Source organism: Camelus dromedarius, chromosome 27, assembly GCF_036321535.1.
Source record: "Camelus dromedarius isolate mCamDro1 chromosome 27, mCamDro1.pat, whole genome shotgun sequence".
Classification (NCBI taxonomy): Eukaryota; Metazoa; Chordata; class Mammalia; order Artiodactyla; family Camelidae; genus Camelus; species Camelus dromedarius.
In genome coordinates this window covers 22,568,019-22,711,376 of record NC_087462.1, presented here as the reverse complement: position 1 = coordinate 22,711,376, position 143,358 = coordinate 22,568,019, and the positions used below count along the sequence as shown (strand labels likewise).

At 49.0% G+C, this 143,358-nt stretch overlaps 1 protein-coding gene across 2 annotated transcripts; it reads right to left on the bottom strand.

Annotated features, from left to right (window-relative positions):
• Positions 1–34,679: 34,679 nt before the first annotated feature.
• On the bottom strand, positions 34,680–115,795 carry CPLX2 (complexin 2). 2 transcript variants are annotated; one of them, XM_010995205.3, is made up of 5 exons: positions 115,597–115,795; positions 104,621–104,701; positions 39,949–40,070; positions 39,643–39,818; positions 34,680–38,907 (listed from the first exon to the last, which is right to left on the bottom strand). In XM_010995205.3, the coding sequence occupies exons 3-5, from the start codon at positions 39,977–39,979 to the stop codon at positions 38,710–38,712; spliced, it is 405 nt and encodes a 134-aa protein (XP_010993507.2). In that variant the 5' UTR covers positions 39,980–40,070; positions 104,621–104,701; positions 115,597–115,795; the 3' UTR covers positions 34,680–38,709. The 2 variants fall into 2 exon arrangements, with proteins under 2 accessions (XP_010993507.2, XP_031293691.1); XM_031437831.2 differs by lacking the exons at positions 104,621–104,701; positions 115,597–115,795 and adding an exon at positions 47,086–47,208.
• Positions 115,796–143,358: the final 27,563 nt, after the last annotated feature.

The following is a 143,358-nucleotide window of genomic DNA, read 5'->3' as shown; positions in this document are numbered from 1 at the left end:
AGGAATTTGAGAGCACCTTAGCTGGGTGCTTCTGGTTCAGGGTCTCTTGTGAGGCTGTAATAAATCTGTTGGTTGAAACTGCAGTCATCTCAAGACTTAAATAATGCTGAAGGATTCACTTTCAAGCTCATTTCATGGTTGATGTCTAGATGCCTCAGGTCCTTGCTTCTTTGCTCCAGCCATAGGCTACTTGAGTGTTCTCATGGCAATGCTAAGTAGCTTTGCCCAAAACTAGTGTTTAGTGAGAGAGAGAGTGCAAGAGAGGGCCCAGGATGGAAGCCATTGTTTTTTATAACCTGATTGTGGCAGCGACATACCATCACTTCTGCAACATGGTATTAGACACCAGACCAACCCTGCTGGAATGTAGACGGGACTTCACTAGGGTCCTCCAGTTAGGGTGTGGAGGCAGGGGTCATTGTGGTCCATCTTGGAGGCTGGCTACCTCATCATCTCATATTCAATCTATGGTCCAATTCCCCCACACAGCCTATTATTTTTTAAAAAACTAGTATCCATTGCACTTGGTTGTTATATAGATTTAGTTTTTAAAATCTAGAACATTGATTTTCTGAAGAGGCCAGGCCAGTTATCTATCTATCTATCTATCTATCTATCTATTTATTTATTTTATTTTTATTTTTTTGTGGGGGAGGTAATTAGGTTTATTCATTTATTTATTTAATAGATAACCCATAACTCAGAAAGGAGACAGGACCTTTAAAGAGGTAATTAAAGTAAAATGAGGTCATATGAGTGGTCCTGACCCAATATGACTGGTGTCCCTTTAAGAGAAGGAAAGGAGGGCACAGGCAGTGAGAAACACCAGACACTTGGGCAGCAGAGGGAAGACCTCACTGAGGACACAGAGGGGCTGCCGCCTGCGAGCCAAGGAGAGAGGCTCAGAGGGAACCAAACCTGCTGGCGCTGGCTCTTGGACTTCTGGCCTCCAGAACCGTGAGGGGGTGAATTTCTGTTGTTTAAGCCACACATCCGTGGTTCTTTGTTATGGTGGGTCTGATACAGAGGGGCCGTTATTGGTTTCTTGGATTCCTTCTTCCTTACAGAAATTACAGAGCTGTGTTGGTCCGAGTCAATGCTATCTTCTGTAATAAACATCCCCCAAATATATAATGGGACACACAGAATCAAAGTTTATTTTTGTTCGAAACAGATATTTCTGATAAGTGGGCATTTCCCCTTCCACTGGCGATGCAGGGACTCATATTCCAGCCGTTTTGTCCACCACCTTCAAAGCTTGACCTCCAAGATGCTTGTCTGCATCAGGCTACGGAAGCGGATGAAGGGAGGAGGTGGCAGGGAAGGGCTTTCTGGGCAGTCCTGGAAGTGACACACATCACTTCTGCTCACATTCCTTTGGCCAAAACTCAGTGACCAGACTGCACAGAGCTGCCTGGGAAGTGTAGCCTAGCTGTGGGACCAGAAGGAAGAGGATGAGGCTTGGGAAAAAACAAGTGTTTGTCCCAAGTGTAAGTCATTAGAGGATGACCCTCCCCCATCACGTTATCCCAGTCAGATAGGATACTCTGAATGGCTTCTTGAGGCCTCATTTTTCAGATAGGACTACCTGGCTCAGCCATGTTTATGAAAGCTGCCTTTGGTTCTATAGCTCCTCAGAGACTCTGCACAGAACCAAAGCAAGCCAAAACCCTATGCTGGTTCTCATTCTTGGGTTGGGCTGGCATTTTCTGAATTCATTGACCAAGGTCTCTGAAGGCTTAGTGAAGAACCCTGTGAGGAAGGTATTTTAGGCTCCACTTTAGAGATGCAGAGACAGATGAAGTGAAGTCATGTAGCTGCACACGGCAGAGTCCAGACTCAAACCAGGGCTGGTTGGCTCAGAGTCTTTGTGCCAGAGTGTAGCTGCAGTGACTCTTGCTTTCAATAAGTGGAAGCCGCTGTTAGAGGTTTTCTTCCCCCCTTAACGGAGGCACTGGGGATTGATCCCAGGACCTCATGCACGCCAACCGTGTGCCCTACCACTGAGCTATCCGCCCTCCCCCGCCCCGTTAGAGGTTTTAATGTATCTTCGGTTAACAGGAATTTATGGTTGAATCTCAATTCTGTCTCTTATTATCTGTCTGCCTTATTGTCTCTCTCTTGTCTCTTATCCAAGCTTTGTGATCTTGGTTGGGTATCTTTGTCTCTTGGAGCCTTTTTCATCTGTGCTATGGGGATGATAATACCTAACTCACAGAGGTTTCTTATGGGCTAAAGAAGATGGTACCTGTGAACAGGCTTTCTACAGTGCTCTGAGCATGTAAGAGCGGGGCTGTGGCTCGCATGACTGTCAATTTCAAGGCTGGAAGTGGACATAAACCCAGCATAAGGACAGGAAGTGTGGGACTGCAGGGACTGGAGGGCACATGACAGGGGCCATTGGAAGAGACAAGAGGCCACTGCAGTTCATTCCCAGCTGACTGTCTCCACATGTGGGAACTAGACCTCAGCGTGTAAACCGTCTATTTTCCAAGACAGCCAAAAACCTCAACTTGTTTATGAACCCTCTCAACTTTCAAATGTTGGCATCTTATCGAAACGGAAATCATGTAAACCAAACAAGTTCTCAACTGCGGATGAGAGGAGATTTTGGTCGTGGAGCTCCTACAGTGTGCCAGGGTCTGTGCTGGGCCGGCAAGAGGCGAGGCAAGTCGGCCTGCCCTCTCCTGGGAGGCGGTAAACCAGCGGAGAGAGACGCCTGCTGCAGGGGAGCGGGCCCTATAATAGGATTTGGTGTAATGGGATTGGACCCGCATTATCCTTGAACTCCTCAGGCCTGGGTCTGCAGAACATTCTTTGTAGCCGAAATTGACACTGTAAAGCAATTTGCGGCACTCGGAGGGGATGTCTCGGGAAACATTTCCAGGGCTTTAGTGTTTCCTGAGGGCTTTCACTATCTCATTTGACCCACTCTGTTAAATGAGCAGTAATCCCACTCTCCTGGTGGGGCAGCCAAAGCTTATAGGAAATAAAGGTCTGAGAGTCCCATGAGCTGGCCTGGGACCCAGGGCTCGTGAGTCTGTTTCCCCCGCCTTGCCACGCAGTGGCTCAGCTAGAGAAGGGAGAATGGGGACTGACCATATCTGAACATCGGCTGTTCATACTGATCTTACTGGATCTTCGCTCAACCCTGTGAGATCAGCCTCACTTTCAGTCTCTGTGTGTCTTTTAAAAAAAAGCTTATTTTTATTTTTATTTTTATATTGAGTTACAGTCAGTTTACAATGTTGTGTCAATGTTTCCAGTGTAGAGCACAATTTTTCAGTTATACATGAACATATATATATTCATTGTCACATTCTTTTTCGCTGTGAGCTACCACAAGATCTTGTATACATTTCCCTGTGCTACACAGTATAATCTTGTTTATCTATTCTGCATATGCCTGTCAGTATCTACAAATTTTAATATCTCAGTCTGTCCCTTCCCAGGCCCCTTCCCCCTGGCAACCACAAGTTTGTATTCTATGTCTATGAGTCTGTTTCTGCTTTGTATTTATGTTCATTTTTTAAAAATTCCACATATGAGCAATCTCATATGGTATTTTTCTTTCTCTTTCTGGCTTACCTCACTTAGAATGACATTCTCCAGGGACATCCATGTTGCTGCAAATGGCGTTATGTTGTTTTATTTTATGGCTGAATAGTATTCCATTGTATAAATATATCACATCTTCTTTATCCAGTCCTCTGTTGATGGACATTTAGGCTGTCTCCATGTCTTGGCTATTGTAAATAGTGCTGCTATGAACATTGGGGTGCAGGTGTCATTTTGAAGTAGGGTTCCTTCTGGATATAAGCCCAGGAGTGGGATTCCTGGGTCATATGTTAAGTCTATTCCTAGTCTTTTGAGGAATCTCCATATTGTTTTCCACAGTGGCTGCACCAAACTGCATTCCCCCCAGGAGTGTAGGAGGGTTCCCTTTTCTCCACAGCCTCTCCAGCATTTGTCATTTGTGGACTTTTGAATGATGGCCATTCTGACTGGTGTGAGGTGATACCTTATTGTAGTTTTGATTTGCATTTCTCTGATAATTAGTGATATTGAGCATTTTTTCATGTGCCTATTGATCATTTGTATTCCTTCCTTGGAGAATTGCTTGTTTAGGTCTTCTGCCCATTTTTGGATTGGGTTGTTTGTTTTTTTCTTGTTAAGTCATATGAGCTGCTTATATATTCTGGAGATCAAGCCTTTGTCAGGTTCATCTTTTGCAAAAATTTTCTCCCGTTCCGTAGGTTGTCATTTTGTTTTGCTTATGGTTTCCTTTGCTGTGCTGAAGCTTGTAAGTTTCATTAGATCCCATTTGTTTATTCTTGCTTTTATTTCTATTGCTTGGGTAGACTGCCCTAGGAGAGCATTTTTGAGATGTGTGTCAGATAATGTTTTGCCTATATTTTCTTGTAGGAGGTTTATTGTATCTTGTCTTATGTTTAAGTCTTTGACCCATTTTGAGTTTATTTTTGCGTATGGGGTAAGGGAGTGTTCTAGCTTCATTGATTTACTCTGTGTGTCTTTCCCTCTGAAGTAAGTCTCTTGTAAGTATCATATAGACATATCTTTTTTTTTTTTCAATCCAATCAGCCACCCTATGTCTTCTAATTGGAGCATTTAGTCCACTGAAATTTAAAGTGGTTATTGACGGGTATATACTCATTGCCATTTTGTTACCTGTTTTCTGGTTGTTTTTGTAGTTCTTTTCTGTTCTTTTCTTCTTCTTTCAGTGTCTCCCCTTGTGGATTGATGATTTTCTTTAGTGTTATGTGTGTGTGTGTCCCCCTTTCTTTCTAATTTTTGTGTACCTATTGTAGATTTTTGATTTGTGATTACCGTGGGGTTCACATGTGTTGACCTATAATGATATCTACTTATTTTAAACTGGTAGTCATTTAAGTTCAAACACATTCTAAAATAGCTTCACTTTTCACTCCCCTGCGTTTTGTGTTTCTGATGTCATATTCATTTACGTCTTCCTGTCCACCCCTTAATGGTTTATTGTAGTTATGGTTGACTTTGTACTTTTTGTATTTTTATCTTTGTACTAGGCTTATTTAAGTGGTTGATCCACAGTCTTTACTATATATTTGCCTTGACTAGTTGAATTTTCCTTTCTTATAAATTCTTCTTGTTGTAGTCTTTTCTTTTCCACTTAAAGAAAATCTTTTACTACTTCTTGTAAGATCAGTTTAGCATTGATGGACTCATAGTTTTTGCTGGTCTGAGAAGTTGTCTCTCCTTCAATTCTGTGTGATGGCCTCGTGGGGTGGAGTGTCCTAGGTTGTAGGCTTTGCCCTTTCAGCACTTTGAATATGTCTTGCCATTCCCCCTCTGGACTGCAAAGCTTCTGCAGAAAAATCAACTGGTAGCCTTTTGGGGGTTCCCTTACATGTGATGGTTTGTTTTTTCTCTTGCTGTCTTTAAAATTCTCTCTTTAACTTTTGCCATTTTAAGTATGATATGTCTTGGTGCTGGTCTCTTTGGGTTCATCTTAACAAAGAAGGGTATTGTATAATAATAGGAGGATCATTCGAAGATCACATAACATTTGTTAACATATATGCACCCAATATCAGAACACCTTAATACATAAAGCAGATACTAACAGACATAAAGAGACAAACTGACAATCAAACAATAACAGGGGACTTTGACACCCCACTTACATCAGTGGACAGATAAATAGACAAGGAAACAGTGGCCTTAAATACATATTAGGTCAGTTGAACTTAATAGCTTTCTACAGAACATTCCGTGCAAAAACAGCAGAATGCACATTATTTCCAAGTGCATATGACATGTACTCCAAGATAGGTCACATGCTATGCCTTGTTTAAAAAGAAAACACTAATTTGAAAAGAACCCCCAATATTCATAGGAGCATTATTTACAATAGCGGAAATATGGAAGTAACCTAAGTGATCATCAACAGATGAATGGATAAAGAAGATGTAGTACACATATACAATAGACTACTACTCAGCCATAAAAAAGAATGAAATTCTGCCTCTTGCAACAACATGGATGGACCTGGAGGGTACTATTCTTAGTGAATTAAGTCAGACAGAGAAAGACAAATACTATATGTTAACACTTATATGTCAAATCTAAAAAATAAAATGAGTGAATGAATATAACAAAACAGAAACAGACTCACAGATGTAGAGAACAAATTACCGGTTACCAGTGTGGTGAGGGGTGGGGGTAGGGGATAGGATTAAGAGGTACAACTGCTACATATTAAGTAAATAAAATACAAGGGTATGTTGTACATATAGCTCAGAGAATATTGCCAATATTTTGTAATAACTTTAAACAGAGTATAATCAATAAAAATATTGAATCACTATGTCGTACACCTGACACTAGTGTAATATGTTAAGTCAACTGACTTCAATAAAAAAGTTGATAAATCATTATTTTTACGAGCTAAAATGAATGCTAATAACTAAAAAAATCCCAAATCCATTTAGTGAGGAAATAAGACTACCTCTGCTAAAATCTAATGTAAAAATATTTAAGTTACTACAGTAGCAAAGAGATTTATGAATTTAGTCCATTGCTAATAGTTGTGGAATCATAGGAAAATCTGTTTTGTCTTACTCTGGAAAGTTAAAAATGATTAAATGTGTGTATTTTTACATATAAAATGTTACATAATAAAAAATTACATCTCTCTGTATTATTCATTTCTTTTATTTCTGAGCAAGATCCCATTAAATGGATGTACCACGGTTTGTTTATCCATTCCCCAGCTGAAGGACCTTCGTACTTTTTTCCAGTTTTTGATGATTGCAAATAAAGCCACTATAAGCAACTGTGGGCAAGTTTTTGTGTTTCAGTATGGGTTTTCATTTCACTTGGGTAAATATGTAGAAGCGTGATTCCTGTGTCACTTAAACATAAGTGAATGTTTAAGTTTATGAGAAACTGCCAAATTGTTTTTCAAAGTGGCTGTTTGTACAATTTTGCATTCCCACCACCGGTTATGCCCAAGTGTTCCAGTTACTTAGAAATCTTTGTCAGCACTTGATATTGTCACTGTTTTTTTTAAAAAGACGTTCAAATAGATATGTAGTGTTTTTTCATTGTGGTTTTGATTTGCATTTCCTAATGACTAATAACATTGAGAATCTTTTCATGTGCTTATTAACCATCTGTAGATCTTCTTTGGTGAAGTGTCTATTCAAATATTTTGTCCATTAAATTTTTTTCTCATTATTATGTTCTGAGAGTTCCTTTTTTGGATAACAGCTTTATTGAAATATAATTTGCACTCCATAAATTCATTTATTTAAAGTTTATAATTGAATACTTTTTAGTATAGCCAAAGAGTTGTATAAACATCTCCACAGTCAACTGTAAGACATTTTCATCACCTCAAAAAAGAAACCTCATACCCTTTAGCTATTACCCACTAACCCCCCATCGCCAATTCTCTCTCCCTGCCCTAAGCAACCCCTGACCTACTTTCTGTCTCTATGGATTTACCTATTCTGGACATTTCATATAGCTGGAATCATACAATCTGTGGCCTTGAAGATTTCAAGTTTCTTTAGATGGTCAGGATACAAACTGTTCTAAGTCAAATATATGATTTATAAACATGTTCTCTTAAGTATGCAGTCTTTTGATTCTCTTAACAGTGTCTTTGAAGGGAAGAAATGCTTAATTTTGACAGTGTCCAATTGGTCAATTTTTATGGGTAATTCTTTTAATGTGGTAGCTAAGACTTCTTTACTTAACCCGTGATCGCAAAGATGTTGTCACATGCTTTCTTGTAGAATTTTTTTTTCCTACAGAGAGACTAGAAATCTGTTTTTCATGTGAAATATCTCAAATTGTAAGTGTTTATACTAAAATATGTTCTCATCACAAGAAAAAAATTTGTAGCTACATGTGGTGATGGATGTTAACTAGACTTACTGTGGTGACCATTTTACAGTATAAACATGTATCGAATCACTATGTTTTATAGCTGAAACTAATACACTGTGATAGGTGAAATATACCTCAGCTTTTAAAAGAGATAATGAAGGATATTATTATATTAATAAAAATAGTTCAATTCTATTTTTTTTTTTAAAGTTTACATGTAAGTGGACCTCCGCAGTTCAAACCCATGTTGTTCAAGGGTCAACTGTATTGTATGCAAAATTGCTTTTATTTGCCTGGCTTTTTTTTTTTTTTTTCAGTTTTATTAGGTAGAGTTGTTACAATTTGACTGCATGTTATTTGGCTGTTTTTGATCTGTTAAAACAAGAGTTTTGTAGGTTTCAACTTAACGCTTTTTGCGGGTTAAATTTTAGGCAACCGACTGAGTCACAGTTGTCTGCATGGTAGACTGGCACATCTTGGTCTGTCCTTTTATTTCATTAAAAAATTTTTTTTATTTCTCTGGTCAAGTCCCTTGAGTTTGCTAAGGCATCCCATGACGGATGAGAAAACCAAGGTCTAATGAAGTGAAGCATCTTATTGGAGGACGCCCAGCAGGACTCCACTCAGGTGCATGTGTTGTAAAGCTCACAGGTCACCGAGCTCGGTGCTCTCCAAAGCAGAGGCCTCCACAAATGTCATACTTGAACTTCACATTGTAAATGTGTTTAATTGTTTAAACATTGTAATAAATGCAACAAAAGCCCTCAGATGTGTTGCATGCTAAATATTAATATTTCAGAGAGAGATGACCAGCAGAGTTTCTTATGCTCTCGGTTACCTGGGTTGTGTGCAGGCTTGACACAAAAGTTTCTCCTTCTGTCTCTGTGTAATTAAAAAGAATACTGAAATTGGAAAGCACACTTTTAAATGCCACTAGCATTTCCACCTCGTATTCCTTGCAACCTGGGATTTTCTTGATATTTACAATTTTAAAAAGAATACGACTTTAAAGTCAGTGCTGAGGTTGAAACATGACTGTATCTGTCATCCATATCAAATATCTAATTTCCTATTCTCTTTAATCCATTAAAACAACGTCATTGTTCTCAGTGATTGACCTTCTAATAAGTAAATGTTACAGAGTTTGTGATGGAGTTACCAAAACTTTTTTTTATCATTTTCTTTTTCTTGGTAAAAGAAGACTGTATTTTCTGGGGTCCCTTGCATCTGAATTGAGGCAGGTGACTGGATGCTGAGGACCGCTGGGATGTGGGGAGAAGTAGGGTATGCTCTTTCTTCCCCTTCCACAGAGGCTAGGACTTTATCACAAGATTGTTGGGAGATGGATCACTGGCTGGGGGAGATGGAAATCTGCCAAAAAGAGCTCCCTGACCTGCACTGACCTGTGACATGAATAAGAAACAAACCTTTGTGTGTTAAGCCACCGAGATGTTGGGTTTATTTGTTATTATAGCAAATCCTGTTCTACCCTGACTAATATAGGTTTAAACAAATACAGTTTCTACTAAAGCATAGCTCTTATCTCTTCTATACTGACTAATATAGAATAGTGTTATTTATTGAAAACTAAAAGGTTCTGCTACTAGAAAAGGTCAAAATCAGTGATTGAGTTTAGTGCCCAAGTCTTACAGGTGAGGAACTCAAGTGCCAGAAAGAAGCAGTGACTTGTCCAGGGTCACACAGAGGAAGCAGCACCAGAATCCAGTGTAGGGACGTCTGTGATTTTAGCCTGCCCTTTCGTGTAGTAATGGCGGTCAGATTTTCCCATTCTCATACTCTGGCTGTATGTTTCATGCAGGACTCATCCCTCATCTTATGTAATCTATTACTCAGGCCTCAGTGGTTAGCATGATGATGGACATATGACCCAGTCTGGACCAATCAAAGCTAATCCCTGGATTTCTGCTGGAGCTGCTAGAAAAGTCCCTCTTTATGGGTTGTTGAACCAATAGATATAAGTCTTGAGCTGCTGAGGGACAGCTTAATACATCAAGGTTGAGAATGAAAGTAACACAGGGGAAGGCAGAACTGAAAGATGAAGAGAGATAGATGAGTCTTGATGGTGTTGTTTGAGCACCTGGATCTAGCCATGCCTGAAGCCCAAGTTTTTATTCACATAAGCCAATAAATTTCCCTTTTTTGTTTATACCAGTTTTGATTGATTTCTGTCACTTGCACCTGAAATTACTCTGACTTCTACAAACTGTGCTTTTTTTCCCCTCCACTGACAAACAGGGGTTAATATATTTTTCTATTTTACTGATAAGAAATTGGAGGCCCTGCCCATTTGTAAGCAGGTGCTTCATGTCTCACAAGAATCAAGGCTTTTGTCTTGGGAATGTTCCACACAGGAACTCTTTGTTGCTTCCAGCCCCTGCCCAGGTGTGCAAGTATTTTATCTCAAGTTTCATGAGCAGTTGCTGAACACAATCCACCATGGAATATATGCCAAAATACTGTTGAAATGAAACAAAGAAAGAACACCGCTACCAAAAAAGTGTACAAAGCGTAGGTAGAGGCAATTCACAGGAAAAGAAATACAAATGACAAGCGCATGTCTGAAAGATGTCTAACCTCACTAATAATTAAGAAATACAAATAAAATGAGATACCATTTTTCACCTATGAGTTTATCTAAGGGCTAAATGTTGCTTAATACCTGGGGATGGGGAAATAGGCACTTGCAGGAGGTGGGGATAAGGGGGTGGGCAGGACGGCACAGCTTCTTTGGAGGGTAACTTGGCAATTCTGTAAGATGTGAACATGCACAAGCCACTTGGCCCCCTGCTTGAAATTTATTCTACAAATAAGCTCCAGCAAATATGCAAAGATGCAGGTAAAAGGACATTCAGTACCGTATTATTTGTAATAGCAAACAACTGGAAACAAACGCCCATCAGAAGGAGACCGTGTAATGAATCACAATACATCCAAACTGCGGAATAAATTTCAGCAGCTGAGAGGCAGGAGGCGGCCCCAGGCGTGTGGGTGTGGAGAGGTCTCCCAGGTACACAAGCTGGGAGGGGAGAGCAGGACGGGCCGCACGATGCTGTGTGTGTTGAAACTAGTGTGAAATCTTGCCCAAGTTAAGATGAGGTTCAGTTGGAAAGCAGGAGTAGGGGTTGGGGGACTTTCATTTTCAACTGATTCACTCTTCCTTACAATTTGATTTTTAAAAAATTTATGAACAGGTATTACCTTACAATTTTGTTTATTCATTTGAATACCTAATAATGTATGAGGTGAAAACAATTCAAAAGGGATAAAGGGGGGTACAATTCTCCAGTTCCCCTTTCCTCCGCTTGATGTAGAATTAATGTATTCCTAGCACAAATTTATTGTATTTTGGAGGAGGAGGGGGAGGGGAAATTAGAAAGAAGGGTGGAGGACACTGGCTGCCACTCTTTGGCAGGCATAGCAGTGGGCTGGCATCCTCGGGGTCACTCTCTGTCCTTGGCTTCCCAGCCTCAGGCTTCCCGAGACCCCGCTGAAGCACCGGTGAAGACCTTCAGGGGTGCCCTGGCCGTGAGTCTTCCAGGTCTGAATCCCAGAGAGTGGCCCCTTTCCTGCCAGCTCCCCTTGGGTGCCTGGCAGACACTCAAACACTCGTTAGGAGAGATGGGGCTGTAGGCAAATATTTATCCCCGTGCAGCTGCAGGCTCAGCCGACGCGGCAGGTGCAGGGCAGAGTCCTGTTTACCCAGCGCTGAGCCAGGCGGGCGCTGCCTGTTTGCTGAGCTCCCTTCCTGGCCCGGCTTAGACACCAGGCAGAAAGCTGGGGCAGCAGAGGCTGTGCCAGGCGGGGAGTCAGGGGAGCCTCCTGACCACCAAGCCTTGCACGGGCTTCAGGGGAAAAGCCTGACTCCTGAATTGGTCCACGGGTCATGGGAGGTCAGCATCTTCCTCTCTGCTCTCCTCTGGCTGCTTGCCAGGGGGGGGTCCTTCTTCCCCACCTCTGCCCCGGGCTGATTCCTGCTCATTCTTGGAGCTCCCTGACCTCCTCCCACCCTAGGGTGGTGGCCTCATAGCTCATGGAAATCACATGCTCATTTCCCCACTTTCCAGGTTCATGTCTGTCTTCTTGGCTAGACAACAGAAGAGCAGGGACGGGGGCAGTTTTGTTCTCATTTCCCCAGCACCTCCCATAGTACCTGACACCTAGTACGTGCTCATCAAATATTTAAGTGTTAGCCTGAGTGAGGCCGGCAGAAGGAACAGCACAGGCAAAGGCAGAGGGATTGAGAGGGGAGGTACCAGGAGGGAAGAGATTAGAGGCTGGAAAATTACGTGGAGGCTGGGACTCTGAAAAGCCTTGAATGTCATGCCAGTGAGTTTTTTTTTAATTAAAAAAATTTTTTTTATTGATTTATAATCATTTTACAATGTTGTGTCAAATTCCAGTGTAGAGCACAATTTTTCAGTTATACATGAATATATATATATTCATTGTCACATTTTTTTCTCTGTGAGCTACCATAAGATCTTGTGTATATTTCCCTGTGCTATACGGTATAATCTTGTTTATCTATTCTACGATTTTGAAATCCCAGTCTGTCTCTTCCCACCCCCCGCCCCCTTGGCAACCACAAGTTTATATTCTGTGTCTGTGAGTCTATTTCTGTTTTGTATTTATGCTTTTTTTTTTTAGATTCCACATATGAGCGATCTCATATGGTATTTTTCTTTCTCTTTCTGGCTTACTCCACTTAGAATGACATTCTCCAGGAGCATCCATGCTGCTGCAAATGGCATTATGTTGTCGGTTTTTATGGCTGAGTAGTATTCCATTGTATAAATATACCACATCTTCTTTATCCAGTCATCTGTTGATGGACAGCTAGTCAGAAATGAGAAATTGTTGGAAGGGAAAGGCAATGTAAATAACACAACAAATGAGAAACTAGATCTTTCAAGTTGAAGGGTATAAATTCTGAAGTTCTTATGATGGCCCCCAAGGCCCTACATCTGCTGCATCCCCTGGTACCCCTTTTCTGATCATTCTCCCCTCCCTCACTCCAGCCTCACTGGTCTTGCTATTTCTTGAACACCAGAAGTATACTCCTGCCCCAGGGCCTTTGCACTTGCTGTTTCCTTGGTCTGGAATGCTTTTCCTTTTGATATCATGATTTACCTTCGTACCTTGTTTAAAACTCAGTTTCCAAGTCAACTTACTGGAGAAGCCCCTCCCATCACCAAAGACAAAAGAGCCTCGTTCCCCAGGACCCTTTGTTTTGTTTTCCCCGTAACACGTCTGTCCGTCTACTGTCTGTCTCCTCCACAGGCATGTCAGCTCCAAAAAGGCAGAAATGTCATCTCTTTTGTTCGTTGCTATATCTTCTAAGCCTAGAGCACATACCTTTAGGCAATATGAATGCTTGTTGAATGAATGAATGTGTAACATTAAGCCAAGCCACCCAAGTCCTGTAATGATGCCTCCCTGGGCCCAGCCCTTTCCTGTTTCCAAAGCCCTCTCACGGCCATTAGCTCCTTTGATCTGCACATTAGCCAGCTGGGGAGCACAGGACAGGCATGATTATCTACCTTAAAAAATTATTATCTACAGCACAAAAATATCACAATCACGTGGACAGAAACCAGAATGAAATGCCTGCGGGCTCATGACTTCAATAAATCAATTTTTAAAATTCGATGTGCAGAAATCTTGGCAAAGAGGAAAGTGTCTGCATTCCAAGGCTGGTCATCCTTGCATTCGACTCCCAGCTCGGCCGTGTACTTACCCTGCGACCTGTCCCTTCTCTGAGGCTTGGGTACCCCTCGCACAGAGGCATTTGCATGTGGGCATTTCCTGGGCCACACCATGTCCTGTGCATCCTTTTTGGTAGCTGTGTCATATTCCACTGAGTAGAGTCCCAGGCTTTGCTTTATCAGCTGACTCTTGCTGGACTGGGTGACGGTAGCTACCGGTCACTGAGCGCCGGGTCCTGCTGGGTGCCAGGCTGAGTACTGCACCTTCATGAACTCATTTAATCCTTGCAACTCAGGTCGCTGCGGTTACCTCTCCCATTCTGCAGAGGTTAAATGGCTTGCCCAAGGCCACACAGCCTCTAAATTGTCAAGCCTGAGAGCTTTAAGCTAACTGGGCTCTACTGGGATCTTTGTCCCCATTTTTCAGACAGGGAAAATGAGGCTCAGGGGAGCCAACGCTTGCCCCCAGGCAACCTGGGCAGCGCTGGGATGAGGCAGAAGCCCTGTCTTCTGGTTCCTGACCTGTGTTCTCCTCCAGCCTGCTCCTTTGCACCCGGGGGCCGTGTTCACATGTCTCATTCCTCCTGAACTGGGGACAGTAAGCGGCCAGAGAGGCAGTAGCCTTCTAGTTTCTGCCCCATAACCAGCGAAAGGCTTAAGTCCAGAGGGACTGTCACTGGTGAGCAGAGGAAACCTGTTTCTCCTCCAGAAACCACACTTCTCTCCCCTCCTCCCTTCTCCTTCCTCCAAGAACTCTGTACCAATTAATCAGCAGACATCCGAGGCTCCAGCAGGGACCAAGTGGGCTGGACTCATTAGTGCAGAATGATATTAATATCAAAAAAATTTGGAGACAAATGTGATGATTCAGGGCCGCTGCCTGCATCAGGCTGGCTCCGAAGCTGGTGGGGGCCAAGGAACCGTGGTAAGAGGCAGAAGGGAACAGTGCAGACGTGGGAGGAAAACCAGGCCAGGTCCCCTGGATGCCTGGTGGCAAGACTGGAGCAAAGCCACAGGGTCCGCTCTCCGTTCTCTCATGCAGTCTGACTTGTCCTCTTCCCTGCTCAGGGGGCCCCGGTGGGCTGTGCACAAAAGCATCCAGGGAACGGAATGCCCCTTCCCCGATGGTCGTTATAACCTTGGGCTAAGTGCTTTGCGGTGACTGAGTCTCAGTCTGTCTCCTCTCATCCCTCACGGTGTGGCTTTCGGCAAACAGCTCCATCTCTTTAGGGACTCAGTCTCTCCAGCTGGACCAGGAGGTCATAATAACTGCCTCTCGGGGCTGCTGGAGGATCGTGATATGGACGTGCTTTGTGGGATGTGACCCTTCATGCTCTCTAACTTTAGGGACGGTAGGGCTCAAGCCAGCCCCTACCGAGAGCCTTAGAATAGAATTCTCTTTGTTTCCTAAGGTATTTATTTCTTCACTCACTCAAACATTCACTCCGTTCATTCATTCTTCATTCACACTGAGCACCTCCCGTGCACTGGCACCGACCAGGCACTGGGGATAAAAAGGGGACCGGGACACTATTCCCACACTGGTGGGGCTCCTAGACTAGCAGGGATGCCCACAGAGGGGGAGATAATGGCTCTAATACAGGGTAAGGAGGGCTGTTGATTTCAGAGACTCTCCGCCTGGATTTTCTTGATATTCTGATTTCAAATCTACTGTCTCCTGGTCCACATTATCACATTGCTTATCCCTGTCACATGATTATTATTATTACTTTGTTAGTTTAGGAAATGTGGCCAACACACCTGCAGCTCTTCAGAGCTGTGGAATGAGGATGGGCTGGATTGCGCTGCAGCAATGGCAATGGGCAGCCCCAGCCCCGGGGGGCGCAGGGGAGGGGCGGTGCTCTCTACCTGGAGCGCATGCCAGTGATCAGGAGCGCCTGACAGAGGAGAGACCCTGCATCGGTGGTCCCTGCAGTTTCAGGAGGAGTTGACAGGTGGCCTGGGGGTGGGACAGCAAGGACATCATTTATTCCAAAAAATAGTTATTGAGGACCTACTATGTGCCAGGCACTGTTCTAAGTGTGGGGATACAGTTGTGAACAAAACAGACAAATCTCTGCCTTCAAGGAGACGACTTTCCTGTGGGAGGCGACGTTGCTGTGGAGAAGGATGGAGCCGAGCAGAGCCGGTGCTTGCTACTTTGTATCGAGTGGTCAGAGCAATAGGTGCCGCTTGAGCAGAGACCGGAGGAGGCAAGGGAGCCAGCCAAAAGGAGATTTAGGGCAGAGCTCTGACAGCACGGGGAACAGTCCCAGAGGTAGAAGAAACACTTGACAGGCTGGGAAGAGCCAGGAGGGCAGAGCTGCAGGGGTGCGCGGTGGGTGATGTGGGTGGAGGGGGCGTGAGGTTGGGCCCAGATCTTCCTGGCTCTGAAATTCAAATTGAACTGTGTGTCTTGTACTTTTATTTGCTAAATGTGGCCACCTTGTTCTTTCTAAGACTTTGGGTTGACTCTGAGATGGAACCCACTGGAGGGTTTGGAGCAGAATAGGGAAAAGATGTGACCAGTTTTAAAGGGATCCCCCGGGAGCTGTGTTGTGACCAGACTGCAGTGGGCAGGGGCGCAGGCCAGCGGACCCGTTGGAGGTGAGAGATGGGACAGGTGCGTCTGGACAGCAGAGCGGAAGGAAGTGGTGAGGGCGAGTCTGGATGTGTCTGGAAGACAGAGCTGGTCCACTTGCTCATGGGTTGTTGTGGGGCTGGAGAGGAAGAGAGGCATCAACGAGGACTCCAGGACTTTTGGCCTGAGCAGCTGGAAACACTGAGAGGATAGCAGGAGAAATGTGCGTGTGTGTGCAGGTGTGTGTGCACTGCGTGTGTGTGTGTTTGGACACATGGTTGAGATGCCTGCTTGACAACCAAGATGAGGCATTGAGTATGCGGCTGGACACATGGGCCTGGAGTTCTGGGAGAAGATTCCATTGGTTTGTCACCAGCACAGATGTCATTCAAAGCCATGCCCTTGGCCAAAAACACTGAGGCATTGTACAGATGGGAGTGGCCCTACTCCAGGCACCTGAAAAGCCCTGGAGGCCTGAGAGTTTGGGGTGCACTCAGGGCACCGGGAGGGGTTGAGTGCAGATGGTGAGGTGAGGCCAGGCTAGGGGAAATGAGGTTGGCATGGCCTCGAGGGCCCGAAGCCAGGGAGGCTTCTAAGCAGGGGGGTGTAGGGGGCAGATCTGCTTGTTACAGGGCCCCCCCCACCCCCGGGCAGGACAGAGCAGGACAGAGGGGCACTGGGAGCGCAGTGAGGAGACTGGGGTGCCAGCCCCGGCCAGAAGGGTGAGGCCTGACCCAGGAGAGTAGCCGGGGTGGGGGGGGGGTGGGGTGGGCCGGTGCCCCAGAAGGGAGGTCGGGCTCGTGGCGATGGATGGGGCTGGGTGGCAGACTGGATGTAGAGGGTAGGAAGGTGTATGTCCAGAGCCTTCTGGTGCTGTCGCAGGGCTGTGGGAGGCTGGGGGAGGAGCGCAGAAGCGCCCCCCTCCCCAGCGCCCCACGGCCCCTGTGCTTGTTAGCAAGGAACACTCCTCCGAGGGGACATATGTGCTGTTATTTTTAGGTGATTAGCCACACATCGTGGAGCGTTTGTTTGCCAGTCGTGGGTAAACAGAAACCATTTGTCAAAATGAGATGTTCTAGCCTCTCCTCCCCTCCGCAGGCCAGTTGCTGCTGGGAATTCCTGTTGCATCAGCGGCGAGGCTAATTATCTCCGTGGCTCCTGAATAAGAATGGCTGCATTCGCTGAGCGGGGTCTGCCTGCCAGGAGCCTGCAAACGTGCACACCTTCAAGTCCTGCAAGATTGACAGGTGCATCCTTATTGGTCCCGTTTTGGAGCTGAGGAAACTGAGGCTGGGCGTCTGCCCTCCCCAGTGCCGGGAGCAGGACTCAGCAAGACCTCCGGCCCCCTGGAGCAGCTTAGGTCATCGGACTGCCCGAGAGGCGCCCAAGGGGATCACCTAGGTGTCACCATGTTCTTCCTTGTCCCCAAGTGTGACCTCCTTCTGATGACTGGGGTCAATGGCTCTGGCTAAGCTGGTGACTCCTCTTCTTGCTCTCTGGTCCCCTGACACAAGGAGACCAAAGCTCCAAGGAGGCAGCTGTCGCTTATAGTTTAAGGGACTCCTGCTGAGTCCACTGGCAGCAGTGTCCTTCCTATGGAAACAAGGGTGTCTAAACCCACAGAACCCAGAGCTGAGGGATGGAGAGGGCAAATTCTCTAAGTGGGTCCCTGGGGGTGATGGTCACCACCCCTTGGTTCTTAGATCCACGCGTCCTCCCTGCTGGGGCTCAGTACCGTACAAGGCATTTGATTTAAAGTGATGCTGCACCCTTTAGAATGGTGCCAAAACCTGGTGAAGTCTCTGAGTTGGCTTTCCAGCTGTGTCTTAGCTCCACCCCATCACGCTGCTCCACGTGGCCACAGGTTTTGGGTTGTGGGGTGTGTGAAGTTACCAGCAGAGCCCATGCCCGTGGGCCGGCCCACTCCCACGCCCCTCCCCGGGTTATTACTGTAAGATGGGTTGTGTGGTCTGATGGGCTGGCTGTTAGGTGGCATCACGTGTCACTGGATCAAACCCTTCATAAGCCCTTGGGGAGAGAGCCCGTGGGCAGGAAAGGCAAGTCTCTGTCTGGGAACATGTCTCTATTCCCAGTCTTCCCAGGGTGGAGGGGTCCAATGTAGTCATCTGCCATGCACCTACCCAAACCAATCTAAGGTTTTCTCCTCCTCTTCAGCTGGTGGTGCAGGATCCCCGAAGTGGCCATTCGAGCTGAGGGTGCTGATGCGATAGTGCTGGGCCACGGGGGTCTTCTCCCTGCTGTGCAGCTTTCTGGTGAGCTCAGGTCCTGCTCTGTTCACTTCAGGATGAGTGATGACTTTCTGACTCGGTGGGGCTGACAGACCCAGCTCACAACGTGCAGTTCTGGGTGTATGATCGCTCTGCACCCTGTAATTAGGCCCTCTGCTTTCCGAGAGCGCACCATGACCTGTTTTTCAAGAGGTGTGTAATGCTCTCTCCCAACCGGGGTCCTGACCGTGGGGGAGCAGACCTGCCTTGGCTGGAGTTGAACCTTCTTCAGAGCCTGGGATGAGTCTTCACTTTTCCTGCCCTTTGTTATCTTTTTCCAGATCAACTGGGTTTAACAATATCCAACCAATTGGACTGTCCTTATAGTTACTGTTTCTACCCTATTTCTCAAATGTATCTTCCCCAGGCTGCCATCCTAATTTACCACCCGCGCCAGGGGCTATCTGTGAGAGGGGCCCCAATGCCAGCTGGGCAGCAGGTGGCTCAGCTCAAAACTCTCATCCCAGTGTCTGTTTCCTTGACCCACTTTTGGTACCGACTGGATGTAACAGGTTGGGCTCTCGAAAAGCAGACTCTGTGACAGAATTCAGTGCGTAGGATATTTATTAAGAATTATTCTTAGAATCAACACCTGCAGAAGGGAAGGGAAAGAAGCAGTATTGGGCAGAGAGGGAAGTCAAATTATCATACACTGCCAGTCGAAGCCTCAGCTGACCCCGGATTGAGTTCTGTAGGTGGCATGTCCTGAGCTGGGGCAAAAGGTTCTGGCCTTTATGCTCCTGTGTTGATCGGTCACTGGATGTGGGCACCTTGGGGGAGATGGCCCTCTTCTAAGCCAGTCTCTGAAGGTGCTGATCGATGAGGGCTGTCTGATGGTGGACTTTCTGCAGCTGGGGTAATAGGTCCTTTATTCCTGAAGGGGCATCTGGGAGATGTATCACTGTATCCACCCCAATGAGTTCACTTCTTTGTAAAATGGAGATGAAAAAGTCCTTAGCTAGTGTTTGGCTAATTGAAAAGGATTCTAGAAATGGTAGATATTACCTACTTTATAGGTGTTATTTGATGATATTTACAAATGATAAAACTTCAACTCAAAATAACTGAAGTAATGGAAGAAATTTATTTGTTCACATAATTAGGAAGCTGGTATAGACTTCAGGAATGGTTGGATCCAGGAGCTCAAAAGGGTGTCATCAGGAAGGGTCTCAATCTCTCTCTCTGCACTCACTCACCTGTCTCTTCATCCCTTGAGTCCTGATTTCCTCTGCATTAGCTTCAGTCTGAGGGAGTCTGCCTTTTTGCAGCTAAAGATGGCCCCCAGCAGCTCCAGGCTCACCAGCATTGGCAGCCACCCTGCTTCGGTGATGAATAGTTCTAGGATAAATCGCAGCGCTGACGCTCATTGGCCAGGCCTGAGTCATATACCCATCACTAGAGCTGGGAAGATGAGGTCAGCCCCTTTTGATTGGAAGGTGGGGAGAGGAGGTGTCTCAAAGGAAAACTGACATACCATGAGCAAAATAGAGGGGAGATGCTGGTAAAAAAAGTACCAAACACCAAAAACCCTTCAATCCTCTCCCACTACCCCAAACAGGTATCCATGCCTTCTCCACCTGGGAAGACCTCTTCCATTTTATCTAGAGGATGAAGGGCATCGGACTGGTCTTACCTATGTGAGGGCATGTGCTAAGTTCAAGAACATGACTCCCATGTCTACATGTGAAATGTGTGTGTGGCTGCCTGGCCCACTGGATGTCATTCGGGAATCAGGGACTGGGTCCAGGGACTGAGGCTGAATGTGGGTAGATTGGGAGGCCACCTCCAACTCCAATTTGTCTTTAAATTTTCCTTTCTGCCAATCTTGCATCCATTCCATACACATTTTTTAACATCTGCTTTTGCCAGCCCCAATGCTGAGCCCTGGTGGTGGTGGCTGGTGACCCTTCCCTAGTGAGGCGCCAAGGTGGCTGAGGACCCTGCCACATTGTGTTTGTGGGACAAGGCAGCACAGGGCTGGATGGTTGGGGGGTGTGTCTGGCCCCCACCATGAGCAGCCCCTGAGCCTATCTGGTTCCTGGTATGCTCTCTTGGGCCGGCAAATATTTTAAAACATTTATTTCCATTACCATTACTGCATTATCTCATCAAACGTACTATGAGACATTGCAAGGTATGCCTCCATTTTATGTACCATTAAGGAAAAAAGCTCACAAACTCTGATGTGCCAGCAATTATAAGATGAACCCCAACTTCAGTGGATTTCACATGTGAAAATATGTGCTGTGTTGATGAAACGCAGTAATTACCAACATTTAAAAATGGGGCTGTTCCACAGTGAACCCCTATATTCTGCTTTCTTCTGAATAATTGCAAATTCCAGCAATACAGGGCTCACATCTTTGCACGGCAACAGTCAGCTGGAGATGAATGGGGCTTTCCTCTTTGGCTATTTAACATTTTTAATGTGTTTATTTTAAATAGATAATGCATTCTTAGAGTTCAGAAATCAAAACAATACAGAACAGAATAGAATGAAAAGTCTAAACTCCCACACGGGGCGCCATCCACTCTGTTCTCAACCCGTCACCACAAATAAACCTCCTATATTCAATTCTTGTGTATCCTCCTGGTTTTGTTTACAGAATACGAACAAATAAGAATAGGTATTCCTTTGACTCTCTTTCATTTATAATAGATTCTGCCCTTGCTCTGATCACTTAATGATGTATCTAACACATACTTCCAAATCTGTAGAGAGATGCTGGCTGCCCAGAGGGGCCAGTTCTCTAATAACTGAAGTCTGCCTGACACCAGCTTTCCTTTTTACAAACCCATCAGGCCCCTGGGCCTCCTCAGTCTGTCCTGGGGACACTTAGTGAATGGCAGGGCCAAGCAGGCGGGGGGAGGGGGAACAGAGGGAGGAAGATGGCTAGGTAAATAGGAGGAGGTATTTGCAAGTTTTTCTTGGCAGTCAGCAAGTGCGTGGATGCTTCTGTCTGGTGTAAGTTTTCTCTGGTGAGTGGATAGAGATGCAGGGATGAACAAGGTCCAAGGAGTTCGGAGTCTTGTTGAGGGGTGGGGAGGGGAGAACAAAATGAAGCAAAATGGACCAGTATAAGACTAGAGTGGAGGACATGATCTTGAGTAAGTTAATTAAACTCTCTGAGTTTCTGATGACTTGTCTGCAAAATAGAGATATTTTAGTCCCCATCTTTTAGGGTTATTGTGCAGGGTAAATGTAGCAGCATAATGCCTGGCATGTAGTAAGCACCCAATACATATTATCTCTATAGGGGCAGAATGGAGAGAATAAGAATGCTTGGAGGTGACACTGAGTGGGGTTTTGATGGCTAAATAGGAGTTCAAAAGATGGAGAAGTAGAAGTATACTCTAATAAAGGAAATAGTATGTGGTCTCCTGGCTTGCCTTCAGGTATTAACTCCATTTCAAAAAGGATGTAACTGAATCTCATACAGAAGATGTGGCCTGCCCAGGGTTAAGCATGCGGGAATACAGAGCTGTGACCCACACCCTATTCTATCTGCCTCTGAACCTGATGGCCAGTGCTCACTTCAAAATGTGAGTGCTGTCACTCCCCAGACTCACTCATGTTGCAACTCAGAGTTTTTAAGTTTCATTGTTGTGGAATGTGGGGCGGCCTTGTCCTCTGAAGGAGGGGAGAGCTCCAGGTGCTCAAAGACTCAAACCAGGGTCTCTCACCATGGCTCAGCTCCATGCTCCTCTGCATGAGCTGCCCTCTCAGGTGGGTGTTAAAATGTGTTAAAGTGGCCCTTATCGAGCCAGCTCAGCTGAGGAGAGATGGCACCTCTTTCCCAGTGGGTCCAGGAAAAGTCCCAGGTAGGGTTCTCACTGGTCAGACAGGGGTCAAGGCCATTGCCAAGCCAATCAGGGTGCCTGGGGAACGTGGTCCACTCACTGGTCACACCTGAGTCACATGACCATCCCTGTACCAATCAAGTGGCTAGAAGGATGTGGCCCTATCATAGGTCAGACCTGGTCACATGGCTACTCTGGAACCAATCAAATGGCTAGTGGGTGTGGCCTAGGTCACAGAGCAGACCTAGGTCACCTGATCACACCTGGAGCCAGGGCGTCCAGAACTATAGGAGCTGAGAGTGCCCAAAAGGAGTTTCCCCAAAGAGGAAGAAGGGGAGATGACTGGCTTGCAAGCTTAGGGGGTATTTCTCACAGAACCCCAAAGGAGCACACAGACTGGTCTATGGGGACAGACCTGTCCATTGGTCTCCTGTGACCCAAGGCTGAGGGAAGTCGGGTGGTCAGGAAGTCCTCAAGCAATCCTCCAGGGAAGGTCCTCTGGCCCCAGGCAGCAACACACACGGGGTACCACGGCCCCTGACGGTAGAGGCGCTGTGCTAGTGTACTGGCATGGTCACAGTCAGCCTCGTGGACGGGCTGGGTAGCATCTTGTTTCCTCCCCACACTGTCCGGATTGCAGTCTGGAGTAAGGAGGTTTAAAGGAAGGATCTGGGCTTCCATGATCTATGGGCCCAACCATTGACTCCATGTGACAGGGCCCTCCAGGGATTTGCAGTGATTAAGCAAGAGGAGGAAAAGGGTTTTACGAATTAGTACCAACCCGCAGAGGGACGGAACCAGCCTATGGGAAGCCAGAGAGGGGAGCCCAGTCCCCGTGGCATCCACTGACCCTTTGTACAGACAAACCTGTGTTTCCAGGGCAACAGCCACATCCTGATTGGACACCTCACCTTGCCAAGGAGTGCAGTTTGAAACATTCTGGCATACAATTTACTGCGAACATTCTGTGCCCCAGGCCCTGTGTCAAGTCCTTTACGTACATGACCCCCTTTCATCCCGCCTGTGTGAGAGGGCGTCATTGTCCTGTATTTTACGTGCGAGAGAGCCAAGGCTCCAAGAATCTGGGAAACTTCTCCCAAGTTCACACACTAGGAGGTAGAAACATCCGTTTAATGCCCAAGGCTTGGCTTTTCTAAGCTGGAAAGAACCCATTTGGTGCTGGGGGCCAGAGACCCATGTGTAGCCGATGCCCCCCCAGAAAGATGGCAGTGGGCAGTGATGCCCGTCTCCTGCAGGCACTCAGCAAACATCCTGAGGCCACTCAAATATGAGGCACAGGCAAGGACTTTCTGGCCTCAGACAGTTTTCTCATCTGGCAGCCTTTCCCAGAGCCTGGAGTTCTGTTTGTCATCCAAAGCCTGGCAATTTGGGACCCAGAGGGAGGCCCCCAGTCCTATGGGCTTCAGTGGGGAGAGTGGGAGGTTTTGGAAAGGGACAGGAGGGGTGGGGAGTAGGTGGGGATGGGCAGGACTTAGAGCCCCAGGCCTGGGAAGAGGCAGGAGACAGGAGGCAGCTTCATTAGTCTGTCCCCAGGGTACTTGGCAGCCAGTTATTAAATGCTCCCTAGGATGGTGAGCTTGGTGGGGGGAGGGAAGAAGACAACTGGGAGTTGTGGAAGGTGGTGTGGGGTTGGCTCTGCCTCTGTCTGTACTAGGGAACCCCTTCTTCTCATAATATGAGGGGAAGGCTGAGGTTGGGGGTTCTCTAGGCTTTAAACCGGTCACCATGGTATCAGCACTTCCTTGGCAGCAGGGAGGTGTCCTGGGCATCCTTGGATGCAGGCAGGGAGATGTATCAACTCCAGAGCTGGTCCCTAGGCTCCTCCAAGGTGCACTGCCATCCCAGGGGCTCCTTGTCTGCCACGGTGGCTGGGCTGGAGGCTGTGGTGTCCGTTGGACTCTCAGTCCCTGTCCTGTTTGTCTCGGAGTGTCCTGCCAATTCTGTTTGTAGTCTTGAGGCATCTTCCTGCTCGCATATTGTAGAGAAATCTGTTAAGTGACTGAGTTGCTCAGGCCCCTCCTCTTGTCCCTTCCCACCAGCTCCTTGGGCCGTCAGCTTGTGGGGCCTTGGAGATCGGCTGTGATGACTCAAACCCCTCCCTCCAGCTCAGATTCTCTGCTGAGCAGCTTCCTCCTGGACATCTCCTGTGGCTGCTTCCAGGTTCCACAGACCACTTGTGCTCATTACTCCCCTCAAGCCTGCTCCCCTCCCCACAGCTGTGACTTATTTCACACACCTTTCCTTCTTTCCTAAAGTCTCCACTTTGGTCTCTGAGCCACTGGTTGACCCACCTTACTAAGCATCCACATCTCTCTCCTGCTTAAAATTCTCAATGGCTCCCCATGCCTGTGGATGAAGTCTGTACTCATCCAGGCATTCTGGGCTCTGCATGGCCTGGCCCTACTGCAGCCTCTGTTTCCATGCCATCCCCTACCCCCAACCTTTTGCATGCTCGGTTCCTACAGTGTGCCATATTCCCTCACACTCTGAGCCTTTGTTCATGCTGTTCCATCTCCCAGGAATGCCTTTCCCTGCTTTTGGTTGTTAGCTCAGCTTTTGGCTCCTCCAGGAAATGCTCCCTGAACATGTCCCTTCTACCCTCCTTTGGCAGGTTTAGGTGCCTCTACTGTGGCTCTCGTAGCATCTCCTGCAGTTCTGCATCACGGCACTTAGCCCTGTCCATCAGAGTCCACTACAGATCTGTCCTCTGCCCTCAGCTGGCTGTGGGGGCCTGGAAGGCTGGGGTCACATGTCTGGCTGATCTTGCATCCAGCTTAGAGTCAGGCATATAGTTAAATGCTCAACCAGGGCTGCAGGAAGAAATGAAATGACCAGTTTCTCTAATGCAACATCAGGGTCCTTTGATGTGAGTGTTTAGTTTCCTCTCACTGTTGTAACAAATCACCCCAAACTTAGTGGCTTAAACAACAAACATTTATTCTCCTACAGTTCTGAAGATCAGAAGTCCAATGAGAAGACAATCTACAGAAGGGGAGAAAATCTTTGCAAATGAAACTGACAAAGGCTTGATCTCCAGAATATATAAGCAGCTCATACGACTTAATAAGAAACAACCAAACAACCCAATCCAAAGATGGGCAGAAGACCTAAATAAGCAATTTTCCAAGGAAGACATACAAATGATCAATAGGCACATGAAAAAATGCTCAATATCACTAATTATCAGAGAAATGCAAATCAAAACTACAATGAGGTATCACCTCACACCAGTCAGAATGGCTGTCATTCAAAAATCCACAAATGATAAATGCTGGGGAGGTTGTGGAGAAAGGGGAACCCTCCTACACTGCTGGTGGAAATGCAGTTTGGTGCAGCCACTATGGAAAACAGTGTGGAGATTCCTCAAAAGACTAGAAATAGACTTATCTTATGACCCAGGAATCCTGCTCCTGGGCATATATTCGGAAGGAACCCTACTTCAGGATGACAGCTGCACCCCAGTGTTCATAGCAGCACTATTTACAATAGCCAAGACATGGAGACAGCCTAAATGTCCATCAACAGAGGACTGGATAAAGAAGATGTGGTATATTTATACAATGGAATACTATTCAGCCATAAAAATTGACAACATAACGCCATTTGCAGCAACATGGATGCTCCTGGAGAATGTCATTCTAAGTGAAGTAAGCCAGAAAGAGAAAGAAAAATACCATATGAGATTGCTCATATGTGGAACCTAAAAAACAAAAACAAAAAAACAAAGCATAAATACAAAACAGAAATAGACTCATAGACATAGAATACAAACTTGTGGTTGCCAAGGGGGCAGGGGGTGGGAAGGGATGATGGGATTTTAAAAATGTAGAATAGATAAACAAGATTATACTGTATAGCACAGGGAAATATACACAAGATCTTATGGTAGCTCACAGAGAAAAAAATGTGATAATGAATATATATATGTTCATGTATAACTGAAAAATTGTGCTCTACACTGGAATTTGACACAACATTGTAAAATGATTATAAATCAATAAAAAATGTTAAAAAAAAAAAAGGAGGCCAATGAGGCTCAGACTCACTGGGCTAACATCAAAGTGTGGACAGGACAAGCTGCCTTCCTGAGACTCTAGGGGAGAATCCATTTCTTTGCCTTTTCCAGCTTCTGGGACCTTTTCCACTCTCCTTGGCTTATGGGTACTTTCTCCATCTTCAAAGCCAGGAACGTTGGGCTAAGTCTTTCTCATGCCGCCATTTCTCTGGTTCTCCCCTTCTGCTTCCCTCTTCTTTAAAGACCCTGGTGATTACACTGAGCCCAACTGGATAATCTGGGATAATCTCTCATTTTAAGATCAGGTGATTAGCAAGCTTAATTTCATCTGCAGGCTTAATTCTTCTTCGCTGTATAAAGTAAAAACACATTCACAGGTTCTAGAGGTTAGGACATGGACATCTTTGTGGAGGGACATCGTTCTGCCCATCACAGTGTGGAGGAAGCTGGAGAAACTACCACATGCATTTAGGGACACGCTCTTTGAAACTCTAAGCGTGGGGGAGGCTGAGAGTTGAAGGTGAGTGGGAGTCAGAGAGCAGGTGATTTGAAGCAGGTAGGAGAGCTTCTGGGAGAGCCAGAAGGGGACTCTTGTCTGTAGTGGTCAGGCTTGCAAGTGACAGAAAACCCAAACCGGCTTAAGCACAAAGGGGATTTATTGACTCATGAAGCTTTAAAAACTCACAGGGAGAAATTTCTCTAGGGACGACAGGGTCAAGGGTCAGAGGACTTCCCAGCAACTCCATTTCCCTTCATTTCTCAGATCTCCTCTCCACCCCAGGTTGGCTTAGTCCTCAACTCTTATGAGATGACAGCATGGCAGTAGCCACTCCTGTCCTGTATTCCCCAAGTTCAAGTGCACCAGAGCAGCTGCCGGGTCTCAGCAAGTCTCACTGCCTCGCCCTGCCTGGCCTCACCTGCGTGCTGAGCCTAGTCCCCAGCCGATCACAGGACCAGGGAATACTTGGCGCTGAGTGCAGTGGACTTCACCCAGATCCTGGGTGGAGAACAGGGTAAGAGCGGGTTCCCAAAGGAACTTCTGGGTGCTGTTTTACCAGATGGGTGACTCTCCCCATGCTCTCTTAGGAAGGCAGGACAGGGTAGCAGAGAGAGCACTGGACTAGAGGAGACCTGGGTCCCCGTTCTGGCTCCCCTGCTGACTCACGGTGTGACCTTGAGCGAGTTACTTACTAACTTCTCTGGGCCTGCCTGTAAAGCGAGGGGGTGAGGTGGGACGCTCTCTAAGGGACCTTCCAGCATCAACAACCTTACCACTCGGGGGCCTTTCCCATATGTTTAGTCCATCTGTTTTCTTGTGCCTCTACATACTTGTAGTAAGAATCCTCAGAAAACCCGGTGGCTTTCTGTAGGGAAAGTTTCAGAGAGGAGAGCTAAGTCTGGGATCTGCAGCAGGGCTAGAGAGGCTTAATTTCCCCCATGTAGTGCTGGGTTCATGGGAGAATTTGGGGCTGTGCAAATGGCCAGGGACTACCAAGACTTAGGGCTTGTCAGTCACTGGGGTTAGACCTCACCCTGTGCCTGGTGCCAGGGCTTAGCATGTGGCCAGGGCTGGGATCATTGAGGCTGGGGGTCACCTTATGGCTGAGGTGAAGACTCAGTTTGGGGCCGGCTGAGGATCAGAAGCTGGTCAGCAGGAGACAGGGCAGATGCTATAAGCTGGTGTGTGGGTGACCCAGGTGTCACACAAAAGTGACTCTTAAGCACTAATTCTCAGCTAATATGTTACATGTTTTCCTTATTCTTTTGTTTCTCGTCTGCCTCCTTTGACTAGATTGTCAACTCCACGAGGGCAATGACTTTGCTCTTTGTGATATTTCCAGCTCCTAGAACAGTGCCTGGCACGTTGTAGGGGTTCCATAAACAACCATCGAGTGACTAAGTGAATGTGGAGGTACGTACATGCAGGTGAAGTCACTGCTGTGCTCATTAGGCTAGCGGGTGCCCGACTCTGCTGTGCGTTAGAACCGCCAGGAGAACTTAGAAGAACCTCAGCGCCCAGGTGCACCCCTTACCAATTGGATCAGAATGTCTGGAGGCCTGAGCCAGGCATCGGTGCTTTTTAAGGATCCCAGCTAGCTCCACTTTCTGCGAAGTCTGAGAGCCACTGTTTGCGTTGGACCACATGCAGCGCGGGTGTGTGTGCCAGGGAGCGGGGTGGGGCACAGGCTGCCTGGCCAGGACACACAGAGCCGGGCCCCACACAGGCAGGAGTGGGGAGGGGGCCTGGAGACGAGCGGCAGTGAGGCTCGGGCCCTGGGTGGCAGGATGGAGACTTTTTGTCCTAGATCTCTATCACTTTCTCCGGACACCCGCCACGGAGGTGATTACTTTGCTATCACAGAATGGATTTTGGCTGCGAGTCAAGAAGAGCTCTCGCTTCCCAGCTAAACGATGGCAAATCAATTTGAGGTCTCGGCTGGAGCTACTGATTAGGGCTGGCAGCCAGGGCGCCTCGGGTTGTCAGAGCCACCTCAGGGATCAGCTAGGCCTTTGGGAGGAGGTGACAGGCAGGACCCAGGGGGCAGCCTTGGGGTCCAAAAGCCCAGTCTTCTCTTGGGGGACAGGGGAAACCTAGATGGGGCTGCCTGCTGTCCAGATTTGAGAATGTCGCCTCCATTTATTTATAGTAATAATATTGATCATGTTAGTTGTCATTTACTGAGAGCTTGTTATGTGCTGGGCACAAAAAGATAATTATCTTTTTGTACGGAAGCCCTGAGAGGTGAAACAATGTGCTCAAGGTCAAATGGCTTCAATGTTACAAGCCAGGGTTGGAAACAGGACTGATGGGAAAAATCCAACTGTTTGCTCGCGGTGCTTCCCTGTGTGTTGGTGTGCGTGTCTGGACGCTCAGGTTGAAAAGGCAGCGCCTAGCCCAGTGTTTGGCTGTGGGAAGGTCCTTGGGAAGACCTTGCTGAGTGGATGGGTGTATGAAGCAGTGTTTTTGACTAGGAGAGGCAGGTGGGCTGAGGTACGAATTGTGAAGTAGGCAGCCTCCAGGATGCTCCCCAGCCTCCAATGACATTTCCTCCTGGTACTTGTGTCCCGTGTAGCATCCTCCCACATTGAATCAGTGCTAGTGTGGGTGAGCAACAGAATACTGCCGAAGGGATGGTGGGTGACTTCTGAGGCTGGGTCATGAAGATGTTGCAATTTCCACCTTGCTCTCCTGGATCCCTCACTCTGGGGGAAGCTAGCTGCCATATTGTGAGGATACTCAGAAAGCCCTCAGGATAGGCCTTCCTGGAAAGGGAGCCTTCTGCCAGCAGCCGGCACCAGCTTGCCGGCAATGTGCCTGAGCCATCTTGGAGGTGGAGCCCCTGTTAAACCTTCCGATGAGACCACAGCCCCAGTTGCCAATTTGATTGCAACTTCACAAGAGACCTCAATCCAGAACTACCCAGTCAAGCTACTCCGGAATTCCTGACCCACAGAAACTGAGAGAAAATAAATGTTCATTGTTTTAAGCCACTAAGTTTTGGAGCAATTTGTTACACAGTGATGAGTAACTAATACACATTGCTAAGTCTCTTTTGAGTTGAAGAGAGCTTCCTGGCTTACTCCATTCTGCCACCCTTCTCACCTGTGACCCTTGCCGCTCAGCTTGTATTGTGTTACAGTGAAAAGACATGAGACAGATTTGGTTTTAAATCCAGGCTTCCCCATTTACTGTTTGGATGACTTGAGGCTTTTTACGGAAATTAATTCTTCTCCTTATCCTTTTCGCATCTTCTTCCCCTTTTGCTCTCCTCCTCTTCTTATTTGTCTCCATCAGTCTGTGACAGTGGTGTTTTGTAGCAATGGCTGTCACTTTCAAAGAACCTGCTATGTGCCAGGCACTGTGCTATGGGATTTAGAGACAATCAATTCCCTCAGAAACCCTGGTGGTGGTAGTGAGGTTAAGCATTATTATACTCATTATTTTTTTTTAATATAAGGAAACAAAGGTTCCGAGAAATTGAGTCATCTGCCTAAGATCAGACAGAGGGAAACAGGATTCAAAGCCAGGTCTTTATTCCCATTATACACCTCTATTTCTGGGCCTCAGTGTTTTCATAAGTAAAATGGGCATAATCCTGACTTCAGAGATTCTCATCAGGATGAGCAGAGGTGGTGCATTTAAAGCAACTGGCCCTGTGGATGGCACGTAGCAGGGGCTCCCTCCCCCTGCCTCATGTACTTTAAGATGGGCTGTCTTGACCCTCTTATAGACAAGGTCATGGCAAGTGCCGCTTACTATGAGGGCACTGGGGAGTTAACGCGGCCCAGAGCTGGAGACCACTGGGCCTGCGCCAGGACAGGGTGGATGCCCTAGGCCTGGAGTCCAAAGAGATGATAATACCAGCCCTGGCCCCACCCACTCAGCCCGTACCAAGTCCTGTCCCACTCAGCTCTGTGCCCAGTGTGGGTTAGTGTCTTGCCCGAGCTCACGCAGAGAGGAAGGAAGGGCAGGAGTCTGCATTTGTAGCCAAGGCAGTACCCAGGGAGAGGCCAGTGTGTAGGGACGGCTCCAGCTGGAGGATCCCAGCTGAGAAAACATTGTCCTTGGGGGGTATCGAATCATGTCTCAGATCAGGCAAGCAGCCCCAATTAATTACAAGTGCTAAGTGAGTGGTCTGGAAGCAGGATTTTGCAGTCAATTAAAGGGATGCTGGTAGAAGCTTCATTAACCCCCTGCCTCCTGGCAGCTTTCGGTTTAGGAGAAAGAAGGGAACTGTCCAACAGTAAGAAGCTCTCCCACACCGCGGGGAAGGCAAGCAGAGGGCCCTCTACCAAAGATGACACAGGGGGGACACCTGAGTTGCATGGAAGGATGGATTCAACTTTAAATCCTCTTCTCATTCCAAGTTTCATGATTTCATGTGCTTTGATCTCTATGGTGAAGTAAATGGTCAAGACGTCACTCCACTTGAGGGCTAGCCCACTAAACAGGTAGTTTGTGCTCCTCCTGCCCTCCAGACTCCCTGTTGGATTCTCCCTAAGCACCTCAGGCCCAGAAGCCCCAAACCAAACTCATATTTGTCTCCTACCAATGTTCCAGATCTTGGAGAATGGAACCATCCAAGATGGAGACACAGGCATTGGCCTACACGCCTCCCTCCTCCATGCCCCTCACATCCAATCCTCAAGTCCTGCCAATTTGTCCTCCTCTATGGCCTTCGGATCTGCCTACTCCCCATCACTCCTTCGCCATGCCTGAGGTCGGTTCTCACCATCTCTAAACCTGATGTTGCACCAGTCTTCCTTGGGCTCCCAGTTCACCCTCCTCACAGCCCTAATGATCTTCCTCAGTGTGCATACTTGATCATGTCACAGCTCTGCTCAGCATCCTTCAGTGGCTCTCCATTGCCTGCAGGCAGAGCCCATGTTCCATTGCACGGCGTCCCACCCTGGTTGATGTCCCCAGGCTCTCAGCTTTTCTCATTCCCCTACTTCCTCCTCCCTCATTCCCACCACCCATGTTAAACTCTGCCAGCGCCTCTGCCTGGAGTGTCCTCTTTCTCCACCAAGCTGACTCCTCTGCATTTACGACTCATCTCAGATGTCACCTCCTCCAGGGAGCCTTCCTCAAGTGCCCAGATTTGCCTATATCGCTGCTCATGTTGCAGTGGGTCATTGGTCTGTTTTGCTGCCTGTCTTTTCTATTATCCGGTAGATTCCTGGATGGTAAGGGCTGTTGACTGGTGTTCATACACTTAGTAGAGTGCCTAGTGAGTGGTAGGAGCTCAGAAAGTACCATTTAACTGAGAGCATTAAGACTCTTAAGACATTCGGGACCAAAAGTGAGAGGATGCTGGCATTTCCCCACCAGCGATTCACTGACTTTGGGGGAGCCACTGAGTGTGAAGGAGAGGAGAGTGGGGAGAGGAGAAACATCTGAGTGCCTGGGGGTGGGCTGTTTGCTGAGAAGGGCCGTGGGCCGTGGGAGGACGGTAGCTGGCATGCTGGTGGAGCACACAGATGGACTCCCAGGGAAGCCCAACGCCCTGTGTTCTCTTTAACTCCAATCCTCGGGCTTGGAAGGTCCTTGGAGCTCAGCCTCCAGCTCTGGGAATGGCCTCAGTCTTGCAGAAGCACTTAGGGAACCTGCTGTTGGCCCCTGACCTGCTCTGAGACACTCCCCTCCACCTTGTGACTGAAGAGGTTTGGGGTCTGGCTCCTCTGAAGCTCTGCTCAACTCCTGCTTCCTTGTAGGGAAGGGGGAGTTGCCTCAGCCTCTGTGGGGGCAGACACTAAGATGTCCCCAGTGATCCCTGTCCTGGTGTTTGCACATTTGTGTCATCCTCTCCCTATAAGTGTGGTGACTTCTAACCAATAGAATATGGCAAAAGTGACGGGATGTCACTTCCAGGGTCAGGTTACATAACGTCATGGCTTCTATCTTACTAGCCAGTGCTCTCTATTGCTCTCTCGGCTTACATGCTTCGATGAAGCAAGGTGCTGTGCTGTGAGCTGCCCTAATGGAGGGACCCACGGGAATGGAGAGCAGTCTCCGGACAACAGCCAGCCAGGAGCTGAGGCCCTCAGTCCCACAGGAACCAAATCTTGCCAACAAACATGTGAGCTTGGCCTGCCACTCTGAACCTTCAGATGAGACCCAGCCCTGGCCTGAGCCTTGACTGCAGCCTGGTGAGAGATCTTGAAGCAGAAAACTCAGCCCAGCTATTCCTGGACAAAACCCATGAAACTGAGGTAATAATCACGCATTGCTTTAAGCCATTCAGTTTGTGGTCCGTTGTTATGCAGCAATAGATAACTAATCCAGCCTCCCATTGCATGGAGTTCCCCCAACTCCAAGAGTCCAGGGGGCCTGCTACCCATCGTGCACTAGCCAAGGCTCCTGGGGGAGAACAGGCAGGAGGGGTGATGTTAGGGCTACAAGAGGGAGGGGTCAGGATTTCCTCTCCCTGCACTTCTAGTAAGAGCAGAGAGTTAAGGGAAAAGTGACTGTGGCCACCAGATAGAGGAGATGGAGACTGACCCCTTGGCTGAGTCAGCACTAGGGTTCCTGCGCACCTGTCGTAGGTTAGATTCTGTGGTGGGTGCGGGCACTGGGGTACCAGCCAGCCCTGTCCTTACAAAGCTCATGAGTTAATGAGACAGATGTACAGTGACCTCAATTAGAGAATTTGCACAGTGCCATTCTTTAGATGCCTGGTACATGGTGCTAAGAGCGTGTGGGCAGCACCCCATTCACTTCCTATGACAACTGCTGAGGTCAGAGCAATTCTTATTATCCTGACTTGCAATTCCTGACTTGTGAGCAAACACTCTCAAGGGTTAAGTGGATTCCTCAAGCTCACTCTGCTGGGTGACAGAACCCACCAGCAAAGCCAGCACTGTCTGAGCACTCAGCCATGATGCTCTGCGTTGTGTGAACACAGCGACAAACTCTGCTGTGGATGGGGGGATGGGGCTGCATCAGAGGGGGCTTCACACAGGAGGTGACATCAGAGCTGGATCTTGAGAAGTTAGGAGTTCACCAGGGAGGCGAAAGGAACCATTCACTCCAGGCAGAGGGGTCAGAATAGGCACATGTGAAACAGCACACAGCATGTGTGGGGAGCTTGGAGTGGAGTTGGGTGTGGGTCTGACCCAGCCAGCTGGGGTCATATCACAGAGGCTGTTTGACAATTTTGATGTTGTCCTGTAGGCCATTGAAGGGTGATGGGCAGGGGAGTGACAAGGCTAAGTTTGAGTTTTAGGTAAGTCTTTTAGGTGGGGCAGGGTGGTGGGGAGAGGATGGGTGGAAGGGAAGAGGTAGAGGCTAGGGGACCAGTGGGTGGGGGATGGGAGGTGCCTATCCAAGCAGAGAGAGGGGGCCTAGCTTAAGGCAGGGTAATGGTGCGGGGCAGCTGAGTGTGGTCTGGTCCTGACTCCTCAGTAAGACCTGGGATGTATCTGTGTCCAGGAGCAATGCTGAGCGGCACCCTCTCTGTATCCCCAACCTCCTGCACACGCCTGGCTGAGGTAGGAACTCCATCAATGTTGGTAGGATGACCAGTGACAGACTTTGCACTGCCATGTGACTTGATTCTGTGCCAAGATGCCACACCCAAGGAGATTTGGGGGAAGGGTGGCCAGAGATGGGGTGTGGGGTGTTGCAATCAGGTTGGACCACCAGCTCTTGGGGTTGTCAGTGGGTTTAGAAGGGCAGGAGGTGAGTGGCCCTGAAACTCTGGGGCCAGTCACCACTCAAGCCGGGGTTGGTTTCTGGGGCGCTGATGGTGTCCTGGCCAGGAGACAGGGTAAAACTGAGCCTCTTGCGTGCTGTGGGTTGGCCCCCGTCGTTTCAGCCGGTGCCCCATGTAGCCCTGGCGGCGCCCATGGACGGAAGACGACAGACCGAGAGCTGCTCTACAAGGTCTTTGTTGTCATGATTGGTTTGGTACATCTTAGCATCTGCGTCATACAAAGGGGGAGCAACAGCCATGGCTTTTGGTCAGGTTCAGGGGGGCTTGGGAGGGCGCCCCTCCCCTCCCCCCAGGCACTGACACATTTAAAGGAGGCAGAGCAACAAGGACACAGCACACATGTGGGAAAGGGATTCCCCCGTGCGAGCAGGATGGTCGTCCTCACCTGGGTCTCACTAGGACCCTTACCCCAGCCCGAAGGCCAGAAGGAGCACCTCCCATTCTCCCCCCAGTGAAGAGGGTGGGACATAGGAGTGGGAAGGGAGCAGGGGACATGTGTGGGGAGCTCGTCCTCGGGCCTGAGAGACATCCCGTCATCTGAGTCAGTCTGACCCCCAGCCCCCTGTGCCGTCAAGGTCCTGAGGGATCCGGATGGAGCAGGTGGATGGTGGGCCTGCACCACGCTGCCGGCTGGGTGCCAGGGGCTCTTTGGGCTAGTAGTCTGCTCCATATTACTCTAGCCAGGAGCCTTTGGGGTGGCTGCTTTGCCCACCAGCTGTCCCACCTGAGAGCCGTCTGGGCTGAAGTGCTTCTGTTCTGCCTCCCTTTCCCCTTCTCTCTCTCTCACACACCCCTGGGAGGGTCTCTTGACCTCCTGCTTGCCTTTGGAAGAGACCCCTTTGTAGTTAAGGACACCTCCCAGGACCTTCTGGATCTGGAGCAGAGGATATCCACGCGTGGAAACTCTGGCCATCACCAGTGCCCAGCACAGGAGATCCAGGGAGGCCCTTCCCTTCTCTCCGGCGCTCAGCTCCCAGGCACACAGCCTGGCAGGGGCCTTCCCTGGCAAGCGGGTATTTTGTTCTGTCTTTACTCATGTGTGATGAGTGCTCCTTCCTACTTCCCTAACTGGGGGATGTCTCTCTTGTATGTTGTACGTGTGTGCACTGAATTCTGGGACCTCTCCCTCCCTGTCCCCGCCTCCTAAGTGTGTCACATGCACACTGCCCCTCGTGTGTGACACACTTCCCCTTCCCATCCATGGGCACAGATATCTCCTGCTCCAGGTGCTTCACGTGAACATCCCTTCCCTGCTAGAGCACCCCACAAATATTTTGTGCCTGCCCCAGTGTGTTGCATGTGACATCCTCTCTGGGCTACTTAGCCTCTCTCTGCAGTGAGGTCTGTGTCAGGAATGATGGTCTTCGTGTTTCCCTGGACCCAAGAGTGATCACCTGACAGTGGTTGGAGCCAGGTATGCCCCAGACAGAAATTCTCCCCCTAACCCTACCTCCAGGAAGAACTCTATCCTGCTGCTTCAAAGCAGGCTGGAGGAGTCTGGGGGAGCCCAGGATGTGCACCAGACTAAGCCAGCCAGTCTGGAAGGCATTCTCATGTGGGAAAAGCTCTGAGCCTGCTCCGGGGGTGCAAAGAGCTGTGGAGACCTTGAGGGATGCCCTCTGAGGGTCTGGGGTTCCTCAGGTCTGCCTGGGATGTCTTGCATGGCTGGGTTCCCCTGCTCATCTGAAGATCCCCCAGCTTCATTCTCTGCTGCCCATCTGGCACTTTCTGTTCCCTGGCACCACCTTTGATGTCTGGGGGCCCCTGTCAAGATGGAGAACTTTCTGAACACATGGGGTCCACCCCTGTGTCCAGGTGGGGCCCACACAGGGTCTGGGGAAGTCAGGGGTCCCTGGACTAGACTCTGCCTATCTCAGCCCTAGGACCCTGGGGCTCCTGAGAATGACCATCCTGCCCAGGATAATAGACACAAACAGACAAGCAGATGACAGGGGTGCGAGGTGGCTCCCCATCACAGGCACAGACACAGACACAGGCCCCCTGGGGGGCAGAACACAGGGGCACGGGGGAGGGGGCTGGGGTTGGGGAGAAGGGCAAGTCCAGGGAGCTGGAGCTGCTGAAGCCCTGCTCCCCAGAGAAGGGACAGACCAGGGGATTTTTCTGGTTCCCTAAACATATGGATTGTTTTGTCTCGTCTTTAAAGTATTGCAGTCTAACTGATATGGCTTTAACTATTGGAAACAGACAGAGAAGACACATGTCTCTCTCTGAAATAAAAGCATAAATTCACTAAAATGGAAAACCTGCAGAATGCAAAAGGGGGTCAATGGGGCAGGGGCTTCGGGGCAGGCAAGTCGCCCCCTCCCTGGCCCCTGCTTTTAGGGTAGGCCCTGGTAGGGGCCCAGCATGGCTTCTTGAGGCTCTGCCTGCGTCCATCCCAGTGGACTTCTGAGAATTTCAGGCAGGAACCCCCCAAGGGTGGGACAACTCTAGGCCAAGGACAAAGCCTCCTGTTGGATGTGGCCACTTGTAACTAATGATTTGGAGGCCAAGAGAGGGTGTTTTACCTATGTTCCTTCTCCCCAAGCACATGTCCTGCACACAACTGCCTTTTCAGAGCCACTCACATGCACACAACATTCTCAGCATTCTCACACAACTCTCTTAAAGACACACTTCTTCAACACCTAACACATACCCATCACTCCTGACATACGTGCTCTTTTTGAAAACCAGTGCAGATACAACCTAACATATGCAAGCACTAACACACATATGAGATGGCTAGCACACACACAAGACACAATGTCAACTCACACACACCACCTTAAACGAGCATACACACACAAGGCTAACATACATGGTCTCTAACATGGGGATGATGACCAACACACACACGCACAATCTCAAGACATGCAAACACTCTAACCATAGACTTATATGTACAATGTCTGGACACACAACTGCTGATGCAGTCTCTGCCATGCACACTCATGCAGGCCTTGGACACACACTTTCCTCTCTCATTTGCTCCGTGGCTTGCTCCTCAGTTCTCATGCAACTGCCTGAGCAGGAGGCCTTGACAACATGGGATGGGGGAAACCAGTGCCAGTCTCACACATCCCAGAGGAGAGTCTGTTCTTGGCCAATGAGACAAATGGACAGATGTCTTCTGTCAAGTGGGGACTGGATTCTCCCCCAAAACTTGGGGCTTTGACCAGGAAGGGTCCACCTGGGGACCACACGGCCCTGGAAGCACATGAATAGGACAGGGTGGGGAAGAGGGGTGGATAGGAATGGGGGCAGCTTGGCTGTACCAATGGGGGGCTCCCGTGGCACACACCATCACTGCCCGATGGCTCCGAGTGTTTTCTGGAAGGCCTGGGCAGCCCCTTGGCTGGGTAAGTTGGGCCCAGCCTGGCAGTGGGGCCCCAGGACCTAAGTAGAGTTGAGGGAGGAAAAAGGAGCTGCCCTACCCTGGGGCCCCTCCACAGATGAGTTAAAGTCCACAGAGGATCCATTTGGAGGGACTGGCTTGGCAGGGGTTATGTCTTTGTGGGTAGGGACTGAGGGAGGGTGCTTCTGGACTGGGTGTCATTGGAGGGAGGGAAGAAGGAGAGCCCCAGCCTCCTGCCCAGACCCAGGCCTGGCCAGACCAGGATTGGCCAGCCTCAGGCTGGGCCCTCTCAGGGCAGGTTACCCTGACTCCCTTCCTCAGAGCCAGGCCACTTGACGTCCCTGCCGTGACCTGGAGGTCCACTGGGGATTAGAGGCCAAAGGTCAGCATGCTGGGCAGGGCTGGAATGTGTCATTACTTTGGCTGGCTGGGGACAGTGGTCCTCCTGGCAGTGGGGTGCCTGAAGGAATGTATGGGGATTAACACAGTAAGCATAGACCTTAGGATTCCAGAGGGGGTGGGGGGGCCAGTGCCTTCTGCACTGGGGTCAGTGCCCCCTGCTGGAGAAACGATGTCCTTTCTTCTTCGAGCAACTTGGGAGTGAGGTGGAGGCTGGATCCCCTGGGATGAAGGAGGTGTGAGGGAGTGCCGAGGGGGAGGAGCCCCTGGCCAAGGAAGGAGGGCAGAGGCCAGCTGAGCTTTTCCCCTTCAGAACTGAGACTTAACTGAATAAAAAGAAAAGAAAGAACCAAAAAAAAAAAAAAAAAAAAAAAAAAGTAACAAGTGGAGTGGGGGCGGGGTGGGGGGTGGTTACTTCTTGAACATGTCCTGCAGGGGCCCGGGCAGATATTTGAGCACCGTGTCCAGGATGCTCTCCTCCTCCTCCTCCTCCTCGTCCCCGCAGCCCGCCGGGATGGCCTTCTTGGGCCGGGTCAGGCTCCCCTCGCAGGGCTGCTCCAGGGCTGCCTTCTCCTCAGCCTCCTTCTCCTCCTTCTTCTTCAGCCCGTACTGGAGAGGGGAAGGATGGAGAGCAACATGAGCGCAGGGCAAAGAGAGAGCTGGGTCTCAAGGTCATGCACACGTGGCCGGGGCAGCTCGTGAAAACCCCTCAGCCTTGGTCCTCTCGTCTATAAAATGAGGGTAAGGACACCTTCCTCAGCGATGCTCAGTAAGAGGAAGAGAGATGGTGCCTAGGGTTTCCTCTAAAATCAAGTCCTGCCCACCCACATAATTCCTCTATTCTTCCTAAATCCTCCAAGATCTGAAAACTGAACATACACTTGGAGCCAAATTTTGGTGACAAAACTTGACTGGAACTGATGGAAGGCTACATATAGCCTTGATTTACTGCAGTGTGAGCAGACAAGTATTGAACTGCTGGCATAGGGTGGCAGCTACAGACTCGCTGGGAGTGACACATAACAGTGCTCACTATGGCACTTTCCAAATATCCCCACATTCTGGGTTCCAGACTTGTTTGGTCTCCAGGATTTCGGGGACACGGTCGTGGACCTGGAGCAGCACACATTATGGGGGACCTACCGTGGGCATCATCTTATTTAATCCCCATAACGGCCCTTGAGGGAGGTGTTCCTGTGACATGCATTTTTCCAATGAGTCGGGTTCAGAGAGAGCTAGGTGTAAGGCGATGGCTGGAATTCAGGGAAGCCCGAAGTTGAAGCCGGGGTTTGGGGGGACCCTTTAACCCCTACGCTCCAGGGTGGGCAGGAGGGCGGCGCTGACCTTGTCCCGGATCTGCTGCCGGACCTTCTCGCGCTCCGCCTCCATGCGCGCGTGCTTGGCCTTGCGCTCCTCCTCCTGCTGCCGAAGTGCCTCCTGCCGCTCCTCCTCCTTCTTCTGCGCGTCGGGGTCTTTCTCCTCCTCTCCCCCCAGCATCTTCCCCATGTCCTTGGTGGCCCCTGCGGGGAATGGGTTGGAGAGGAAGAGGGCGGGGTCATGGGGGTAAGGATGGGGATGGGGGCCGTGATGCGCTGTGGCCCCTCCCACCTGGGTCTGGACTGGGTGAGGGGTGCAGGGCCGGGGCCTCACCTCCGAGGGCCTGCTTCATGACGAAGTCCATGCCTACGACTGCTGCGGTTAGTGTGCCCTAGCCAGCAGCCGAATTTGCATGCAGCGCTCCAGGCAGGCCTGGCTCTGGGAGATGTGGCAACCTGCAAAAGAGGATTTGGGGGTCAGACGGGAGAGCCTTCTGCACACGCAGGGCAGTGGAGTGAGACAAGGGCCTCACCCTGGTTCAGGCATCTGGCACCATCAGTCTGAGGCCAAGAACCAGTGCCGGGTACCGTGGGGATAGGAGATGGAAAGGGGCTATTTCCTGAGCACTTGCTATGTTCCAGGCACATATGTGCTGCCAATGGCTTCTGAACCCTATTTTAAAACTTTCATCTTGACCTTATTGCTTTAATTTGATTGAAGCCAGGAGCGTTGGAAAGAATCTGGAATTTGGATTCAGGCAGAGCTGGGTTCTAATGCCACCCTAACTCTTGTCATGTGAATTTCATGTGACTTTCACGCAGGTTATTCAACCTCCTGGAGCCCCGGTTTCCTTCTCTGAGAGATGGCAGTGCCTCCTTGCTCAGGGCTATTGTGGAGACTGGAGAGAATTCCAGCCTGGGCCACTGAATCAACCCCTAGGAGGCGTGAGCTTGCTTTCAGGGCTCCAGCAAATCAGAGATGGGTGGAAAAATGAGACCAGCTAGCTTGGCTGAACGTATCCAGACTTCTGAAATTAGGTAAGTGGAGAAATAAGTTATTTTTATTGCAGCATACACGTAAGTTTCGTGTTTTATAGCTTAATATCGATTTTGATTTTGAACTACACATAGGGAGTTGGAGACATGATAATCTTCTTGGGGCTTAGGGCCTTTCAAGTACCAAGCACTGGGCCTCATAAGCACTCAGCTTATGTTAGCCCCCCTTTCCCTCTCCTTAAATCACCGACTTTCAGTTTTTATTATATTTTCATTGTCTTTTTTTTTTTTTAGCCTCAGAAGATTTTCTCCAAATAAAATCTTCATGGGAATCTCATTATGCAAAATGCATAAAAATGCAACTATTCCAATGGTGGTGGGGGGAGGGGGAAAGGGTCTGGAGCCTCCCTCCACCCTTGGCCTCCTTCTTACCCAGTTTTTCGAACCTCCCTAAGAATTTGAACCTGGATGTTTTAACTCTTAGAGATTTCTTTCTTTCTTTCTTTTTAACTTAAAAATTTTTTTTCTGAGGAGAGGTATTTAGGTTTATATATATATATTTTATTATTATTTTTATTTAATGGAAGTACTGGGAATTGAGCCCATGATCTCATGTGTGCTAAGCATGCACTCTAACACTGAGCTATACCCTCCTCCGGAGATTTCCTTTTTGTTTTAACCATTCAGTGTCACTGGTGCTTTCACAGGCAAAGCCACCACAAACCCATTTTCAGGTGTGGAGGGGCACATCCGTGAGCTCTCCAAAGTGTCATGTGTCCTGATGGTCAGCTGAAGCCAGCCCTACCCCACAAAACCTTGGGGTCTTTATGATTTGCTTGGAGGAAAAAGGGGTCCTGGGAAATGGTGGCCGGGAAGTCAGACTGAATATTGCAACCAAGTTGAGTTCAAGGTCACCAGCTGTTTGTTGATGTTGGATTTTCCTCATTTCTTTCAAGATGAGAAAACATATCACTAGACTGAGATCTTTTCACAAAATGGGCCCTGAGAGTTCATTTGAGGGCTTCTGCCTGATCAGATCACCTGATAGGTTGTTTCGAGAAAGGAAAGTCATGATGGTGTAGAAAACCAACCCCAGGGACTTTGGTATCAGACACATCTAGTTTGAAATCTGGTCCCCAAACTCACTGGCTGTGGTTCCCTGGGAGAGTTTTGGCTTGTTCCCTGCAAATCTGGGGAGTATTAAGTCCCCCTTGTACTGATGTTTGAAAGGGAAGGCAAGCTACTGGTCAGTTGCCTGGCGTGTAGCAGGCACTACAGTCGTGACGTCAGCCACTCTGACTGCATGTTTATGAGGACACGTCAAAAAAGAACAGGATTCCCAGGAAATGCAGGAGAACCCACCCTGACCCAGAATTCTGAGTTTAAAGGCAGCTCGGCTCAGTCAATTAAGGTGTTTTCATTTGACTCAAAACGTTGTAAAGAGACTGCATTTCTAAGAACAGGAAATGAACAATTTAATAATCAAACGATTTCAGGAACCCTTGGGTTCCCCCTCTGTGTTTACATGCAGCTCAAGGAATTGCCAGGTGGCGGTGGAGGATGCAGGACTCTAATCTGAGATGTTTCAAATTGGTCCACAGGGCACCTGTGCTTCAGTTCCAGCCTTATCCTTAACTTGCTGCCTGGCAAGTCTCTCTCCTGGACCAGATGATCTTCTGGGCCCTTTTCCCAGTGCTTCTGTTGAAGCAGTTCTGCAGCAGTTGAACTGCTGGCCATCCCACTGTGTCCTCAAACCCGTCTCTTCTCTTGTTTCTGTGACTCAGTTCTTTCCTCTCCCCCATCTTCACTACTCTCCCTCCCCTCCTACTGTTCTTTCTCCCCTACCTTCCTTTGTGGCTCCTCTTCTTCCTCTTGTCTCTTCAGAAGTGTGTTCTCCAGGACTCTGACCTCAGCCCCTGTCTTTTTTTCATCTCTAACCTTTCCCCGGGGGAACTCATCCTTCCCAGGGACTTTTAATGACCGCTAACACTGATGACACCTAGACATCTTACCTGGGCACTAGACCTCTATCTTCATTTGTCCATTAAGTGTTAGTTGAGCATCTACTATGTGTCCAGCACTGTGTTAGGCACTAGGGATGTAACAGTGAGTGAGACAAAGTCCTGTCCTCGTGCAGACTACATTCTGGGGTATGTATTGTGTGTGTGTGTGTGTGTGTGAGAGAGAGAGAGAGAGAAAGAGAAAGAGATATGGAAATAGGCAATAAATAAGTCAAGAAATACACTTGCCTCCCATTTGCCCGCCTCCCCTTGGATGTCCCAGGGCACCACTCAAACTCAACATGCTACCTCTGTATCACCAAACCATCTTCTTCTCCAGACTCCTCTGTTTCCTGCGTTCACTCAGAAAACGTCGATTACCAGCCCCACTCGCGACAAGCAGAGTACATCTACTCAAGGGCTGAGCCCTCTCTGTGCTTACATCACTGTCACTCTAGGTGACTCCCAGCGTGGTCCTTTCAGCTGTTAAGCAATTTTTTTTGTCACCCTGTCGAGACTCCCCTAACCAGTTTCTCCAGGTCCAACCTACTCCCATCCATCCATCTCAGCAGGTGATTTCCTTCCCACTCCTTGTGTGGTTCACTTGAAGGCTCACAAATGCTGAGGTCAGGCACATCTGACTCGGATCCTGAATCTGCTACTTTTTAGCTACGTGATAGTGAGTAATTGACTTAACCTCTCTGAGTCTCCGTTTTCTTTATAGAGTGAACATTATAATACCACTTTGAAGGGTTAGAAATAATCTATGGAATGTGTTTTGTATATGATGGGGGCTCAGTCAATAGTGGCTTCTATCATTACCAAAACAATTAATGCCAGCTGGTGTGAGCTCCTGCAACCTCCCCTCGTAGCTCTTAAGGAAGAGGTCTCCCTCTGTCCCACTGAAGCCAGTCCATCTGTCTGAGCTCCAGTTTTTCTCTCTTTAGACCTCCTCCTTGATCCATTCATCACTCCCTCTTCCTCACATCTTCAATCTTTACTCCTTAGGTGTCTTTTATCCCCTTCCTTCTCCAGCTCCTGCTGTGAACCCACACTTCTCTGAATCTCTGCCCTCTTACTTCATGATCAAGTGGTCTCCACTTGGTGCCACCCAGTCAAACCCTACAGCTCTGTGAGATCAGAAGTCTGCAGCCCCTGCACTGCTGCCAAGAAACTGCCAGAGGCCTCTTAATCCGCAGACCCAGGGGTGTTTCCACAGCCCTCCTCTCCCTCTGTAACATCAGATGCTGATAAAGACCTCTTACCCCTCTTCCACCTGCCCTGCTTTTTTTTTTTTTTTTCAGCTTTCTTCTTGAATCTCCTGAATCTGTGACACAGCACTCCTGTGGTCATCACCCTGCTTCTCAGACTGTCTTCTCTCTCTCTTTTGCTGACTCCCCCTCCCACTGCCCTTCCATCCCCTACTCTGTCTCCCTTGGAAATCTCACCTATCCCTTTTGGCTTATGCCCTTCTTCAGCTACAGATCTCTCTTTCCCCAAACCTGCACATTTAACTCTGTACTGGATAGTCTCAAATTCAATCTGTCCAAAGATCAGTCTCATCCTTGCCTCTCCCACCCAACTGTCTTTTCCTCCAGCATGCCTTGTTCCAACTGCCTCAATAGAAAACTCCAGAGTCAGAGAATTCTTCATTCATTCATTCACTCACACACTACTCACACACTATTCTTTGGACATCTACTCTCTGCCAGGCAATGTTCTGGCTGCTAGGGTTATGGCAAGGAACAAAGGAGTCCCAGCATTTATTCTCCTAGCAGTCAGTCCGCTGGGGAGGTAGACATTGGACAAGAAATCACACAAGGAATTGGCAAGTTATAATTGGGAGAGGGTGCTGAGGGAAAAGTCTGGAGACTATAGCTTCACAGTGTTTCCTGCATCCACACGCCCCCTCTTCTACAGCTGCTAATGCCTTGGTTCAGGGCCTCGAGGTTCTGAATTTGTGTATAACCTCTAACTGGATCCCTCCTCTTATCCATCCTCTGCAAGGCTGTCCGATTAATCTTCCTAAAGGGCAGATCTGCTCATGCAAACACACCCTGCAACGGCTCCCCACGGCCTCGTTAAAACAAGTAGAGTCCTTGTGCTGACCTTCACGTCCTGCATAGTCTAGCACCTGCCTACCTCGCCATTCACTTCCCGTCCGTTGCGTGTGGCTCTGTGTCAGCTATACCTCCACACACATTCTTTCCAAATACTCCTGGGCATCTGTTTATGCTATTTCCACAGTCTTGGAATCTCTTAACCTCATCTCTGCCAGTTCAAATCCTGGCTCCACTACTTACTAAGTGACCTTGAACAAATGACTTCATCTTTTCTTATCTGTAAAGTGGAGACAATAACACCTATGCCCAAGGCATGTTGTGAGCATTAAATGAAATAATGCAAATAAAGTGCTCAGCCCAGTGTTTGGCACGTAGTAGATGCTCAGTATATATTAGCTATCACCATCATCTCCATCAGTAGCAGCAGCACCAGCATTAATTTTCAAGACCCTGTCATACATCACATAAAACTTCCCAGATCTCCTGGGTGAGATGTGATGGTATCACTCTCTTTTGAGACCCGTGGCACTTTCTAAGGGCAGCCTTACCTGTCTCCAGCTCATACACCCTGTCCAACTTTGTGTCTTTCCCTTCCCAGTCACTCTGAACTCCTCCCAAGCCAGGACCTGTATCTTGCACATTTCTCCTGTCCCAGAATCTGCAGCATCTCCTGGTTCTTGGTATATCTTCAGGACATGTTTGCTGGATTGAATTTAATGTGGGCCAGCAAAGTGTGTGAGAGTGTACTCGTTCAAGGTATGATCCTACGTGTCTGACTCTGAACTTGGGCAGCATTGTGATTCTGCGTGAGCGTATGTGCAGGCGTGTGTGTGTGGAGATATTTTGTCATATGCCTGTAGGAGTGCTGAAGTCCAGCAGGTTGTGTGCAGTTGAGGATTTTGGCCAGACCACCAGGAGGCGCTCCTCAGCGGGTCTGCGGGAGGCCTCGGTCTATCCCTGCGCGGGAAGGGTGACAGTGGTGGTGGTAGTGGGGATGCTAGGCTAGGGGGAGGGAAAACGGGGAGGGGGTGGGGCAGGGATGCTGCTGCAGCACCAGGTTTCCGTGCCTTTAGCGCGCCCGGGATCCAGGGCGCGTCTTCAGCTTCCCCTCCCCGGCTCCCTCCCAAACCATCCCGGCCCGAAGGCAGCTGAGGCACTTCCTCAGGTTCGGCCCTCGGAGCCCCAGGCGGTTTTCGGGACTGGGCCCGCCATCTGATAAGCAGACTGGGGCACCTGCAGTGTTTGTCCTTGTGGCTGTTTTTCTGTGTGTGTGTGTGTGTGTTTAAATGGCTCAAGTCCTGGCCATTTTCACCGCAACTGAGTTCAACACTCATTTGCTTTTTTGCGGGGGACTCTAAGCTAATGGCGGTGGCAGAGACTGGGGATGTCCCTCTATTCCCTACCCCACGCCCCTAGAAGCACGGGGGGAGGGGAAGGAGCAGTGGAGGATGGGAGGGGGTAGGGAACTGGCTCCTGCAGAAAAGCGGAAGTGGCGGGGGCTTCGCATCCCCTCCGAAGAAGAGGGGACAGGAATTCTGGCGCCCCTATCGGGCCCCCCACATAGATCGATGTAGCCAGCAGTTCTGCCCCGAGCTCACGGTTGGCCCCTGAGAGTGCCCCTCCTCCAACACTCAGGGCTCCAACCCCAAGACCCCGCCGGGTCTCAAACTTTGCTGAGGGAGGGGGCAGAGTGGGACCGGCGAAGGCGTAGAACAGATCGTCCCTAATGACCCCAGGCAGCGGACAATTGCTCTCCAAACCTCGCCTCCTCCTCCTTCCATGACAAATAGTCCTCTTGGTCCCCCCACTCCCAATCGACGTTTAGGTTCTCCTCCACTCCACCTTCGGTCTGTCCGCCCCACCCCCGCCGCCCTCTGACTCACTTCGGGACCCCGAACTGAACCCCCTCGGGGGCGGCTCCCTCCTCCCGGGCGAAGGAAGACCCTGGCCAGCTCCTGGTTAACCAGAGCCTGAAGTAGCTTAGATCGACGTCCCCCACCCCTACCCCAAGAGCTCGAAGTTGTTCTCTAGGTTCACACTTGAGTCTCCCGCCGTCCTCGGGGCGGTCTTGGCTCCCCGGGAGCTGGGCAGTTTCAGGCTTCTGCCCGGGGGTCTCTGGCTCGGGGGCCCACCTCACCCTCCCAGTTTGCGCCTGTTTCCCTCCCTTCCCTCCGCCTGCTCGCTTCGCCCTCGCAGGGAGCTGTCCTTTCAGCACCACGGCGAGCGCGCCCGGGAGGGTCCCCGCTGCCGCCGCGCAGCCTCCCATCCTGGCGCCGGGGCGGACTTGGGGAGCTAACCCTCCGAAAGCCGAACTCCGCAGCTTCCGTGGCTGCGCTGCGGCTTCGAGACGACAGCCCGGACCCTGTTGCCCACAGCCCGGCTCCGCCCTCCCGGCCTGTGGCCAGCACCGACCTGGCGGTCCCCGCAACCGTCTGAGCCACTGCAGGGCTCCGGCCCGAACTCAGCGAGGCGGTTCCTTCTGCTGTTTCAGCTCCCGCCGCCGCCTCGTGCAACTCCGCCCGGCGAGCTGGGGCCGTGGCTACTGCCGCGGGCGGCTGCCGGAGGCGCCCTCCAATCACACCCGTCAGCCCGGCCCTGACGTGCTACCGCTCCCCTTCCAGATGGGAAATTCAAATCTCTCTCTCTCTCTCTCTCTCTCTCTCTCTCTCTCTCTCTCTCTCTCTCTCTCTCTCCCTCTCTCTCTCTCTCCTTTTCTCCCCTCCCTCCCCCTCGCTCTTTTTCTCCCTCTTTCCCCCCATCTCATTCCCTTTCCCCCAGCTTTCCCTCTTCCTCCTCCCCCTCCGTCTCCCTTTCCCATTCTCCCTCCTTTCCCTCCACCTCTCTTTTTAAAAATCTCCATTCCCCTTCCTCCTCCACTTTTCCTTCCACCTTCTCCTCCAGACACACCTATGCTGGCCACAGCTCTTAGGACCGCAAGCTTGCTGCTTCAATATTATAAGGGGGCAGTGCGGGTCAGGGGAGGGCTTTTTAAGGCAGAACTCCAAGGTCGCCTGCCCAGGAAAACCCTCCTTGATTCCTCCAGGCGGAACTGGTTACACTTTCTTCAGATCTCCCACCACCCCTAGGCACACCCCTGTTTCAGAGGCTTCTGTTGCTCCTCTGTTTGCAAACCTCTGGCCTGTGAGCTCCTATGACAGGACCACTGTCGGATCATCTTTGCAGCCCCTCAGCGTGCTGTCCTGCCACACGAACACTCAGAAAACATTGATGGATAACGTGGGTAAGGCCCCCATAAAGGGTAAAGAATCTTCCCCGTGGACCCAGAGGGAGAAGACTTGCAAAATTGCAGTGGACCTTGGGCAGGTCACTTGCCAGTCCATTCTAGATCTGATATGCTGTGAAGAATTAGGAATTTTTTGCAAACTTTATTCTAGAAGGCCATTTTCTAGAACGCTCTCCTTTGCCCAGGGAAGAAAAGGCATGACCAAGAGGCAGGACAACATATGTCCCCATCCCCATCCTCTCCCCCTTTCCTCACACTCATTTTTTCCTTTTATTACTCACTCCTAATGAGCCTCTCCATTCTGCTCACCATCTTTTGGCCCTAAAATGCTTCCTTTAATCCATCTTGATGTGGAGGAAAATGGCTTCAGAGAGGAGGGGCCTTGCACCAAGCCTCTGAAAGATTTGCAGGAGTTTATGCATCAATCAGTGTTATGTCAGAGTGGAGATGACTCCTGCTTCTGTAAGGGGATGGCTTCCTTCCAAGAAGGGAGCAGCAAGAGTTGCAGAAGGACAGGATCTGGGAGAGGAAGGAGGCATGATTTTATTCTAAAAAGGGGGGACTATTCCTTTACACATGTTCACAGCAGAGGCCTCAAAATGGGGACCCCGCCCAAATCAGAAGCCATTGGTGGACCCACCTTCCTCACCTGGAGAGTCACCTTCTGAAGCTTTTCTCTGGTTTCCCCTTACAGGCTGTGGGGCTGCGTATAGTGAAGTCCCTTCATTTACGGCTGAGTTTTCTGTTTCATTCTGGGTTGACCCATTAGCAGGCTCACTTTAAATCTTTCTTCTCTTTCCAGAGGCAGATACTAATGGAGGGGGCGCAGGGTTGGGGGAGGTGCTTTTGAGTAGAGTGACTTAGACCTACCCCTAATGCTGGAGGGAAGATCTGGGAAGGGAGAGCTGACAGCCTGTCATTTCAAGAGTCCTAGTTCTCCTGTCTCCTCCTCCCTCCTTCCCTGTTCTCCTAGAACAGAAGCTTAGTGAATGGGACCTGGCTGGCAGGACTCTCATTACCATTGGGGTTTTTCCACAGTGGGCATTGCCTTTGACATGGACTTTGACTAAGCTGGGCTAAAAATCCAACTTAGCCTTTAGAATAATACTAAGCTTAGTTCTGGACACAACACTCTAAGATGGGCTGTAGTAGGTCTGAGTATGGTTGGAAAAGAAGGGAGTGGTTTGGTGGTGGGGTTCTGGAAATCCAGTCAAATGAGGGAAGGTTGAAGGATTTGAGCATGTTTTACCTGGAGGAGAGAATGCTGAAGAGTGATTAGCCCTTGAAAGATGGACAAGTCTTGCTCAATCTGTAATTCCAGCACTTAGCACAGTGCCTAGCAAAGCAGGGGCTAAAGAATGCTTGTTGAATGAATAAATGACCATTGCAGGGAAAGAGGAGTACTATCGTTTTTACTGGTGCTCAAGACAGAACTGGGGCAATGGGGGAAAGGTAAAGGAAGGCAGACAGAAGCTCTAAGAGGAAAACAGTTCCACCAATTGCAGCTGCCCAGCCATAGTATGGACTGCTCATGTGAGGGGGTGAGTCCCCCATCCCTGGAAGATGGCAATTGGGTGGCAGGTGACAGATAAAGTCCCCTTAGATCTTCAGCTCCTATGAGCCTATTAAAAACTGCATGAGCTGACATGGATCATATTTAGCTGCAGAAAATCTTACTGGTGAATTAAAGGACAGCTCAGCCAAGTTTTGGTGGCTTCATCCTTTGAAAGACTGGGGGCAAATCATGTCACTTTAGCCACCGATGCTTCCTGTCAAAAGAAGATGGTAGAGGGAGGAGTACTTGATCCTGTTCAGTGTTACCAGCCTGGACATGGTTTCCAAATACTCTTTTATAACGTGGAAATGCCACTAAATATTGTAAGCTTTTCTTAATGATCATAATATAACTAATCATACAACCATCGGACCCCCATTATGTTTCAGGAGCTCACTTTTGTGCTTTGCATAAACCCCATTTTCTCCTGTAATTCACATAAACCCCTTATTCTCAAGATGAGGAGGGCAAGGCCCAGGGACATACAGTGAGTCTTTGGAGCCAGGATTCCAGCCCATGCCTGCCTGACACTGAGCTCCGGGGTCTTTCCACCAGGCTGGGCTGCTTCTCTTCTGACACATCCCACAGCCTATGGAAATGTAACTTTTGCTCTGCCGATATATATATTTTTTACATTGACATTTATCATCTTCCCTGTTCTCCAGCTTCGCACTTTAAAAAAAAACCTGCCATGAATTCACACTCAGATTGGGGTCTTCGTGTCATGTGGTTTGTCAGCATTTCCTTCATCTCCTGCATCTCTAATCCAGTCTGCTGCAAGTCCCTGCCCCCACTCCAGCCTCGGCCCTTGCAGAGCCCGCTCTGTAGACAGTTTCTAAGAGTCACCTGGAGAAATACAAATGTGGCTGGGCTTAAGGTGTCTTAGCCTGGCTGGTACTGAATTTCCGCTTTTATTTATGAGCCCTGTGGGCTGGGGCAGGGGGCCAGATTTGAACAGATTTTTAAAATGATGTGTACATGCCTTGAATGCTCACCGAGAAGCCAATCAAGAGAGCTAATGTCAGTACTCTGCGTGAGGACTGAGGAACAGTGTGTGAGGGATGACAACTGTCGCAGACTATAAATGTGATCAGTGAGAATGGCGCTCGTCCAAAGGTCAGCTCATTTCTTCCGCGCCTCAGTCCAAAGGGCACTCTGGATGCCATGCAAGAGATGAGGAAGAGCTTGCTGGCTGGGGCTGACCTCACCTAGGAGGTAAGCTGGTTGCTGCAGGGAGACATCCGAATGCCCCTGGATGCTGACTTCACAACCTGTCATTCTAACTTGAGCCTAAAGGGGCAGAGTTGGTCTTGCTTTGAGGGGGTGGCCATGTGGCAGAGGCAGAAACAGAATGATGAGGATGGTGAACAGGGAATGGCTAGTGGCTAGGGTGCCGTCACTGTCAGGTTGTGAGGTCAGGATCCCGGTCTGCCTCCTTCAACACGGAGTGACGTGGTGTGAAGGTAAACCCACTGGTGTGCAAAGGTGCACTTGTGTGTGTGCCCACCTCCGGGGACCGTGCAGGTGAGAGTGGGCAGCCTCCGTGTGGAGGGATACAGATGCTAGGAGGGCAGGTGTGGGTCTGTCACTATGAGACTTTCAGAGTATGGTGGTGTATCCATCCTGATATGAAGTGACTCTGGTGTGACAGTGTTATCAGGTGTAGAGCTAAGTAAGTGGTTTTACAGTGGAATATGTCAACAGCATAGTGTGATGGTGTGGGTGAAGGCACGGGCACCACACACAGCTATTCAGCTTGTGCAGTGCACAGCCACAGTGGTTGTGCATAGACTGTGCCAGATGCGAAGGTTCTGGGCACATGTCACCATTTCTGTGTAATGGTGAATGTCCTGAGTGTTGCTGTCCATGGGAGACGACACAGGTGATAGTGTTACCATTAGTATGAGATGGTGCCACCATTGGTGGCAAGGGTGCAGGTGTAAGTGTGTCACAATGAGCTGGCACATGTGTCACTGTCATTGTGTGGGCCAGGAGGCGTTTGTATGTGCAGCCAGGAGGGTGTCATCATCACTGTGCAGACATATAGGCTAAATGTGTCACCGAGAGTGACTGATCCTTTCTCTTCCGTTCTCCCTGCCAGCAGAGAAGCCCTTGGTAACCCAACCTGGCAGCTCCTGCCCCACCTGGGAAGCTGCAGAAACCTTTGGATCCTCCATTCTCCACTTTCGTTTCTCGGAAAGAGGGTCCCAGGTTTCCCTTCTGAATCCTGACTCACTGGTGGTGCAGGGGGTATGTGTGGGTACACCTTGAGGAGCCCCTCTCTATTTCAGAGCCTGCCCCCAACTCAGAGCCCCTTCCCACAGCCCAGCATCTGCCCACCAGCTCCTGAGACGTCCCCTGCTCCCCTTCAGCCCATTTCCACCCTCCCAGATCCAGGCTCTCATTAGCATGTCAAGGCAGTCCTCTTCCAGCCCACACGTTGTACCCTGGGATATCCCCACACAGTTAGCTCCCTCTCATCCTGAGGTTCCCTGAAACCTCACATTTTCATGTCTGCCTCACCAGTCTGCAGCTCCCCCACCATCCGGCACAGGCACAGGGAGGATATTTTGGTGATAAATCCTTCCTCCCTTGCCACTGGTTCTTTTTCAAGTTCTCTGCCATGGCTTTTGCCTCCCCTCCTCCAACCTCAGCCCTTCCAGCACTCTGGGACATGGTTGGACCTCCCGGTTCATCAGGGATTCCTCCTGACGACCCCAGATACTTGTGTCACCACAGAGCCAGCCAGTGCACTCTGTCACGCCTCTTCATTTGAGTCCTAGCATTGGACTTGCTCAGACACAATCAGTTCAGCATCACCGTTTGCTCTGTGCCTTCAGGAGTTCCCCCTTCCAGAACGTCCCTCCACCCTCATGACACTTGGTCCCTTTTCCCTTCCCCCATGTGAAATCCGTGCTCAGAAAGACAGTCTTTACACCTTAGAATCTCGTCCTTAGGCACACAGAAACAGAACAAGAGTTCCAGAATACTAGAATCATATGCAAAAGGTCATTTTAGAATCACATTTGGAATCACAGAATCTAGAATGACAAGCCCTCTAAACACTGTTGTCCAAGGGTGGCCCCCTCCTACTTAGATCCCCTGGGGTGAGGGGACCTGTTAAAAACACTGCAGATTCTTGGGGGGCTTTTCTCACGTGGGCTGAATCAAAAATCTTGGAGCTGGGAGCCCAGGGATTTGCATGGGTCACCGAGACCCCAGGTGTTTTGGATACACCCACTAGTTGAAAAACCCTTGCCTTGGGTCAAGAGAATCTGAGAATCATATGATCCTGAGTCCTAGTCTTATAGGAAAAAAATATTGAATCATGGAACCATAGGCTATTTTAGGATTAATAGAGGCTTAGATTCAACAAAGTACACACATTCACGCACAGCTTTAAAATCTTAAATCTATGAATCTTAACATCTAGAATCATGGAGCTGGAAGTGATCCTGCAGTGTGATTTTGTTCCTGTTCCAGGAGGAATTTTTCCTTTTCAGCCTTGCCGCTCCTTTTCCCCCTGTCCCTTGCAGAGCTGCCTCCTCAGTCTTGCCTGTATTTGTGAAGATAAATGTTCTCTCCATCCTGGTGCAAAGGCCACTGGTGGAACCCCTGCATTTACAGAGTGAGTGAGCTGGAGATGACTTCTGCTTTCCATTTAGGACTGGCACACCCTGGCCCATAAGGCAGATTTTGCTCTTTGATAAAATGAATCTGAGGGGACATTATTGCTGTTGTAATAAAGCAGGCATAGCCGAGGAACAGGGACAACATTAATAAGCTCATGGAGCTTCTGGTCCAGGAGATGAATCACGCATAAAAAGTCAGCACTGAAAAGGTACTTTTCTGGTCATCTGACCCAGTGTCTTCAGTTTACAGTTGGAGAAACAGAGGTCCAGAAAGGGAAGGAACTTTCTCAATGCCACACAGCAAGTTCATGAAACTCCTAATTCCTAGATAAAGTATTGGGTCCCAGATGTGACTCAGTATTACAGCTCTACACTTCTTAAAACCCTCCAGCAAGCGAAGCACCGTTCTAGGGATGGTACAGACATCAGCCCTTTCAGCTCATGCCAACCCCATGTAGTAAGTCTTTTTTCACTCAGTTATTCATTTATCAAACTTGTATGGAGGGTCTGGGACTCACCAGGTACTCTCCTAGGCAATAATGTATAAGAACTTTAGGCGTTTCTCTTCCCTCTCTTTATTCCACGGCGAGAGATGCAAATACTCCACAGAGAGAAAACACACGGACCAATTCACACGCTCAAGATCCTTTCAGATCAGAGCCTCTGATGTGAAGCACTCAGGAGCGAGCCCACTGACAGTCAATGATAATACAGCACGCTAAGTGCTGTCCTAGTGAAGAGGCAGCTCCGAGGAGGAGAACCAAAAACACACAGCTTGCAGGGCAGATGGGACTGGAAGCCCAAAGCAGGGGGGGGGGGGGGGCGGACAGGGTGGCTGGCTCCGGGGCTGTCCGAGTCAGCTCAGAGGCACCATGGAGGACAGAGTGACGGGCTCTGGTCATGTAGAGAGAGGAATGAAATCTCAGCAGCTCTCGGCCCCTTCCAGATAGTGTGGCGTCTCTCTGAGACTCAGTTTCCTCCTCAGTGAAATGGGGGAATGATCCCCACCTCCCAGGGCGATTGTGAGGCAGAGATAAAACAGTGTTTGGGAAACAGCTGCACAGTTTCAGCAAGTGTTAATCCTCTTTCTTTTTGACAGCCGAGCAAGGCAGGATTTCTGGAGTTTGGGGCAATGCAACCATTAAACAAAGCCTCCTTTTATGATCTCTTGGTCAGAGAACTCTGCCTCATGAGTCCCCTGGGTTTAAGTTGGAGTGGGAAGAAAGACTTCGAAGCTTAGAGGAAAATGAGAGAGATGTTTCCTCTACTTCTTTACCTCCTCCCTTCTTCTCCGACTCACAACGACCAGGAGTATCATGTCCTTAAATGGGAATTCCCTGAATGATGTCCAGAGGGGGCTTAGAGTTCAAGCTCAAGGACAGGAGGAATTTTCCACCCGCAAATCTAAAAATGGCTGCTCTGGGCCACTCCATCTCCAGTTGTTTTTTTCTGGCAGAAGAACAAAATGAAACAAAACCACATGTCATTTGGCAAACAAACAAGGGGTTGGAGAGGTCTTGGGAAGATGAAGCCAGTGAAAAGCTGAAAGGGTTGACAAGGAAGGAATTTTCATGTACTGAGTCTCTCACTGTGGTATGTGATTGAATCCCCACCCCAGTGCCTCTGTTACCTCAAATGTCCTCACCTTTACTTTATATTCAGATCACGATACTCACACTCAGAGAGGTTAAGCGCCTTGTTCAGGGTAACACAGCTGAGAGGTGGCGGCATCAGCAGTACTGGAACTTGGTATGTCTCTACAGGGGGCCACATTTTCAGAGGGGAACTAGGTGGCTTTCTGGCAGCCAAGCCGGGGTCTGCAGGGCAACTGGTCCAAAGTGTGAGTGACCCTGTCAGGGCACCTTTATGGGGACCTTGTCATAAACTGGTCCTTAATGGGCTGAGTGTTCCAAGTCTGAAGGTGATCAAAAGTGATGGGGGCTGTAGGTCAGGGCCCTGGAATTCTGCCCTAAGAATTTAAAGTTAAAAAAAAACAAAACACAACAAACCCCTCTGTGGCTGTCCTTTGCTCGCTTCTGCTCAGTTCAGCTCAGCCTGGCTCTTAACGCCAGCCATCTAACCATCGCTCCTGCCTCTGCTCTTGCCTTCAGATTGACTTTCTAACTGGCTTCCAGATCCGCAGGAGAATCATAGCTTTCTAAAACATGGGCCTGATTGCATCATCCCCCTCCTTAAAGCACATGGTGGTCACAGCTTATTTTGCCAGCTAGCACCCACTCCTCCCTCGCGTGGCATCAGCTTTGGAGGAGCCAACCTGTGTATTTCACTTGGAGCCACGGACGGATCACGTGACTGGGCTAAGCCAATCAGCGCGTAGGTCTCCCTGGCCCCTCCAGATCAGTGCAGGGACAGTCACACGACCGAAATCGGACCAGTCCGGGCCAGAGACACTCACCTCTGGGACTTCTGCTTGAGCTAAGGGAAATGGACTCTCTTTTAAGCTTTACTGAGGTATGAATTGGGCTTCTCGGGAGTTAACCACATGGAGCCTCAGAATGGGGATCAGCTCAGAGCAGGTAGAGCCAAGAAAAGGAGAGGGAGAAACTCTAGCCTGGTAACATTGTTTCCACCTTGGATCAAGCTGTGCCTACAGCTCCCCCGGGTCTTGTCGTTTTTTATTAGCCAATAACCGCCCCTTCCTTTTTGTTCTCCTTAAAGTCGCTTTAAGTGGCTTTAGTTTTTTTCTTTTCCTTGCAACCGAAAGATTCCTAACTGACACAAAAATCCTTTAGCGTCTTCTGGTTGCCTTCAGGAGAAGGTACAAATCCTTTAAATTGGCCCTTAAGGCCGTGCATGATCTGAACCGCGCTCTCCTATTCCATTAATAGCCACCTATGCTCCCTGGATACGCTGCCACCTGGTGTGTCTGTGCCTTTGCCCACGCCGTTTGCTCCCAGAGGGGCCTTGTCTGCTCCGTTCAGTTGGCATACTTTTATTTTGACCATCATGGCTCAGCTGGAGCAGAGAGGAGCCCCCCCTGGGAAGCAAGGCTGAGTCAGGGCTGTCCTGTGTACTGCCACATGGACTGCTTCATTGCAGCATCCCCGAAACGAAACTTTATGCTTGGCGTTGGTTTTCTCGTCCGACTTTCTCCCTAGATTTTGCACTCTTTGGGGAGGAGGGTGTCATTGAGCCTGAGGGATTCATTCACTCAGCAAATATGGACTGAGTGTCTACTACAGGCTGGGGCCTCCACTAGGTCCTGGGGACACAACAGAGAGAAAAATAACTCCACAAATTCCCATCTTGTCTGATGGGGAAGCAGATGCTGCTCGAGTAAACACACACGTGGGCCCAATCATTTCAGAAGGTGGTGGGGCCGTGGTGTAGTAAGACCTGGGGAAGCTTGCTCCTGCCTCTGGGCTGAGCCTAGAGAAGGTCCAGGCTCAAGGCAGACCCTCAGAAAGTGTCTTTTTCATGAATGAACAGGGAACATCCCCAGACACCCTGGTGCCCCTCAGCCTTCCTTTGTGACTATCACTCAAAACGCTACCAGAACCTCTTTGTTAGTGATTTAGTCCCCATTTCCAGCCTGCACCCCCTCCTGGGGGGGCGGAGTCACTGTTACGTAAATGATATTTGTATATGTGTGAGACGCTTACCTTTCCCGATGGAAGCTGAACAAAGCAAGACTCTCTTTGACTTCCCGGTGCGGCTCCATCCCCGTCTCGGTCCAGCCTCAAGAAGCGGTGTGCTCCTCTGCCCGACTTTGATCTTCCCAGTCCTCACTCTTCCATCTCCCTCCCCAGGCCTGTCGCCAGCCCTTTGATCATCTCTGTGACTCTCCTCTGGGCTTTATCTGGCTCCATTAAGATGATGACACTTCTTCCTGCTTGTGTCACTCCCATGCTCAAAGGCCTTCGATGACTCACTATGGCCGACAGCGTCAAGTCCAGACCTGCGAGGGCCCCCCTTGCTCTGCCTTCTGCCTCCTTTGCCAGCCTGTTTACCATGATTCGTCTCCTATGTGGTGCTCCCCGCTGTAGCACCCTCAACATCGCTGATCTTCATTTTCTTCCTCTATTAATTTAGGCATCCTTGGCTGTCTCCTCCCACTGGGATTGTAAGCTGTTTGAGAGCAAGGACTTTGTCTTCCTCATTCCTGAATCCCCAGCATCAAACCCGAGGACTTCCTCATTGTGAACGTCCAACAACTATTTCCAGAGGTAAAATCTGTGCATGGCATTGCCCTGCCTCCTGGGGGTTGAAATGGCTTGTCCTTGGCACATGGGCCGTCAGGGCCCCATCGCAGGTGGGGGGAATTGCAGACCTCGGCTCCTTGCTGGGCCACAGATGACAATAACAGTGCGGGCAGTCTCATTTTAATCTTGTGCTTGCCCCCTTTTTTGCATTTCTTAGTCCAAACACCAAACCCCAAGAGTTCCTTCCACACTTTGGCCCCATCACTATGGTATTTTGTCATGGGGATGTTTTTGGTGTTATTTGCTATGGTGACACACATTTTGGCCTGTTTGGTGTCTCTTTGGCATCTTGTTTCCCCCTACTTTCAGGCCTTATGGTCTGGGTGGGGCTGACTCCATGCCCCACTTCCATGGGTGGGTGGGCATTAGACTCCCAGCCAGCCAATCAGCACACTGTTAGCTCTGGCCACCATGATTGGCTGAGGGTTGGCAAGGGATACAAACTAAGCCAATGAGAGTCAGCTCTGGGACTTTAGCTGGAACCAGTAAGAAAGAGGCTTTTTATTTCTATGGGATTTGCAAGGCTGGCAGAATGTGGGCCTGAGCAGCTGGACCTTTTTGCCACCACCCAGAGAGAGCCTGCCTGAGAGTGATGCCAACACAGAGAAGAGCAGAGCCAAGAGAAGGGAGGGAGGCAAATTCCTGATGACAGCGTTTGAGTGTCCAGATCCTGATGTGCCTTTAAGCATCATCGGCTCGTGTACTTTTCCATTATGTGACCAGTAAATGCCGTCTTTCTATTTAAGCGGCTTTAATGAGGTTTCTGCCTTTGTCACCTGTGAGGGACCTGCTGACATCTGTGACACTGGGGCTGTATGGCTCCCCTTCAGGGAACGTCTAACCACACAGGCTCTGGGCTGTAAGGACCCTCTGCTTAATACTGTCACATTCCAAGAAGGAGCTGATCATCCTGGTCCCAGTTTTCTGTCTTGATGTGTCTTCCTGTCTCTTCTCATCTGTGCAACGTGGTCCCCGTGGTCATGTTGACTTAAGTGAGAGAATGAGCTCACATCGTGGGTCCTTGCTCAAAGCTTTGCCAGAGCTCAAACTTCATAGCCACAGATCCCAGTTCATATATCCATACCCCCTCAAAAATGTACATATTTTTGGCCAGGATCTCTGCAGTCTCACCCTTGAGTGGCATCTGCATTCTTGGGCCGGTGCCATCCCTTTCTGGCGATTTGTCTGCAGCTCGTTTGTCAATTGGAGTTGGAACATTTGCCCGTCAGAGCGGTGCCTCTGGCGCCCCTAATTCTAAAGAGCAATTTGGGAGCAAGACTTTCCCTGCGGTCCTCCTCAGTCAAGGCTGAGGCTGAGGCTGAGGCTGAGGCTGCCTCAGACGTTCCGGGCACCTCCTTTTCATCTCTGAGCTCTCTCCCAGAGCGGTGCTCGTCGAGCGTCTTGCCGGTCCTTTGTCTGACCTCGTTCCATTTGATGGGTTTGAAAGACCTCTGGCTCTTGGCCCCACGGTGCTTCTCAAGGTGACTTTTGGGATGTCTTTGGACTGTATCATTTCAAGGCCTCACTGCCCCAAGTAAGCTTCCTGATTCTAAGTCACCAGTTTTCAAGGGTTTTCTGAAAGATGTTCTTTTCCTTGCAACAGCCCCCAGGACATCCCTCTTCAGCTTGCTGTTTGATTTTGTCTTGTTTTGTTTCTCATCACCATGGTCAGACCACACTGGGCTATGGTTGGAGGAGGGAGGTTCTGTGCAAGGTTGATGGGGCTCATAGAAGGCTCCACCATCTCGATGCCGACACCTCAACACGTGGCTTCCAGGGTGACTGTGGCGGAAAGGGAGACCTGGAATGTCACACAGGTCCCCATGGCCCCTGCTGGGAGGTGATCTCGTGGGCCAGCTTCTGTTTGCTTCTCCAGATCCACTCCCCCCACTCCCCACCCAGCTCTGGGCCCAGAAGGCCCATCCATATGGACCAACTGACAGGCTCTCTTTGCCCCTGGGCTTCTGGTTGGGTTTTATCATTGGGAGTTACTGGCAGGAACTGGAGGATTGGAGGCAGGTGAAGAACAAGATGAGCGTGTTCCTTGGCTGAAAGCCACTGCTCCTGTCAAGCGGTCCTTCCCATCTACGTACCCTCTCCAAGCTTGGCAACCACTCCCTCCTTGCCCTTTGGGCTTAGAGGTGGTGGTGGCTCCCCACCAATCCTGGCCCTGGGGAGCTGCACTGTCCCTGTGGGACCTGCCTGTTCTGCCTGCACCTTCATGAAGCTCTCCTCCAATGGCCCACAGGAAGGGTTCCATGTGTCCTGCCAGATTCTCACTGATAATCGACACTGCTGCTCACCACTCATTGGCCAGACCTAGTACACTTGGACTCACTGATTACTTGCCCTTAAGGAGAAAAGTAAGCAGGATGTGGGTGTGCTCTGGCCATCCCCCCCTCAGGCACATGGCTCCCAGTCCTTGGCACGAGCACCCTGGGATCCTGGTAAGGTCTTTCCAGATGAGTTCCCGCACGTCTTAGGGTGTATCACCTTTCTCAGCTCTTTCAAATCTTCTCTCCCAGGGCACAGCAGAATGGAAAGAGCTGTCCTGACCGTGGACTTCGGGCAAGTCAGCCTCCCTCTCGGATCCTACGTTTCCTCATTTGCAAGGTGGGGTAGTGCCTCTTTCTGCGGACATACTGCAGAGCTGAGACAGTGCATACATGGCCCTGGCCCAGGGAGGGATGCAGGAAATGACAGCGAGAATTCACCATCACACCCCTGCCTTGGAAAGATCAGCATCTATGCACTCATTTAACACCGTTTCTTGAGCACCTGCTCAGGGCTGGGCACATCTTGGTGCTGGAATAGGGGTGGACAAAACAGAAGAAGGTCCCTGCTTCGTGGGTTTCTGGTGGGAGTGGACAGGCAATTAACAAGTACATGGGAAAACAGATAATTCAGAGAGTGGTGAGTGCTCTGAAGAAACAAAACTGGGCGATGTGAGGAAAAAAAGATGGGGTGGGGGGTGTCTGGGAAAGCCTTCTGGGGATGACACTGGAGCTTGACCTGAACGTGTAAAGATCTGGGGCAGAAGATAGAGCCCGAGATGGTGTGAAAGTGGTCTGTTCCTCGGACAGAATGGAGCCCATGTGGAGGGGAGAGTGGGGAGCGAGGGGCAGAGCAGTAGGACCTGAGGTCAGAGAGATGGGCTGTCCCAGTCTTTTGGGTCCTTGTCAGCCACACTGAGGGGCCTGGATGATACTGAACTGGGACGGCTCCATTCACTGGGAGGTTTCAAACAGCAGATCAAACCCACAGTGAGTCTTTGGTGGGTTTTTTTCTGTCCCCAGTACCAAGTTTTCTGATCTCATTAGTCCGGGCAATTTCTTTAACAAACTGAGGGCCTCTGTTAAGGATCTAAGCACATGCCTCCCTCACTTCTAGGGAAACTGAAGGCCATGGTCCCTGGGCCAGGCCCTGGTCCCCCAGAGGGAGGTCACCGCTGCCCGACTCCAGCCCCACGAGCCTGCTGTGCACCGGTACGGCCTTGCGTGAGTGTGACTCCCTTTCCTGGCTCCATCTCCCAGAGAGCCTGCTGTGATCATCTCTGATCTGTAGATGAGGAAACTGAGGACCCAGCGTCTCCCGCTCCCTCCTCACCTCAGGATGTCTCCCGCTCTCCTGCAACAACCCACACGACATCCTGTAAATAACTGCATGTTCCCGACACCTCTCCTCCTTCTCCTTGGAAACCTGCTCTCTCTTTGGACTCCGGTTGTTAGATTCCCAGTGTGGCTCACTGCTGAGTGTGGCGGGAGCTACAGTGTTGCCTCTGAAGGCCTGGGACGGGGCCCCGGCTCCTTCCTTCACTGGCTGGGTGACCTTGGGCAGGTTGCGCCACCTCTCTGAGCCTCAGTTTCCCCACCTGAAGCTGGGGCAGGGACGGTAACTAATATCGTGATGGAGATTAAATGAGGACCTGTAAATAAGGGCCTGGCTGAGTGTGGGACACACTCAGGGCGCTTCATGAAAGCGAGTTTCCTCTTTCGTCAGTTCTCCTCCTAGATGCTTTGGGGTTGGGGTCGGGGGAGGGCAGTGTCCAACGCCTGCAGGGCCAGGCAGGTGACAGACAGGGGGCGCTGCTGGGCTCCTTGGGAATGGCCTGGAAAGAAGCCGGCCTCCTGATCAAACCTGCACAGAGCCTTTCCCCTGGGGGGAGCTGGTCACCAGGAGGACGTGACCTGGGTGGTCCAGGGGTCTCTAATGCCCTCTCCTAAGAGCCCCCTCCAACTCAGCTGACCACACGTCCCCTAGATTGCAGGATCTACTTACTTAGATTTCCTGCCACCCCAAATTTGCAAATTTACATCTAATTTCACCAAGTGGAAGGGCTAAGTCAAACGTGACCTTTCACTGGCTTTCGGTGGATGTTTGGAAAGAAGCAGGAAGGGACCTTACCTGTGGGAAGGGAGGAATCAGCACGACCCCTGAGGTGCAGAGTCTGTGGGATGATGGCACTAACAGACACTGACTTTGCTGAGCTACTGCGTGCCAGCTGCTGTTCCGTGAGATTTATATGTATGACCTTGTTCAAGCTGCACAGCCACCTTATGGGATGTTACTGTTATGCCCATCTCACAGATGAGGAAAGAGGCAGAGAGAGGACAGGAGATTTGTCAAGGTCACACAGCAAGAAGATGCCATTAAGGATTTGCATCCGGGCTGTCTGGTCCTGGAGTCTGCACTCATCCCTCTGCTCTTATGACACCAGGATGTCTGCACGGGAGATGGGGCTCACGCCAGGGCTGGGTGCCGGCTGAGGAGACACTGAGTGATTATTCACATGGCCAGCGTGTCACTGACTGCTGCGGCTCAGTCGCCCCGTGTCTCTGTGTAGTTGCTACAGTAGACAGAATCTGTCTTGTTTTGTCCTGTACAGCATTCGAGTATTCCTTTGAGGACCCACCACCCTTCCATTGTTCTCTGGCAGTGTGGTTTGAGTGGAGTCCTCCAGTCTTCTTTCCCTCAAGCTCTAGGGATTGGTATGTAACCCAGGCCTGGGATTTAGGGATGGATTTACGACTCAAGATGGTCCGGGGACACTCAGTCCTGCAGCTTGTTTTGGAAATATTAGGAAAATGCTCCTTCCGTTGGAGTTACTGGGCTGAAAAAGTGTGAGCCTGGAGCTGCAGGGTCATGCTGCGGAAAGAGCTTGCCTAAGGGGGAAGCCAAGCCAGAGAAAAACAGAACTGATAGACAGAGAAAGAGAGAGAGAGAGAGAGAGAGAGAGAGAGAGGGAGAGAGAGACAGCCTCATGACTGAGTGCCTGATTCCTAGATCAAGCCCTTCCTGAAATCTGAAATCTGCCCTTGAATTTTTCAGTTACACAAACTCATACAGCCCTTTTTGGTCCTTAAGCCATTCTGAGGAATTTTTCTATCCCTTGCATCTAAAATAGGATTGACTGGCACTGTGCCAACTACTCTATGTATGTCATTGCATCCAGTCCATGAGATTGCTGACATGGTGTCCATCATGCAGATGAGGGAACCGAGGCGCAGAGAGATTTATTATATTGCCTGAGGTGTTAGCTGGTACGTGGGATTAGACCTCAGGCATTTCGACTCTAGACTGCACCCTGATCCCTCTGCCATATGGTGGAAGACTGGTTTTACCCCCTAAATATCTCCTGTAATCTCTGTTCCCCAGATCTCATCCAACTGCTCTCCCTGCTTCTTCTCTGATTCCCTTTAATCCCCACTTCCTCCGGGAAAGAAGCCTTCCCCGGCTACACCCTCAGACTAAGCTCTGTTTCCTGGTGGGCATTTTTATGGCACGATATACTTTTTCTTCTTAGCTCCACCGAACTTCAGTAATGATTTGTTCCTGGTTTATCTCCTCCACTGGGTGGGAGTCCCACGGGGGCAGAGATGACGTCTGCTTGGCCATTGCTGCAGCGCCGATGCCTGGCACGGTGCCTGGCCCGTGGTGGGCCCCTGGTGAATGTTTGCTGAAGACATGAATCGTGCAGTTTTTCACTCCCACTGTGACCGGAGATCGCTGTGCGCCTGTTTGACTCCAGTGTTGTATCACTACGACCCTGCAAAGTTTGCTTGTGCTCTGCTCTGCTGTAGGGCACCTGTGATCTCAGATGTTTATGTACCTTTGTGTACATACTAGACAGTGACTTCCTTGAATTCTGCGGTAGGGTCTCCAACCGTCATCCCTTGAATAGTAGTAATAACAACAACAACAGCATAAGGAATAATAATGAGCACTTACTATCTGCTAGGCACAGTGCTGAGGTTCACACATGCATTGCCCCATTTCATCCTTATGTCGACTGAATGCGTGTGAACTGTTATGATCCCATTATACTTAAGGGCAAACTAAGGCTCAGAGAGGTTGTGTGGCCTCTTTTGCTTCTCCAGTTTGAGCTGAGGTTCTGTCTCACGCAATCAAAAGAGAATTTGCTCTTGACTTTAATGGGGGAATGCGGGCTGGGTTGTAAGGCGGCAGGAGGAGCAGAGGCTGAAGGGGCACTAAAAGGCCGACCCAGCAGACAGAGGCCTGGCTGTGCTCCGCTGCAAGGGAGAGTCTTCACTGTGAAGGGCAGAGGAGCAGGGCTTGGCGGGAAGAGCTTAGCGATGTTGGAGAAAGGGCGCCAGGCATGACGCTGGAGAGCCTGGGTTCCTCCCCACCGGCCCCAGCGCTGCCTGGCTGTGTGGCCTGGGGCAAGGCACTGCCTTTTTCTGAGCCCACACTGCAGGGCTGATGCCAACCTTGACGTAACCCTGGAACTTGCCTAGCGAGGGCCTGACATGGAGTAGCAGGCACCGGGTATGGGGTGCCAGCCACGCACCGGGGCTGCTGTAAGCTCTTCATCTGTGTCAATTCAGTGACCCACCCACGAGCCCCGGGAAGTGGGCCCAGGGTGACCTCACTCTGCAGAGGAGGGGCCTGGGTGGGCAGGGCAGCCACTTGCTCGGGGTCACCCAGCACGTGTGATGCAGCTGGATCTGAGCTCTGGCTGTGTGGCCCCAGACACCACCCCGCTCTTCTCAAGGAGTTTGAGCTTAGGTATCAGTGGGAGGTGGGAGTTGGGTCAGGTGGGCAGTTGTTTGCTTTGAAGTGTAGCCTCCTTGGGGTTCTGAGTTTCCGTTTTCGTGGTTTTTACCCTCAAGATTCTGACTCCCCTTCTCCCTGGCGCGTCTCAGGGGCAGTAGACAGACATCCGTCTGCAAAACTGCGGTGGCCTGTGCTGCTGCTGGGGCCCAGAGACAAGCAGGACCCCGCGCCCAGCCCATTCAGCAGGAGGAGGGGTGCTGGGCCTGGTTTCTCAGGGGTGCCACCAGTGACTTCCGGTGACACCACGTGGGGCTGGTGCCAGGCATAGCCCAGAGGTGAGGAGCCCGCCTGTGCCAGCCTCGCTCGCTGGAGTGGCACCTCCATGGGCTTGTCTCAGCTACATACCACCTCTGCTGTTTACGTAACATCACCCTCTAATTCCACTCACTTGCAAACATAAAACCCTTCATTGCATTTATTTAAAAAGGAAACCTCATCTTGCCACTTCACAATGGAATCCCAGTGTCACTGGCTGTAATGGAGGGTAAAGGTGCCCATGCACGTGATGGAAAGGAAACGCATGCGGATGTCCAGCTCCGTCCAGCTCCGTGCTCTGGGGCTTTGGCGCTGCCCTGAGTCTGGGGCTTGAATCTCTCATCAATGAAAGGGAGGGAGCTACTGTTAGACACCCAGCCTGAGACTTACTCATAGACGCCAACTGAAACATTGAAAGAGAACCGAAAAGGAGGAGTAAACTCCTCAGCGAACAACTTGTTCTTTTTTAATTCTTTTGGATTTTTTTGAAGTTTTAATTTTTATCTCAAAGATCATAAAACCAGTCAAGTTCATTTTGAACTTGTTTTCTAGGAAATAATAAAATTGAGAAAATACAGCATTCATTTATGAAAACTATGACAGATTTAAACGTACACAAAATTAGAGAGAACAGTATCATGAACTCCCATATGCCCATGATTTACTCTTTAAGGTGGTACCCACCACACCACCTGCAGACACCATGGGCCCCAGGCTTCTGTGCCCAGGAAGATGCCAGCAGACACCTTAACTGCCCACCCTGTCTTCTCTGGGGCCACTCTCACTTCCCCTCCGTCCTCAGCTCCCCTTGGCCTCAGCTCCTCCAGCACCAAGGAAGCAAAGACCTTGCAGCAAGGTTGCAGGACACAAGACCCCAGGTTGAAATGGCTTTCCTTGTAGCCAAGTGGGAAGGCACTTTGTCTCTTTGACTCTCAGTGTCCCTATCTAGAAAATGGGGATAACAATTCCTATTTCTGGGGCTGTTTGGGAGATTAAAATGAGATGCTCTGTGTCAGGATGACTTTGCATTGTGCCCGGCACAATGATCAGGGATGCAGCCAACATCCCTTCCTGCCCTTGGATCCGGATCCAATCAAAATTAGGAACTCTGCCTCAGTTTTGCCTGAATTTCATTTCCTCTCTCGCAGGCTCTTTCTTTTCACCTAGAAACCCTGACAGCCTTGGACTCAGATCTTCTCTCCTTCATCCCCTCCAGGGTCAGATCGCCTCTCTGAGCCTCAGTTTGCTGGTCTTTAAAATGGCAACAGTAGCGGCCACCTCATCAAATTACTGAATGGGCAAGAAAACACTGTCTCTGGTAAAGTTTTGTCCACGTGCAAAGATTGAGTTTTATGACTTGTAACCCTCTGGGATGGGAGGGTTATTGGCATGTTCCTGGGACTGAACTGCCCACACCCTCAGGGGAAATGATCTGAGTTGAGCGCACATGAAAGACTTCCTAAGTTCACCACAGGCTGTGAGCTGATGTCTCTGTTGAGGGGAATGTCATGGGCTCCAGCTGAAGCGGCTTCTGTTTTTAGCTGGAACGGTTGCCTCTGAGTCCCCACCCCCCAACCCCATGTGGAAAAAAGAAACGTGGGGCAGAAATAGCCCGTCCCAGGGGCTGCCCATGAGAAGGGCTTATTTTGACTCAGGATGCTGTAGAAGCTGTGGCAGGCTTGTCAAAATACATCTGCCTCTTCCTGAGCGGCCCACAGATCCCCAGACTCACGCCAGGACCAGAGCGTGGCTGCCAGACGTGTACATCTGGAACCAGGCCCCTGGGAGCTGGGGACAGGCCTGGCTTTGTTTCCAACAATAACCACCTCCCAAGCACTGGAGGACAAAAAATAGATCTCTTCTGCCAGCGGCGTGAAGGAACCCACCTGGGTCTCAAGGTTTATTTATCTCAGTGGTCCCTGGGGCTGGGAAAGGACCTGGCAGGGCCTGGGAATTGGATGAGGGAGTGTCCACAGCCCTTCTTCTGTGGACCTTACAGAGGAGGCTGCAATGGGGATTGATATACCCATTTTGCAGGTGGGAAGGCTGAGGCCCCAGCCATGAAGTGACTTCTGGTGATGAGATCTCACTCCAGCCCCCTGTATCCTCATCTCTAAGCCTTCCCCTGCACCTCCAGATGCTGCTGTCTCTGCCTGGGGTGCCCTTCCCCCTCTTACAATGGTTCACAACCCAGGACACGCATCTCCTTCTCTGTGCAAAGTTGGTCCCTGCCTCGTTGGGACTTTGTGTGGGCTTTGAGGTAGCCTGCCTGGTGACTTGAAACAGCTGCTTGTCTCAGAGAGGGCAGAGGTATCTCTGCAGCACTGTTTACTGAATGAATAAATGGCATGGGAGAGTTTGATCGAGGGCTCCCCAACTCAAACCACAGGGGCAAACTGAGTGCCCCATTAGGGAAGAGAGGATAGAGGCCCCCTAACCTGAGGATGGCTTCGGGGAGACAAGAAAACTGGCTCATGGCTCCAGAGTGGTACAGCCACCTGCCCACAAGATGCCCCAAACTGGACTCGTTCATCTCTCACCAGATCTGTCATAGGTGTCGGCTCTGCCCTGGTCAGGGTGGATGTCCAGATTGGAGTCCAGACTACTCAACCTGTGCCATCTCTTGCCTCCCTCCCTCCCTCCCTGCTGCCTGTGGATTCCTTAAGCCTCACCAGCTCCCCCTGCACCACAGCCCAGCTTCCTAATATGTTCCCCCACCCCCACCCGGCTCCCTGGGCGCCATCCTCATTCACACCCCTTGATTGGGGCTGACTCACAGATCCTCTGTGAGCTCAGCTCTGACCACGCAGCGGTGACCCTGCTCCAAGCAGTTAGCAACTCACTCCTTTCTCTGCTGGCATTTTTCTAGTGGTTTGTGCAGGTATTCACGGGGGTTCTGTCAGTAAGGGAGCCCCTGGTCAAGTGAGTGGGGATTGCTGGGCTAATTGAAGTCAAACAGATCTTTCCCCACAGGAACGTTCGGGGCCTTTGATGTGCTATTTGGATTGTGACTCTCAGAGAGGCGACATCACGTGTGGCACCTCTAGAGCTTATTTGATCGTGGAACCTGTGGATGTGGCCCATCCAGGGAAGGGGTGTTCTGAGGGATGTGCTTCGGGAAAGGCCAGTCTGTTGACCAGAGCTGAAGCGCCTTGCCTTGGTGGTCAAGGTCCTTCACAGCGTGGCCCAAGTGTACCTTTCCAACTGCTGCTCTGGCCAGTCCACTAACACCCAGAAAGTCCCGGCCAAAGAGAACCCCCAGATGCTCCCCGTGCCTGCTGCGGCTTTCCTGCCTCTGTCTGCCACCCACGCATCCTCCTGCCAGCTCACTCTTTCTGTCCGTCCAGAGCTGCCTCTTCTTCAAGGCCCAGCCAGAATGTCAGCTCTCCGCAAGCCTTCCCGAGTGCCTGGAGCATGAAGACCTCCGGCCCTCCTCTCACCCCATGGCCCAGAAATCTCACTGCCCTTGGGTCATTCTGAGTGTGACGTGATTATAAGAGAATCTTTGAAGCCACCCTAATTTTGCTGAAAAATCATTTGCAAACTCGAGTATTTGGATCAGCTGTAGTGCACGCCCCTCACTCAGGATGCGTGTCTGACACAGCTTGCTGTGGTGGTTGTGGCCGCCGTGCAGACAGTGCGTCCCCCAAGGGCGACATGCGTGTACATGGGGCACTGGGAGCCCTTGATTCATGCGGCAGATGGAAGGCAGGCAGAGCCTCGCTTCTGATGCTCAGTCACATATCCATTCTCCCTAAAGGGATGAATTTAACATTCCAGGAGGGGACTCCCGTTTACTGAGAGCCCACTGGGTGCAGGGCACTGTCTTTGCTGCTTTACACATGTCATGTCACCTGATGGCCAGAATGGTGCCAGGAGGGAGCTCCCCAGAGGAGCAGAGGCGTGGAGTGTTTGAGGGACCAGCCCGAGCTCACACAGGCAGAAAGTGACAACTCGGAGACGTGAACCCAGCCGAGGGCAGTGCCAACGCCTGGCTTCTCTGATAAGGTCCCTGATCACGATTCACATCAATGGGCTTCTCTTCCGGGAGCCTCCCTTCATCTCTCGGAGGAGGCTTCCCACACTCAGCCAGACCCCCTCCTCCCCAAGACAGGGAGCCCCTCCAGGTCAAGCTTTATTTGTCTTCGCACTAGCATAGAGTTTGGCTGCATGCAGCGGGTCGTGTGCATGAGGTGAGGGATAAATATTTTGAGGGCCAAGGAAGATTCTGGGCTTTTGCAGGAATATCCTAGGAAGATGCAGGCTGAGGTCCAGTGCTCTGAAACCCACCCACCATTGTGCATTACTATGGAATGAGCAAGTCCATCCCTCTCTTCCTGGTTCAAGGGTGGCTGGCCGGCCAGATGACTAAGGGCACCACTTCGAGCCGCAAACAGCCAACTGGGGGTGGCTGGTGACAACGGACAGGTCAGCCCTACGGAAACAAGCACACTGACTAACTGCCGTTCTCTGTTGATACCTGCGGAAAGGTGAATGTGCTTACACTCTGCACAGCAGTATCAGTTGGTGTGAAAACACACCAGCATGGTCTCCCTGGCATGCGGAGGAATCCCGAGAAAATGCAGATTAGATCATTGCACAGCTCTGTTTAAAACCTCCCAGTAGCTTGGAATAGAACCACCTCACTTAAGATAGAGTGCACAATCGTTTCCTGGGCTCCCAGGCCCCACATGAACCGGGCCCTCCTCCCTCTGCCCTCTTGCCCACCACTCTCCCCTCACTGGCCATGCGGACTCATTGTCCTTGAGCTGCCAATTTTGTTGCTGCCCCAGGACTTTTGCATTTGCCATTCCCTCTGCCTGAAACACCTTTCCCCGCCGTCCTTACCTGACCAGCTCCTTCCTGGTGTTCATGTCTACCTCAAACATCCCCTCCTCGAGGAGACCGCCCCTCTTTCCCCCTATCTCAGTTCTGTTTAAATGAGGATGTCAGAAGGGAGGGACTATCTCAGTGGTACCGTGCGTGCTTAGCATGCACAAGGTACCGGGTTCAATCCCCAGTATCTCCTCTAAAAGAAAGACAAATAAATAAAAAATTAATTAAATGAGGATGTCATTCCCTATCTCATTTAATGAGACATTTTGGTTTAATGGTCATCATAGCACCCGCCACGGTCTGAAATGATTTTATCTTTTTTCTGTTTATATATGTTTGTTCACGGGTGTATGGTTTGTCTCTTCAACTAGAATAAAATCTCTGTGAGGGCAGGAACCTCCTTGGTTCTGTTTAGTGCTGTGTCCTGTCCTCGTAACAGCCACAGCCAGCAAAAGGAGACCAGTCAGAGGGTGGTTTAGAATGCAGTCTCTGGGGGTGACGGCCAGGGTTCAAATCCCAGCCCTGCCACTTACTGGAATGTTACACCCCCACTTTACAGATGAGGAAACTGAGTCACGAGAAGGTTAAGTAACTGCTCAGGGGCACACAAAGCACTCAGGTGGCCCTGGGGGTCTCAGGCCCCATTAGCTGGGGGGGGGGCCTGGACAGCACTGGGGTAGAAGCTGGTGACCTGGGGAGTTTGAAGCCCATGTCCTCACCCTGCTGCCTGCAGCCCCCTTGAGTCACCGCCTCCTTTACTCACCATCGGACATGTCGCCAGCCCACCCCCAGGGGACCAGAATCTGCACCACGTGGTCCCAGCTCCCTAACCGGACTTTGGTCCCTCTGGTACCTCCTCCCACCCTCTCCAGCCTCTGCTCTGATCTGTGTCACCTCACTGCACAGAAGCTCTCAAGAGCTTCTCCTAGCTTTCCAGGTGAAGTCCCACCTCCTCCACACGGGGGCAAGGATCCCTGCAAGTCCAGTGCCTGCGGCCCTCTAGAGTCTCACTCCCCGAAGCCCCCGCCCCAGCCAGCCTGTGGGCTGTTTGAGGGCGGGCCCTGCCTGAATGTCTCTTTGGCCCCAGGACCTGGCACTAAGCAAGCACTGAAGATGGTTGTTGAATGAATAAGCGGTAATCATCAACCCTGCGAGGCAGTTGCCAGGTAGAGATTGGGAGCAGCGCTGCTGGCACCAGTGGCCAGAAAAGCTCGCTGACCGTGAGACGGCCCAGCCTCGTGGGGCACTGCCAGCCAGGGGGCTGGGGGTCCCAGGCAGGGCTGGCGGCACCCCGTCCTGCACGGCCGTTGCCCACGACCCTCTCTTTCCCCTGCTGACTTGCTGGGCTTTGGGACGCTGGGGTTACCTCTGTAGTGATTGGTACTGAGTGATTGGATCCTGTCTGCATCTGGGTAAGTTGTGCAGCCCCCGGCTCATGCCCCTCCTGGGGTGGAGGGTCTAAGGCTGAGCATGGCTTCCCACTCTGTCTAATCCTGCCCTGGACCGAGGTGAGGGCAGAGGACGCCTATCTGAGGCTCAGGGGGCGCTGGGGACTAGCTTCCCGGAGTCTCTGCGACTCTAAGGGGAAGGTCACTGGACTTGGTGTCCTATAGACCTGGGTTCAAATCCTGGCTCCCCAGCTGCAGCTGCAGTGCTGAGCTGGACGTGTGTGGCGAGAGGTGGGGTGTGAGAAAACGCTTTATCATTGCAAAGGGGCTAATGCAGCTCAGAAGAGGTGCAGCCACTATAGAAAACAGTATGGAGATCCCTTAGAGACTAAAACAGAGTTGCCATATGATCCAGCAGTCCCATTCCTGGGCATCTATCCAGAGAACACTCTGATTTGAAAAGACACCTGCACCCCAGTGTTCACAGCAGCACTATTTACAAGAGCCAAGGCATGGAAGTAACCTAAATGTCCATCAGCAGAGGACTGGATAAAGAAGTTGTGATGTATTTATACAATAGAATACTACTCAGCCACAGAAAAGAATAAATTAATGCCACCTGCAGCAACACGGCTAGACCTAGGGATTCTCATACTAAGTGAAGTAAAAGACAAATGTCATATGATATCACTTACATGTGGACCCTAAAAAATAATGCAAATGAACTTATTTACAAACCAGAAACAGACTCACATAGAAAGCAAACTCATGGTTACCAAAGGGGAAAGGGAAAAGGGGTGGGGAGGGATAAATTAGGAGTTTGGGATTTGCAGATACAAGCTACTGTATATGAAATAGATAAAGAACAAGATCCTACTGTACAGCACAGGGAACTACATCAAATATCTTGGAATAGCCTCTAATGGAAAAGAATATGAAAAAGAATATATATGTACGTGTATGACTGAATCACTGTGCTGTACACCTGAAACTGACACAACGTTGTAAATTCAACTGTGCTTCAATTAAAAAAAAAAAAAAAAAAGAAAAGGAGCCAGTTGGAGTTTCCCTGGAGCGTGCCTTCAGCCCTGGGGTCATAGGCGCAATCTGGGTGGGGGAAGAGGAAGCCCCCCGCCCCAAACCCTGCTTCTCAAATTGCCTCAGATGCCGGAGGGCTGGGGAGAGAGAGGGGCCTCATTTCCAAGCGTTTTCCAGGCATAAATGCGGCTCTCACTCCTCCACACAGCTCTTCCAATCCAACCTGTGCTGGGTTGCCAGAAGAATCTTCCTAAAATACTCCTCACATCACATCCCTCCCCTGCTCAGAAGCTTCCTACAGTGGCCCCACGTCGCCTGGGATGAGCCCACCTCCTCCGCCGCAGCCAAATCCCCCTGCAGCCTGCGTCCCTCTGTTTATATTCTCATGGGTCTGGAGTCTCCCTTCTGTGTCCTTGGCGTCACTGCCGCCTTGATTCATCTCGATGTCCCCCTAGAGGAGAAGTCTCCTCCCCAGCCAGGGCTCAGAGAGGTGAACCCACTTCATTTGCGCTTTCTTTCTCTTTGGAGCTGGCAGATCCCTCAGAGATCACTAAGTCCACCCTGTTCTCCTTCTGCAGGTGAGGGAGTTGCGCTTCAGGGGTGGGAACGACCCGCCCAAGGTCACGCAGCTAGAGGGGTCAGAGAAGCCTGGAGCCTGGGTCCCTGGGCTCCTGAACCAGCCCTGGGGCCTCGTTACCCACTGCGCTGCTGACCAGGTGTGCCGTGGGGCTCCTGGGAGCCCACAGGCCTGCAGAATTGGCATGTTGTGCTTGTGGAGTCGTGGATTGGGATTCTGGGGACATGGAATGGCTAGTGCTGGGCCCTGTGCGCGGCCCTGGGGAGGACTGGCCAGGCACCAGGCAAGGCAAGTCTCAAAGTAAAGGCAGGAGAGAGCCACAGGGGCCACGTGGCAGGAGGATTGCTCGTCCCCATCCCCGGCTAAGGTCTGGTCCCAGTGCTTCCAGGAGGGGCAGGGGTGGATAGGGAGGCAGGGTGCTGGGCCACTCCTGCCTGTTGAAGGTGAAGTCACAAGTGACTCCCCTCTCCTGTGATGGGGACAACTCATCCCAAGGGCTCGTACAGTCCAGGAGCCCTGAGAAGATCTCTGGCCTTAGAAGATCAAAGACTTGGGTGTAAGGCATATCCTACATAATCTGGTCCCGTCCCCAACTCTGCAAATGCACTTTCTAGTCCCCCCTGAAATATGTTCATATTTCAGCCTCATGGGGTTTCAATCTGTTCCTCCAGGCCTAACAAGTTCATTCCTGCCTCAGGGCCTTTGCATTCACTGTTTTCCCTGCCTGGGCTGTTCTTCTCCTTTTTCTTCACCTGGCTGGTGGCTTCTCATTGAGCCAGCAAGACAATTTTAGGCCACCTCCTCAAAGAGGCCTTTTCTGATTTTTCCCGCCCCCCTGGTCATGGGTGATAATTTCTCTATTTTATTATTTCTGAGCACTTATTTTCCATGGGGTCATCATCTGCCTGCTTGTGGATGGTCTTCTCCCACTAGACAGAAGCCCCCAGGCTAGCCCTTATGTGGCGCTGTAACTCCACTGCCTAGTACACAATAGCAGCTCAATAAAGGTTTGCTGAATGAATAAGTGACCGATTCTGCAAGCTAGACACTCACTTTCCTGCTGAAGAAACAGAAGCTTCTTGGCTGTCTGTGAATGAGTGCATGTGTGTGACATTACACAGCAAGCACACGTGTGTGTGTGTGTGTGTGTGTGTGTGTGTGTTTGTGAGAGAGAGAGAGAGAGAGAGAGAGAGAGAGGGAGGGAGGGAGGGAGAGAGAACACAGTGTGTGTTCCTGGGGGCCGCTGTTCACAGCTTGGGGCTCTCTGCCTGGTATTCTGAGGCCTCATGGAGCTGAGGAAGGTCAGGTCGTCACAGCGATGCACCCAAGCCTGGCAAGTTCTCCTGAGGCTCCTGGGAAGGCGGAGACGGAGAGGGAGACTTGGAGGAGGGTGAGAGCCAGGGCAGGCTTGTAATCTGACCAGCTGCCCCTGCCCCCGCTGACTCAGAGACTGCCTGCCAGACAGCGGTCACCGATGCCGATGCCACCTGCCCGGCCCACTGGCCCTCCGGGTCGCTGGCTGGCTGACCCTGCTGGGCTGGGAGGCCCGCCTCTCTCAGCAGCCTGTTCTCTGGAAAGCCTGCGTCAGCCCTAGTTTAGCATGTGGGCTATTCACTGTTTAGAGCTCTGACTGCTGGTTCCCTGGTTGTGGTAAAGAGAAGGGTCTTTAAAACCCTCAGACTCGCCATTTTCCCAGGGCCTCTGGCTCTCATCTCTGGGGCCTCTGGTCCTACTTTCCTCCTCTGTGAAATGGTTGTCACAAGTCAGATGTGCAGGGAGAGAGTCTAAGAAGGGCAGAGCCAGCAGATGCCCTGGCTCAGAAAGGCTGTCTCAGCCCCCGGAGGGCCAGGCCCATGCTGGGGACACTGAAGAGCCATCTTGCAATTGCAGGTGGGCCACCAAGGCAGAGGCCAGGCGGGGCCGGAGGAGCAGGGCCGGGGAGCCAGGAAGCACCCACCCCATCCATGACCATCCTTCCACACGCGCTGAGCATCTGGGGAGATGCTGGGTCAGGAGGATGCTGTGTGGCTTCCCGTGAACTCGGGGAGGAAGACAGCCAGGCTGTAGGCAGCCCTTTGTGACAGCAGCTGAGAGAGGGGAACGTAGGGGAAGAGCATGGCGTTTGGAGTCAGGCTTGGCCCAGGTCTCTGTGACCTTTAGAAGGTCATGCCCCTTCTCTTGGTTTTCTTTTCTGTAAGATGAGATAGTAATAGCTCCCTGGGGAGGGGCAGGGTGTGCAGCACAGTGGTAGAGTGCTTGCTTGGTGCCCAGGAGGTCCTGGGTTCAATCCCCAGTGCCTTCATTAAGGGGGAAAATTTTTTTTTTTAATGTTAAAAAAAAAGCTTCTTGGCTATATTGTTGGGAGCATTGATTTGTTGAACAGGAACATGTATTCAAAGTGTCCAGCACATAGTAGGTGCTCAGTAAGCATACACATTGGGTGGAGCCACGGAAAGGATTCTGAGGGGCACTAGGAAGTCTTGATTATAATATGGCCCCATGGCCCCATCCTGCAAGGCAGCCCCAGCCTCCCCTTCTCTGGGCACTTCCTCCTCCAGGCACCCAAGTGCCCTCTGTCCCCTCGTTCCCAGCACCTCCTGTTAGACAATTGCCATCAGTTTGCATGTCTGCCTTCCCCACAGTTCTCAGAGCTCCTGGAGGAGGGGGATGGGGAGGAGAGCTGGCGGAGGGGTATTAGTCTGCTGCATCGAGCGGTGAGCATAGGAAGGGCAAGGTCAAGAGGAAGGTAATCCACATGTGTTCAGTTTCTACCAGGTATTCTGCATACTTCATCTCATTTCTCACCAAAGCCTTGCAAGGTAGGTATCATATCCCCATTTTGTTGATGAGAAAGTTGAGGCTGAGACAGAAGAGAGATGAATCTGGAGTCACACACAGCTGAACAGGAGGGGATCTGGACTCACACTCTGTGTTTGTAATCACTGAGCCATTCCAGTCTAAGGCAAAGAAGGAAGACCCCCCTTGCCCTCCTCCTTCCCTACCCCCAGAGGCAACTGAGCCCTCGGACCTGCTGGAGAGCCATCTCTGCAGTTGAAGTGCCCGTGTGTCCCTGCTGAGCCAGGACCTCAATCCTCTGGTGCTGCAGGGGACTGGTGGGGCGGGTGGGGAGGAGGAGGCTTGGGGACCCTGGAATCTGCAGATCAGAAGTCGAGGTGTTGCCTGCAGCACGAGCAGACATGCAGTGGTTCCCTTCTTGGGTGGTCTCCACCTGTAGGTTCAGGCTGTGTGTTCCTGGCATGTGTCTCCGGTGTGGACGTGCCGTCTGCAGGCCGGTTGCTGCTCCCTGGGTGGGCCTCTGGGCATCACTGTGTTTGTACCCACATAAGCACGTGTGGGTGTTTGCACAAAGCGCACCTGTGCCGTTGTGGGTTCTGACCGAGCATCTGAGTGTTTGTATCCATGTACCAGTTTGCATTTTGTGTGTGTGTGGGTTGTTCAGCCATGTGGGGGGGTGGGATGTAGGGGAGGAGGCTGCCAGAGGGACAGGGACTCCCAGCAGCCACTGTGTGAGCACCCCCACCTTCTCCCTCAAGCACCCTGCTTCTTAAATCGACTTAATGAAATGCAATACATTCCTCGTCTCTCCCTTCAAACAGTCCTGGCACGGCCTCTCTAGTTAGAGAGTTCTTGGGTTCGAATCCCTGCTCCACCATCTGCTGTGCGGGAGGCTGGTGAGTTACCTACTTTCTCAGGCCCCAGTTTCCTCTGTCAGACTGTGGTGATGTGACGACTGGAGATGACACCTGTGTGCCCAGTGCAGAGGCGGCTCTTTGAACTGAACGTGCTATAGAAAGAAGTCTTGTCACACCACATGTAATCCCTCTTGCTTCCCGACGTGCGTGGAGGCAGGGAATATTTCCGCCACATCTTTGCAAGGCAGTCTCCTTGCTTCCTGGCCATGCTTATCCTTTTCTCTGGCACCAACGAATGCAGAAAAGGCAAGACCGCCTCAGACCTGCTCTGTCTCAGAATAGCTGCCCACCTTGGCGTTGGGACAATGCGGCTTGTGTGGCCTTTCTTGACTTAGCCCTGCCATGAATTGTGCCAAATTTTCACCCGCCATGGAAGGCCAGACATGATGCTCTTAAACTGAAGAGAGAAGTATCTCCTATTTTAAAATGAATGGGACACATAGAATTGTGGAAGCTACAGGTTTGATAAACTAAGGTGTGGGTTTGTTTTGCAGATCTTATGACCGTCTCAGGCAGGGGCCACCTGGTGGTGAAGTTGGACATTGCAACCCAGCTCTATTGGAGCCTGTTAAATCCCCAGGGAAAAAGATTTAGATTAAAATATGATTTTTGAAAGCACAAAACAAAACACTATAAGCCTCCTAGAAGAAGGATAGGCAAAACCTTTTCTGAAATAAATCTTAGCAATGTTCTCCTAGGGCAGTCTACCCAGACAATAGAAATAAAAGCAAAAATAAACAAATGGGACCTAATTAAACTTACAAGCTTTTGCACAGCAAAGGAAACCATAAACAAAACGAAAAGACAATCTACGGAATGGGAGAAAATATTTGCAAATGGTGCAACTGACAAGGGCTTGATTTCCAGAATATATAAACAGCTCATACAACTTAATAACAACAACAAAAACCAACCCAATCCAAAAACAGGCAGGAGACCTAGACAAGCAGTTCTCCAATGAAGACATACAAGTGGCCAATAGGCACATGAAAAACTGCTCAGTGTCACTAATTATCAGAGAAATGCATATAAAAACTACAATGAGGTATCACCTCACACCAGTCAGAATGGCCATCATTAAAAAGTCCACAAATGATAAATGCTGGAGAGGCTGTGGAGAAAAGGAAACCCTCCTACACTGTTGGTGGGAATGCACTTTGGTGCAGCCACTATGGAAAACAGTATGGAGATTCCTCAAGAAGCTAAAAATAGACTTAACATATGATCCAATAATCCCACTCCCCAGCATATATCCAGAGGGAACTCTAATTCGAAAAGACACATGCACCCCAATGTTCATAGCAGCACTATTTACAATAGCCAAGACATGGAAACAGCCTAAATGTCCATTGACAGATGACTGGATAAAGAAGTGATGGTATATTTATACAATGGAAAACTACACAGCCATAAAAAGAATGAAATAATACCACTTGCAGCAACATGGATAGACCCAGAGACTGTCATTCTATGTGAAGTAAGTCAGAAAGAGAAAGAAAAATACCATATGATATCGCTTATATGTGGAATCTAAAAAGAAAGACAAACTTATTTACAAAAGACATAAATGAACTTACTTACAAAACAGAAACAGACTCACAGACATAGAAAACAAACATTGATACAGGGGGGAAAGAGGGTTGGGAGGGGTGAATTGTGAGTTTGAGAGTTGCAGATACTAACTACTATATATAAAATAGATAAACAACAAGTTTCTATTGTAAAGCACAGGGAACTATATCCAGTATCTTGTGACCTATAATGGGAATAAATATGAAAAGAAATATATGTATGTGTATGTATGATTGATACATGATGTACACTAGAAATTGACACATTGTAAACTATACTTCAATTTAAAAAAATGGAAAAAAATGTGCTTTTCGAGAGCTGCCACTGAGCCAAGCATTGCATTGGGTTTGTCTCCATTGGTCTCATCCCTCTGGTCAGATGACAACCCTATTTTATAGGTGAAGCATCCAGCCTGCTCGGGGTCACTTCCTATTAACTGATTGCATCCAGACATAAGTTGCAGTCTCCTGACTCCCTCTTTTAAAGAAATGGAATCCTATTTTCAGATGAATTTGATGTGGAAGGCAAATGGATCCAGAGGTTAGAATGGAGCCATACTGGCTGGGGAAGTGGTGGGCCTAGAGAGCCCTGCACCCCTGAGGTGGCCCCAAGCTGTCTTGTGGAATATTGGGGTTTCAAAGAACACAGCTGGAAAACCACGTGGCCCCAGCCACTGCCTCCAGCAGAAAGGCCTGGCTTGGCAGCCTGGAGGGGTAGACCAGCCTGGAAGCCCTGGGAAGCGTGAAGGTGGGTGACAAAAGAGGGGAGATGTGGAAAATGGATTTGCCAGGAGATGTCAGGGTGTCCCCAACCCCAGCAAAATTCCTGGGCCCGTGATTCAGCCCACTGTGGTCTCGTCCTCCGGTTTGAGACCATTGTTCTGATTTCTAGATGAATGAAAAGTAGGAGGAGCAAGAGAAAGAGGAGTCACTCGATCACCTGCAAGAACTGAGGTGTGTCTAAAAAGCATGTTCACAAATTGCTTCCCAGCAAGTTCGCTGTCGCTGGCTGTAATTACTTTGCTTGCTCTGTCCCCGTTCCCAGACCGTGAGGCATAAGGGGTCAGGAACCTTTTCTGTCATGGGCAGTGTGGGCTCGCAGGGCCTGGTCCCATGGCTGGCACAGAGTGGATGCTCTGTGTAAACACTGGTGAGTGACTGAAACAAAAGTGAACACTATTCCCATTTTGTAGAGAAGGGAACCAAGGCTCAGAGGGGTTAAGGGGCTGTCCATAGACAGCCAAGCCAACTTGGATCCAGCTTTATTGTTAGCTGTGGAGCAACAATGAATTGGATGAATTTATCCACCCACCCTCGTCCTGCTGAGTCGAGATGGAGGTAGACCAGTAAGCCACAAATCCACCTTCCAGCCTCCTGGTCTAGGTCCCATCAGTCTGTCTGCTGAATGGGGACACAAAGACACAATCTCTCTGGGGCCTGGGGAGGACTAATCAGCAATTAGTGTGCGAAACATTTTCCAGACAAATGTTAAGTATTATTAGTATTTAAATTTAGTTTCATCTTCCCTTGCATCCCGACAAAAGGGAACAGATGGCCCTGGCTCCAGGTGGAGAGGGGGAGGGCGGGGCTGCTCTGCACCAAGCTGGAAGTTCTCAGCGCTCTGCCTTCCAATTAGCCCCTGCCTGATGCGGGAGCCCCGGGCCATGAGCTGCGGGTGGTGGAGAGGTCTTTCTTGTAGAAGCCAAGTGAAGGTCAGGAGAAAGCAGGGCTTGGGGTCTGAATTCCCCTTCCTAGCTGTGTGACGTTGACCAGATCAACGCCCCTCTCAAAACGTCAGATCAGGTTTGGAGTGGGGAGTAAATGAGACCCAATGTGAGAAAGCGCTGGCCTCAGCACCCGGGGCCATGTAGGCACTCAGTGAACCACGGGCCCCGTCCCCTCGACTCCTTTAGGACCCTAAGCTTCAGCCTGGTTTCCCCTGGAGAGGTTTTCTGAGAATTGAAAAACCCAGGGACGTAGAATCTTGTAAACCTGAACACAAGCCATGGTTCCACCACTTCTGTGATCTCCTCCAGCCTGGACTTTATGTTCCTTATCTGTGAAATGCACAGGATGCTGGCACCCGCTCTACTGCCTTGCAGGGTGGAGATCAACTGAGATGATGGTTTTGTAAACTCTAAAAGGTAGTATAGATGGGAATGATTGCTACCATTTGCTTCCTGTTTTCTGCCCCAGATCTCTGTCTTTTGGGCTCTGGAGGACAGTAGTAGGAGGTAAGATGCTTGGACAAAATCTGTGTGTCACCACTCTGGCTGAACCCCAATTCTGGGCTCCACCCTTGCCTCTCCACCTGCCCCTATTCAGTTAAAAGACCAGAACCCAGAACATAAGTGATCACAAGTGGGCTCTGGATTCCTAGTTGCAGAGGCGTGACCTGAACAAGAAAACCAGTGCAGCCAAGAAAGCTGTGTCAGTCAAGCTCTCCTCAGGGCTGGTCAGCGGAGGGACCAACGGGGCAGCCTGGTGATAAGAATGGACTTTGGAGTCAAGCAGACCAGGGTTCAAATCTAGAATCTGCATCTTCTTAACTCTGGGGCCCTGGGGCCGGGCTTTTACCTGTCTAAGCCTCCATTTCCTGATCTGTAAAATGGGGATGACAATACCCTCCTAGAGGGGGAGGGTATAGATCAAGTGGTAGAGTGCATGCTTAGCATTCATAAGGTCCTGGGTTCAATCCCCAGTACCTCCATAAATTTTTTTAAATGAATAAACCTAATTACCTCCCCTCTCTTCCAGATAGAAGGGTCACAGCAAGGATCAAGTTAAATGAGAGAAAATATGGAACCCAATGCCAGAATGCCTCCTAGGATGACTGCGAGCTTTCTCAAAGCAGAATAGAAAGGGAAAGAACTTCCAACTTGGTACCTTGTCTTGACCTACCACTGTTTTTACCTCCCTATTTTCCATGCCTCTTCGGATAACAACCCCTTACTATCTTGTCTGGAGAGCTGCCGTAGCCCTGCTGTCCACCTGAGTCTAGCCCATCGGACCACTGCATTTCCTTCTAGTTTAGGAAGGCCATGTGACCTAAACCAAGCCTATCCCAGCGAAGCCTAGGATGTTTGTGGGTGCTAAGAGGAGGGAGGTCCTGCCTTTCCAGTTGACTTGGAGCTGATGGACAAACACTTGGTGTCAGTGGCTACATCTCGGGACCTGAATTCTTGTTTTGGCTGCACCAGGCTCTGACAATTGTAGTACAATTTAAATTTATGTGCTACGGTTTTGTGTTTCCACTTAAAAAAACCCAACAAATTGTCTGCAATCTGCTTGGAAGACATTAACATAATACAGTTAACTTTGAGTTTACCTTAAAGTTGATATGCCCTGCTTAATTTTCAACTTCTCTCCGTCCATGGTGTCCCAAATCGACCCCAAGGTCCTGCCTCCTGGTCTTTGCCCGTGTTGTTGACCCTACTTGGAACTCTCTCCCCTGACCTTGCCCTAGCTCACTCCACCGGGATCTCACTTCTGCAAACCTTTTTTTGACTTCCCAGGCTGAGCTAGCTGACCGTCCTGGCTACCCTCAACCCCTGTGCTTCCCCTGACCCAGGCACGAATCATATTATGTTGAACTTGCCTATGTCTGTCCCTGTCCCAGACTGTGAAGTCCTTGAGGGCAGACCCCACGTCTCCTCAGTTCATTGTCAGATTCCAGCTCTGAGCACAGAGCTTGGCACGTGAGCCCTTGATAAACACTTGCTGAGTGAATGAACATTTATTGCTATTCATGACCACAACCACGGCAAAAAAAAAACCCCACCTCCATGTGTCAGCCTCTGAACAATTTATAAGCAGTGTTAATGTGCGTTGTCGCATCTGTGTCTTCCCAGTATTTCTCTGTAGTCAATGTCATTGCTGGATTTTATATTTGCGTGGACACTGAGGCTCAGAGAACTTGCCAAGATATGGGAGTGACAAAGCTGGCATTCAGAAGCAGGTCTTCCTGACTCCAGGTCCACCGAGTCCCCTCCAACTCAATCACATGCCAAGATGCTGTTGGTTTGGAAAGTGTTCTAGGATTTACCCCTAAGCGAAATCTCGTGCTGAAACTGTGGCCAACAAGGGTACTTCAGGGAGAAGTGGTCCATGATGGAACCTGGAGCCAAGTGCCCTGCAGACGCCTGGGCTTCCAGGTGTGATGAGTCCACAACTCACCAGGAAGGGGAACCAGCTGCAAGGAAAACAGGAGCAGGCAGTAGAGGGCACGCAGCAGCCCAGCCCGGGGTCTGGGGGGGGGGCTTCCCTAGAAGGGGCTGGCTATGACGGGGCAGGGTAGAGACAGTCCCCTCCAGTCTGGGGACCAGCTGACTTTGGGTGTGGGATCAGCTATCCTCTTCTCAGCCTCCCATTCCCACCCTAGATCCCTGTTGCCAAAACTTTCCAGACAAACCCATGTAATGAATGTTAAACCAAGTCTTCTAGGGACCACGGGGTAGAATCTGGGCTTTGGGCTAGAAGCCTTATTCTATCACTTACCATCCCTCCCTATTCCCGTTTGTCTGCCTAACTTTGACTTATCTTCAGGTCTCAGCTGAGATGTCCCCTCCGCCAGGAAGCCTTCCCTCATTCTCCATGTTTTTTCCATCATGGCATCTCTCATGTGTCCCTACCACTTCCCCCCTCCATGCTTCTTTTTTTTATAGAATTGAGCACCCTAGAGGCTCACAGTGTGTTTGTGTTTCTTGTCTATGATTCTTTGAGGGTGAGGACTGTGTGCTGTTCATCTCCACATCCTTAATAGGCAATGTCTCTCATCGGTAAAATGAAAGTGGCAGCTCCTAATCACAGGGAGGATTGTGAGGATTTGGTCAGAAATGAGATTTTTGAAAGCCTCCAAAATGCCTATGGGTGACATGCAACGTGGACTAGTCATTTTTTTCTTAGCTAATGTGATGGAGGGCTTACTGTGGGCAAGCAGATGCTGAGGGTTTCGTGTGTGTAGCCTCACTGGGTCCTCCCATGTTTCCTTCTTTTGGTCTGAGCAGATGTGATTTCAGGGCAGAGATGCTTTCTTGGAAGGCTTGGAAGACTAGAGGGTGCAGCTGTGTCCCTGAGTCCTCCCTCACAGCTCTGACCTCAAACCTGCTGGGCCCACATTGGCTCCTTAGAGGGGGGATGTTCACTCCCACTTTCTTTGCGCCCAAAGGTAAATAAGCCCCCTACTGCCTAGGGCCCTACTGCCCACTTAGCTGGCATTTCCAAAAGGAGCATAACTGAAAGCCAGTAAAGAGATGGGCTGTAGGCAAAAGACCAGCAGAAACAGCAGTTCCCAAACCCATGTTCCTGGTCGTGCAGGCCATCAGCGGGGCCTGGCAGAAAGAACCCAGACTCCAGAGCCCCACACACCTGGCGTAACTCCACGCTGTGTGCAACCTCAAATAAGTCAGTTCATCTCTCTGAGCCTCAACTGTCTTGTCCAGAAATGGGGCCATCTGGACCTAACTTTCTGTGTGGTTGTGGGCACCCACACCCCACATAGCGAGGCCCTCAATGAGCTTTCTTCCTTTTCCCGTATTTTCTCATCCTTCACTACGCTGAGCACAGGACCAGGCAGGAAGAAGATAAAGAGCTGTGGTTGGTTGAGTGCTAACTACTCCCATCTTTTGCTCTTAGAGACTGAAACTATGCTCAGTTCCCATCTGTATCTCCTGTACTACTTTCGGGGCCGGGTACCTTTTTGGTGCCGAGGACACATTTGCTGAAGGCATGAGAAAATTCCAGATAGTAGGACTAACAGGAGCACAGATAAGAGACACAGAAGGAAGACTAAGCAGAGGGTCAGGGTAGACCAGGAAGGAGCCGGATCTTGCTAGAACGAAGAATCAGGAAGTGGATAAGATGCTTTTGCATAATCTGTGCACCCAGTTGGAATGCCCTTTCTCTTCAGTGTATGACATAATTACTGACACACCACATTGCCTCTCTTAAATCCCAACTTAAATGTCACTCCTCACTAGGTTTGTTCAACCCTCTGGGCTGAATCAATTGCTGCTCTTTCTGTGCAGAATCCTTCAGAAATCTGTTCATACCTCAAGTAGGCACATTTACCCCTAGGTCATAGCTTTTGGTTTACCTGCCTGACCTCCTCTAGACCCTTTGAGGGCAGGCACCATCCGTTCCCTCTCTCTGGATCTCTGTGAGTCCAGGGGTCAGGAGCCAGCAGGCTCAGCCTGTGCTCCTTCCCCACCAGCAAAGGTGTGTTGTGCTGGTGAGTGTTCTACTCAGAGCCTAGAACGGATGCACTTATGCCTGGACCCCTCCTCCTTCTCGGCGGCCAACTCAACGCCTAGTGGGGATGATGGGCTGATCTGGCCATTACTTGCAGGGAGCAGCGAGGGAGCAGCTGTTGACCTTGGAAATGGGGCTTGTATAGGGTGACTGGGTAGACGGGCTTTGGCACCAAGAAGCAAACTGGGTTCTAATCTTCTCTGCTGCTACCTAACCTTAGGCAAAGTTCTGTCCCCTTTCTGGGCTTCAATGTCTCCTTCTGTGACATGAGGAATGGAAAGTGAAGGGACTGAGCTCTAGAGATAACTGATGTTCTTCCTGCGTCTAAAACCGTGTACATTTATCTCCTGGGCTTCCTGGAGACTGACAGACACACATAAACACTCATGTGTATACACACCTACACACAGAAACAGACACAGCCTACCCAGACACACACACACACACACAGGTTCACTTCAACATACTGACTTTAAGAAGCACAAAGAAACCCACGTACCTAAATGTCACACTTGCATGGGATACGGAGCCACTTGCGTTGCTGCAGACACGTATTGCTCCCAGATACACAAGGCTCGACTTTACAATACTCAGCAGATACACGGCCTCACCGACACCCACCAGGGTGTGAGTATGGGCACACACATTCCCTCTGGGGATCGGAGGCCCCTTCTAACTGATGGGGGGGATGCTTTGAATTTGACATACATCTCCCCTCTGTCGGGGGACATGTCCCCCTGCCCTCTCTCCCAGGTGGGGGGGCTGCTGGCCTCTTGGCTGAGCGGTGAGCAGAGTCAACGCCGCCCTCCACCCAAGGGGTGAGGATGGGGCTGGGGACGCATCTCCTGGGTTACTGCCTGCGGATGCAGTTTTTAAAAATAGCTGCCTGCTGTTTCCAGGAAAACTCGGGGGAATGAGGACTCTAGAGATTAGATATGACTTGTTCTCCGCCTGCCTGTGGTGCTGTGTGCAAGGGTGCCCCCAAGAGACCACCCACCAGCATGCCGCCCAGTCTCCCTGGTCATGCACGGCGGCCTTGGCAAAGGGGCCGAGGCTGAGGGTGTGTGGCTGGCAGGGGCGGGGTGTGCTTCAGCGCTAAACCGTCCCCTCCTGGAGAAAGGCTGCTGACTCAGCGACCCTGGGTGGGGACATCATGCACCTGCTGCAGGCGGCGTGACGTTGCTGTCTGTACCCGGGCTCTGCCCGCTCCCTGGTTTTGTAGCCTGGGGCAAATTGCTTAATGTTCCCTGAGTGGCAGTGTTTTCAACAGGAAAATTGGGCGAATCACCTCTCTGTCTCAAAATTAAGCCACAGAACATAGGTCCAGTCATCTCTCCCCTGCTTGGCTGCTTCCCTCCCGGGGTTGGGGGATAGGTCTGGTTCATTTGGGCATCCCCAGGCCTGCTCCCCCTTCTTGTCCCTCTTCCCAGTCTCCTCTGCTTACGTTGCTTCTCTCCAGATAACAGGGCATCACACATTTCTGCCTACAGAACCCCAGAGAGCACGGTGGGGGATACGGCCATGTCAGGGGGTCACAGGCACCACTAGGCAGTGACCTGGGACTGGCTCAGTAGTTAGATGGTGCAGAAATCAGGCTTCAGTGTGTCCCTGGGGAAGGGAAGCTGGTGGCTGGTGGTGCCCAGGGCTGATAAGCTGGCCACCTGCCGAACCTGGAAACCTGGTAGTGGCTGGCCCTGGGCTAAGTCTCTGTGAGAGCTGGGTGGTCTCCATCAGAGTGTTAAGGGTCTGGGCCTCATCCCCGGCTCTGTGCCTCCCTGACTGTGTGCCCCTGGGTACGAGGTACAGCCTCTGGTTTACAGGAAGACCTCTATTGTCCACGTCTCAGGCTGTGGAAAATACTTGTCAGCCTGTATACGGCCAGAAGGTATCATCCCCACTCAGATGGAGACCCAGGAGCGAGGAGACTTTGGGCAGTGGAGTCCTAGAATGTTAGTGCTGGAGGGACTGAGTTGGCCCAGAGAAGGCAAGTGGCCTCTCCAAAAGGCCCAGCAGAATTCAGAGGGCAGGTGTTGCTCCAGGCCCACTTAATGGCCAATGCTGACAGAGGGATTTGAGGCTCTGGTCTGGCTCTGGCCAACTCTCCTGGCAAAGGGGCATCTTGCTAGGAGGGGCTGAGGCTTCCTTCCAGAAGGTGAGCTATGAGCACCCCTGGGGAGGCAGCATGGTGTGGGGCAGCTGGGCCTCATCCCATGCCGTCTCCACTGCTTCTCTGCTGGCCTCTGATAATCACCAGCTTCTCTAAGCTTCAGATCCCCAACAAGCTGGGAATGGTAATGCCTCCCTTGCGGAGCTGTTGTGAACATCAAATGAGAGAAGCCTTAAGGCCACTCGTGAAGAGGTGGAATGAACTTCTCACCTCCCTGGTGCTGGTTTCTGCATCAGCTTCTGCTGCCCTTCACCCGCCCTCATAGGGCGAGGCCAATTCCCAAGACTCTGCGGATTGACAGCCAGTCCTGGGGCAGAGAGACGATGTGGTACAGAGGCAAAGTCAGGCGTGTAGGGGACGCATCCCGCCAGTGGCTGGTCCGCTCCCCAAGACCTGCTGGTCCCCATGACTGTGAACCACAGCATCTCTAGGAACAGGAGGGGCCTCACACCTGTAGGGTTGCTGGGCTGCTTTTTGCAGGCACTAGGGGCCTTGGAATATGCATCGGACGGAAATCACGTGAGTCTGCAGAGGCAGGTGTGAATGCCTGAGGTGAGACATTTAGAAGAGGAAGAAGCTGCTGGGTTATCTAAGTCACTGAGGCTCAGAGAGGGGCTAGGCCTCACCCAAGGCCACACAGCAAGACAATGACTGAGGCAGAACTCAACCCATGGTTCAGGAATCTCCTGGCCGGAAGAGGCTGAGATCACTCTGTCCAGCTTCCCATCCGAGAGTCCTACTTACAAGTCTCCAGGGACGAGGAGCTCACTGCCTTATAAGGGAGCTTATACATTTTGTAATAGCTCTGGTCCTTAGATATTTTCTCATTCACATTGAGCTAAAAATTTATTCCCAGTCACTCCAACCTCTTCCCTCAGGATCAACATGCATTGCTTGACAATAGAGACCACAGGCCACCAGTCTTCTGTGGTCTGGACTCCAGTTTTGCTCCTTTCCTGGTAGAACAGGCTGTGATGGGACCACCACACCTTCTCAGGGCTCAGGTCCAGATTTTCAAAGAATAAATCATGGAAACACCAAAGGCTGCCTCAGTAAGGATGTTCAATAAATGCATGAACAATTAGATGCTTTTATTAGTGAAGACAAAGTTGACTCAGAAGTAGAAGGGGAATTTTAAAGGCCTTTTCAATTTGTGATTTCCAGGTGAGGCAGTTAATCCAAAAGCAAATAAAAGCATCCAAGTGCCAGAAAAAAATATGCAGTGAAATGTAATTTTTTGGAGGGTAAATCTGACTCCACTAAGTGATCAGAGACTTATACCTAAAATAGACTGGGAACTCCGTGGGGAAGAGTCTGGGTCTTTCCATCATGCATGGCAGCCAGAGCTGGCCAGGGCACAAAGGTGGGCAATGATTACATGAATGAATGGTTTCAGTTTGTTGTTATTTTGAATGTGAAAAGGTCAAGTGCATCTCCCCGCTCATTCATCTCCTGGACCTTAGAGATGTGTTGAACAGCCCTGGGAGCAAGACCACAACACGGATGCCAAACTCTGGAAAGTAGGGCGCCCTCCTGGATAGCTCCAGGCTGCTGGGGCAAGGAAATCAAGAGCATAACTGGTGGTTTTGCATTCTAAGCATTGATTTCCCTTTCTTTCGGTGAGGCACCCCCCACTTCCTTTGGGGAAGCTGCTCTTCCCCCAAGCTCCTCCCCTGTGGTTTAGGTGGGCTGAGCCCCCAGCCTGAGGCTCCAGGAGATGGCAGGTGACCAGGGTTTGGCCAATCAGTGTGGCCCATCCCTCTGGGCTACGGTGATTGGTTCAGGGATGGGCACGTGACCCATGAGAGGCCAACGAGACTCAGTTCTGCTGCTTTTGCTGGGGCTGTTGGAGAGCCCCCTTTGGTGGTGGGTTGCTAAGCTAGTGGGACTGGAGTCTGGAGCTGCAGGGGCCAGAGTTTGCCTGAGCATGAAGCGAACACAGAGGAAAGCAGAGCCAAGACGTGGAGAACCGAGATCTGCTCTCATGATTTAAGTTGCCTGATCCAGCCATGGTGCGAACCGGTCATCCCTTGAACTTCTCATCACCGTGCCGATAAATGTCCTTTTTGCTAACTTTGAACTGAGTTTCTTCCACTTGCAGCTGGAAGTGTGTTGACCAGGAGGAGAGTACAAGAGGTAAACTTCCGCTTCAGTTTTGAGGAAGCGGGTGAGAAGCCACCGCTCTCCAAGCTTCCCTGGGAATCCGAGTTGGCCTAAACGTTGGTTGGCCAAACAGAACAGAGGGGAGGGTAAGGCCCAAAAGCCAGGAAGCCACCCTGCCTCTCATCCCCACATCCAATCAGCCACCAAGTTCAATCCATTCATTCTTCACAAAATCTCTCCAGCTCAGTTCAGGGCCCCTCTGGTTTTCTCATGAACTGTCACTCATGCTTTGGAACATTTGCCTCCAGTTATGTCCTTGTGACTCTTTTTTCTACAAGCAGAGAGATCTTTCTTAAATGCCAGTCCGACCAGGGAAACTCTTGTGCCACAGCTCTCCAAAGCCTGGAGTCCATTACCATTGGCAATGGTATTCAAGTCCTTTCACCATGTGACCCAACCTAGCCTTTCCTTTAGTCCATTCCCTTCCTTTCGGACAACATAGAATCCTCCTTTAAATGCTCGCACGTGGTCCTGTCTTTCCAACTGCCCCTCTGTCTGAAATTGCCTTCCACACCAGGTTCAGCATACAGGTTGATCTTTTGTGAAGCTTCCCCACGTTTCTCTCCCGACTCAGTCAGCCCCACCATCCTCGGGCTCCCACGGCATCGTGCCCATTCTTTTATCTCAGTCCCTAAGCTGCCCTGTGGTCCTAGCTTATCTTTCTGTCTGTCTCTCCCCCCAGGCTGGGAGCTCCTCTGGGGCAGAGCCAGGCCTCATTCATCCCCAAGTCTTCGACACCCAGCTCATAGCTGGCACAGAGAGGAGCCTTACCGACCTCTGATACATTGCATAATGCCCAAGGAATTGTTAGTGCTTCATTCCACTTACTATGTTTATTGAACTTAATCATTTAAACCATTTCTGAGGGAGTGGGGGACCAGAGAGTCAATGATTCAACCTCCACCTTGCTCAGGGGAGCAACTGTGGCAGGCTCAGGAGGTCACCCTCTCCAGCTGCTGGGATCTGAGATTCCCAGTTCACACTCATTAGGCTGCCTTGGGGAAATAAATGGGGTTTCCAGGAGGGTGGGGGGAATTTTCAAACCATCTTGACCCAATGCCAACAAAACCAGACGTGGAAGCAAATGGTGATGACCAGGAGGGGAGGGAGATGACCACACGGGAGGGAGAGAGCCTCAACCCACCCTTGGCTCATCTGAGAATTATTGGACCAGAGGAGGACAGTGTGTTGAATTGATAACAGAGGGAGAACAGGGTAATGCTTTGCTAATCTCCAGCCCAGGAGGTCCCCAAAGACATAGGCAGTCAGATCGCTCACCCCGGCTTCAACAAGAAAAGAGAAGGGAGGGAGGGGATCCCACCTCCAAGTTCTGTGCCCCAAGCTCCGTGCTGGGGGCTTGAATCCCCATTGTCTCTGCTTACCTTCCACCATCACTCAAGGAGCAAGATGCTGAAGGTGAAGGATTGGAGGCTCAGAGAGGTAAGATCATTAGTCAAATTCACCCAGCTGGTAAGTGGTGAGCAGAACTTCCTATCTAGTTGGAATGGCTGCCTCGCCTTCATCCCAGCTAGCCCAGTGAGGTGGAGAGAGCGTGAGTTTCACAGTCAGTGGGCAAACCTGCTGGAATCCTGATCTTGCTCTTTGCAGCCAAGTGGATTATGTAACCCACAGAGCCTCTTCGAGGCTCGATTTCCTCATATGCACAATGGGGCGTGGTAAGCCCTTCTGTCAGGGCCACTGTGTGAGGTCTAGGTGGGAGAATACATCTCCTGGGCAGGCGCATAGTAGGGGTGCAGTGAAGGTGCCGGCTACATTCTCTTTATTTTCAGATCCCTTGGACAATCTATCTCATTGCCAAGTTCTAAGTCAGCTGAAACTGGAGAGGTCAGGCCTCAGCCTTCAGTCCCCACCGATCCTCTGACCTTAGGCAAGTCCATTCACCTTTTCGGGTCTCAGTTTTCTCCTCTGTGAAATAGGAGTGCTTGGCAGGTTCCCTGTACCCCAACCTGGGGTTTTCCAAAGACAGTAATGAATGGGGGATGGGGAGGGAGGGCAGTTCCAAGCATCAGGGTAGGCTGGGCTAACAATGTTGGCATATTTCTCAGCTTTGGGTTGGAGTGATATCATCCAGTGACTTACCTCTTGCTGAACAAAGCTCTGACTGGCAGTTAAGTGTCTTTGATTAATAAAAAAAATAGGGGAAATGAATTAATCATGACTTAAATGCAGTGTGTTTGGGAAACAGAATCTTTTAAAAACTCAAATATACTGGGGACAGGAGGGGAGCAAGTGTCCTTGACTGTGAAAGGTTGAGAAGCCCCGGGGTGGACGTCCATGGAACCCTCCAGCTTTGGACAGAGGACCTGCATGGCTGGGATCTGTGGGCGCTGCCGCTTAGGGACCAGAGGCTTGGTCCCTTTAAGGCTCTTCTCCCCTCCACTAAGCCCCAGGCCTCTGCGGAGGAGGACATGCATTATTGAAAGCGCATTTCAATACCTATTCTCTCTCCTCCTCCTCCTGTGGGTGGCAATCACAGTTTACATAATCTGTCTCTCTGTCCTCCCAGGCAGCTGCTCCCTTCTGGCTGAGTGGTTTGAGGAGGGGGAGGGAGGGGAGAAGGGAGAGATGTTAACTCTGTGCTGCCACTTCAAGTAGGGGCCAAGCTGCCTTGGACAGAAGGAATGAGAGCAGACGTATCACACAGCCCCAGGTTCAAGTGTCACTTATGTGACGTGTGACCTTGAGTGCACCACTTGCCTACTCCTTCGTAATGCTGATCCTCTCCCATGGCCTCCATGATAATAGCTCTCAAATACTTGTTTCCAGCCCAGACTTCTCTCCTGAATTCCAAGTTCATCCGTTACCAGCTTGAGGGACATCTCATTGTGCTCACAGGCAGCGTAGGCTTAGCACATATCAAACTAGTCTCACCGGTTTTCTCCCAAACCTTTCATCTATCCATCTAACCACTCATCCATCCACCCATCCATCCACCCATCCATTCATCCGACCACTCATTCATTCATTTCAACCACCCATTCATTACCCATTCATCTAACCACCTAATCATCCATCCATCATCCCTACATTCAACCATCCATCCATCCATCCATCCACCCATCCACCCACCATTTACTAAGTGTCTAGCATTTGTCACCATGAGGGCTACAGCAAAACACAAGACAGGCATCATGTTTTTCCTCCCAATACTTAGATTACTGTGAAGGAGACAGACAAGTAAACAGGAAGTTCTAATAAATGTGATGAGTGTGACAATAAGGGCAGCGTAAGGTGCTAAAGGAGCATGGGGGTGAGTGGTACCCAATACAGCCCTGGGGGATTAGAGAGGACTTTTTGGAGGAGATGACAGCGAGGCTGAGACCTGAATGAATCTCCTTTTCCTCTGTGTTCCTTGTCTCCATTATCCAAGTGGATTAGCACCCAGCACCCATTAGCCTTCCTTCTTACAACAATGTAACAGCACCTCTTTGGGAGGACTTACCTCCCTTCCCACTGGTGGTCCTTCTGAACTGGGTGGGAAGATCATGTCATCACTAGCTCCAGAGGTAAGTGTGTGACCCAGCCCTGGCTATAGGGATGGATTTGGAGTCAGTTCATTGAGCTCCAATCCTGGAGCTTTGCTGGAACCACCAGGAATGGGATATCCTATTTCTACTGGAGTCACTCAGCTGGTGGTGGGTGGTTGTCACTCGGAGAGGGAATGCCTGCTTCAGAGTGAGGCCAACGCATGGGAGACAGAACTGAAAGATGTTGGAAGAGAGTCTCAGGGTCACCACTTGAACCCCTGGATCCAGGTGTGCCTGACGCTAGCCATGTCAGATTTTTCTTTTTTTTCACTTTGAGCCATTTTGAGTTGGGTTTCCATCACTTGCAGTCAAAAGGGCCCTCATTAACAGTAAAGAGTCTCGTTAACAGCAGGAAAGCATTTTCACATCCTCTGTCTTGTTTGTTTTTCACAACAGCCCTAGGAGGCTGTTTACAGATGATGAAATGAAGTTCAGGATGTTAAGTCCGTGCAACTCAGACCCAGGTCTTTCGGACACGAAGTCCATGCTTTATTCAGGACACCTTAGAGATTAAGTAAGGAGGATACTGGAGACTAGGACTTAGATCTGAGAGGAGAGGGAGCTAAGCAGCTAGCCCACAGGAGATGACCCTCCTCCCCGCAGTCAGCCCACATTCCACAACATGACCATGTTTCAAAATCTGACTAAAAAGTCACCTCCTCCAAGAAATCACCTGGACCCCCCTCCTTGATGCTCCTCAGCCCCCATCGGTGTCTCCTGGTATAACATCAGTCACTTTTAGCACCTCCCATTTTACTTTTTTAAGTCCATGACTCAGCTCCCTTCCAAGGAAGTCCAGGATTTACTCATCTTTGATTAGATTCAAACTCCTAGCCCCACGCCTGGCACCTAGTAGGGGCTCAATGCAATAAAAAAAAAATCAGTATCTGAAGCAAATGAATGTCCAGATAAGAAGTACATTTAGGATGTGAATTAGAGTGACAGGGAGATAGAGGCCAAAATTGAAATGAGACACAGAGACAGACACACAGAGAAAGAATGAGTCAGCAGGAGGGTAAAAGACGGGGGTGGGGGTGCTGAGAAGGAAAGACAGAGAGAGTCCTGGGTGTGGTGGTTCAGGAGGGTCTGCTGGTCTCGGCTGGGGCTCAGTTGGCCTTGCTCCTGGAGCTTTGCTGGGGGAACCACCCGGAAAGGGCTCAGGTTGCTCTGAATGCAGTGGAGTGGGAGGGATAAAGCTATGTGATGGATGGAGAGGAAGCTGGCGGATCAAGGAAGAACCCCTGTGACCCCCTCCCTGTCCCTGGGGGCAGGAGAGCCAGGTTATCTTGAGGAACAGACAGACCTTAGAGGGGATGGTCGGACTTGTCAATGAGGGAGGGAAGGAGGCAAAGTTGTGGAGGTCAGCAGCAGCCAGGACCTTCCAGTGCCACATCCTAGGTCGTCCCCCAAGTGGTGGCTGCTGCGTGACTCCCCCCTCCAGGAGCTGAGTTTGGAGCCCAAACCAGAGAAGGCCATGACATACCCTCGTGGGCAGCGGGCCTGTGACTTGCTCCGCTCTGCTCTGAGACCCAGTGGTTGCCCAGCTGCCCCTCTGCGTCACAGTTTTCCCCCTCCCCATCTCCATGGCCCTGAGCACCGTCTGAAGTGAGCCGGTTTACTGTGCCAACCTACTTGTTTATTAGCCATCTCTCCCCCTGCAGGGGAAAGTCCATGGAGACAGAGACCATGGGGGTGTCCTGGTGCCTAAAATGGTGTCTTGAATGCTCACTAAATGCTGAGTGGATTAATGAATGGAAGGACAGCAGGATGGCACTGTGCGGGTGTGTCTCTGTGTGTGTGTGTGTGTGTGTTTGTGTGTGACGGGGATGGGAGGGTTGTTTGGCGGTGGCATTGACAAAGCACTTTACCAAGCAAGGCTCCTAAAGTAAAGGTGTCTGGGCTCTGAGATGAGAGCCCTTGAGAAGAGAAAGGCCCTTCTGAGGCTAATTGTGTGGCTGTCAGCCTGAGTGTGGGCTGCTGAGGGGAGAGGGTGCCCCGGGGGGATGGATGCTCCTCCTGCCCCAGCCACACCTGCTCTCCAGCAGTGAGGAAAACTGCCAGGGACCTGTTATAGCTGCAAGAGACAAAAGGATGCTACTTAGGGTGGTGGGAGCCAGAGGACTGGGCCCTGGGCAAGGTGGGGAGCCCCTCCAGTCCTGGGCCAGTTGAGGGAAGGAATGAGCATGTGTCACCTAAACCAGGGGCCGCCTTATTCCAGGCACAGAGCTGGCTCCTCTTCACCAGGCTCTGCGGAAGGGATCATTGAACCAGATGAAGAGCCTAAGGCCCAGGGAGGTAAAGTGACTGATCCAGGGCCATGCAGTGAGTGTTGGCAGGCCAGGATCCAGCTCGGGTTGGCCCGGTTCTTCCGTTCACATCACTGGCCATCCAACAAAATATTGGGGTTGTCAGGCACTAGGCTTCTGATGCCTGCTCACATCTGCTGGACTTTTGGGGAGATGCTAGACTTTGGGGGAGGGAAGAGGAAGGAAGAGGAGAATTTTCTCTTGTGTGAAATAAGGAATGAGAGAGATGTCTTGGTAAATGTTTATTCACTTTTCTTTCTGTTTCTTTCTGTTCTGTCCCTTCTTACATCTTCCCACTGTGGTTTGAGATTGATGAGGAAATGAACTCAGGGTCTGTGGCCCCCTCCCTTGGGCTCTACTCCCAGCTCCAACCATGAGACCTTGGGCAAGTCATTCCCCTCTGTAGGTCCAGACACTTCCTCCGTGAGATGCTGGTAACATTTCTGACCTCTCAGGGAGGCTGTGAGCACTTAAAGAGACAGAGGAAGTAGAGGAAGCCTGGCACCTAAGTGAGAAGCCACTGTATTAGCCAGAGGATCCAGAGAACCTATTTCCACAATCCCAGTCACCCCCCTTGGCCACCCAAGATGACTCTCTGAAATGAAAGGTAGACCTTGTCTCTCCCCTTCCAGGGACTTGAACAAGCGCTTCAGGAAAGATGATGTCCAAATGGCCAGTAAGCATATGAAAAGGTATTCAACCTCACTAGTCATCAGGGAAGTGCAAATTACAACTACCACGTGCTTACTAGAGTGGTTAAAATGGAAAAGCCAGAAAATGTCAAATACCGGTCAGGATATGGAGCTACTGGAACTTTCATGCAGTACAATGGGGAGTATACATTGGGACTCCCATTTTGGAAAAAACACTGGTACTCCATGGGGAATCTGCATCCCCCGTGATGCACTGATTCTACTCCTTGGCATAAACCTGACAGAAATGTAGATAGATGTTCATCCAAAGACACATGCAAGAATCTACATGGCAGCACTTTTCATAAGAGGTCCAAGCTGAACACAAACCAAGAGTTTATCAGCACTAGAATGATGAATAGGTTTTGGTACAATTGCACAATGGAATACAATTTAGCAATGAGATCAAACTCTGTGAATGTGAATGAATGCAACATGATAACAATAAGAAAGAATCTCAAACACAATGTTGAGTGAAAGAAGTCAGATACAAACCACTGCATGATTTCATTTACATGAAGTTCAAAAACAAACCAGCTAATCATTGGGGTTAGAAGTCAAGACAGTGGTTCCTTTGGGAGGATGGTGACTGGGGAGGAGAGCAAAGGGGGCTTTGTGCGATGCTGGTAAGTTCCTGGTTCTTGGTTGGTTACAAGGGTATGTTCGCTTTGTGAAAATTTATTGAGCTGTAAACATATTATACAACCACTTTTATGAATGCAGATTGCATTTCAATAAAAATTTTCTGCAAAGTGCCCCACCCTTCCATGGCACCCTCCTAGCCTGGGACAAGGTCCCAGCTCTGTGGCTGTCATTCAAGGTCCTCCGCTGCCTGCTCTGGTCCCCTTGTCATCCCTCCCTACCTTAAGCCACAGAGGACGGTGGGCAGGTCTTCCCACAGGCCAGGCTGTTTTTCATCTTTGTGTCTTTGCTCTTGTGGTTCCTCCGTCTGTCATCTTTTCTCCCCATTTTTGTCCACCTCCTCATCCTTTCCTGAACACCACATGCCCAGCGGGGCCAGGTACCCCTCCTCTGAGGTCTCACCATCCCCATCCCACACTTCCTTTCATCTCAGCAATTCCCATATGGTTTTTAATATTTTTATCATATGCCTGTCCCACTCCCCCAAGATCAGGACCTGCAGTGGATTCATATCTCTGACCCTAGTCCTCAGCATGAAGCCTGGCACGGTGGACAAACAGTGAATGTTTGCAAAATGAATGAAGGCATGCTCCTTCTTATTTTGAGCTCCTATTCACTCCTCTGTATCTTCTCTCATTTCATCCCAAGCTGGATCCCCATCATTGTCCTGCAACAGTCTTCCAGAGATTTCTCTTCTCTGGGATCCTATCTCCCATGTGATGGGTTTCTCTGTCTCCTCTCTGTCAACTGGAAATGGACGCAGATTCCCCTACTCTGGACCCCTCCCCTCCTTCATTCTCACCACACTCACTTCCCCTAGATGGCTCTTGGGAGCCAAGGTACGGATTAGTTGTCCAGAGAGGGGAGTTTGGCCAGGCACCTTTCCCTCAAACTCAGTCCCTGAGGACATCAGATCCTCCCATCACAGACACCATGGGAGTGGTTCAAAAACGGAACAGGATGCTTGGGGGTTTGTGGGGAGCTTTTTGTCACCAGAGGCATGCAAACAGGAACTGGCTGACGCAATCAGGAGTGCTATTGGTGGGAGGTTCAATTTGGTCCCTCCAATTCAGTGGAGTAAAGGAAGAAAAATAATGTCAATTGAGGTACTGCTGTGCACCAAGCCCTTTCCATGCGTCACCTCGTAGACTTTGCGCCATTGTTCTGGGAGGAAAGTGTTATCATTGTCCCCATTTTAAAGATGACGAAACTGAGGCTCAGAGAAGCGAAGAGTCTTGCTAGGAATTTGACATATTAAGAAAGACCTAGAGTTTGAACCCAGGTCTTTCTGATTCCCAGGGATGTCCTCTTTCTAGAGCATGTCTAAGACCTTTTGATTCCATTCCAAGGAAACACCTGCTGTTGCATTGTACCCAGCCTGTCGAAGTCATGGTGTGTGCCTCTGAGTCCCTGGGGGTGCCCACTGACCCACCATCAGCCATGTTTTGGGCCAAGGGTGATGGCGAGGACCAGGAAGCCTGAACGCATCAGCATTTGATCACGGAAGAGAGCCCCTCTGAGCAGCTGCAGTCACTCCCAGTACATCGTGGACTGCAAACGAAAGGCCAAGGGGCTAAGTGTGATTTCACTATAAACAGTTTACTCATTGGCATTTGCCCTCTATTTTCCATCAATTTGATTTTCATTTCTTGGTGTTTACTGATTGGACAAATAAGGAAAGGTGGAAAGCTCAAGCTAATGAAATTCTCTCCCTCCCCTACTTTTCTGAATGTCTTGAGTTAAACTCACAAATTAGGAGGCACCTCCATGCACTGACCTTAAGATTTCCATTGCTTCCTGTGAATGACAGGCCCTGGCAGCCCCACCGGCAACCTGAGCCCACCTCTTAGACCCCGAGTCTTTCCAACACCGTGAGCTGCAGCCCAGGGTCTGTGCAACAGAGACAAGGACTCTGAATCCCCATGCATTCCACCTGTATTTCCAAGCCCTTATAGTGAGAAAGGTCACGGGACTACTTCTGGAAAGAGCCAGTGGATGTCACTTGTATTTAAGAGTGGGTGTGAGTTCTCTGCTGGCCCTCTTGCCCTGCCCCCTAATGATGGGGCTACCCTGAATCCCTGAGCCACTTCTTGGAAGGAAGCTGCCTGAAGAGTGGCTGGCCCCACAGCAGACTTCACTTGAGAGAGAACCAAACCTTTGCTATATTAAGAGATTTCAGGATTACTTAATTTAATTAAACTTGCAGAGATTTCAGGATTAATTTGTTACCATTGAATAACCTGACAAATACAGTCCCTTAGCTCCCCTGCCCTTTTTGCAATGCCGCAGCCCCTCATATGTGTCAGGTATTGTGCTGGGCATAGACATAAGATGTGGTGGGTACCCTGACTCTCGAGGAGACGGTGGATGAAAATGAAAGAGTTTCTCTAATGCAGAGCGTCAGTGCTGTCATAGGATGACATCCAGGGTCTGTGGGAGTCCAAAGAAAGGGTAACAAGGTAGAAAGAGGGGCAAGTCACAGAAGGCTTCCTGGAGGAGGTGATTTCTCAGTTGGGTTGTAGTGGATGAATAGAAGTTAGTCCAATGGCCACAAACTGATGGCTTGTACTGTTTGGTCAGCACAATATTTAATTTTTTTCCTGGTAGTTCACAATATTTACAAATGAGGAGTGTCACAAAGATCTGGACTTGAGGCTTCACTTAAAAAATCAGGATATTAACCCTGGGTGGGTCCATGGGCTTGTATGATAACAGGTGGCCGGGGCTAATAAGGGTGGCCCCTTTCAACAGGCATGCCACTGCTGTTAATCTTTATGCATTTTCTCCCTGCCAGCCAGCAGACAGTTGGGTTTGCAACCCCTGAGTGAGTAATTCTTGTTAGACTTCCTCAGCTCAGTGGATCCTTTTCAGCCGTGGGGCCCAGGGCCAGGCTTGTCCAGCCACCTCCCTCTCCAGACCATCAGAGGATCCAAGAGCCCTTCATGGTAAGCATGCGAGACCCCTGCCTGGCCAACCACTGGCCCCAGATGGGGTGGACCCTGGCCCAGCCATGGTGGGAGAAAGGAAGCCCCAGTGATGGTCCCACATAGCCTGGCCCCCCTTGAATCCTTGTAGTAGACATTTGCTGCCCAGAACCCATTCCTCCTCCTTCTAGTAACAGCTCCTTGATTTTCTTTTGGGGAACCATCCCCTCCTTAGTGTTCAGCCTTGGAGGGAGTCTAACCAAGCCTCCAAGCTCTCTGCTGGCCAAGAGGAGGACAAAGGACACACGCCAGACCAGCTGGTGTCCCTCCAGGGGCTGGGAATCATGAGCAGACTGATGAAAGGAAGTAAAAACACTTGTGGCTGATGCGTCCCAAAAAGGAACTTTAGAAAAATATGGCCTCAGCTCCTGCTCCCAGGCCCCTTGTCTACGCTGGTCCCTGTCCTTTCCTGACCCAGACCACCAGCCTGCCCTTTCGTTCTGGGTGCTCTCTGGTCATCTCTTAAGGACCCCTGCTTCTGTTTGAGTGAGGCAGATTTGGTTTCTGTTGCTTGCTACCAACACACCGTAACTCATAAACAGCCCCCTTCAAAGGCTGGCTTGAATGGTTTGGGGTCATCAGACTCCCCTGAGCACCTAGCTGCAGAGATCCCTTCCAGACCACTCTCTGGGGGCAGCCCTCACTGTACTGACTGCTGGCTGCCGCTGCCCTGATCCCTGGACCCCTGGCTCTGTCTGGGGGCTCCTTTGCCCTCCCCAGGACAAAGCTTGCCCCAAAGTCTGTGGCTGGGTTGGGAGACATCCACCTTGTGGGCTCATTATGGCCTCTGGAGTTGAGGGACTCCTTGCAGGACCTCTGGGTTTTCTCTTGGTCAAGGACCACCTTTATCTTACTTCTGTGCGTACATCCTGCTTGACCCGCTCTTCACTTCACACTGAACAAAAGTAACACACTCACTTTTTAATCTTTAATTCATGTATGTGAAAAGGGAACACGAGTTCATTCTCAGAAACAGGACACCGCATTGTGTTCTATAAATGGAAGGTAATGGTAAAAAATATATACATGGGAAATACAATACTGTTATTCATTTTCAGTTGGATACTGTTGCCAGCTGAAGGCTGAGCCTCTGTGTTGAAAAGGAAGATCAACAAGTGTGAGGGAGGCGGGTGGGAAGGGACAGACTGGAAGTTCAAAATTTGCAGATACTGACAGGCATATGCAGAATAGATAAACAAGACTATACTGTGTAGCACAGGGAAATATATACCAGATCTTGTGGTAGCTCACAGCAAAAAAAAAAGTGACAATGAATATATGTATGTCCATGTATAACTGAAAAATTGTGCTCTGCCCTGGAAATTGACACAACACTGTAAAATGACTATAACTCAATAAAAAATGTTAAAAAAAAAAGAGAAAGAAAATTAAAAACAAAACAAAACAAAAAACAATTGTGAGAGAGGCTTGAAGGAGATGCTGATCTCCAATGGATCAACCGGAAAGGAGGTAACTCCCGCCGGTGGTATTTAACTGTGCCTGAACGACACTTCAGGTGATCTCATGGGCCACTGATGGTTGGCGCCCACTTTGTGGACACTGCCTCAGGAGCCTGCCTGCCTCAGGAGCCTGTGGCCAGCTGGCTGCCGGGACCCAATCTCTGCCGTTTGCCTGGACTTCGTCCCTACTGTCTGCCTGAAACGGATTCCTGCTGCCCGCCTGCCGCATGCCCAGCATGCGCTGTATTCCAGACGGAGCCCTTCCTAAATGACAGATATGGCGATGGGTGTTTTTCATAGGTTATCTCAATGTTCCCTGCGTTTCAGTCACTCTTGTTCCACCTTCATGATTTCTGCTGTGTTGCGACTGTTCATTCATTTAGTATTTTCCTTTAAATCGATTTGCCTTTCAAAAAGCATGGCATTTTATTTTAAAAGGAAATGCTACATTCTTTCCATAAATCATGGAGTCTAGCGCGCTGCTTATGTTTTGCTAACGTGCATCAATTGTGAGCTATTAAAATAATAAATGTTCATCCATATCCCACCTGAAACCACTGTGCACACCATCAATCACACGCGTGCCAGCCTCTGGGAAATACTGCAGCATCTCAGTTCATGTTCACACATCCCTGCAAGGAGGGTTTACACATAAGAATGTGGAGGCTCAGGGAGTCCCTGAATCCTACAGGTGGGAAGGCTTGGGGCTGAGATCTGAATCCAGACCACCTCACTTAAAATGCCTAGGCTATTTCAACACTAGTGCTTTATAAATGCATTTTTTTTTTTTTTTACATCCAAAGAATCTTTTAAACATGAAAATGTGTGTGGACATCCAATGTATAAAGAAGATAATATTGGAGCTTTTTAAAATTTAAATGGGATTTTGGGGGAAGTTTTGGGGGAACTTCCCTTTCTCAAACTCATCTTACAATGCCCCACGAGCGCCTGTCTCAGAAGTCCAGGACTCTGAGGAACATTATTTTTAACCTACGCTGTACCACCGTGTCTCTTAATTCCATTTAGTCCAATTTTTCCTGTAAGCCATACTCCTGAGGGGCAACTTGGAGTCTATGCTGCCCTTTCTGGCTGGATGTCTCTACCCTGAACTTTTGCCATCTTGAAATCCTGAAAATTTCCATCTTTCCCTCTTGAAATCTTCCACTGGCATTGTAAGTCTCACTCTGGCCTAATTACTCATGCATTGAACACTGATGTCTAACCTGCACCCAGAGTTTTAGATGGCACAAGGCAGGGACTGAGCAGAATTGATGTAGTGTTTCTGATGGCTTCTCAAGCCAGTGTGGGAGACTGATACGCACAGACACAGCTGAATACGATAAGGTTTTGAGAAGCCACAACTCACAGGAATCTATTCTGTTGTCTCAGCGCCTCCCTCCCTCAGAGGCCTGGTTGCAGCCTGTGATGGGTAGTGCCTGAGATGGGGCCAGCAAAAGGGGACCCCCGTGGTGCTGGCTGACCTCCATATTGCGATGCCAGAGGTCTTGTCTGATTCTGCACTGTGATTCCTGGGTCACTGTTCCCTTTAGCAACCACTGCCTGATGGAAGTCTAGAGTTAGACTCATACCTCACTCAGGCCCCCAAACCCTCATCCCAACAGGAGGACCAGTTTACAGCCTTGACAGCATCTGCTATATGGGGCCCTGCCTAACTCCTGGCCTTTGCCTGCCTTCTCCCCTCATGGGGAAGTCTGTTTGACCCACTGAAGTGCATGCTACCAAAGGGCCTTTCTCTGTCAGGAAGAAAGGAATCTGTTCACGTAAAAATATGGAAAAATCCTGACAGAGTTCCAGTTAGTTTTAGAGACTCCTAAAGGACGTTCAGCCTTGTGGTGCTCCCTAACCAAGCCAATAGGCCACCCTTTTCCTTCCTATGGCTCTGGTCCTCTCTGAGATGACTCCATTTTCGGAAAGCTCTGAATGTCCCCAGCACATCACGCTTGGAGTCACCCCTGTGCTTTGGGACCAGGTCTAAGCTAAGCTTGGGTTCCGGAAAGCTCCTCCCTTGCCAGGACCTAGAGTCAGGTCCACCCACAAACTCAAAACAACACAAGGTGACACAAGCCAAGTCAACTCAGGTCAGTTCTACTCAACTCAACTCAACTCGATGCACGCTTACTGCCTGTCTTTCTGTCTATTCCTTGCCACTCCGAGCCAGGCTCTGGTTGGGGGAAAGTTGGAATCTGACAGCAAGATGCACCCTTTACTCTCAAGGTGTTTCCTACTCTGAGCCTAGATTCAACACTCAAAATTTCCTTGAGCTGAGGGAATCCCTTCCACAGGGGCCACAGGAAGAGCTTCTCTTTCTGGCCCGGAGACAGCCCAACCAGCGGCTTAATCCCAAAGCCTGGCTTCATTTCCAAGCCCTTAATCCCACAAGGCTTCTCAAATGACCCTCCTGGATTTGCATGACTTCAAAACTTCAGAATGTAGAGTCAGTTGGTCCCTCACCCTTTAGGATCTGGTTCATATGGGTCCTGAGCATCTTCATTCATTTTTTCATTCACAAACCTCATTGAGCGCTCATATGGGAAAGACACCTTACAGACATTATATCATCTAGTTCTCAGCAATCAGTGTGGGTGAAGAACCATTAAGAGGTCAGCTAGGTTGTAACCCAGTCCGAATCCCACAGCTCATGCTCTTCCTTCCTCATCCCACTGTCTCTTAGAACAATTGAATGGAATCCATAATGAAGGATAGAGATCACCGAATGCTTAAACAAACACATGCTGTATGGAGGGAAAGAGTGGATTCATGAGTATTTTATGAAAGGCGAAATCCCACTTGACCAGTTTAGTAGACTGCTTCGAGAAATGGACTATATACGGAGATAAAGGGCGACTTTCACAAAATGCCTTTGTCGAGTTTCCATCCCAAAGCCTATTAATAAAATTGATTCATTATAGAATTGGGCAGAGGTGGGTGGGGAGTGGGAGGGAGTCTATTTTTGCACGGATAGACAACGGGCTTAGAGACAAGAAAGGGAGGGTGGAGATAAATGGGTGCTTTTTCAAACGGAGAACTAGTGTTCCCCAGGAATTGGGACTGAGTTTGGTCTTACATAACACTCAGTGCACGTGCGTGAGCACCCAGTGTGTGCGGGTCCTGCAGTAAACGTGAGGGATGCCCAAACAAGCCAGAGTCAGCCCCACCCCCACCGGAGGATCCCAGGGAAGGAAGTGCTCAGTGACAACTTCAAGTTTACAGAGAACAGGACGCTCCTGAGGGCTGAAATGGCAGGACATTGGAGAGAAACTGAAGAAGGTTGCTGCAGGATGGCAGAGTGCCCCAGACAGCAATCAGAAAATTTGAGTTCTGGGACCAGCGCTGTCGCTGACTTGCTGTGTGACACTGGGCAAGCCCCTTCCCTCTCTGGGTCTCAGTTTTTATTCCTATACAATGAAAAAATTGGACTGGATGATTTTTAAGGGTGTGGTGTTCTGGATGGAGGACAATGACTTGATATAGGATTGGTTATGGTTATGAGAAAGTCTCCATACATTGTGGCCACCATGTCTCCTTCTGTCCCTGTGCTGTGCAAGGAGACCACTCTCTCTGTCTCTCTCACTTGTGAACAGTGAGGATGAGGCAAAGAGCCATGAGGTCTGTGATGCTGGGGCTGGGAGCCCAGCCTGGAATCCCTCTGTGGCATTCTCTGCGAGTGACTCAGCGTCGTAAATAGCTCCCATCTGGATGAGCAGCGATATCTATAGCGATCGAGCGATCTCTGTATCCACACACTCTCTCTCTGTGCAAATATGTGGCTCACTGTATGCTAAATACGAGGTGGCCTGGAGACGTTCCTCCTCTTAAAAGACTATTTGGTATGAAACTCAAGACTGTTTATTTAAAGAAACGAGTTTACAACTATGCACGTTGGATTACTGGTAGTGGGTGGTGGGGAAGAGGCGATGTGGATGAAAGGATGCTGGCTATGACCCAAGCTTGGGGGACACCTGGAAGAGGAACCAAGGCTGACTGGTCCACCTTTCATCTTTTTGTCTGCCACAGGGGAAAGGGTAACTAACATCACGCACGAGATGCTTGGATCCCGGGGTAGGGGTGTGAGAGGAGTGCTGGGCTGGTTCCTCAGTGCAGAAAACCACAGATCAGCAGAAAAGCACAGGAGCTGGGAATGAGAGGAGAGCAGCTTCCAGCCCTGCTCTGCCCGGCCGTCGATCTTGGGCAATTCAAAAATTCACTCATTCATTCATCAAACAAGTACCAACCGCCTATAAGGTGCAGAGACCACGTGGGGATACAGACAAGAATAAGTGGGTTGGAGTTCAGTTTTAACTGTATGACTTCAGGCAAGCCCTTTTCTCTCTCTGTTCTTCAGTTGTCTCCTCTGTAAACTGGGGATAATACCGCCCTAAGGTTTTTGGGGAGCATCATTGAATACGGTAGCGCACGTGAGGAAGTGCTTCTCTGTTGTAACACGAGCTAACACCATTCTAACACACTGCCAGATCGATCCATCTCATGCCCAGTTAGGAGTGCTCTCAGCGACTGCACAGGGGAAGTGACATCATGACCCCCTTCAGCAGCAGGGGGGTGGCGCACTCTGAACGCCGCCCGTGAGTGTGACCCTGGGCAGCACCCTTACCTTTGCTTCCTGGCCAAGCTGTGGTGCAGAAGCTTTCAGTCACCGAGCAGAGCAGGTAGCATCCCAGGGGTGCACAACTTCCTGGAGGAGGAGAGAGGGTATTAAGAGCTGAGGGGAGAGAGCTTCAGGGGGAGTTGGCTTCCTGGACGGGCATCGGACCCCGGACACCTCCAAGGGCACGCCCTTGCCTCTGCTGAGGCCGCGCTAATCCTCTGGGTTCCAGCAAGGCGCAGGGCGGGATGGGGCCCTGCCTGGCAACAGATCCCCCCCGACCGCACCTCACCTACCCGTGACGGCAATTGCCCATCTCGAGCATGGGGTCAGGCAACACTTGTGTGGCACCACTGACTGACTGCACTGCTTTCTGGCTTAGCTGTGATTTCTGACCGACGTCAGTGGGCGGGATTTATTGCCAGTCACACCTGGGTTTGAGTTCTGGCTTTAGGGACATCCATTATATCTCTCTGAGCCTCAGTTTCCTCATGTATAAAGTGGGGCTACTAATAGCACCAGCCTCACACACCAAGTGCTGATAAGTGCTTGTCGTTATGATCGGTGGTGGTGTTAAGTAAGATAACGGACGTCATCTTCTACATGGCAGTCTCTCCGGTCCTAGTTACCGTCCTCTGCTTTCTCCTAGGAGGCACCAAGCACTCCTGAAAAGGCCAAGGATACCCCGTAATTGTTCACTGACTGAGCATCGCTCAACACACTTGCTAGACTTGCTTTCCCACAGTCAGGAGCAATGAGGTCGCTGTCCCACTCACATCTTATAGATCAGGACACAGGTGCCCAGAGAGGAAACGATCTGTTCTGTTCACACAGCGAGTGTGGAGCCCGGTGAGAGCCCATAAGCCTCGCTGCCTCCACGCTGCTGCAGTCCGCTCCTCCCCGGGCTGGGCGCCAAGGCCTCGCAACGGGCGGGGACCTGCAGTGTTCGCTCCGGGGGCCTGAGCACCTCCTCCTGGAATGTCTTCTCTTTCTCCCCTAACCATGGTCCTGCTCACTGTGACCCAGGAAGCGGGGATTCCGGTCTCACCCACAGAGGTGGGGATGGGGATTTGCCCCAGATCACGGAGATGGTATGCGGCAAAGCAGAGCGGGCATTCCAGCAGATCAGCTGACTCGAGGCCCTTTGTGTGACTGGGGGTCTCCGGGACCACCCTGGGTACCACAGCACCTAACCTTGCTCCCCCGCACCGCCACCTCCGAACACAATTGCCTCCCGCTCTGGATCCCTCTACTGGGCTAGGAGCTCAGAGGGGCAGGCCCCTGCCGCTGCTCCCCCAGAGCCTGGCACTTAGCAGGACTTGATAAATAACTGCAGAGCGAGCAAGTGAATGAACAAGTAAATAAGAGGCCGAACAGCTATGCCGGGCCATGTTCTAAATGCTGGTGACACGACAGTGAAAGGGCAGGCCTGCTCCCTGCTCTCAGGGAGCTGACAGTATTTGAATTTTAAACTAGCAGCTGGGTTGGAAACAGGGCAGAGTTTTCTGACTGGTGAAGTAGGGAAATGCGGGGGGAGGGGATGCGGGTGGAGCCTGCTGACATCTCTGAGCAAATGACAGCCTCGCTGGCCTCAGGCAGGGCCACCTGTGTGCTGGGTTGGAAGCTGACCTTTAAGAAGACCGGGAAAGACAGGTAGGCGGCGCAACTAAGTTTTCCCTGTCTACCTACTGCTGAGTCCCAAAGACCTAGCTGTTGCCTGGCACGTACTTGGTACTTAATAAGTTTTGTTCAGTGGATGAACGGCGGGCAGGGTATGTTGAGATGACACAAGTCTAAGGGCTTGTGGGCATACGGAGTGTTAACCATCAGAATTATTATGACTTACACTCGAATGGGGCTTCGCTGTCTACAGAAGCCCCTTCACATCGTGGTGGTTACTCTCACTGAGCAGGTGAGGGACCCGTTCAGGACACATTGACCTGTGAGCCCTCGGTGCGGGGCGCCAGTGGTGCTGACGGAAACAGCAGGGCGACACCAGCAGTTTCAGTACCTGCGTTGTGTCAAGCCCTTCACATCCACAATCCCTGGTACTCTCAATAGCCTGGCGAGGCCAAGGCCATCCTCCCCATCACCCGCATGGAGGCTCAGAGAAGTCTTGCTCTTGCACGGTGGGAGCCCGGGTTTCCTCTAGGAGTGAGATGTAAAAAGCTCACAGCCTAACGGGGACACAGACGGGAAAGCTGATCATTAAGACGTGATGTGAAGTCCACCCAAAGGCAGGTTTGTCAGAGGTGACTCACTGCCAGGAGGCAGCAGGGAGGGCTTCTCTGAGAGGGTGAGTTGGGCACTGAGGCTTAGAGGACAGTGGAGCATGAAGGGCTTTCCAGGCAGGAGGAACAGCATCTGCAAAGGCGTGGAGGGAGCATGGTCCACCCAGGCACCTGGAGGAATTTGGTTTGGTCAAAGCCTTGGGGAGAAGGCTGAGGCAGGGAGGTGGCTGAGGCCAGTTAGGAGGGGCGAAATTGAGTCCGCGTCACCCCGAGAGTGATGGAGGGCACTGCAGGGCTTGGCTTGGTGCTCCAGAGAGCTCCTTCTGGGGGCAAGGTTGGCTGGGTGAGGGGGGTGGGAGGAGTCAGTGGCAGAACTTGTGCTTGATGAGGTGGGGGGTCAAGGGAGAATCGACAGCCTCCTGGCTTGGGTGATACATGGAGGGTGGAGATGGTCGGGGGTGGGGGTCTGTGACAGTGAACCTCCCTGTTTGCTGACCCCCACTATGGAGTTAGAGCCCCTCCCCCAGCTCCCAAGAAGCTCACAGCGGCAGGTCCTGGTCTCTGCTCCCGTTCCAGCCCCAGCCTAGCCCTCCTCTGCCACCTGACTGTGTCCTAGCAGCCTCGCAGGCCTCACCTTGGCAACTCCAGCCTCTGAGCTCCTTAGATCGGTCTGGAATGGAAAGAGGAACTGGGGTGCCTGCTGCCCACTAGACCCGCCTGGGGAACTGGCCCCGGCCGCCTGCAGCCTGCGCCTCTGGGCCCATCAGGTGGAGGCTGGTCTGTCAGATGAAGGACGTGGGTCTGGATACTGGACATGACATTCCACCGGGGACCTCGTGAGCTGGGTTCTGACCTCAGGGCTGGTGCTCTGTTTGAGTGACCTCGGACAAGTCTCTTCCCCTCCGCAGGGCTCAGTTTTCCCTTCTGTAAAACAAAGAGGCTGGACAACACCATCTCCAGAGTCTAATATTGTCTTATTCCATTTTTTCCCCCATCTTTTCCATGGTGATTGGTCAGAAGCTCTTTTGCTGGCATGGATTTTATTGTCAGGCTCCAGGGATTTAAATCCTGGTTTGCTTGGCCAAGTCATTCCACGTTTCTGAGCCTAGATCATTTTCCTCTGTAAAGCAAACAAATCCTTTGCTATCTCATCCAGAAGGCTGAGAGTCAGATGAACTGGTCTGAACAAAAGTGCTTTATGAGTGGCAAAGAGCTACCCAAATGTCCCCTATTTGGTCACATGGGCTGTGCTGCAACCCAGTGCATTAATTATAAATTAATTAATGATGTATTAAATCACACCCTCCTCCACCAGCAAGAACAACAAAATAGATAAATAAACCCAATTACCTACCCCCCACCACAAAAAAAGTGACCATTTAAAACTTAATGAGGTGGCCACCTTGGGTCTCTTTTCTCCATCTTGAGTTTTTCCTCTTGTCTGAGGTCAGGATGGAACTCAGGGTTTGGTGGGTAGAGGGACTGTCCTATCATTTACTGAGCATCTTCAATATACCAAGAGTTGACCAGCTTCTCAGGCTTTCAAGAATATACCCATCCCCTGGGGGCCTTGTTAAAATGCAGATTATGATTCAGTGGGTCTGGGAAGCAACGGAGAGTCTCCATTTCCAGCAAGCTCCCAGGAGATGCTGGTATGACTGGTCTGGGGGCCACACTTTGCTAGAGGGCTTTACATATTATCTTCTTGAAACCTGGGGACCAGGTCTTATTAGCCGCAAGGTTACAGATGGGGAAACAGAGGCTTGAGAAGCAATGTGCCCCACCACATACAAGGGGTGCGTCTGAACTGCCTGACATTACACAGGGCCCGGGGTGCAGCCCAAGCGTCGCCTCCTGGAGGCGTGGTCCTTGCTTGGACTTGTGTGCCTCCGCAGTCGAGGTGGCCAGAGATCTCTGAGGCCCTTGCTTAGAACTGTTTCTTTCAGCTTGTCACGCGCAGACTACCCCTGGATGCTGGCTCCCAGTGGGAACAGGGCCCTGGCCCAGGAAGTGTCCCTGCAGCTGAGTGAACATCTCAGGGTCAGGACTGAATGCTGCACACATATGACTAATCCTTCAAGCTGACTCTTTTGGAATCCTGTCTTTATTTGAAAAATGTTGTATTTTATCATCATGGATTTTTTTGCATTAATCTTATTTGTTAGACAGAACATTATTTGTCTTGATGACTGAAGTTTTCAGCATCTCCTTGCATTTTGCACCTGGGGTAGGTGCCTCTCTTCCCTGCCTCACCCCAGTCCAGGCTGGCCCTGTGTCTTCTCTGTCCCTCTCCCGCCTCATGGCATTAGGATGCTGCCTGTGAGGCACTGCAGGGCCCACCCGGCAGCCAGCCAGCTGATGGATTTATTTCCCAGCAGGGGAATCCATCACTTTGCTTGCCCTTTGGCTGACCTGTTATAGAGATGGCAGCAGGGACTGTGAGCCTGAAGGGGCTCCAGAGGATCACTCTGACGTGGGCTTTGCCACATCAGGCCCCTTATCTGTGGGGTGGTGGAGGGAAATGACTCTGATTTGAGATTTTTGCCACCACTCTGCCTCAACCAGTCTTCAGAGCACTGCCTGCTCTGGCCGGTCAACCTCTCTGCCCTCTTCTCTACCACCCTCCCCCTCGCTCACTAGGTTTCTGTCCTGTAACATTGTCAGGCTTATTCCTACCCCAGGACCTTTGCACTTTCTGCCTGGAAACTTGTTTCATGGCCAGCTGCTTCTCTCCATCCAAATGTCAGCTTCAATGCCTCTTCCTTCCATGTCTCCCCTGCCTGCCTCATGTAAACAGCTCCCACCTCCTTGGCACACCTCCTCTTTTATTTCCTTCCTAGCACTTACGTAACTTGGAATTATATTTGTTTACTTGCTCATTGCCTGTCTCCCCACCAGAATGTGAACTCTAAAAGAGCTTGCACTGTCTTGTCTGTCTTATTTCTCATCATCTCTCCAGCTCCCGCGATAGTTTCTGGCCCATCATGTGTGCTCAGTGAGCACTGAGGACTCAACAAGCCATACTCTGGGTTTCAGTTGCCACATTTGTGAAATGAGGTAACAACCCGAATCCCACACTGTCAGAATCAAAAGCAAAATGACCCAGGTGGGCCAGCAGTGTCATCCTCATTTTATAGCCGATGAATTTGAAGCTCAGAGAAACGACGGGACTTGCCCAAGATGACCTGGCTGGGAAGCCCTGGGGCTGGGGTTCTCTCCCATTTGGAGAAGCGCCCAGTGCCATGCTTGGCTCTGAGTAGGGGGTCAGCAATGTGCGAGCTGGATCCGAGTTCCTCTGAGTCTCTTACCATCTGCTCCTTGAACTGCAAGACCCTGCTTGCCCGCCCGGCTGTCACAGCTTCCTGACGAGTCAGAGACAGGAATTCTAATGGCTGGTTTTTGTGGAACACAAAGGCCTGCCTCTTGCCAATGGAGAGACGCATATTCTCCGCATTGGCAATTACCATGCTGAATGCCTGGGGAACGGTTTTCATCTTCCAGGCACTTTACCAAGATTAACTTCTGAACCCTGTGCAGCATCTCCTGTAGCTGCTTGAGGGGGTGTCTGGAGGAGTGTGGGCGGCAGTGTCTCTGTCACAGGAGAAGCTGGGGTTCGGAAGGGCTTGAAGCCCCTGAATCAACATCTCTAGGAGTTTGATCTATTTTTTTTGAGAATAGTTTCGCCACTTCCCAAAATGCACTGACCTTCTTGAGGATTCAAGAGTTTTGACTTTCTCTGCCCTACTTGGTCATTGATTCAGCAACATCTCCACAAATATTTATTGAGAATCTCCTAGGCATTCTTCTAACCCTGAGGCTGAATGGGGGAAAAATATATATATGTACTCCCTTGCTCCCCTACAATATTGGATCAGTGGGGGAGACAGATGACAGGTCCAGGAACTGGCTGTGTGACTGTGAGTAAGACCCTTTCCTTCTCTGGGCCTTTGGGTTCTAGCTTATACTCTACCCCTAGACCCCCTGCTTAAAAGCCTTTGATTGTCCGTTGTTGCATATAGAGCAAGATGGGTAGTGCTGGCCTGATATTCGAGGTCCCTCAGAGTTGGGCTCTAGCCCACCTTTTTCAGCCCATGTTCCCTGTCCTCCCACCCCCATTTTGCTCCGTTTTTATTTAACCAACACTCATTTGTCACTTTCTAAGTGCCAGGCACTGTCTAAATGCTTCACAAATTTTAACTTATTTGATCCTCACAGAAACCCCTTGAAATAAGTGTGGTGATTCTCAGCAACTCCACTTTAAAAATGAGGGCACTGAGACACAGAGAGGTAGGTAACTTGCTTAAGTGCACACAGCTGCTAAATGGTACGGCTGGGATTTGGACCCAGGCAGCCTGGCTTCCGCTTCCCGCACTCCTCTGCTGTTGCATTGCCTGTCTCTCTGTCCTGGACACCAGCCCTACTACACTCTCCTTTTCTAGATATAACTCAAAAGCCATTGCCCACTTCCAGGAAGCCTTCCCTGATGCCTCCCAGGCTGAATGAATTCTTGTCTTTTTATTCCCACAATGCCTTGCATACCCTGCCCCACAGCAGCCCTTCCCATGGAATACTGTTGTTCTGGTTTATGTATTATCTCCTTTGCTGGATGCGGAGCTTATCAGCCTGGGAGTTTGTGTCTCACCCTCTCTGCCCCGTCTTGCCCAGCCCAGTGTCCCTATATCATCCATTCTCCATGCAGCAACCAGAGGCAGCTTTTAAAAACAAAACCAGTCTTCATCAAGCCCCTGCTTAAACCGTCTAGTGACACTGCATTGCATTTAGAAGGCTCCGAGTGGTCTGGTCCCGGCCCTCCTCTCCACCCTCGTCCCCTGCCCCTCTCTCCCTTGCTTACTCTGCTCCCTCTACACTGGTCTCCTGCCTGTCCCCAAACAGTCCAGGATCACAGTGGGGCCTCCCTGGCAGAGCTATTTCCTCCACCTGGAATGTTCTGTCCTGCATCCTCACATGACTGACTTATTATTTGGGCCTCAGTTCCACATCACCATTGCAGACAGACCTCCCTTATCATTTGTTTGTACGCTTAAATGTTTTCATATTTACCTTTTAATTGTTATTAATGACTGCGTCTACTGCAAGTCTGTAAGCCCCATGAGAGCAGGGATCTGGGATATCTTTTTCAGTACCTGGAACAGTGCCTGACACAAAATAGCCACTCAGTGAGTACATGTTGAAGGAAGAGTAGATGCTCACCAAGGTCCCTGTGGGATGCTACAGTTCAACTAGGCCCAGATAATATAATATAATATATCTAAATTGGTCTCATCTCAGGCTAAAAGCTGGATTAATTTCACAGGCTGAATTCACTATCTTTTTCACCTCCCTACGTCTTACCTGCCATCATACTCCCAGAAGTAAGGCAATTTTATTGACTATTCTCTGCTGACTTCCCTTCACCAGGGGTGCTTAGAATTTCTTACATGTATTTTAGTTTGTCCACCTAAGACTCAAGGAAACTCGTGAGAGATTGCCCTCACCATTTTGAAGGGAGGGTCATCCCTGAAAAGCGAAAATGCTGATTTGAGAAGTGCCCAGGGCCCAGTGAGAGCGCGCACACCCATCACGGCCATCACATTTCTTCAGTCATGGGAGAGACATCATGCTCCAGGAAGGGGAAAGAGCTCTGAGTCCTGCTGGGGCCTGGGCCAAACACTACTCACTTAACACCTCAAAGGAGTGGCGGTCTGCAGCCGAGAGGGGTGTGCAGCCAAATTCAGGGCAAACGGGAGAGAAGAGGCTTAAGTAAGCAGGATGGGCAAAAATGTACAGAAATAAGGTCTGGATGTCTGACTGCAGGGCCATTGCTGGTGTGCAGCAGCCAAAATATAGGTACCACCATCCTCAACTTTCTTCAGAAGGATATAGAAGGGAAATATGTCAAGACATCTCAGAGACCGACTGCCATACACTGTCATCCTCTTGAAAACCAGAAAGGACCTTTCTTGCCTCACTTCTGCCTCTTCCTTCTGGCTTCTTTGAGATGGGGAAGGAAATGGCACCCCAAGGTTAGGGGCTGAGAAAGTCTAAGGCCTGATCTTCCAGGTGAACTGAATAGAACTCTTGATTATGGGTTCAGAAGTCTTGGGTCTGGTCTCAGCCCTTTGGAAATTTGCATAAATTCCTCCCCATCTCTGACCCTTGCCTTCCTCTGGTGTAAAATGTGGTTGGTGGGTGTAATGATTTCCAAATCAATGATTTCCCTGACCTCAAGCCTTCTATTTTGATGAGCTTACAGTTCAGATTACTTTGAAAGGGAAGCTCTCACTCTTTTCTTTTTCTATAGGGGTTCAATTTGTCTTTTGGTCAGCCAGCCTTGCCAGTGGTCACTGGCCTCTGGCCACAGTGTAGGTATGGAGATCATTCTGGCTTGGTAAAATCTGTTGAGGGTTGATGTACCCCCTTGCTTTTTCTGAAATAGTTTCTCTAATGCATGTGTCTTTTCACTATAGTGTGGCCTCTCTCATAACTTTCTGCTAAGGACAGGAATGTTCAGAACACCCAGAGAACAGAATGTCATGATTTGAGTTAGTGACTTCCAAGGTGAAACGACATTCAAATGATGGAAGTTGTCATTAATCTTAAAATCCTTTTGCATGAAATGATATGATGTCTTGGATTTGCTTCAAAATAAGTCTGTGAGTGTGTGTGTGTGTGCGTGTGTGCGTGTGTGCGTGTGTACTATGTATTGTGATAAGAGTGGGTGTGATTATAGACGAAACAAAATTGGCCAACTGTTGAATTTGGATAATGGGTATGTGGGGGTTTATTGTAATTTCCTTTCTATTTAAAAAAATATGTTTGAAATAGTTCATCATAAAGCACCCTTTGAAGACTGATTCCAGCCTTTCTCTCCACTCTTACTTCACAATCTCCATCCCGAGGAACCACTGGTGCAGTGACATCACTCTAGTGGCTGGGACTTCACACTTCAAAGCCTTTACGCACAGTTCCATCTGTCCAGGGTACTTTCCCACAGCTCACCACTCTTGCCTCTGTGGTCCCACAGCCCTGTATACCCACCTTGGTTACAGCACGTATCATATCATATTGCACTTGCGTTCCTTTCTGGTTCCCGTCCTGGTCTGTGTCTTCCTCAGAACACTTCTCTACCCACCCCACCTTACAGTCAGTGCACATAAGAGTCCTCAGCACATGTTTACAGAGGGAATAATAACAGGAGTGGTAGCTGCCATTTTTTGAGTACTTATTATGTGCCAGGCACTGCCCTAATCTCACTGTATAGGTACTTCACTAAATCCTCACTACAAGTGGGTACTATTGACCTGTCTTCTCAGAAGGTCACTGTCCCAAGGTCACATGCCACTAAATGACAGACCTGAGATTTAAACTTAGAACTGAAACTACTCTTCCCTTCTCCCTGCGTCTGGGATTTTAAGACTTCTCTATGAACCTTAAACAACAGACCTAGGATTTGGGGAGGCTGGGCTGTAGGCTCAATTCTGCTACAAAATTGCTGTGACCTTGGGCAAATCACCTCTGTCCCCTAAGCCAAGTCTCCCCATCTCCCGGTGAGACTATCTGTGAGCAAAAGGATCACGTGATTCAAGGGCCCTCCCAGCTTCAGCTAACAGAGAAAAGATTTCCTCTTCCACATTTGGTCTCCTGCCGATGAACTGGCTTCCCTGCATAGGAACCTCCCAGTTTCTCAACCTCTTTTCTTGCTAATTGCAAGCTCCCAGAGCCAGGATGGGTTCCCAACCTGCAGCCCAGACCCCCCTCGTCCCTCACCCTTCCTTGCAGGCTTCACTCTGGAGGTGGGGGCGGAACCCTAGGCAGGAGGGTGGGGGAACATGCAGCCGCCAGCTTCTTGAGGCTTCCCCGCTGTTTCTCGGCCCCCTCCCCCCACGGAAACTCAGCCTCACACTTTCTAGGGATGTTCCGGGGACAGCCAGAGTCAGTGATCGCAGCTGCCAGCCTCAGGCATCTGTGTTAGGCTCTCCGAAGGAAGTCCGAGGTTCTGAGCTAGGGCGGAGGTAGGGGATTTGGAGGAAAGAGGGGGCGGCGCACTCCTTCCTCCTAGCCTAGGCCCGGCCAGCCCAGCTGCAGCCCGGGACTCTTCAGTACCCGTCTCCCCTCCCACTCTCTTTCTGACTTCCAGCTGGGACCCGCCATTGCACAGCCAGGCCTTGGCGAACTGCAGACCCAAACCAGATACGCGCGACTGTGACTAGGCCCCCCTCCCCAGCTCGCCCCTGGCACTGCTCTGGGGGAAGCCGAGATCCCCCATCGATGCAACCACCCATTCCCAAGGAACGCGGGAGGCCCCAGCCCCTCGTCTTTGTTCGCTGCTGGTTAAGTAGCGGGCGCCCGGCAAGAGCTGTCCGCCGCCACGGTGCTGACGCGGGGAGCGGAGCCCGCGGGCGCGAGGGACTGTCCTCCGCGGCCGTGGTACTGAACCCGAGCCGAACGAGGAGAGGAGCCGACCGGGCGCCCACTGGCCTCCTGTGCAAGTGCTGCCCCGGGGAGAGGACCCTGCCGGGCGCGGGAGCTGTCCCTGAGGTGGTGCTGAAGCGAGATGGAGCCCGTGGCGCCCTCCGCCTCGCCCCGGAAGAGCCGGTGGCAGCTGAGAGCTACCGGGAGAAGGAAGGAGGGCGGAGGAAGCCGCCCTCAGGGAGCTCCGCGGCGCGGGGCCTATAGCTAGGGTCTCTCTGGCGAACCTGCTCCAGCGGAGGAGGTGGCTGCTCAGCAGCAGAGACGAGCGCGCGTTCTACGAACCTGTTGGAGGCTGCAGCTCCTCCGCGGCCGACCAGGGCGCCCGGGACCGAGATTCTGGCGCGCCTCTCCCTCCCCCTCTTCCTGGACTCCTCCGCCGAGGCTCTCCCCCCTGCCCGGGCTAGCACATGTGCACGCGGGGCGCGCCGAGCCCCTCTCCGGTCCGCCCCAAATGTCAGCCGAGCTGCAGGGCACAGAGCCGAGAGGCCTCCCCCAAGGGCAGACCCGCTCCCAGGGAGACCCAAGCTTCCTGAGAAAGGAGGCGGGGGCTGGCGACGGGGACGAGAGAGGGCGCCAGCAGAGGTGTTTGAAACCGAGAGGGAGACATGGGGGAGTTCCCTAAATAGTCATTTCTGCCCTGAAGTTGGGGACTAACAGTGTCCTGTTACTTAGGGGACAAAGGGTATTCTGCTTTGGAAATCGCTCTCCTTCCCTCTCCATTTCTCTGGGCAATGCTCTGTTGCAAACTCCACTTACAGGTCCAACTGCCTGTAATACCTCACTTTAGTCCATCATCTACCATTCCCTAGAGAGAGCTTTCTAAACCTTCCATATATATAGTGCATCTATAATAAACGCACCCTTTTTGGTATGGCATTTAAGATCCTTTATCAGGAAGACCCAGGGCCTACTCTCCAGCTGTGTTCCCACCAGGACAGATGACCACCCCTTCTGATCTGGTTAACCCCAGTGCCTTAGCACCCACTGCTCCCTTTGGCTGGAACATTCTTCCCCCTCGCTACTTAATGCTTTATCTGCAAGTTAAAGTGTCCTCATTCTCAATGAAAATTTCCCCGATCCCTATGGCACAATCACTCTCTTCTCTAACCTCCCTCAGCCCTTACTTCCCTCTTCCAGACTCCTTGTCCCACTGCATTGTAGTTGCTTATGTATTTATATCCCCTGCTACCAGGCTCATAAGAACTGGTTCCCTGTTTTATTTTTCTCTGTGTCTCCATCTCCTAGCCTGGTAACTGACATACAAGAGACTTGTTGAACTACATCTGCTGAATGAATGTACATGTGAGAAACAGAGGTCAAAGTAACTTCCTTTCCTTCATGTGATTGCTCATTTGAATACATATGTTCAATATATATTCAATGTATCATTCTTTCAACATATATATTCAAATGAGCAATCACATAAAGGATAAAGTAAAGGAAGATCTATATCTATACTTAACAAAAAAGCCCAACATGGCAGCATCCCCATCTAACCTTCTTGCCTCATCACCACCAACTCTCCCTTGGCTCAGTAATTGCACCTACAGTGACTTTCATTTTGCACCAAGGTGGTTTAAAAAAAAAAAAAGTGTTTCTGTTTTCTCTACTTGGGACCCTCATAACCTTGATCTTCACATGTCTGAATCCGTCTTGTCCTTTGGGTTTCTGCTCAAACGTCACCTCCTAAAGAGGCCTTTTCTGACCACTCTAGTGCTTGCTTCCTGAATTACTTTCTACCATTGTCTACTTTGTATTTCTTAGTAATTATTACTCTTTGAAATTATTTTATTTATATGTTTTCTTGCTTCTCATTGGCTTTCCCTCAACTGGAACTGAGACTCTGCTAGGGCAAAGATCATGTCTGTCTTATGCTGTGCAGTATTCTCAGTGGCCAGCATTCTGATGGGTTCTTACATCACACCAGTGTAGGTCATTCCCTGGAAAGGTTTGAGCTACTGTGCAGGTCATTGTGCAATCTTCCATTAGGTGTAAATTAACTGAGAATGTTTAAGGAAAGGGGGTCACGTTGATATTCCATGGGGTGGGGAAGAAGAGGAAGTGGATGGGATATGTGGCTGTGAGATGACATAACCCCCTTTCACCATAGCAACTCACTTCTCCACACCATAGAAAGCACTTCCACATCCAGAGTCTCACTCAATATTCATAACAACCTTATCTGGTAGGTATTGCTCTCCCCAACATCAAAAAGATCTGAGGCCAGAAGGGCAAGACTGACTTGACCAAGATCACAGAGCTTGTAAGCGAAGATGCTATTCCTGGTACTGGGCTATGTGCTAGGGATCTAGAACTAAGACACGGCTCCTGCCTCCCGGGATTTCACATTAGTAAGAGACATGGCACAGGAACAATGGACCATAATGCAATTTTACAAATACTCAGCAGTGGTTCTCAGCCTGGGCAGGAAAGTGCTGGAAAAGAAAAGGATAGGCTGCCAGGGTCAGAATAAACTGAAATTCTTTTTAATAACAATTTCAATTTTTTCAACCCTTCTCAGGTGTCAGACACTGTACTAAATGCTTTATAACATGTTGTCTCAACCAATCATTCCTGCCTATTCCTATCCCCATCTTTCAGAGTGAACAGAACCTTAGGGAGGTTAAGTAATTGGCCAAGGTCACGAAGCTTGTAAACAGCTGAGCTGGGATTTAACCTGAGTTTTTTTTTGACTCAAAGCCTGAGTTCTTAACCATTATGTTCACCCAGACCTACTGAATCTGAATGTCTGGTGAGCAGGGATGGGCCTGGGATTTGAAGATGATTCTTAGGTCATTCTATTACATCCTAACCTCTTTGAGAAACTCTCATGTAGAGAGTGCTGCAGAAGAAAAGGAAGGAGGGATGAATGCTATCTGTGGGGAGGAGTTACAGGAGGTGGAAATTGGATCTTGAAAGGTTCAGTAGGAGTTTCCAGGCAGACAGAAGGTAAGAGAATTTCAGGCAGAGGAAACAAATATTCAACAGCCTTGGGGTATGGGGTATGGAAATTAAGCGACTGTTAGTGGTTTGGTGTGGATGGAGAGTAAGGCTGGGGTAAGGGATGAGGTGTAGGGAATGAGACTGGAATTCAGTTTGGACTTGGCTGTACGCCTTTATCATGCAGGCAGGGGAGAGCCATTGAAAGTCAAGAGCCCTGCTTTAACACCTGCCATCATCTCACAGTATCAACATTGGATCAGTCCTTTACAACGTGCAAAGATCTTTCTACTAACAGAAATATTGCTCTAGAGTGATGTGGACCTGAAGCTCCATGAGGACACCATAACTTCGGAGTTTTTCTTTTTGTTCCCTGGCACCTAGCAGAGAACCTGGTACAATGTAGGAGCTCATTGTTTGCTGAAGAAGAAGAAATTGGAGGAATCTGGTTTAGAGGCTGCTGCAATAATTCAAGTAAGAGAGAAGTGATGAGAAGCATCACTTAATCCAAGAGTGCAGAATTTTTTGAGTTGCTGATTCTGGAAAGTAAAATCTATGGCCTCCTGCCTACAAACACCTTGAAGAGGCTGGAATGTAGTTGTCCAAAATAATTGCAACAAGTTTCCTCTCTAACATGCAGAAAAGCATATTGGCACCTAGGCGGCCAACACCTAGCCAAACCAGGATTTTCTCTGTTGTATGCATTTTATGTCTTTTGGCTCCTGGATTTTGGTCCTGATGGTCTCTATTATGTGGCAGTAAAATTACATGCCATCATTTGTTTCAGTATTTTAAAAGAGAAATCACCATGCTAATGAAACTCAGTTTTGGCTCAATAACTAAAATCTACCTTCTGTTTCTCCACACCTCTGGGAAGTCCATATGGACCCTAATAATGGCTAACTTACAGATGACCGACTTGTAACAGGTCCCTTTAAAGCCCTTGACATATCTTAACCCTGTGAGTTAGATATGACACCCTCACTTTACAGATGAAGAAACAAGAAGTCGAGAGACTTGCCCAACGTTGCATCCTGACAGAGGCAAACTTGAGTCTGTAGGCTCCAACACTTTGTCTGACTCCCTCCCAGATACAAATTTTCTCATTCTGTTTCTCCTAGACCTGTGTATCTCTGAGAGCCTCAGCTTCATCTTCTGTAAAATGGGGATAAAGGTAACTACTAAGGAAATTTCCTGGGGGAAATAAATGAAGTAACATATGAAGGCATCTAAATGGTGTTCGTCCCCTTCCTGGTCTTCCTCGTCTGGACCAGTGTTTCCGTATTTTTCCAGCTGCTTGGGTTCCAAACCTAGGGGCCACTGTCCTTTCCCATAGCACTCAATCCATCAGCAAATCATTTAAGCTCTTCCACCAAAATACACCCTAAATTTAGTCTCCTTCTCTACCGCACCCTACCTCATCCACACCATCATAATCTTCTGCCTGGACTACGATGGCATCTTCTTAACTGGTCTCTCTGGATCCTCTCTTGCTCCTCAAAGTGATTTTAAAGCATACTTAAAACACAAATCATGAAACAGTTTGATTAATTATTCCAAAGTGAGCACAACTGTGCAACCAGCACCCAGAGAGTTAAACAGAGCACGTCCCCTTCGTGGCACCCAAGTTATTACCCCCTTACTCCTCCTCAAAAGTCACCACAGTTCTGATTTCTGACGCTATAGAGGAGTGTTACTGACTTATGAAAACATGCAGTATGGGTCTTGTGTTCGGCATCTTCTGCTCAGTATCACGTTTGTGAGATTCACTCATGCTGTTGCCTTTGTCAGCAATGGGTTGCTTTTCATTGCTGTGGAGTATTCCACTGTAGGACTGTATCTCAGCTTGTTGATGGATTTTGGGATTGTTTCCAAATTTTGTATAGATCTTTTCATACATATACGTAATTTTTTTTTGGGGGGGGGGTATGTTCCCATGAATGAAGTAAATGGGTATGGTGTGCAAATATTCAACTTTAGTAGATATTGCCAAACAATTCTTTAAAGTGGGAATACCAATTGACACTCTCACAAGCTGTGTATGAGAGTTCTGGTTGCTCCACATCCCCACCACGCTCGGCATTGTCAATCTACTTTTACTTTCAGCCATTCTGTGTATGTAGTGAGCATGTAGTGGTCTTATTTTGAATTCACCTGATGGTCAGGGACGTACTTATCCACAGGTTTAATAGCTATTTAGAAAACATCTTTTGGGAAGTGCTTGTTTGTATATTTTGTCAAATTTTCTACTGTGATATCTGTCATTTTATTATTGATTTGTAGGAATTCTTTATATATTCTGGATAAGAATCCTTGCAAAATGTATTGTAAATATCTCCTTCCAGCCTGTGGCTTGCCCTTTTTCCTCTGTTGATGGTGTCTTTCGATGAACAAAAGTTGCTAACTTTATCATAGTTCAATGTATCAAATTTTTCCCTTTATAGTTAGTGCTTTTTGTGTTCTGTTCAAGAAATTTTTGTCTATGCAAGTTCATCAAAACATTCTCCTTGTTATCTTTCAGAATCTTTATTGGTTTACCTTTTACATTTAGATTTACAATCCACATGGAATTGATTTTAACGTGTGGTATGAAGCAGGGGTTAAGATTAATTTTTCTTGACTGTATGGCTACCCTATTGATACGGCACAATTTATTGATGTCTACATCTTTGTCATAAATTGAGTGTTCATATTTGTTTGGGTCCAATGTGGCTTTTAACAGTATGAAACAGACCAAGTTACTAGCCTCCTACACCTCTAATGCATATTTCCTACTGAACTCAGAATAAAACCCAAACTTCCTGTCGTGACCTTTAAGTTTTCACATGATCTGGCCTCACCTGACTTTCAAATCCTATTGTTCCACCACCTACCCTGTTGCTCACTCCACACCAGCTACACAGTTTCTTTACATTCCTTGAATACACACCTTTCATTCAGAGCTTAGGGCCTCAGCTCTTTTCGTGGCTGACAATTCCTCAATATTCAGGCCTTTGTACAAATGTCTTCTCTGAGACGGTTTACCTGCCTGCGTTCTCATGGGATGAGAAACAGCCCCTTCTCATGCCAAGTTACCCCCTATACGATCATCTTGTTTTGTTTTTGGTAACATTTGTTACTCTTCAAAACATCCCCCCGACACACTGTTTTTCTCACCAGAATGTAATCTCCATGAGAGCAAGGACTTCGTACATTGTGTTTATATCTGAACCCACAATACTGGGAAAAGTGGATCAATGAATGTGTGTTGACTCAGTGGGAGTGACACATTCTCTGCTCTATTTCTATGTCATCTAGCTCTTGTTTCAGTGCAACGTACAGCATCTCAAAAGCTGTAGCATTGTGTGACACACTGAATAGGTAGGTTGAAAATTTCCGACATTATCCACTTCACATCTGACTTATATTCCTATTTTTCTGATGTTCTTAAAATCCTAGCCATCATTATTTCAGCAAATCGACTTATACTAATTTTTGAGGGGAAAAGAAGGAAAAATGATATTTCTTGAACATTCATTATATCTCATTCAATCCCAAACAGCCACCTGAAAGGAAGTGTTATCACCTCCAGTTTACAGATGAGGAAACAGGGATTCAGAGAGGCAAGTGGAGTGAGTGCTCATAACAACCGTTCAACCAGACTGCATAAGGGTTATTCTAATGAAGCCAGTTCGAGCTCAGATCAGAATACTCCACAGGATTCATGGAAAATGCAAATGAGGCATTTAGCAGAGGGTTGAAATATCAGTTTTGGGGAATCAAACTTGGGTTCTAGGCCTAGTCTTACCCCTCGTCAAATTTGTGACAGTGGGCAAGTCACATGAAACCAAATTTCCTCGTACGTAAAGTGAGAACAGAATAGAATCTGGTTTTTTGGGTGTTGAGAGGATTAAACGGCCGGTGTTGCTACGGTTGTTGCTTTGTGCACTAATTCAGTTTGCTCTCTCAGGATGCTGTTGAGGAGCTGCAGTAGGAGGTGAGATACTTAGAGGTAATTAATTTAGAACTTCACCATTGAATATAAACTCCTTCAAACCAGAACTTTGACAGCGATCCTCTTCTGATGCGGAAGAACAATCTGAGCATGTCTCCACTTCCTTGTACAGAGAACTGTAAGAGGCTCAGAGAGGTGAAGTGACTTGTCCAAGGTCACAGAGCTTGGATCCAAACCAAACCCTTTTGACTCTCAAGCTTTGGTACAATTCAAGTCACAAAGGTACTTGGTCCCCTCCCCTGGCTTCTGAAATCACAGCCCCTCCCCTCTCCATTGTGTCTGCCACGAGGATAGAGAAAATCCAGAGATAATCCCTAAGCCTCATTTGAGGCTAATAATCACTTCCATTTATCTTCCCACCAAGCTGCTTATTGCAGCAGTGGACAAGCGGTCCAGCTGATCAGGGTCAGCAGCTCTTCTGGCACTGCCTGATTGGAAGTAGAGAATGTTCTAATGACTAGGTGGGAGGTAGAGTCCTACAGAGAAAACAGCAGATAATTAGATCCTGACTCACTGTGTAGGGGTGGCTTCCAGGAGCTGAGGACAGCCTTATCCACCGCTTTGTGGGGCAACTGAGAGACAAGAACTTGATGAGCATTTATCCAGTCTCAGAGATCAGAGAGATCAGAGAAGATTGAGATAAAGACATTTGTTTTGACGGTCCTTGTGGAAATTCAGTGGTATGTTGTGTATGTGACGAGGTGTTAAAATAGCCCATTTCTAGCTCAGTATCAGCTGAAGCCACAAAGACCAGAAATAAAAAACAGGTGCCAAGCAATCCTAGGCAAAGTGAAGTGCCAGTCCACCCACAAAGGGTATGCGAATCGATTTTGAAGCCAGTTTGGCCAACCTTAAGGGCATAAAAGAAGAGAGAGGGTTTCTTTGGAGTTAGTGGTGTTCTGGGTAGCACCCCATCCTCCCACTGTCATGAGGGAGAGAGAGGAGCACCTTCTCAGTGAGAAGAGCTCTACAGAGATTCCCCTGGAGAGCCTCATCTGGGTCTTCTGATGTTGGGAGGCACTTAGGCTGGTATCATCCATGTCTGGAAAACCCTAAAGGCAAAAAAAAAAAAAAAAAAGAAAAAAAGAAAAAAAAAAGGCTAGATGGCTGTGTCGATAACATTCATTATTTCAACAAATATTTACTGAACACCTACTATGTGCCAAGAACAGTTCCAAATATTCAGAATTCATCCAAGAACAAAATAGATACAATTCTTGCCTCTGAGGTGCTCACCTCCTCATGGGCGGGGAGACACACAATAAACCTTTTAGTGAGTAAGACACTTGTGACAATTGTTATGGAAAAATTTTAAACAGAGATGGAACTGAGGAGTGCTGGGGACGTTGACATTTTTTTCTGATGGATCAGGGAAGGCCTTGCTGATAAGATGATATTTAAACAAAAGCTTGAAGAAAGCAAGGGAACAAGCCATGTGGGCAGAGAACAAAGGAGTGTGCCTGGCATATCTGATGAATTGAGAAGAGGCCAGCTGGCTGAACTGGGGTGAGCAAGGGGAAAGTCGCTGGAAGGGATGTCAGAGAAATAGAGGTGGGGAAGCTTGATTGCTATGGTGCAGACTTTGGGTTTTAGTAGATATTTGATAGACCTGGGATGAAGAAAAGCAAGGACAGAAGAAGGGACTTGGAGTCTGATGGAGCTGGTTTGGACACAAGCAGGGAATCTGCCCAATGGGAAACAACAGTGCTGTCAGGGGGCCTCAGGGTGGGCCACACCATCCCCTAGAGTCACAGTTGGTGGAATTCAGGGTTTCCAGAATCATGAACATAAAACTGGCTGTCCTGGTGGGTATATTTGTGTACTGAGTGGGGGACCAAGAACTTAGGCTCCAACCATGTTTTGCTATTTGAGGGCAGGTTTGAATTTGGTTTTCTAGAAACTCACCTCATAAAAAGTCAGTGGCATTGTCATGAAGAAATAGAGAATTCAGAAGTTCAAGTCTTATCTCCACTCCACTGCTGACCAGTTGTGTTCTTGGCATGAATACAAGTTTGCGCGTCTGGACAATGGGGTTACTGGTACTTACCTTTCAGAGAAAGTATGAAGCTCCAGGGAAGTAATGGATGAAAAGGAACTTGGTAAAATGTGAAAAGGTGTGCAGGACATAGACTGTTATCGCTCTCTTGGGGATTGTTAAGTACCTTGACATGGGAAGTATGTGGGACTTGTCGTCTGGAGTCAATTTCTAGCCTTCCAACATCCATTTCCCCCTTCCTAAGAGTAGGTTTCATTTCTCCTCTTATCTCTCATCAGTGTCTCTCATCTCCCTGGTCACAGAGATTACATGAGGATCAGCCAATGAAATAATCAAAGTCAGCCAACCGGGCCAGTAAGACTCAATTTTTTTCCTCTTGTCCAGCAACCTCCACCCCTCCCCCACCCCCACTTTTATTTATTCCTGGAATATTTTAAAACAAGTCCCAAATCTTATCATTTAACTTAGTATGAACCTTTTACCAATAAGAATTTTTTCTTCCTTTTAAAAATAACCATAATGTCATTATCACAACTAATAAAATTAACAATAATTTTATAAAAGTTTTTCTAATAATAGCAAGCTGAAACATTGGCTAGGGATTCCAAATAAAAACACTGGTGGTTAGGAAGCCTGCGAAGAAACGCTGATACTGGGGACAGGATTAGATGCCACCATTAGAAATCATATTGTAAAAAAATATTAATTAACATGGGGAAAAGTTCAGGATGAGTGTATATAGAACACTCATCTTGTTTTGTAAAGCATAAACTATGTGTAACATTTTTGTTACATACAAACATATATATGTATGTATACATGAAATCTCTCTCTGTATCTAGCATATGTAGATATAAATATATAGATATTTTAAAAAGCTGAATAAACATATACTACTATGTCCAGGATTATCTGAGTGGTGGGACAAGTGTTTATTTTTTGCTTTACATCCCTTTATGCTTTTCAGGGTGTGTGTGTGTGTGTGTACATGTGTGTATTGAGGATTAGGGGGACAGGGAGAGTGTTGGAGGAAGGATTACGGTCTCTCTGATGGAGCTGAATTAATATAACGATAAAGACTTATTTCTGAGACTTGGTGGCATCATGTGAGAGTCTGGACCAAGCCTCACCTGAAGCTAGTCCTATCTCTGCCTTTTTCAGTTATATGAGGCAAAAATTTTGCTTCATTGTTTAAACCAGTTTCAGTTGAGTGTTTTGATACTTTCAACATAAAGATTTCTAATCACTATATAATGGGTTCTGAGGCCCCAAAGTTTGAGGAAAAAAGGTTGGATTTGGAATTTCCTCATGTGAATTCCCATCCACAAGCTTTCTGCCTCAAGACCCAACCCCAAGGCAGTGTGAAGTTTGTCAACTTCAGTTTTTCTTGAAAATACATGGTTAATTGCTACTTCTTTCTCTTGGTGACAAATGTGGACAATCTGGCAGGAATGTCAGCATTGTGAACTGGCGTTGGGGACTAGATAGAATTGGTCTGGGTTATTTCCTGGAAGAGGCTGGTATTATCCAAGTATACATCTGGAATGAAGAGGAGTGCCAAGGACAGCACAGGGAAGAGGGTGAAGAAAGATGAAGAACCAAGGAGATGGAGACAAGTGGAAAAGTAGAGTGGGAGGTAGGGTATGAGATAGTGCAGGACATGGTGGGGCAGTGGAAGGAGGCAGCTGTCTCTGATGCCCTTTCTCAATGGATGTGAGGAGTGGCTGGGCATATACTGAAGGGCGGGCAGGCTGGCGGTGGAAGATATCCTGGAAGACTGGGGAACAGCCTCTTCTTACAGTGCTAAGGAAAAAGCAAGTCTGGCAGCCAAAGGACGTGACAATAACATAGTATGGTCAAAGCAATGAGAAGAGGATCTTGGTTTCCCAAACACTGAGGACCAGAAAAAAATATCCCATTCAATATGAACCACTTCAAGTAGGGACAATTATTTTGTAGTAAATGTAGGCTAATAGAATTGACTTGGACTTTGTCAAGAATTAAAAAATGAAATAAAATAATGATAGCCTATACTTAACAAAACATAGGTCATAACTGAAGCTGTGTGTTGATTTTAAGGACAAACAAGGATTGAATCAACTGTTGAATTTAAAGGTGTTTGTTTTTTTTTTTTCAGTAAAACCGGACAGCTCGTTACAACATACTCTATCTTCCATTTGACTTTTGCAGTACATGTATCAAGAGGCTAATTTTTGAACAAATATTCATGGATTAAAAAGAAATTTTGCAAAGGGTGTCTCTTAATACTTTGATATCAAAATTATTTTCTTTGGAAGTGGCTTGGCATTCATTTGTGTGGTGTTCCAGTTATGTTTGCTACATAATAAGCCCCTGCAGAACTTAGTGGCTTGATAAGACAACAGGCATCCACTTAGGTCCCTAATCTGCAGTTTGGACAGGGTTTGTGGGGAAGGCTGGTCTCTGTTTCATGTGACATCAGCGGGGGATTCTTGACTGGGGCTGGAGGCTTCACCCCTGAGATTGCTCACTCACATGGCTAGCAAGTTGGTGCTGACAGTCAGCTGGGAGCTCAGCTTGGACTGAGAACTGAGGGTGTCTCAGTCTCTCTCCACTTGGCCTTGCCACGGGCGGGCCAGCCCTCCTCTTGTCTGAATTCCAAAAGCAAGCACCCCAAGAGAACCAGGCAGGAGCTCTGTGGTGTTTTCTAACCTAGACACAAGAAGTCAAATAGTGTCACTTTTGCCATACTTTGTTGGTTAACCAGCCCCTAAGTCTGGCCCTGATTCAAGGGAAATGGACCTCTTGATGGGAGGAATGCCAAAGAATTTGGGGGTCATGTTTTAAAACCACCATGGTCCCTTCCTCTGATCAGAAATTATTTATGTTTTCCCCACATGCAAAATACACTCACTCCTACTGGAACTTCCCCCAGACCTCATCTACTGTGACGTCAGGTGCAGGCTCAAGGTTTAGGATCGTGTCATCGTGAGGAGAAGCTCCTCAGCGGCTGGATCTCGGCACAGCTCCTGGAGTGTCATTCTTCTTGACCTAAAGACAGATGAACTAAACAGACATGTTTCATGTCTCCTCTTCCCAACCTGAACAACGAGGCACCACAGCATAATTGCTATAAACACTTCCATTGGGAAAGCGAGAGAGCAAGCCAGTCCCTTTTCATCAACTCACATCCCACGTGACGCGATGGGGTGATTGAGACAGGAGATGTGATCCTGATAAAGTAATATTTGGATCCATTTTGGAGGTGTTTAATATTGAGGTCCCATGCTTTAATCTTTGTTTGGAAGGCTGTTTTTTTTTTTTTTTTGGTTATTTTATGCACATCCAGCCAACCAAATCTCAGAAGTTCTTTCCAGACCAGTGCTCTCAACATTCTGAACAATTTTGTTGAATTCTCCCCTTTTTCTAATATCCCTGCAGCAATGGTACAGCAAATATAAAAATTACATGAATCTTACCTATGGGGGCAAAGAATAGGAGTCATATGCTATTGGTTATTTAAAGTTTTATTTGGAAATCATTTCCAGCTTATAGAAAAATACAAGAGGAGTACAAAGGAACCCAATATACTCCTTTTCAATCTTGTGGGTGATTTCTCTCTTTTTATATATAATATACATTTTTACTGAAGTATAGTCAGTTTGCAATGTTGTGTCAATTTCTGGCGTACAGCACAATGCTTCAGTCATACATGAACATACATATATTCATTTTCACCTTCTTTTTCACCGTAAGTTACTACAAGATATTGAATATAGCTTCCTGTGCTCTACAGTATAAACTTGTTTATCTGTTTACTAAAACTCAAGATGAAGAATTGTCTCCCAACTCCAAAAGAGAGTTTAAGTGACAAGAGAAGGCTGTCTATCTTTGAGAATATAGGCAAGACTTGGGCTCACCTCCAGATACAATCTGAGCATGACTCTTTAAAATATCCAATAATGGACATCTTTTGACTGCTGGCCAGAAATCTTACCCATCCTTAGTGGTAATAGAATAGCCAGTTAGGGACTCAGGATGTGGGGCCAAGTATAAATTCCAGTGATGAAAACAGGCCCTAATGTCAGGAGCGGAAGTGTGGTACTGGGTTCGATGTGCTTTAGGGAGTGGGGCTGGGGTTCTTTCAAACTTCCTGGTTTTGTTCGGAATTGGAGCAGAGCTGGGTCCGCAGAGAGGTGGTCAGTGGGCTTCAGCGATGAGAATGTGTGGACAGTACAGGCTGGGGTCTGATGCTGGGTGAGAGCAGAGACCACGCCTAGAGCAGATCCATCTCAGTCCACAGAGAAAGGATGAAGGCAGGGGCTGGACGGTTTCAGGGGCCAGGGAAGCGGGGGAGCCTCAGGCTCTCAGGAGCCCTTTCCGAGTGCCAAGAGCCCTCTTCTAGGTACAGAATAGTTGCAGAAGAGCCATACGGGGAGCAGCGGCTCACAGGAACACACAAGAATGACTTATTACTTGCCCATGAGGATGACGGTGATGACAATGATGTTAATAATGGTGGCAGTGATAATAGTAATGACAATGATGTTGATGAGGACGGTAGCATTTGTTGAAAATTAACCCCTACACATGTTTGTCAATGTCTGTTGTTTTGACATGCCCAGTATTGTCCCACTTTTATCTATAATAGCATCCTGGTTTTCCTTTGGCTACATCTTTCTCCGTGCTCAGTCCTTGTTAACTGAGTGGGGTTGAGCCAACCTGGGATTCAAGGTATTCAATGGGACATGTGACCTGAGCTTGGCCAATGGGAATATAGCATCTCCCTGGAGATGGTGATTGGCTGAGAAGTGAACATTTAACCTAAGGAGAGCCAAGCAAAGCCCAACGAGGGTCAATTTTAAGACCATTGATAAAGAAACACTCTCTTTCTGCTGGTAGAATATAGGGCTGCTTCAAGGGAAAGTGTATCTGAAAATAAAGCAACTTCGGAGGACAGTAGGGGAGAGAGAGAGAGATAGAGACAAAGATTTCTGTTGATGGTTTTTGAGAACCTTGTTTTCTGAAGTTAAATCTACTCTTAAACTTTTCAGTTAAATACCACCTAATTTTTGCCCCTTAAGTTGGAATTCAGTGAATGTCTGTTGTTTCCAAACAAGAGTCCTGACAGTGTATCTCTTACACAATCCTCACAACAACCCTGTGAGGGAGCCATTTATCATGTCTCTTTTACAGATAAGGAAACTGAAGCTCAGAGTGAAAGGTGCCTGCCTCAGCCCACAGAGCTGGTAAAGGGCCGGGTTCACTGAAAATCAAGCCTTTTTCTGGCTCCAGGTTCAGTGAGATGCACATTCCATGCCCTGGATGAGTTCCACATTCCTTCCCCGCTCTCAGAGTCTGTTTCTCTGTCCTTGCTGCCTCCAAGTTGGACGGGTGCCGGGTCGGGGGCAGCAGGTAGTGGACCAGCTGCTGCCTGGGTCAGGAGCCCAGCATGTTCTCAAGGACACAGATGGGCTGGCAGCCTTGTGCCTGGGCAGGGAGCCTGAGGCGGGGGTGGACACTGGTTCTTGGAGAAAAAGCTCATTCAAGACTCACCGATGCCCAGCACGGGGCTCTAAGCCCCCAGGGTGCAGGTTTGGCGCGACTCTTCTCCATGTGCCCAGTGCCCAGTGTGCAATGTCTGTTTAACTCAGCCCTTGAGAGCTCTTACCCAGTTGGGGGGAGCCCCCCTTGGGGATCATGAATGCCTCCTTGGATGTGTGTGTGTAGTGGGAAGAAACTTGGCAAACTCTGGAAGCTCACCTTAAATTCCCAGCACCTGCCGTAGGTCTGGGCACTCAGGGGAGGCCAGGAAAATCTCATTGAGATGAAATGAATGAATATCTGTTTCTTAAATCCCTTGGAGTCACCAGGCCCACCACTCTAGAATTACACTAGACCCACCAGCATTACAACTCTTTGATTTCTGCAGGATTAACGAAAATAGTAGATGACATTTTCTAGATTACAAATAAAATACCACCATTAATTGATAGTTAGCACCATTTCTTAAACACCTACTATGTGCTAGGCACTAGCTGGGAGCTCTACATTCACGATCTCATTTGATTCTCAATGTAGTCCCTGAAGATGTATTTTTATGTGTTTCTACTTGACAGATGAAGAACCAGGGGCTCAGAGACATGAAATCACATATCCAAAGGCTCACGAATGCGTATCAACAAAGCTCAGAATTTCTACCCAAACCAGGATGATCTCACAACCGTGGCTTTTCCCACTGTACCTGTCCTGCTGCCAGTTATTGACTTGAGCAAGAGCAATCAAATATCCTCAAGGCAGACGGTGGCTTTCACTTGGTTTAAGCAGCCAGAATGGCTCTGTTTCTAAGACGCCATCTCCTCAGTAGGTCTGAATGTCTCTGGAATTCTGGCTGCCTCTCAAGATTCTTAAATGGCCAACACAGAAGGCTTCATCTTCCTGACCCCAAACCTGCCCCTCCTCCTGTCTTCCCCATTTTATGGGAGGCAGAGTGGACACAGCTGGTCAAGACAGAGACCGAGACATCATCAGAAACTTTTTCGTTCCTCGTGTCTAATCCTTTGCTAGGTCCGGTATGGTCTCCCCCATCCCCACTTGACTCCCCATATTAGTTTAAACCTCATCATCTCTTGCCCAGGTGACTGCAGCAGCCTCCCCAATGGCCTCCCTGCCTCCAATCCATTCTCCAGTCCATGTCAACTGCTCAAGTGACCTTTCTTTGGCACAGATCCAACCTCAATCACTCCTCACTGCCTGGGGGATAAAGTCCAAATGCCTTAGCCTGGTATCCACGATCTTCACAGCGATACCCGCCCACCTCCCAGCCTCATCTTCCACCAGGTCCTCCTCTCTTGCCATCCTCTCATGACATATGCTTTTACGACTTCCTGTCACCAAGTGTGAGACAGGAGACAAGAGCTGGGAGACAGGAAGTGAGAGAAGAGGAGATGGCGATGACAACGAGTGGTCCCTTTCTGGCACTGTGACCCTGCCCACTAGGCTGTCCAGTGTTGCAGGACCTGGCTACTTAGTTCATTCCTCCCTTTAGGGGGGAGCAGAAGGGGGATGATGGACCTGTCCAGGACAGGTCCCCACCCCACATGGACACTGTGAGCAGGGGACTCAGAAATATAAAATAGGCCCCATCTGGCTTTCACTTAACTGTCTGCCTCGATAAATGACTCTTCCCTGGTCCCTGAAGCCAGTGGCCGAAAACCAAGGCCAGTGCATGGCATGTCTTTACGCTCTGCCAGGTGAGTTGCAGTGAAGCAGGAATAAGCCGTACTTGTTATAACTTGAATGAGTTGAAATAACTCATTTTTATGGAGTGTTCCCGAAGCATTCAATTTAGCTTTTATCGGAACAACCACCTTCTCCTTTCTTTCCTTTTTCCTTTTGTGCTCAGATTTTATCAGTTCCCATCATATTTAACTACATGATTACCATAAGGGGTTCAATACAAGTAAAATAGAGGAAAGAAAGTTCTATTTCTCTGAGAACTAAGTTGAATGCTTTGGAAACACTCTGTAAAGGTCAGCTGCTAAAAAAAAAAAAATTCTGTCCAATTATGTGTGGGTGAGAGACCGGTAAAGTACTAGGAAAATAAGCGTGACAATCCAGAAGGATTCTGCGCCCCGCCTGCTTTTCCTTGTTTCATTTTGAGGCTGCCTGAAGTGTAAATGTTAGGCATGTTATGGCTATGGTTTATGGAGAAAAGAGACGCAGAAATCCATCAACAGTCCTGCTCTTAAAGGCCACAGAGGCCGCCATCTAAATATTGTTCAGATACATGTACATTTATATGCTTTAAATTAAAATAAGATATTTAGGTAGTACTGTGGTCTGAATGTCTGTTTCCCCCTCCCTCGCCTAATTCATATGTTGAAATCTAAATGCCCAATGTGATGGTATTAGGAGGTGGGGCCGTGGGGCAGTGATGAGGTCATGAGTGTGGAGTCTTTATAAATGGGATTAGTGTTCTTATAAAAGCGACCCCAGAGAGCTCCCCAGCCCCTTCCGCCAGGTAAGGACACAGTGAGAAGGCGCCGTTGTGATCTAGGAAGGGAGTCTTCACCAGAACATGACCATGCTGACACCATGATCTTGGACTTCCCAGCCTCCAGAACCGTGAGAAATAAGTTTTCGTTGTTCATAAGCTGCCCGATTTGGGGTGTTTTGCTATACCAACCTGAACAGACTGAGATAGGCAGCATACATTTTGTTATGGAATTACTTTCTGCTTTAATAGACCTTTCTGATGAACCAGTCAGCTCCCAGCCCTGGCTGCGTGAATTCGGTTATAGCCACCATACATAGCGTAGAGTGAGGTCACAATTTTGTTCAGGGAGCCTAGCAGTTGGGAGATCAGATTATAGATACAGGCATAGATAAAGAGATAGCAAAGTGGAATTAAAGACATTGGTATAGAGAAATTCACATGCAACCACCATCCTTCCATAGCCAGCTCGTGAGAAGTCTCTGTGAAGTGTTTCCTGCCCCCTCCCCAGGCAAAGTCGCTCACTCTGTCATCGGTGTCCCATTTCACGTTCCACATTATGTTTGGGACATTCGGAGATAAACTTAATGAAGTAGTAGGAGCCCACGTTTTGAGACCAGGCAAACCTGGGTTTGAATGTCAGTGCTATCCCTTCCTGGCTGTGTGACTTGGAGCAGTACTCACAACCCCTCTGAACCTGAGCCGTGACCTTCAACGGGAACACGTATGAAGTGCTAAATAAATACATAGCCGTTGTTACAATTCTTATTTCTTATGGGACGTCCTCTTGTTTTGTACATTTCGGCTGAATCATCTGTTTTCTCTGGAGATCCCAAAGGGCAGGATGGTGTCCTATTCAACCTTGTGTTCTCAGTGCCCCTCGATCCGCGTGAGAATGCACTGAGTTTGTAGAATTCAATCATCTTGTACTTCTTTGATGCTAATAATTTTGGGGTCATCATCAGAGGCCTTGGGGCTGCTTGCTTGAAAGTTTCAAAGGGGCTGAGGGGAAGGAGAGAAGAATCAGAGTTGGGAGGAGGACAGGGGGAGAGAGAGAGGCAGGACCTGGCTCGTCTGAGCTGGCTGGCCCCACCCTCCTCGTAGCTGTATTAGTTCCTGGGGTCCAGGTGGAAGGACACTGCTGTGGCAGATGCCTGGGATGCTGGGGCAGGCTGATGGAGATGAAGCTGCTCCGTCAGCCAGAACGTCAGATTCCTTCAGTCACTCAGGTCCCTCTGGCAGAAGATGAAGCTGGTGCCAGGAGCCCCAGGGGAGGCAATGACAGATGCACTGATGGGAGCAGGGGAGGGAAGGATGGCATATTCTGAGACCTCATTGTGTCTTTGGCACAGTGCTGGGCACTTTTACACCCATCCTCATTTCTCATGGCTCATGTCAGCCCCAAGGAGTAAGGCAATAATTATATTGCCAAGTTAAATACGAGAAACTGAAGCCTGGAGAGTCTCAGTGTACCAGCCAAGGTCACACAGCTAGGAAGAGGATTCGAAACCAGATTCGCCTGAAGCTGGGGACTACGGTTTTCTTTTTTACAAGGTGTCTTCCAGTCCATTCTGTTCAGCAGAGCTGACCAAGAACACAGGGTGGGTGAAGTAAACCACCTTAGGAGTCTTGTCACGGAACGAGCACTGACTTAAGAGTCAGGGGCCCCGTGCAGAGGTCCCTGCTGCTTCCTGGCTTTGTGACCTGGTCGAGCCATCTCACCTCCCTGAGCCTCATTTCCATCGCCTGCAAAAAGGGACAATGAGACGTAGCTTGAGTACCAAGCAGGCACGTTGGGAAGATGGAAAATATTAATAACAGTTACGGAGTGCTTGTCCTGCGTCAGGCACTGTGACAAGTCCCTGCATGCATTATCCCATTTAAACGGCACGCAAACCTAGAGGTAGAAGTTACTGTTAATTCCATCTGAAAAACGTGGAAAACGAGGCTTTGGAACGTTATGTAACCTTCTCCCCAGTCCCAGAGTTAGTCAGGGTTGGAGCCAGGCCGCATCGCAGACTGCCTGCTGCAGAGCCTGCACGCCCGCCCTTCCCTAAAATGTACGTGAAAGGGCTTTTTTTGAATGGAAAAAAACAGAACCCTATGACTCATTAAGGCTATGATGTAGCAGGTCTTCTGCTTCCGGCTTCACCTGCATCCTTTCACATACTCCCCAACTGCCCTGGGAGTCAGGGCCCAGCATGCTGTGGCTCAGAGAGGCCAGTTCACCTGTCCAAGGTCACACAGCCAGATCTGGCAGAGCTGGGATGGAAACCAGGTGCGTCTGACCCCAGAACTCCAGGGATGATGTTACTGTTGTAGACGGTGTTGGTGGTTGACCTGGTCCTGGGAAGCCTGGAATCCGGAAGGGGGAACCAAGGTGAAGCCCCTCCAGGGCGCCTGGGGTGAGGTCATGTCCTCGGCGGCACTCCTGCGCTTCTGCCTGGAGATATCCCTGTTGATGCGACGTGTTTTTGTTTTCCTTTTAATATTTTCACTCATGTTTCAGCTCGGCTCTTCTGTCCCGAGGCGCTATAATCACCAAGGGCCCTGTTCCAAATGTGCCGTGCATAAATAATGAAGGGAATAAACAATTCCTGCTGCTTCCACCACAGAGCTGAGCCCCGGGCCGGGCGCGGTGGGGGACGCCGGGTGCTGGAAGGTCTTAGAAATTCCCTGGGGTTTGAGCCCCGCTCTGCCTCCGTCCAGCTGCGTGACCTCTGACAGTTCTCTTAAGCTCTCTGCGCTTCAATTTCCTAATTTGCCAAATGGGGAGGAAAGGCTTCTCGGCAATCCTCACAGAGACGGCCAAGTCAAACAGCTCTGCAGGAACGTTTGGGAAAATGTGAGCAGGTGAAGCGGCTGATGGCTGCTCACTACCTGCGCAGTTTTGTTACATGAACTTCCATCTGCTCCTCTCCGTGGTCCAGCCAGGGAGCACTGGGAGTCCCGGTTTTCCGAGGCTCAGGGGGAAGGGTCCAGTGCAGCGTCCCAGAACTGGGGTCGTGGGCCACACCTCGTGCCTCCAAAGCTGGTGCTCCAAACCCACGGGGAGCAGGTGTTCTGGCCCCGGAGGTTGGGCGAATATTCATAAAAGACTTGGTGCCATGCCTGACAAGCAGTGAGCGCTCGAGGAATCTCAGCTGTTATTAAGGTTTGCAAACGTAGAGTCCATCTGCTGGCTTATCTGTCCATCCGCCCATCCGTCTTCCCATCCATTGGTAATTCCTATCCATCTATTCATTCTTTTATCCATTTATTCAGTGAGCTTTCATTGAGCTCTGTCCATGTTCTAGGTCTTAGCAACGCTGACCACTGGGGTTCTGAGATTAAAAACAAAACAAAAACAAAAACAGAATAAAAACACACAGGTTTTGTGGCCCAGGAGCTCTTATTTGAGTTGTGGAGGATGGATGGGTGTATCAGATCAGGACCCTGTCAGGAACAATTCGAGAAGGACATCTGAAGAGGGCTCAGTGAAGGGAGCATTTACAGGGTGGGGACCTGGTCAAGGTGCTAACAAGGGATGGGATGGCACCAGGGAAGTCATTACCACCCTCAGGGGACAGAGGACAAGAGGAAGGAGCGGGTACTGGAGCCCTGGCAGAGCTGTGGCCCTAGGAAGAGAAACTGAGGCACTGCCAAAGGGGCACCCAGCAGGGAGGAGGCTGCAGACTCAACCTCCTCCTCACTCACCTCCCCGACTCCACCTCTTGCTGGTGCCTGACATTCACTGAGCCAAGCAGATTCAGGGGGCGAAGGAGCCCAGCTGAAAGCAAGATGGAAAGGGGTGGATGGGGAGGGGCAGTCAGTGTGGAATATCCCCCAGGCTCTGTAAACAGCCAGGTGTGGGGTGTGTGTCTTGCACGGAGGGATGATTCTGTAGGATCACAGCAGGGAGCCCCTTAAATGCTGGTGGGAGGTGATGAGGGCTTCCTGGAGGACGGGCGCGGGGTTCTAGGGATGAGTAACAGTCTTCCAGGCAGAAGAGAGGCAGACAGTGTTCCTGACTGAGTGCTGCCTGAGCATGGAGGTTTGGGCACAAATCATGGAGAGTGGAGGGCATGGTGGGGTGTGTCAGCATGGGGGTATGTATGCAAGAGGAGGGGGAACAAACAGAGGCCCCCAGGGGGTGGGGGACACTTGCTGGTGGTCCTAGAGTGGGGAGGGGAAGGGCTGGAATGAGATCCAAGTCCCAGGGGCTGCCCAGGTCTCTTCCCTCCTCCAGGCCTGCATTCCCCAGCCAGAGCAATTTTTGAAAAATTAATTTTTAATGACACAAGGAAGCCCTGAATATAGTCTCCTTGTCAAAAATGAAAGCATTGGATCTGTCACTCTGGCAGTACTGCCTGCCCCACGGCTGGGGTTTGGTGTGTGACTTCCAGCCCTTGGTCTAGCAGGGCTCAACCGGGGGCAACTTCACTTTCCAGGGACATTTGGCAACGTCTGGAGACATTTTTGATTGTCACAACTGGGAGTTGGAGCTCCTGGCATCTGGCGGGTAGAGGATGCCGCTAAACATCCTGCAAAGGCAGGACAGCCCTGCGCAGTGAAGAGTTATCTGGCAAAAAAAAATGTCACTAGGGCTGAGGCTGAGAAATTCTGGTCCAGGCTAGGAGCTCTTTGTTCTTTCACGACTCCTCTCCTAAAGTCTCTCTCTCTCTCTCTCTCTCTCTTTTTTCTAAACATTTTTATTTTGTGCTAAAAACATCTCTCCTCCCCCATGAAGTATTTTAATACAGTAGAGAGATTGTTTATCTGCAACGTACTCTGTGTGTCTGTGCTTTATACACAAGAAGGGTAAGAATTCTGAGCCTCCCCAAAGTTAGCTTTCCACCCTTCGGTGGTACTGTTGCCATCACTGAGAACGCAGGGTGTGGGCATTCACACAGCAGCTACAGTGTCCGCGTGTGTGTGCATTTTAATACGAATGGTACCACGCTATATAAAAAGTTCTGCAACACAGCTTTTCAGGTCAGACGTACTTTTTTTTTCCTTTTTCCTTTTGGTTCTGTACAATATTCTACTTTATGGAGCTGATGTTATACAACAACCATTCCCCCTCTATAAGAACATGTAGGCTGTTTCCAATTCTCCCCCCTGAATACAGGCAGTGCTGCCAACAATTATTTTTAAATTAAACTGTTGATTTTGAGATAATTGTAGCTTGACATACACTTGTAAGAAACAATACGAAGAGATCCCGTGTACCCTTTACCCAGGTTCCCCCATGGCAACATTCTGCAAAATTTTAGCACCAAAGGCCAGGATGTTAACATTGATACAACTGAGATACAAAACATTCCATCACCATAGGGTGATGTGTATATATGTTGTATAATATTATAATGGCATATATAATGGTATTATATGTAATATATACACTCTCAGAACTTCTCAGTATATAATACATATAATATATGTGTGTATATATATATATATATTTTTTTAGATACTAGTTCTTGTTGGATACACAGTTTGCAATATTTTCTCCTATTGTGCATCTTGTCTTTTCATCCTATTAACAGGGTCTTTCATAAACACTTAAAATTTTAATGCTATCCATCCAATTTACCAATTTTTCTTTTATGGATTTGACTTTTGACATCAAATCTAAGAACTTTTTGCTTGGCTCTAGACCCTGAAGATTTTCTCCTATTTTTTTTTTCAAAAAGTTATATAGTTCTACAGTTAAGATTTAATTCCATGATCCATTTTGAGGTAATTTTTATGTAAGATGTGAGGTCTAATTAAGGGTCCCCCTCCCCCCCCCATGGATGTCCCATTTCTTCAGTACCATTTGTTGAAATCCATTGAATTGCTTTTGCACCTTTGTCAAAAATCAGTTGGGTGTACTTGTGTGGGTTTATTCTGGGTTCTGTATTTTGCTCCATTGTCTGTGCCTCCACCAATACCACACAGTCTTGATTACTGTAGTTCTAAATCTTCAAATCAGGTAGAATAATTTCTCCTACTTTATTCTTCTTTTTAAAAATTACATTAGCTATTTCAGTTCCCCTGCCTTTCCACATAAGTTTTAGAATAATCTAATCTGTAGCTACAAAAAAACCATCACTTAGATTTTAGTAATTTTGTTAAACCTGTATATTAATTTGGGAAAAAACTGACCTCTTTATCATGTTGAGTCTTCCAGTTCATGAACAGAATATGTCTTTCCATTTATTTAGATCTACTTCGATTTCTTTCATCAGCATTACAAGTCCCATGCATGTTTTATAAGATTTCTACCTAAGTATTTCTCATTTTTTGAGTGTTTCTAAATGGTATTGTGTTTTTAATTTTTGCATCCAGGTGTGCATTGCTAGTAGATAGAAATACAATTGATTTTTGTATATTTATCTTGTATCCTATGATCTTGCTGAACTCATCTATACTCGATAAGGTATAGGGTTTTTTTTTGGTGTGAGTTTTTTGTTTGTTTTAGATTCCTTGGAATTTTTTACATATAAAATCATAATCATGTCATCTGCAAGTACTGACAGTTTTATTTATTACTTTCTGGCCTGTATGCCTTTTATTCCCTTATCTTGCCTTATCGCGCTGGCTAGAACTCACAGCACTGTGCTGAATATGAAAAGTGTTGAGATCAGACATCCTTGCCTTGGTCCTGGTCTTAGGGAGAAGACATACCCTGGCCTTTCATCATCAAGTGTAATGTTGGCTGCAGATTTTGTGTAGACACTTTTATCAAATTGAGGAAGTTCCCCCCACATTCCTATTTTTCTGGGAGATCTGATCGTGAATGGGTGTTGAATTTTGTCAAATATCTTTCATGCCTCGATTGATGTGACCTGTGATTTTTTTTCGTTAGCCTGTTAGTATGCATTCATTAATTGTTTTTCAAGTATTGGCCAGTGTTTGGTTATGGTGTACACTTCTTTTGAGGTACTGCAACTTCTATTTGCTAATATTTTGTTAAGTTTTCTGTGTCTACATTCATGAGGAATATTGGTAAGCAGGTTCTTTTTTTTTTTTTTCCTTTTTAAAAATATTGTCTTTATCTGATTTTGGTATAAGGGTACTAGTAGTTTCATAAAATGAATTAAGATATCTTTACTCTTTTTCTATTTTCTGGAAGGGATTGCGAAGATTAATGTTAATTCTTTAAAAGTTTAGTCGAATTTCTCCAGCGATCCAGGCCTGGAGATTCCTTTTTCAGAAGTTCTAAAATTGAATCATATAGTTAATAACCTGAATAGTTTTAGGGCTATTCAAATGCTCTTTTTAATATCTGGTGAGTTGGGGGTAGTGTGTCTTTTTCAAGGAATTGATCCATTCTATCTGCATTGTCGATTTCTGTGTGCAGAGTTGCTGTCCTGTCCTTTTATTGTCTTTCCAACGTCTGCAGGGTCTGCAGTGACATCCCTGGTTTCCTTCCTCATTCACTCTTCTTTCCTTTTCAGCCATGCCGAGGTTTGTCAGTTTCATTGGTCTTTTCAAGGACCCAGCTCTTTGTTTCACTGATTCTTCTCTATTGTTCTGCTGCTTTCAATTTCATTTATTTCCCCTCTTTATGATTTCCCTTTCTCTGCTTCTTTTTTCTAAGTCCTTGAGGTGGAAGCTTGGATGACTGATTCGAGACTATTCTTCCTTCCTGATGTACGCACTGAGTGCTACAACTTCCTCTCTTAGCACCTCCTTGGTTCTGCCACAGATTTTGACATACCCTATTCCCTCTTCACTCAGCTCAGTGCACGTTTTGATATCCCCGTGACTGCCTCTTTGACTCATGAATTATTTGGAAGCATGTTGTTTAGTTTCCAAATGTTTAGATATTCTTCTTTTATCTTCCTGTTACTGATTCCTAGTTTCACTCCATTGTGTTTGAAGAGCATGCTCTGTGATTTCAACTGTTTTAAATCTGTTGAGATTCGTTCCTGCTTGTTTGCTTGCTTTGTTTTGCTTTTAACGGCCCAGGATATGGTCTACCTTAGCCTACGTCCTGTGGGCCCTTGCATAGAACGTGTGCTCTGCTGCTGTGGGGAAGAGAGTTCTGTAAATGTCAGTGAGATCCTGTGTGGTGTTGTTGGTAAGCTCGTCAGTACCCTTGCTGGTTTTCTGTCTAATTGTTACGTCCAATAGTTTTCTCAGTTATTGAGAGAGGATGTTGAAGCCTCTAAATATATATTTGGATTTGTCTTTTTTTGCTTCCCCTTTCAGTGCTGTCAGGATTTGCTTCATGTATTTTGCAGCTGTGTGGGTTTTCTTTCTTTCTTTTTTTTTTTTTTTGTGCGTGCACATTTAAAATTGCTGTCTTCTGGGTGGACAGACTCCTTTATCATTATATAATGTCCCTTTCTATCTCTGGTAGTCTTCTTTGTTTGGAAGTCACTGTATCTGATATTACTATCACCAGTCCTGATTAATTTTGAAAACTTAAGAGGAGAGGAAAATACATTGTATTTACCCACGTTTTTGCTTTACCATGTTCTCCCTTGCTGACTTTTCAAGACTTTTTTCTTTTATCATTTTCTATCTGTTTAGAAAACCTGTCAGCCTTAATTTTTCAGGGTAGCTGTGCTGGTAGTGGTTTCTCCTAGTTCCCCTTAATCTGAGAACGTTGATTTCCTTCTCATGCCTGAAGGAGGTAACGTGATATCCTCGGTTTTGTTCCGGTGCTTGGGGTCGGCTCATCTTCTTGAGTCTGTGGGCTCATGTCTCTTGCCAACTTTAGGTAGCTTCTCGCCATTATTTCTTCTAGTACCTTTTCAGCCCTGCCCTCTTTTTCATCTTTTTCTGGTGCTCCAATGATGGGAATGTTAGATCTTTGTTATATTCCCGTATGTCCCCAAGGTTCCTTTAATTATTTTTCATATTTTCTGTCTGTCATTCAGATTGGTAATTTCTATTGTTTTATTCTCAGGTTCTCTTCTGGTTCTTCTTCTTTTTTTTTTTTTTTTTAAATGGAGGTACTGGGGATTGAACCCAAGACCTTGTGCACGCTAAGCACGTGCTCTACCGCTGAGGTATACCTTCCCCCCTCATCAGGTTTTCTCTGATTCTTTGTTCTGTTCTCTGATTCTACTGCTGAGCCCATTCCGAGTTTTTTTTTTTTTTTTGATTTCAGTTGTTGTATTTTTCAGTTATGAAATTTCCATTCGATTCTTTTTTATACTTACCTACCTCTTTGCTGAGGCTTCCTATTTCTTTGCTCACCTTTTTATATATTTTTTCACTTGCTTCAAGTTTACTCATGATTGCTTTTGGAAGCAATTTTAGGATGAATACTTTAAGGTCCTGGTCATGTATCTCTAACATCTGTATCGTGTTAGTGTTGGCATGTCTGTTGATGGCTTTTCTCATTGAGTTTGAGATCTTTCTGGTTCTTGGTTTGACAAATGATTTGGTTGAAACCTAGACATTTTGGGTATTATGTTAGGAGACCCTGTATCTTATTTTTTTTCTATTTGAACTGGCTTCTTTTGAAACTTCTCTGGCAAGGGAAGGTCGGTGCTACTGTGTTGTTGCCAGATGGGGACGCAAGTCCATATTTCCCATCTGACCCCCTTTGATACCCAAGGTAGGGGGGAGCTCCTCATTACCACTGACTGGGTGTGGGACCCCCAGCTCCTCACATGGCCTCCATGACACCGTGGGTGGAAGAGGGGCTCATTCGTGCTCCCTGCTTGGTTTTCTTTGACATCAGCTGGGGTTGGTGAGGTGGGGCTTGGGGCATCTTCTCATAGCCTGGTGAGGATGGAGCTCTGGGCTCCCCACTTTGCCTTTGCTCTTATGGGTGAGGGTGGGACTATGGTTTTTCTAGAGTAGAGTGGTTATCACCTAAAAGGTTTGTTTCTAGGTTGCCCCTTGCCTTGTCCTTTGGTCAGAGAAAGCAGGGTTTTGCTTGACATTTCTTGGTTGCTGGCATCTTCAGCTCTAAGTCTGGAATGTATGAGACTAAAAAAAAAAAAAAAAAAAAATCAAAAACCAAAAAACCCAAAACACACAAACAAACACACACAACAGGGAGCTCATCATTGGATTCTGAGGTTTCTAGCTAATTCACCTTTTTCTCTCACCTTTCAGTGTCTTTTAATGTTTGCTTTATATATAACGCCTGGGGTTTTTAGTTGTCCTTAGCAGGAGGAATAGGGAAATTACATCTGCTCCATCTTTCTTTTATTGATTTATTTCTTAACGTTCTTCCTTACGCGGACTTAAGGATTTTTTTTAAGGGTAGCTACCTACTGAGAAGTGGGATTCCTTGCTCAGAGCTGTGTGGGTTTTAAGTTTCCACGCTGTGCTCATTTGCACTCCCACTAGCAGTGTAGGCAGCTGCCCCTTTCCCCCCATATTCTTGCAATATGCACTGTTGTCAAACTTTAGAAATTTTACCAACTCAGGTGAAAAAAATAACACCTCATGACTTTACTCTGTGATTTATTTGATGACTAGTGAGGGCAAATCTCCTTCTCATAGACTTATTGACCGATTATATGGATTTTTACATCCTAATAAGCAAGCAGCGTAACCAAGCAATTTCAGAGAGTGAAAAGTATTATAAAGAAAATAAAACACTGTAGTGGATGAGAGTTCAGGGGGTTCAAGAAATTTGGGCCTCATCGAGGAAAAAGAGAGACCGTGAGAGCTGATAACACATGACAAGGTTTAACGGGTGGTACTTGGACAGGATTGCATGAGGAGGGGGAAGTCCCTCGTTGCAGGAGTCTGTCCAGAGGCTTGTGGCGAGGAGGCCGCATCCAGAAGGGGACTCCTGGGGGGCCAGAGGTGAGGTTTGCATGTCTAGGTGGTGTCACTCATGGTGACGGCAGGACGCTTGGGAGACCCTGGGTCAGAGAACTCTGAAAAGAAATAGTATCTTGGGGTCTTATAACCACAGGCTCGAACTTATCAATGGCCAGCAAATGTTGGGTGCAGCTTTGTGGAGTATGTAAAGCAGGAAGGCCCTAAATAACTAGACATCTGCTGGTTGGTTTTTTAAAAACAAGTAGGTGTATAAAACTTTGAGTCTGATGGGCTTTTGAGTCAACAGATCCCAGCCCACTGTGAAGAAATAACCCAGGGGCCACTACACAGTGCCACCTTTGGCTCATTTATATAACAAAGAGTTATAGAGGTGAGGGGACAGTCAGGGAAAGCTTCTCGGAAGAGGTGACA

Coding starts and splice junctions, on each gene's coding strand:
- CPLX2 (XM_010995205.3), bottom strand. CDS start 39,979: ATGGACTTCGTCATGAAGCAGGCCCTCGGAG. Junction 39,819..39,948: donor CATGAAGCAGGCCCTCGGAG/GTGAGGCCCCGG, acceptor CATTCCCCGCAG/GGGCCACCAAGGACATGGGG. Junction 38,908..39,642: donor GGCAGCAGATCCGGGACAAG/GTCAGCGCCGCC, acceptor TCCCCTCTCCAG/TACGGGCTGAAGAAGAAGGA.